This window comes from Saimiri boliviensis, chromosome 10 (genome assembly GCF_048565385.1).
Source record: "Saimiri boliviensis isolate mSaiBol1 chromosome 10, mSaiBol1.pri, whole genome shotgun sequence".
Lineage (NCBI taxonomy): Eukaryota > Metazoa > Chordata > Mammalia > Primates > Cebidae > Saimiri > Saimiri boliviensis.
Genome location: NC_133458.1, coordinates 33,439,984 through 33,584,162, shown reverse-complemented (window position 1 = coordinate 33,584,162; position 144,179 = coordinate 33,439,984). Strand labels below are relative to the sequence as shown.

The window sequence follows — 144,179 nt, the reverse complement described above, 5'->3', positions numbered from 1 at the left end:
AAAAAAAAATTCAGACTTTTATCCCCCCCCCCAAAAAAAAGTATGTATTAAAAATGTATATGAAATTTTGGATACCATAGAATAACATTCAGGTGATTTGTCCTTGGCACAAAAGACCTGGCCCACTTCATTTGAGTGAAACACTCCTTTGCTCAATACTCCCCGGGGACACCTGGGAAAAATTTCTCCACCGGAGAGCTTAGCAAATCACTCTCAATTCCTTAATGTATAGGTATATGAGCCAGTGCAGATCATAAGAAAGTCTTAATTGATAGTGTTGAAATATTCATAGATGTTTCCATTCATTAAGCAAGTCATGGTTTCTCAACAGCTTCTCAATATATGACCATGAGTATTTGCCAATAACATGGGGGTTCTGGTTGGAGAACTCTTCATCCTTCCTTAGTGAGCTGTTTGCAGGGCATCTTCCACATTACCCTTTATTGGCAGAGCCTTTACAGCAATGGAATCCTCCCCTCTGTTCTACTTTCTTTGCTGCCAAGAGACAGACCCTAACATGTAGGCTTCTATTTCTCATGTAGATCCCCATACTCCTCAGGGCACTTGGATGTTGGCTGAGGATATATAGAAGTCCTCACCCAAGCATTTCAGCACATCAGTAGCTGAATAAGATAGCAGAGAAGAGCTGCCCTTACCTAAGAATAATGTCACTGATGTCCTCAATGCCAACCCTCAGGCCCTACCCCTACTTCAGTCTGTTTCCTCTGCTATAGCTTCATGAACCAGCCTTAAATTTCCTCAAGCAAACTTGGGAAATAGGAAGTTCTGAGTTCAGAATCCTCTGGCCACAGAGTACATCTGACTCATTTTCTTAGTGTTTACCAGCTACTTAGACCACTAAAACCACCAGTTTTAAAGTCTTATTACAATAAATATCAATAACATGAAATCACCACATTATCCATGAGATTTTCATGTGCCAATCTGTCACTGAATCATTCAAGTCAGTATTCTAGAGAAAATAGTATTTTGAATAGTTGTTTAAGGTTTGCAGTAATTGAACTAATGCATAAATAGCATTTCATTGATTGTCCATTCAACCATGGGCTGTGTCTTAGTATAAAACTTTACTTCCAATGTATTACTTTGGGTACCAGTGTGTCACCTAAAAAGATACATTGCTGTCCTAACCCCAGTACCTGTGAATGTGACCTGGTTTGGAAATAGGGTCTTTGCAGATATAATCAAGTTAAAACGAGGTCATATTGGGTTATGGTGGGCCCTAATCTGATTGACTGGTGTGCTCATAAGAGAGAAATCTGGACAATGGCACTCACAGGAGAGAAAGCCATGTGAAGACACAGGCAGAGATTCGAGTGATGGGTCTACAAGCCAAAGAGCATCAAGGATTGCTAGCAACCACCAGAAGCGAAAAGAGAGGTAGAAGAACAGGTTCTCTCTGAAAGCTTCCAATAGGAATCAACCCAAATAACATTTCAATGGACTTCTGGCCTTCTGAACTGTGAGAAAATAAAGGTTTTTTTATTTGAAGCCACCTTGACTTCAATACTTTGTTTTGACAGCCCTAGGAAACTAAAACAGGTGCTAGGGGGGCACATACAAAAGGGAAAGACTACACAGTATATTTTCTTTATTGTAATATGTAAAATGTTATTTTAAAAAGAACACAAAATATACCAAAATATGTGGACTTTACTTCATGGGTAGGCTAAAACCAGCTAATAGTTCAATTATTGAAATACTGTAAATCTGTGACCCTTAAACCAAAAAATTATGCAGTCAGGCAATTATACACACAATTAGGTCCTCATGACTACTAACGTAGAAACCCACCAGAATGTAGAATATTAGCCTTAAAGCCTCAGCTTTGGAGCCTTCATTTGTGCTTCTTAGTGAAATGCTATGTTGATATTTCTTTAGTCAAAGAAGAGTTTTGGCCTAGATTATCCATTTATGCATATAAAAATTGAGTGTCTTGCATAAAGACAAAATTGCATATCTCACATAAACATGGCTTCCGTGTTCATATAATTGTGTTACCTTTCAGAAGCTAAGGACTTAAAATACATGAAAACAGGAAGAAAACAACTAAAAAACCACACAGAGAAACCTTCATTTCTCTTCTGGGTTACGTATGTGTCTAGGATAAATTTTTTAAACAAGGAAAAACTACAAACATCATTCCAACAACTCTGCTTTAACCTTAAAGAACAACTTGATATTTTCTTAGGAGACATGCCCTTAAAAAATAGGAAAGAATATTCCCTTTTAACAAACCTGCACATCTACCCCTGAAACTATAACAAAAGTTGGGGGGGGGGGGGAAGAAAAAAATAGAAATATTTTTAAACAAAGGGCTTGATTTGTTTGAGACAAACATAAACAAAGCGAAACAGAAAAGATGTCACCCCCAACCAAACACCACAGAAAATGTTAACATAGCAGAAAATGTCAAAGGAGAAAAATTTTAACCTTTTTAAAAACCGTATTCATTTCCCATAGACTTTAAGAATCTTTCCATTTTAAATAAAATTTCTCTTCCTTTCATTCTACTGCAGAAATGACTATAAATCAATCTGGCATTGCCCTATTAAAACCAGACTTGCAATAAACTGTCGCTACTAAACAGGAATAACAAAGGTGTGAAATTATCTTCTCTTTCCCAGGGCTGCCGCTCCTTCAAGGACCTTACAGCATGAATAATGGATACGATTTACAGACAAAAGTCATTCAATAGAGAACAAGTTGAGCCATGAGTTTAAGTCTACTCTTCCCTTTGCCCAATGCAGTAGAGCAGAGTGGAAGGACTACCATTTGCACAGCCCTAGGGGTGCACTTTCAATCACACAGTCTATATTTGCAGCCTCTCTGTAGAACAGTTCAGAGCCAACCTCTGCAGTGACTGGATGGAAGCCAATATGTCTTTACTGCTTAGCAGCCATGTCACCTTGGCAAGTTACTTAACCTCCTAAGCCTTAGCTTCCTTATCCATTAAATGGGATAGTAATATCATCTGTTTCATAGGGTTGTGAAGGAACATAAAAGAATCTAAGTAACCAGCACATAGTCGGAAGAAATCCAACATACCATGTATATATTATTAATATATATGTTTAGGATATGGAAAGTGAGAAAAACCTTAAACATCCTCTGAGTTTCTCTTCTACAAGCATATTCACACGTATCTTCCCCACCCCACTCCCTGACATTCTCATTTATCTTATTTATATGACACCTAAACAGGTAAAGTTCCAGTTATGAGGTGACATGCCCTCCATAGAGAGAGCTGTTGTCTTAGTGAAGCAAATAGAGATTTAGCTTTCAATTTCCAACAAGCAGCAAGAGACATTCAGAGCTCTGCATTGATGCTGTGTCAGTGATCTAGAGGAGTAATGACGTGAATGAGGAGGACCGAGTCAGAGACACAACAGATGTGGGAGCCTTCATGTCTGCTTACCAACAGATAAACATCTGGGGAGTTGGTGGCAACATAAGCATCCTCTTTGCCAAAACACTGGTGCTTATTACCCAAAGAGCCAAAAGTCTCAGGAAATCTACTGGTCCCCCAACTGCTAAGCCTAAAAAAGTGCACTGAATTGCAATTATATCAAATGCTTTATTTAAGCACAAACCAACACAAAGAAATATTCTGGGTGCCTCCACTGAAATGACAATTCGTGTGTCAACAATCCAAGATGGAATCTACCAGGCCAGTATCTGTTTTCCTTAATATAGACAGTCCTCCGAGTATGTGATCCATTAGATCTATGTGAAATGTCAACTATAAGAGTTTATTATATTAAGTCACAATATATTTTTCAACTTTCAGAATTAATGTTTTTGCCTTCATTCACCCAGAAGTAAGACTTGTCTTCTTTTGTCAAGCCTTAAGATTAAGTCCTAGCTTTGGTAAGAATGAAATGCATAAAAATTTTAGTGAACTCATGAATATTTGGAATGATGTGTCTTCTGGAAATATTCAAAGTGTCATTTTTATAGTTTGTGTTGTGTATAAGAAATATCCTGGAAGATGAGTTTGAATATAAATTGCAAAAAAAAAATCTCAGAATGAAATTTTTATACTTATTTTCCCTCAGCCACAAGCTCATTACATGAGATTTCATTTGTCAGTCAAGCATAATTTTTACAATTCAACTCTAAAATTATTTTTTAAAACCCATTGGAATGGGAAGAGAAATAATTGATTAAAATATCGCAAGATGCCTTATGAAATCTCTTTGCTTTGCTGCATAAACTTTCAATACCTTAAAAAACAAACAAACGAACAAAAAACAAAACATCACAGTTCAGAAGGATATCTCTGATCACTAAAAAGAATGGTCTTCCAAACCTAAAAAAAAAGTGAAAAATGAACTGCCAAGTGGCAATGAACTAAGAACGTATGAGAATTCTGCATTAAAGGTAGTCATAGAGACACATTCCACTGTTGCTTTGCCCTATGCCCGCTCTAAAATGAAGGCTAATATTTCCATAATGAGCTGCAAATAAACTAGCAATTGTGCTCAGTTAGTTATTACCAAAGTTGACATGTATACATCTAGGGTAAATTTCTTTTTCTTTTTTCTTTATTTTTTTTTCTTTATTTTATTTTTTTTTTCTTTTTTTTTTTTTTCTGAGACAGAGTTTTACTCTTGTTGCCCAGGCTGGAGTAGAGTGGCACCATCTTGGCTCACTGCAACCTCTGCCTCCAGGGTCCAAGTGATTCTCCTACCTCAGTCTCCTGAGTAACTGGGATTACAGGCATGCGCCACCACGCCTGGTTAATTTTTGTATTTTTAGTAGAGACAGGGTTTCTCCATGTTGGCCAGGCTGGTCTCAAACTCCCAACCTCAGGTGATCTGCCCACCTCAGCCTCCCAAAGTGTTGGGATTGCAGGTGTGAACCACTGCAGCCTGCCAAATTATTTAAACAAAGGAAAACTGCAAACATCATTTCAACAACTGTATTTGAGACTAAAACACTAACTGTTAGTGCTGTACCATGATTCTAAGTTATATATACAGACATCATAATTAGCCAAAACCACTTTTATGAAAATGTTCAGTAAAAAGAAAGTACTACATTCAAGTGTTAAACATCTCACAATATATTTTTGTACTTATAATGCCTTCTTTTTATTCAATGTTATTAAACTTTTTGAGAAAACTCTTAGAGAAGACATTTTATTTTAAATTTTTATAGAGCTGTGTTTATGGACAGAATGATTTTTAAATGTCATTAAATTGAAAAGACAATTTTACACCATTTTGGTTAGTTATCCTTTTTGAAATGATGGAGGCTAGATTTAAAACTAACTTAACTCCATGGAAATCCTATTTTAAAAGTGGAAGGAATAAAAGCTTATTCTAAAAAGTATAAATGTTTCCATATAATAAGAATAATAATATCACCAAAATAAGTGAGATTTAAAATGCTCTTCTTCTCTATATTGGCTCACTGATTAATTTGGTTTGCATTAAGTATTGTTAGAGATTAGGAACATATTTTAAACTTATTAAGGCTATATATGGATATATATCTACAGATTTATCAAAATGCTGATTGTATAGAGACAATAGATTTAGTGTTGAAATCAATGTCTCTGCATCTAGTTAAAATCCTTAAATATCAAACATTTTGTTATCAAAATATTGCTATTAACAGCAACAATGACAGACAAAAAACAGAATTAGTACTAATCACAATTGAACTAGAATGTTAAGAAGATAATGCAGACCGTCTTCATAGACCATCACTATGGTGGTCCACAGCCTTTAGGGTGCACAGATACATTTGGGCTGGCAACCCTAAAGTGATCTGATGATGAATGTTTGTCAATCTAGAAACTGCAATCAACAATTTTGCCCACCAAACCACTAACGTTTCAAAAGGGCTTGGTATTCTCTTGATTATGTCTCCATGCCTGAACGTCAAAGTTAAGTGAATACTTTAAACTTCTTAGATGCTCTGGGAAATGCCATGACTATGGTCTTTGACTTGGTTAAAACTTCCTGAGAAGCATCATTCTAGAATGTGTGCTTTCATCAATAACTCAGGCTTAACAGATTAGTTTTTAGTGAGTAATAAAGACATAAGCTGGATTTGTATTTTAAAAGCCCTGAGTCCTTTAAGACATTAATTTATCTATCCTCTCATATCAGTTCGTGACAGGGAGAAGATGAAGACTAAAATTTCCAACAAAAACAGAGTATAGGGTGCACTTCTTGATTTCACTCTCTTCAGCCCAAAACAGATATATTACTTTTAGCAAAAAGAATTCATGTTTTCATTTATCAATTAATTTACTTATTCAAGGACATTAAATATACTCTGGACACCAAGCATTTTACTAGGCACATAAGATATTTTTTAAAAAAATTGTAAATGAATAAAATGCAGTCCCGGCCCTTAAAAAGTTTGAAGAAACAAACAATTGAGACAATTATATTACAATGTAAGGACAGCTCTGAGAGAAGTAACAAGGATGCTATGGAGTCCCATGAAAATGACGCCCAAGGGCCCAGACATGGCGTAAGGGGAGAGGGAGGTCAAGGAAAGCTCCATGTATCAGATGATTTCCAAACTAAGCCAGAAAGATGAGTAGAAGTTAATCAGGCAAAACATGTGACAAGAACGATTCCAGGTAAAAAGATATACCCGGGAAAGGAGACCATTATTGGAAGTGAGTTTAGGTCAGTGTGGCTGGACCATAGGGAGGAGTGAGTAAGAATGGCCAGGTGGAGGCCAATGGAAGACAGGAGCTATATCAGAACAGTCTCCTATATCATTGTCTTAGTCTGTTTTGTGCTACTATAATGGAATACCTAAGACTGGATAATTTAGAACAAACCAAAATGTACTGGCCTATAGTTCTGAAGGCTGGGAAGTTCAGTATCAAAACAGTGGCATCTGGAAAGGGCTTTCTTGCTGCACCGTAACACAGTGGAAAGTATCACATGGCTGAAGAGCAGAAGAGGAAGAGAGAGAGAGAGGGAAGGAGAGAGAGAAATAGACAGCATGCAAGGCAGGGCAAACGAACCCACTCCCGAGACAATGGCATGTCTGTTCTTGAGGGTGGAGCTCTTGCAACCTAAATACCTCTTAAAGGTCTCACCTTCCCAATATAGTCACAGTGGAAATTAAATTTCAGCGTGAGTTTTGGAGAAGACATTCAAACCATGGCACCACTCTAAGTACTCTGGCATATTTTAGAAAGAGAGGGACCCAAAGATTTTTAGGTGGCAAAGTCACCCACCAGGTGACTTTTCCTCCATTTTTGTCAGTTATTAGTCATACTTTTTATAAGTATTTGCATGCACACATTATTTATGGATTTATTTTACTACTTTCCTGCTAAGATGACCTAAAATACATTTTTATGACATTTTCTTTTTAAGACAATCAGCACAATAAAGTGAGACAGAAGCAAGGGATTTGAGAGATTATCTAAAGGTGTAATTATATGATTGTCTATGGAATTTCAGTTGAGACAATAGAGAGGAGTAGAGAAGAAGGCAAAGAGAGATAGTGACAAGGTCATAGTATCAGTGGATTCTAGGTCCTGATGGGATCAAAAGATTGTTAAAGTGAAAATACCAAAGGCGGCGAACTGGTCAGAGAGGAAGTGATAGTCTCAGAGAGAAATGCTTGAAATAGAGATTAGACAATTGCATTACAGTTCTTACATTAGCATTATAATTGGAGGAATGCTTCTTCCCAGCTTCTTCCCATCTACTGATGTGAAAAACAAGCTCAAGTACTGGCCCTTCTCTAGCTGTAATTCACTCTACCCTTATGCAGGTTTACTGATACACACCTCCTCTCAGAGCACGCATGTTCTCTTCTGTCCTCCATGCTGTAGAGGACATGCATGTGGAATCCTAGCCTTGTGTTGGGAGGAGGAGGAAGAGGAGAAGTCTGCCCAATCCACTGCTAGGAAAACGGTGGGTAAGTCTGCTTAATTCTTGAATTCAAAATTGGACATTCACATGTCTTGCACATGTCAAATTCCCTGTAAGAGTTGGGGGAAGGAGTTGCTGCAGATAATCTGAAACTCAGCACTTACTCTATTCTAGAATATATGTGTCAATTAAGAGTCAAGTATGAGGCCAGGCACGGTGGCTCACGCCTGTAATCCCAGTACTTTGGGAGGCTGAGGCGGACAGATCATGAGGTCAGGAGTTCAAGACCAACATAGTGAAACTCCATCTCTACTGAAAATACAAAAATTAGCTGGGCATAGTGGCGTGTGCCTGTGATCCCAGCTACTCGGGAGGTTGAGGCAGGACAATTGCTTGAACTGGGACCCAGGAGGTAGAGGTTGTGGTGAGCCGAGATTGCACCACTCCACTCCAGCCATACAGAAAAGAACCTTCTCCCAGAGACTAAAGAGAAAAGCAAGACTGTTCTGAAGCTGAAAGGTAGAATTAGACTCAAAATAAGCATAAACTTATAATTTAGGATCTAATACATCTGCATGCAATATTACTGGAAAGAATATGGTTATACAGAAAAATAAAGATTCCTGTTGTTCTACCTTTGCCACTTGCTTGTAAACTTCATTAAACCTGATTCTTTCATCTATAAAATTGGGTATTAACATCAAATTTACAGGATATTGTGAAGGATTTCTTTTTTCTTTTTTTTTTTTTTTTTTGAGAGAGTCTTGGTCTGTTGCCCAGGCTAGAATGCAGTGACACAATCTTAACTCACTGCAACCTCCACCTCCTGGGTTCAAGCGATTCTCATGCCTTAGCTGCCCAAGGAGCTGGGATTACAGGCATACACCACCATGCCCAGTTACTTTTGTACTTTTTGGTAGAGATGGGAGTTTTGCCATGTTGGCCAGGCTGGTCTTGAACTCTTGGCCTCAAGTGATCTGCCTGCCTTAGACTCCTAAAGTGCTGGAATTATAGGTGTGAGTCACCATGTCCGGCCAAGTGAAGGATTTATTTCTAATGGATGTTTGTAAATGTACTGGTAGCACCTTATGTATTCACCAAACTGGGTCACAATGGAAGATGGAAGAATATGCCTTATTATAAAATGGGAGTAATGATAAGGAGGGAGTGAAAATGACTATGACATGCTTTAACACTATGCCAGGAAATGAGAAATACATGAAGCTTGCCTCAATGGTACAGTTTTTTTCCTCCAAATGTTCATGATATGTGGAAGTTTAGTTCTGTCTAAATGTGAAAAACATGCGGAAAGTGGAACCTCCTGAAAGAGCGAAAAGGTGGTGTTTGTGAACTTGGAATGATAAGCCTCAAGGCGTTAGCCTGAGAGTTTTCAGGTTATAGGAGATCTGAAAGTATATCTAGCTTTAGCTTAAAGATCTAAATATGATAAAATGTAAACTCTATCTAAATTTTTAATTGTTATTCTCCTAATCCCTTTTTAACAGATATTCCAAACCTAGCCTTCCCTGAAAACACTATTTGTGTGCCTGCAAAGATCTTTTCAAATGCACTCAACTAACTCAAAGCATCTTAAGCTAGTATTCTAATCTTTGATAATCCCTATCTCCTAATATTTATCTATTTTAAATAATTTAAATTAGAAATTTAAAAAACGTAGTAAAACAAAATGTTTATCAGTATGGCAACCATGCTTAAAATGCATATTAACATAAAAGCAAGAAGCACTTGTATATATTTATTCGATGACTATTTATTGCTTGCCTAACAAGTACACTGTACTTGGCACAGGAGATATATAGCCCACAGGCCCTTCTTTTGGTTTTTCTTTGATGTTGAAAGAGATGGCCCAATTCCAAACTACATTGTTCAAGACTCAGAAAATTGTGGCAGGTGATGGAGTCACATCAGGGAGACAGTCCGGTGCAGCACACAAAAAGCAAACTGTCCCTTAGAGCCTTGGGCCCTGATCATTGTTCCACTCCTCAGGATTTTTGGTAAGTTACCTACTAACTCTACCTCAGTGTCTCGGTCTGAATAATGAATTGAGACTCCAAGGTAGGACATGTGTATGAGAAATAATTTTAAACTAGATTGCAAAGGCAACCAACTATTTAAAAAAAGAACTACTAAAAGTGTTTAATTCATGCCTTAAGGAAGGTTTATATTACCGGTTTAATTGGTTTAATTCATGTGTCATCCCATCTGCCTTTTAACACCTGAAATGGCTTCTTTCCACTTTTGATAGTTTTCTTGCCAAAGGGTTGTTTTGGCTTGTTCATTTTCTACTCGACTGCTATTATTTGATGGCATGTTTTTTTTTTGTTTTTTGTTTTTTTGTTTTTGTTTTTGTTTTTAACCAAACTAACTTAAAGATGCTTTGATTTAGCTGAATATATTTGAAAAGATCTTTATGGGCTCACAAATTTGTTTTTCAGTGAAGGCGAAGTTTGGGGCATCTGTTAATAAGGATTGAGAAAAACAAGAACTAAAGTTTACCTTAGTACAATTTATTTCCGTGTTTACTCTCATTAATCCCTCTTCCAAGATTTCCTCTAGAACATGACCACAGGTCTCCCTGAAGATTATCATCAACTGTCTCTCAGGTAGAAAGCATACCCTTTTGAGTTTGTTCCAGTTGTATACATATGTAACCATTTTATTCCAAGGACCTTTGCTGAGACACACAGCCACAAATACAACATATGGAGATTCAGATTTACATAAAGACATATCGGTAATTTTTCTTTATAAAATGATTTGCTACACGATTTTTCCTAACTCTGCTGCATGTCATCAAAAACATTTTTTTTAAATTATTAAATGCTATGTGTAACTCTGCAAGGTCATATAGAGAATTTATAATTAGGATGGGATAGAGCTATACTAACAACTAACTGTAACTAAAAATCTTTAAATCTATTTAAAATAGGGTATAAGTAACACGTTATAAGCATGGGAAGAAAGTAGTAACACATTCTGATTGAAATATCAGTGAAGATTCAGAAATTATAATTTCAGCTGAGCATTAACATCCTAGAAGAAACATTTTGATAAATGGTTCAACAGACTATCTTGGTGGTATGCTCTGATCCCCTGCCATTCTTTTTACTGGTTTGCTTGATGATCCTAAACCCTAGTTGCTGTGGGGTATGTCAACGGACAGTTTGCATGATTAGCCTTCTCTGGAGGAATACCCATGGACAATTGAAGCAGTCTTGTCTCCACTTACCTCATTGTCAAAAGTCAATTATTGATTTGACAGGGGTACAAAAGCCCCATTTCTTTGTCTAAGGTGGGATCATGTCTGGGGTGCAATTTAGATTCCCCAGTGGATCATGCTGACACTGGACTGTTTCTGAAACCACGTTGTGCCATAGCTCCCACTTCCTTTCTCTCTGTACTATTTCCCTTACTCAGATTTCACTCTGAAGGAGGTAGGAGCCCCAGGTACACTGGCTGGAAGCAAGAAATTGTGCCTGAGAGTGATGCTTGGGTGCTGGAGCAAGTGTTTAGAATAAAGCAGAGTTTATCGACACAGGGGCACTCTCCTGTGAGACGGAATCACGTGCCCTGGCAAGAACCCTGATGTGCTGCTGGGAAGGCTCACAGCAGCTTGGAAAAGTATTTGCTCCTATTAAAAGAACAGCAATACTAGAACTGCACTGGCAGAGTATGGAAAAGGACTAAAGGCTCAGAGAATCGGGCTTGCCAGAATGTACCTTTATGTAAGTCCCCAAAACTCACAACTGACTGTGTTGCTAAGAGGGCCTGGAGGGCTGTCCTTCACTTGGTGGGCCTCAGTACTGGTATAGTGGCCAGGAGAAAAGGAGGGAGCTGATCTTGGGGGCAGCAAGCCTTGTCTGGAAGGTAGATCTAAGTTGCATTTCAAAGACAGACCAGGGGAGTGTGGCCAGATGGATGAAGTCCAAAATACAATACAGATTAGCTTTTGTTAAAAAGTAAAAGTATATGGGAAATGAAAATAGAAAAATAGGACAGAATTTAAATGCTTCCAAGAAAAATCAGTGGAAAATGATTCTGAATTAGTCAGCAATGTCTTCCCCGAGCCCATATCCCTTCCCCCACCATAAAGGCAGCAACAATGGATGTGGATTCAGCCCAGAAAATTTTGTATCAAGACCAAGTCAGGACCTGCATCACCCAGTCCTGTTCCCTGTTCAGCCCAGTGATCTTGGAGTTGGAGACTGGGGACGTGACATGTAAACACAAGACTCTGGAAGCAGCAGAGAATACAGCCTCTACACGGTGGTGAAAGCCCTTACCCACCAGGAAGATAAACATTGTAGATGGCACTGAGTGTATCATAACAAGAGCAATTACAGCCAGAGTGATTACAGCCTCAGGGATCAGTGCTTCTTTCATTCCCTCACAGAGGGAGGATTTGGAGTTACTGACATGTGGTGCATTGGGAGGGAACATAATGTTGGCCTGAGGGAATGGTGTTCTGTAGCCACAGAAAATACAGTCCTCCTTCCTTGCAACATCTGTCACCTTTGCTAATGCCCAAAGTGTGGTTATTGTTGCTTTTCTCAGAATATATGTTACACTTTCATTTTAGGCAAGATATCACACACACATCGCCCATCAAGCCTCTTACAGCATTTGCTGAGACATATGGGAAGAGGAACGAGGAGCAGAATAGCATGGGAAAAAGTGAAAAAAGAGCAGAACCAAGATGAGTTCTCATCAGTTAACCCAGAGCTCACTCACAACGGAGTCCTAGGAATGAGAATGTTTGCGAAACACAAGAAATGTTTTTTGTTTTATAATGTAAAACTCTTAAAGTACACTCTGTCCAACTGCTGCCATTACCTGTGTTTGAAGATCATATAGATCAGTATAGCATATACGAAATAAACTACCCATTATTTTATACCCAGTAACAGCTCCACTCCAAGCCCTATGTATAGTTAGAATGCCTTTAACTATTATTAAGCCTTTTGTGTTAATAATTTATATTTTAAGCCTACTGAGCCTATTGTTTTTAAAAACAATTTTTTTTTAATGCACTGAAAAAGGAAGCTGGTTTAACTTGTTTTATTCCTAGGTTTCTTGTTGAAGTAGCCACAGAATATCACAATATTTTGTGATCTTTTGTGATCGGTGCTAACTATTGAGTCTTGCTCTGAGATACGGATGTGTCATCTGAAAGAAAAATTTTCTTTCCTAATCAGCCATCTTCTAACTCTGGCGTTTACCTTCCCTCACCATCAATGTCAGTGTGATGATGCCACAGGTGGTAGAGACAGGAGTCCCTGAAGATGAACTACCTCTCAGAGATGTGAGTGATTCGATTTCTTTCCCCTGAGAAAATTCTGAGCATTTTCTCAGAACTTCATTTGCATTTAACTCTCCTTTTGGATCCAGGCCAATGCTTTTCTCCTTGCATGTCCTTTGGCATAGCTGATCAGCTGCAGACTGTTCCAATAAAAGAGATGGTACTTATGTCAATATATTTTCAAATATCTATCAGCATCTTAGAACATATTCCCTTTAATGCCTTCTCTTCAGAGCTCATGACTCAATCCAAATTAGCTGAAAATAGAGATATTCATTTCTATTTTCCAGAATAAGGAAGACTGAATATCCACAGGGCAAAAATCCCTCCAGTTCGAAACAAATGGAAATGCTAGGAAAAATAACAAATACTTTTTTTTTTTTTTTTGAGACGAAGTTTCGTTCTTGTTACCCAGGCTGTAGTGCAATGGTGTGATCTCAGCTCACTTCAACCTCCGCCTCTTGGGTTCAAGCAATTCTCCTGCCTCAGCCTCCCAAGTAGCTGGGACTACAGGCGTGCGCCACCATACCCAGCTAATTTTTGTATTTTCAGTAGAGATGGGGTTTCACCTACAAACACTCTTTTTAAGTCAAAGCCTTGCCAATGAGGAAGTTAAGAAAATTCAAAGTCTACAGACCATGTAAAAGAACACAAATCTAGAAAGCTGAGCACACACTGAAGCTGGCAATTTCTTTGCGGACTTGGGTCAATCAGTCACTAGAAGCCTTTGGTTTAATGAACCATAATTATGTTAGAAGACAAATCGAGACCTTCCATCAAAGGGCCAAGACAGACCAAAGACCTAGATTAAGTGTGATGCCTCCAAAAGTCAACAAGTTTGATTTAACTTTGGTAAAGCTAGACCAAAGACCTAGATAAGTATGATGCCTCCAAAAGTCAACATGCACGATACATAAAGGTAAAAATCAAGGCAACATAAACACCAGAGGAAGCAGGCAAGAAAATGTATCTCAGCCTCGGTTAGTGATATAGTTTGGATGTTTGACCCCTCCAAGTCTCATTCAAATGTAATTCTCAGTGTTGGAGATGAAGTCTGGTAGGAGCTGTTGGATCATGGGAATGTATCCATCATAAATGGTGGTGCCATCCTCGCAGTAATGAGTTCTCTCTCAATGAGTTCATGTGAGATCTGGTTGTTTAAAATAACTTGGCACCTCCTCCCTCTCTTTTGCTCCCTCTCTTGCCACGTGATACATGAGTCTTCCCTTTGCCTTCTGCCATGATTGGAAGCTTCCTGAAGCTTCACCAGGAACAGATGCTTGTACAGCCTGCAGAATCATAAGCTAAATAACCCTTTTTCTTTTCTTTTTTTGAGATGGAGTCTCATTGCAACCTCGCCTCCTCGGTTCAAGTGATTCTCCTGTCTCAGCCTCCTGAGTAGCTGGGCTTACAGGCACCAGCCACTATGCCTGGCTAATTTTTGGCATTTTTAGTAGAGACGGTTTCACCATGTTGGCCAGGCTGATCTTGAAGTCCTAACTTTAGGTGATCCACACAACTTAGCCTCCCAAAGTGCTGGGATTACAGGGGTGAGCCACTGCGCCCAGCCTTTTTTTAAATTATCCAATCTCATGTATTCCTTTAGTACAATGCAAGTGGACTAAGACAGTCATCGTGGTCTGCTGAGAGGGACTGCACCCTGAGAATTCATAATCATAAGCTCACACTTGGGTGGACTTGGGGCTGGAATTCATGTTTCCAATGAGGCCCTAATATCCCAAGGTGAAAAACCAGTTTATGGTACTCTTGATTAGGACTTCCTCCAGGCATCTGGCAGAAGCAAAGATAAGTTATCTAAAGACAGAAGCATTTTCACTTTAGCCTACTTAAAATTCCTAACATTAAATTCAGCTAAATAGAAATTTGCTAAGATCCCACTGTTTAGGGGTTTAAATGTCAGTCTGTGTAGGAGCCAGTGACTAGGCCTTGGGTTTTTGCACAGTAGAAAGAAAGCAATCTGAGACTCACCCCACCACCTCACAGAGAGGTCACACTTTCAGTGAAAGTAAATGCTAAAGGAAAGTCTGCCTACTTAAGGAAAAACCTCAAAGGGAATTTAAAATAAAACTTCTCTACGTCCACCATAGTTCTGAGTGGGAAAAAAATGAAATAGTAATAGCCTCCTCAATGAAATAGTAATAGCCTCCTCTTGGAATTTCTAACCATAGACTAGCCCACATTTGGGCCAGGATTCAAAAATAAGTTAATTACAAGGTTGTGAAAGACCTATGCCAATACATTGTTTTCAAGTGGTGTATTACAGGTTGGGCTCTTCAGCAGGACTGAGGTAAGAAATCGAGGCACAGTTGTTTATTAGTGATCAAACCCTGTAAAAAGAAGCAAGAGGGAGCAGGACTAGGCAGAAGGAAGAGATGAATAATGATGCAGGCCCAACAAAGCCCCAGCCAAAAAAGCAGAGAGATATAGAAATATAGAGCAAGTACTGCTAATCAGGGTGTCCGAGGTGGGCCATGATAGTCAAGCCATTATACCCATTTCATGACCTCAAATGCAGTGGCTCTTTGCAGCTGAGGTAGACCCCAGCTACTGGCTTTCTGGGACTGGTTTCATGGAAGACAGTTTTTCTATGCACCAGGGGGTGGAGGGGATTGTTGGGATGATTTAAGCACATTACATTAATTTTGAACTTTATTTCTATTATTATATTGTAATATATAATGAAATAATTATATGTCATCATAATGTAGAATCAATAGAAGCTTGTTTTCCTGCAATTAGATGGTCTCATCTGGCCGTGATGAGAGATGGTGACAGATAATCAGTCATTAGATTCTCATAAGGAGCTCATAACTTACATCCCTCACATATGCAGTTCACAATAGGGTTCTTGTTCCTATGAGAATCTAATGCTGCTGCTGCTGATGTAACGAGGTGGGGCTCAGGAGGTAATAGGAGCAATGGGGAGCAGCTGTAAATACATAGGAAGTTTCACTCACTTCTCACTTGCCTGCCTAGTCACCTCCTGCTGTGCGGCCCAGTTCCTAACAGGCCACAGGCCAACCAGCCTATACTCCAGGGTTTGGGGACCCTTGGTTTAGCATACTCCACATAGCTAGGCAGCAAGCCCTTTCTGGAAGGGGGATCTGTATGCCACCTCTCCACGTAAACCACATAGACTCAGACTGATGGTGCTCTGGGGCCCCGCAAAAGAAAATATTTTCTAGAGGAACTATTTCTTTAACTTTTGCCTTTTCAATTAAGTTCAGCAAGGTATGAGTTCAAAATATTAAATTATCAAATGTAAGCAAATAAGCTAGCAAAAGAATCAGAAGAAAAGATAAAACATTAGGCACCACATAAGACAGCCATACTGAATATAAAATGTTAGTTCAGATGAATTTTAAGAGTAAAGATACACTGAAAGTATGATCAAGAAACAAAAGGCTAACAAATGGACTAGGTAGCTTTCCATAATTCTATGCAACTAAAATGGAAATTCTAGCAGAAATTGGTAATTTTCTAAGGAAAAAAGAGTTAGCAAAATTCCCAAACAAGATAAAAAGTCTAATTAAAAAATTTTCCATAAAAAAAAAATAGAAATATTACCAAATAACTCTCAGTTTAAAAAGTACCAGGCCCGTACAGCTTCACGAGGGAATTTTATGAGATTTTTAAGATCAAATAATGCTAAATCTGCTTAAATTATTTTAAATCCAAGAAGGAGGAATTATGGATACTTCTTTTAAAAATACAGACACACCCACACTCACACCACATGCAAATGTGTATATACCTCAGCCCCAAGGCCAGAATCTTTATATAAGGGAAAATCACTACAGGTTTTCCTAATAAAATTTGAAATAAGACAAGGATCTACTATTTTCACTACAATTTGATTTTGGATTGGAAACACTAGTTCATGTAATTAAATTAGAGATAATGAAATCATGAAATTAGAAAGGAGAAAGAAAAAACATCTAGTTGCAGATAATACAGTTAAATGTCAGTTAAAATCCAAAAGAATCCATTGGAAAAACTACTAAAATTCTCCAAAAAACAAAATACATAAACATCCATAGCCTTTATGTGCACAAACAAAATTTAGTAAGATAGAAAAACAGGATACATTTACAACTTTGCAGAAAAGAAAATATCTAAACATAAACTTAAGGTCAGAAGCGTAAAACTTGCATGAGTAAAACTATAAGACATTCCTGAAACACACACACACACACACAAAAGTAGATCTGTATGAACAGAAATACACATAAGGTTCATACCTTAAAATATGCAACATCATAAAGATGTCCATTCTCATGGGGGAAATTTATAAACCTAAAATAATTCTAATAAAATACCATATTTGTCTTAAGTTACAAGCTGATTAGTTGGCTTATTCATAAAAATAAATAAAATGAAAAGTTTTACGAAAGAAAAGCAGTGAGAGGAAGGATGACAAGACCAAATTTTAAAATGTGCTATAAAGTCTCTATAAATACAATAGTGTGGGATTAGTGCATAAACAGACAAACCAATGACCCAATTTAGTATATCTGAATATAGACCAAAATACATATGAAATCACAGTATATGATAAAGACATCAACTGAAATGGGTGGGGAAGGAACTTCAATAACTACGAAACAAATTAATAACTAAATGGAAAACAATAAAATTGAATCCATTATTCATACTACCCACAAGGATAAATTGCAAAAGGATCAGATATCTAAATTTGAGTAATAGTTCTCACCCATGTTTATATGTGTATATATTTCCAGATTTCACTGACAACTACTTTGGTAAGGGAATTGGTGAAGCAAATGAACCACTACAGGAATGAAATTCACCACCTTTTGTGATGTTTGATTATAAAGTAGAGTACAGAAAGTGTTACTAATTAACAGTTTTGAACACTCAAAAAATCAATGGTGAGGTGAAGGATGCAAACTTGTCGTTGTGCTTACTTGACAATGACTAGATATAGGGAATTGCTTTTCCAAAAGCTAGTCATAGGACACTGCAAATTAATATTTTAATGATGTAATAAATTAGCAATTCACCTATCAGAAAAAACATTTTCAAGCATATTAGATGCTATTACTTACATACAAACATAGCTCTAGTACTCTGTACATATGATAGTCTACACAAACAACTGTAATAAATCAAAGCTGCAAATCACTGCCAACTATTAATTAGTGAAAATTTGAAAGGAACTCTCTTTCAAACATTTACAAGCAAATATCATTACATATTGAAAACATACTCTACAATTAAGATTCCATTATTTCAGAATGAACTTTTTTTTTTTTTTTTTTTTGCTTTTTCATTTCAGAAAGGCAATTCCTGTCACTGGTATTTTATAAATTCTACAACTGCTGAAAACAAATCACAGGTTTTAATAGTCACTTTCCTATAACTTAAGCAGTCAATTTAATTCAAAAGTATCTTAGAGGCAGTGATTGGTTACAGTGCTCCAAAGTAGATTTTAGGAGCTTTAAAAAAAAATACAAATAGAATCCTGCAATGATCTAAACCAAATAAGACCCATTGAAGTCACAGTACCCAAAAAGGTGAAAAAGGATAAGACCACTCTTTCCAAAATTTGGAAAATTCTCCAGTAATTTGATCTAGATAAAATGCAAATATGCATTTTTCTGTGTCAACAGAAATACATAGCAAGCAACCATTAGTTTATTGAGGTTTTTCGATGCACATCACATAGATTATTTTTTAAATCTTTTTATTTCCATAGGTTACTGGGGAACAGGTGGGGTTTAGTTACACAAGTTCTTTAGTGGTAATCTGTGAGATTTTAGTGCACCCATCACCTGAGCAGTGTACATTAAACTCAGTTTGTAGTCTTATTTTTCACTCCCTTTCCACACTTTCCCCCCGAGTCCTTAAAGTCCATTGTGTCATTCTTATGCCTTTGCATCCCCATAGCTTAGCTCCCATTTGTGAGAACATACGATGTTTGGTTTTCCATTCCTGAGTTAACTTCACTTAGAATAATAATCTCTAATTTCATTCAGGTTGCTGCAAATGCTATTAATTCATTCCTTTTTATTACTGAGTAGTATTCCAGTGTGTGTGTGTGTGTATACATCACAGTTTCTTTATCCACTTATTATTGATCGATGGGCATTTGGGTTGGTTCCATGTTTTTGCAATTGGGAATTGCAGTGTTATAAATAAACATGTGTGTGCAAGTATCTTTTTTATATAATGACTTCTTTTCTTCTGGTAGTGGGGCTGCTGGATCAAATGGGAGTTCTACTTTTAGCTCTTTAAGGAATATTCACACTATTTTCTACAGTGGTTGTACTAATTTACATTTCCATCAGCAGTGCAGAACTGTTCCTTGTTCACTGCATCCATGCCAACATCTATTTTTTTTTTATTATGGCCATTCTGCCAGGAGTAAGGTGGTACCACATTGTAGTTTTGATTTGCATTTCCCTAATCTTTAGTGATGTTGAGAATTTCTTCATATGTTTGTTGGCCATTTGTATCTTCTCCTGAAAATTGTCTATTCATGTCCTTAGCCCACTTTTTGATAAGACTGCTTTTTTTTTTTTTCTTGATAATTTGTTTGAGTTTGTTGTAGATTCTGGATACTAGTGCTTGATCAGATGCATAGATTGTAAAGATTTTGTTTCCCACCCTGTGGGTTGTCTGTTTACTCTGCTGACTGTTCCCTTTGCTGGGCAAAAACCCTTTAGTTTAAGTACCAGCTCTTTCAACACTCACATCACAAGATTCATGTTTAAACGTTTCAGTGCTCATCTTGTCATTACTAGTAATGCCTTCATGTTAAAATCAAATTTTTCACTCCCATATAAGCCTGCTGTTGTCTCCTTACTTGAAACTGCAATTGGGTAGCATTAGAATCGGTGAATATTAGAGATTATAGATAATTCTCACACTAGAGGAAAATTCTTCTGCATTTAGGCAGACTTTTCTACTCTTTCCAAAATAAATACTCCTTACTGTATCCTTTCTGAATTTTATAAAATCTATTGTCCTTGCTTTGAGCTTTCTTTTTACAGGTGGAAAACCTTCTTAAAACGGTGTACAATAAACTCTTAAGGGTAAATGAAAAAGGGTGAGCTTGAATAAAACATAGAAAATCATGACTAACCAATCCAATAGTAGATTATTCTGTTATTAAATAGAGAACCGTTAAATATGTATTTGGAACTTGTGAAATATAAAGGCATTTCAGGCACTTAGTCTCAATCTTCCTCCTACATCCTTATAACTCTATAAATTCCACCTTCTTTAACAAACCCAGGCTCTCAGGTTTGAAGCTAGCAAAGCACTCATTCACCTACTGAAGTTGAACATTTATATGAATAAAACAGGAAAAATCTGCAAACCATTTTGCTTCTTTCCACAGACAACAGATAAGGCTAAAGCAAAGATGGTCAAAGTTACCTCCATTCTTTCTTAGACCCTCAACTTTCTGTATTGATTAAGAGGACACATTTCAGATTATTCATTCTTATTTTTATTAGCTTTGTGGTTTATAGTTTCATTTGTATTTTAATCCACTTTTAATTCAACAAGTACTTTTAAAATATGTAATTCTAATTCAGCACCATGCTAGGCTCTGTGGGGTAACAGAAGTAAATACAGGATTGTATATGCTTATAAGTAAAAAAAAAAAAATCTAGAAACAGCAGAAATGTCGCTCAATTTGAAAATGCATCATTTTGAATGACAGGACAGAAGTACTGTACTTAGAAACAAAAGGTAAGCAAAGAACGTGACTGCAAGGCTAGGTTTTGGTGAATATTTGTGAATGCAGAAACAGAGTTGACTCCTTTTCTTATCAGTCAGTAACCAATGAGGAAAACATAAACCATTCTAGGTATTTCTAACAAAGGGATTTAACATAGAAAATTGGTAACAAATGTGTTACAAAGGTTGGCTGAGTAAAAGAGAGGATGCTACCCCAAGATCAGGAAGCTGCTACCACTGCTGAAACAGAGCCACGAGACTAGATTTGTCACTGACTCTGCTGTTGATTCAGCCACTGCAGCTAAGAAGAAGTTGCCCTTGGTTCTTTTACTAGAGACCCCTGTGCTTACTCTATGATATCCTCAACTATCACTGAGAATGCTGGAGCCAAGGCTACCACTGAGACACCTGAAGTTCCCTGCCACTACCAGAGCCAGAAGCAGAAGTGTCTCCCTTCCTCCTGCCTTCTAATTTTGCTTCAGTACCTCCCACGGGTGGCACCTATCTGAAAGCCAATAGGCAAGACATTCAGGAAAGTGGTTTCAATCTTTCTGGAAACAAAGACAGCATGGAACATACGGTGTGTGAGTGCTAGCAGACAGTACCTGGCATATGTACATTTTTTAAGAAGAAAATAATGAGGTAAAAGTAATGTACCCTTTGATAAACATCTCCCCATTTCCTGCCACACACTCTCCTGCCCCCAGCCTCTGGCAACCACCATTCTACTCTCTGTAAGAAATATTATTGAAAGGTTTTTCACAATATTAATTTCACCTTGTTACTTCCTGCATCCAAAACCCCTCAATGGCCCCCCTTCACACCAAAAGGAATCCCAAAGTCCCTAGAAGGTCCTATGTGATCTGGCCCCTGGCTACCACTTGGACTTCATCTCCTCCCATACTAGCTTTCTTGCTGTTCCAACTTCAAGGTTTCAACTCTTGCTCTTCCCTCTTCCCAGAACTCTCCAACCCCAGGTATCTGTCTGGCTTGCTTCTCTACTTCAGCTGGGTTGCTGCACAAATCTGGCCCCATCAAAAAGGTCTTTCCTGATCACTGTAACTAATTGAGCTCCTCTCTTCTTACCTTGATTGCCTTTTCTTAATGATATCTATCACTAGCTGACTATCTATTTTTATATACTTATATATTACATACCCATCCATTGATATACATACCTATATATTGTCTCACATCTGACACATACACATGAGGAGGCAAGCACATTGCTTTATTTGCTGCTGTAACTCAGCACCTAGATGAAGCTGGTACATGGCAGATACTCAGTAATTACTGGCAAAAGGAACCAATAAATAATTGAATGAACAGATAAATCAAAAATGGGTAGAAGAAATGGTAAAGACCTAGATAGGGTGCCCTGGTGAGAAAACAGGATGCAATATTAGGATATCAAGCACTGGTATTTGAGGTCAGAGAAGTGCCAGGAGAATGGGGAAGGAAAGATACAAAGAGAAGGTAAAGAGGAGCTTGATCACTTTTCCAGGTTCTGATTTGCCTGGAATTAGCCCTTTGGCAAATCATTTTGGGTTTTAGATCAAACAGGAAATGCTTTTGGTAAACTTGCAAAGGAGGTTTGCAAGGAGGAAACTCTACATAGACTCACATCAAACTTAAGCCTAAAATTTTAAAAAAAAGAAGTGCTTCCAAATACTGTAGCAAGAATAAAATATGCTAAGGATAAAAATATCACAGAACTGTGGTTGAATGACTAACTGTGAAATCCCCTGCCCATCCTCCTTTCCCAATCATTGTCACCCACAATAACTGCAGGGAAGTCTCCTGGAGATACATATAGTGAACAAGTGATCAGTTCCAAAGGAAAAAAGTGGGGGAGAGGATAAAAATTAGAATGATGACATGGCAAGTAACATTAGCATCCGAAAAAGAAAAGAGCTGGGAATCCAAGTCAGCCTGGCCAGCACAAGCAACAGCATGCCTCAAACAGCTGCTCCTGGCAAATACTGAGGAGGTTTTCCTTCTGAAATAACTTCTCCTAGATGACCTCACCTCCCATCTGATACCCTCTCTCTCATTCTCTCCTCCTGCCTCCCTGATCAGCCTGAGCTTGTTTCCCTTGGTGACTTGCCAAGAAGAAGATATAAATTCCACATAAATATGAAACATATCTCTGAAGTCCTCCCTGACAATGAACCTTCCTTTAAGAGTTGGGTTTCCTGGCTGCTTAGTTAACAGGACTCACACATGTTTTACAAATTTATTCAAAGTATAAGACACTTAACAGAGGACATTACAGAAGTAAAATTGAAACACCATTAATGAATTTTATCATGCTCTGTATGGTTTTGTTCTACTACACTTTAAAGCTTTCGAGAGTGAAAAGAAAAGGGAAAGCTGGTAAGAAAGTTTATTAAAATATATGCACAATAGGCCAGGCACGGTGGTGGCTCATGACTGTAATTCCAACTCTTTGGGAGACCAACATGGGAGGATCACTTGAGGCCAGAAGTTTGAGACCAGCCTGGGAAGAACAGCAAGATCTTGTCTCAAAATCAAGCATACAAAAGCATGTGCATAACATAAAAAGTTTTTCTGGTTCTAATCTAGCGAAAGTTCCCTTCAATTCTCAACCTTTGCCAAATGAATTGGGACAAAAAAGCCAAAGCATTATCCTTACAGTAAAGTCTCCGGGTTTGGTAAATAAAAATACAGCAAATGATTATTCAAATTTAACTGGGCATTCTGGTTTGCTTTTTGGCAATTCTGTCCCATAGGGCTCTTGCTTACAGGACATCATTAAGCACATGGCTCAGAGGCAGCTCTGCAACCTTAGTAAATAATGTCCTTAAGCCTCAGTTTCCTCATTTACAGAATGAGTTAATAATAAAGCCTGCCTCACAGGACTGTTTTCAGAATTAAATGATTTAATTTATATGATACTATACAGAGTGATGTTTCACAAATAGAAAGTATTCAATTAGTTTTTGCTAAAGGGATGAATTTTTTAAATCAATGCATTTGATTGATTAGATTTATTGATTTTTGCCAGTAAAATTTAACCAGTGTCCATGATTTGGGTTTGTTTAGTATTTTAAACTTTAGAAATTGCTCTTGAAAGTAAAAACAAGGAGCATATAAAATTATTACATAAATACATAGAATATCTACACTTCAGTTCTACATTGGCTACATAGGAATGTATAGAAAAAGAAAAGGAATAGAGAGAAAAACACAAACTCGATAAAACAAAGAAGAAAAAGACAAGCATATGTGTTTCATTTGACCTGTACAGTGTTTTTAAATGTTTCATTTTCTGACACTTAAAACTGGAAGAGTTCACATAGTTATATAGAATTCTGGCTTCTCTTGACAAATCAGATCTTTGTCCCCCACCGCAACCCCCACCCCAAGTCTTGGGTAGCAATTGCCCTCTTTAGGTCCAACACGTGCATTTCAGGTTAGCTCATACTGTCCCCCAGACACAGAGGCCCAGTGCCACTCACCATTAACCAAGACACTTACATTGTTGTTATTTTTATATTTGCTCAACTTCACTCATTCATTTTACCTGCCTGGTACAACAGTTGGGGCTCGGGTGTGGTTTCAGATTGTTTTGACCCTTCGAATAATCTCTAACAGCAACCCTAAGCCACTCAAATAAACATATAGTCTAACTAAAAAAATAATTAGTGCTTTTACTGAGCTAAAGACACTTAAGACAAGTTGCCTAGGCCAAGACTTCAAATGTTTATACTTAAATATTTCCAAAAAAAAATGTGAAAACTCTGTACTTCTTGCACATTTTTATGTTGAAATCTAAAATCTTGTATCATGTTTAAACAGTTGAAACAATATTATTTTTAGCAAAATGTCACAGTCTACCTTCCATCTTGAATTTCCTCCATAATCTGATTAAATTCTCTTATTTACATACAGGAAAATTCTCTCTGTGGTGTGCAGCTCTGTAGCTTTTCCCATAGTTATGTATCCAGTACAAATTCCATCATCCCTGCAGCAGAACAGTTCCATCATCTGTCAACTCCCTAAAGATGCCCTTTGTACTAATGCTTTTTAATACTCAATATTCCTACACAGAGTAGAGCTACTTGAAAAGCAGTGTAGTACAGATAGAATAAAATCAATTAAAGCCTTATGGCAGGCAGTGCCAATTGTCTTCCAATAACCATTTGCCCCTTCTTCTACAGTTTAGAACCCCCAATTTTTAGTAGGCCACTTGATCACTGATATTAAAGTTTATACTTTTCAGGCTCCTTTGCATCTAGCTTTGGCCACTGGGGCTAAGCTCTGGCCACAAAGCAGAAGTGGAAATATTTAGTGGCATCATACACAGATCTTACTTACAGGGTAACTTCTGCCTACCCTTTGCCCCTTTCTTCTTTATGCCTATCTCTAGTGCCCTAGATGAAAATGGGACATGATGGTTAACCCTATAGCTGCCATCCTAGGCCACTGGGATGAGAACCACAGTACAGAGTCCATGTTCAAAATGGTTTTCTGAAGCTGAACCAACATTTCAATTCTAGACTGTCTCTCTGAATTGTTAGATGAAGGAAAAATAAGCATCTGTCTTATTTAGGCCACTATATTTTGTTATTTGTCTATTAATCATAGCAAAATCTAATGATAATTATTAGACCAGTTGATGTTTTAAATAGTATTCCTTTGAATCATATGCCATTGTTATCTGATAGATCCAAAATGAAAAGTTATTGAAAATTCCTTGGAATTCAACCTAATACATACTCATGGAAGGTGGATGGGGGAGAATCTGGAATATATAAAGAAATAAATAAAAATTAATCTTTGGTCATATTACTAAAGATAAATTACCTTAACATTTTGCTATGTTTATTAACATTTTTCTTTATGCCAAAATGTGTCAAAATTAACTTTTTAGTTTTGTTGTCATCCTTTCTGGGAGATGGCATACAATTAGAGCAAAACTATGAGTTCTGCAGATCACGACCACTGTTGAGAATTTATCTAACTAATATTGTATTCCCAGAGGGTCAATTGAGATTGTCCTGTAACTTTAAGTTTGGCAGCAGATAACTGGCTTCAAGCTTTTGGATTATCATACATGTCTTTCTCCCATGAAAATATAACTTTGGCTCTTTTGGATATTAAGATGTATAAATTTATCTTTAAAAATAAACTGAAATAAAAATAAGCTATCCTTCATTATCCAAGCTTATTATAGGAGCTTGGTGATCCATATGTTGATTCTAAAGATACTTTTCAAAAGCCATATCCATACATAAATTTACACTTGCAACATTTCTTTCTTCCTGTGTAGTGCTTTAAAATTCAAATGCAAAGAGACCATCCCTAAATTATCTTCCCTTGTGAGTGACATCCTCCATTAAGGCCTAAATTTACCTCCAGCCCACATAGATCCAGTGTTCATAGATTTTGCTGCTATGAATTTTAATAGCTGGAATGAAGAATAGTGAAAAAGAGGTTTAAGAAATTACTTGCGCTGAAAAAAAATCAGCCTCACATTAGTTTAGATATCCTTTCTGAACATCTAGCTTCAGAGAGGGAGATTTACAGAGGAACTGATTTTGATTTGGGCTCAAGAAATAGGAGGCATGAGTCATAAGCCTATAGCAAGTGGTCTGTGTTTTGTCACCTTCAGGCATGGCGCTGGGAAAAACTTTCCTGTGGCACCTCCCATACAATAAAGCTGGAGTTAAAGGGAGTAAGGTGAAACAAGATTTCTGTGGCACGTTCTTATATAAGGAACTTTCAAAATGTATTATAACAACATCTGTGGAAATGAGAAATATATGTCTAGTAAAAAAATTAACGGAAATTTCTACATGTGAAATGAGAGATTGTACCAAAAAAGTAAAAATAAAATAGATCTCCATCTTCATTGAAAATCAGACACAGGCCTGGTCTGTAACATGGGAATGGTGAGTTATGTTTTGGAAACTTTCTAATAGGGAGGGGGCAGTGGACAGCCTTAACAAGCGAAGGTATTTGGGTTCTATTAGTGAAAGCATTTTGGAATCTATATTCACCCACAGAACAGTAGTATTTGTTTTTGTTATGCTTTGTTTTTTAGAGTGAAAAGTAGGAAAATACACTTTGTTACTAGCCCAGTGGCTATCTGCAATGTTCTTTCCAGGAACCACCTCATTTCCCAATTAAGAAACAGGTGAGAAGATTCACCTCCATCATTTGTGAGAAAAACAAGGCTCACTGTAGAAATAGAAAGCTGTGCTGGGCATGGTGGCTCACACCTATAATCTCAGCACTTTGGGAGGTCAGGGGGTAGAGATCATCCTGGCCAATATGGTGAAACCCTGTCTCTACTAAAAAAAAAAAAAAAAAAAAAAAAAATACAAAAAATTACCCAGGCGTGGTGGCTTTCACCTGTAGTCCCAGCTACTTTGGAGGCTGAGGCAGGGGAATTGAATGAACCAGGAGGTGGAGGTTACAGTGAGCCAAGATCGTACCACTGCACTCCAGCCTGGGCAACAGAGCAAGACTTTGTCTCAAAAGCAAACAAACCAACCTGTGCAGTCACAGTGGGTGAATGTTTTGGACAGAAATCTGAAAGGACAGGAGAAAGACTGTGAGATGACAGGCAGTGGATAGAAGAAAGAAAAAGACAGATACTAGAAGTAAGAGCTTGGAGGGAAACAGGAGGGCTGGATCTGGGTGCCCCACTTCTCCAGGATGAGGCACGGGAAGAGAGGAGAAGCAGAATCTGCAGGACTTTCTAGGTCTGGGCATGTTTAAACAAAGTTTGCTGGTAGCTCAGCTCACCTCCAAGTTGCCTCTCTCATTCTGATTGCTATGTTTTCAGGCTGCTGTGCACTGCTCCCTGGTCAGCCAGGCCCCAAGCCCCTGACACCCTTGCACCCCTATTTAAATCTCTCAACTAAATCCCTCAAAACTCATAAAGTACGGGAGATCTCCATTCATATTGGTCTTTTTTTGGTTGTCGTCCTCACATATGCCCGCGAAAATAAGTTCTATCATTATCTGTTCATTTCTAAATTCCTGATTTTTTATTTCTTCCTTCCTCTGTCATCCTCTCCCACTGTTACTACATTACATTCCCATTTTCTGGACCTTGAAGGTATCTGATAAGGGTGCAATAATGCACATAAAACAATAGGTTGTTCAAGTAACTCTAGATATTCCAGGATTCTACACCCAGCAATTTTAATTCAGTAGATCTAAAAAATGGCTTGAGTCTACATGTTTTAAAGTTCTTTTGGTGATTCTAATGAACCTCCTACTTGGGAACAACTAGTTCAATTGATAATTCCAAAGGGAAGTTGTAACTCATCCTAACATTCATATCAAAATGGAAAACAGGAAGTCCTACCCATAGCAATCAGTCAGGGGAAAAAAATAAAGGGCATCCAAATTGAAAAAGAGGAAGTCACACTATCTCTCTGGATAATATGATCTTATACTTTCTTTTTTCCTCTGTCTTTATCTCCTTTCTTCTTTCTCTCCTGCCTCCTCTGATTTTACAACAGATTTCAAGCCCAAACGTCTAAAAAAGGTAGGCCAATGTTGGCTCTAGAACTTTTATACGAGGAGCTAAAGGGCAGCAATAGTATGGGCAGAGACAGAAAAGTCAGCAATCTTCAACCTGAAGAATGCATGGGTACAGTGGGCATGAGAGGACTTTCAAGAAATGCACGGATACTAATAATTTTAAGAGAATCAGTCTTCCATACTCACAACATTCTTTTGTACTCTTTTCTAGCATTGAGTAGATTCTATAATCCATCTCCCTTTACAATAATTTTAAGAGAATCAGTCTTCCATACTCACAACATTCTTTTGTACTCTTTTCTAGCATCGAGTAGATTCTATAATCCATCTCCCTTTACACAATACCAGTCTCTAACAAAAGTCATACTTTTAGCCATGAGTTCACTACAGAACATTTCTCCAGAGGGTCACAACTTCCAAGGTAAATAGCTAAGGGGAAATTACAAATAACTGTTATTGGGAAACCTTCCTTATTGAGTAGTAACAGCAGTTTAACCCCATTTAATTAAAACTGACGCCTTCAGTTTTGTATCAATTTGAGGTAAGAATGAAGAATTTGGTTTATTTGGGAGCTTCTTAGGATGGCCGAAAATCAGATATATTGTAGAGCCATGACTAATATATTGTAGACCCATGGTTATTCTACCTTTATAATTTTAAACCCTCAATCCTTAAAACTACTAGCAAAGAAGTAATTGCTCTGGAAGGTGTAAGTAAAGCAAGTAGGTAATGTGAAAATTATATAAAGACTGAAATGAATTTTTTTACTTAAATGTGAGCATTTTATTTTCCATATTTCTAGTATTCATCAACAGAGAGAGTGATTAGCTAGAATGAAAAGCACCTCCAACCAACCAAAGAACGAGAAGCACCACAACATTCTAACTAAAACAAATAAACCTGCAGATGCATATTTAATGTGAAATCATTTAAATTTTCTATAATTAAGGCATATAATAAGGAAATACAATTAACCTATTACATAAAATATATATAATGAAATGTACATTTTATATATATGATGTGTATATAATGAAGGCTTATTGCCTTAGTGATTAGCATTTGGCTCCATGTTATTTATGCAAATTTCTGCAGCCAGCTTGAATTTCTCTCCCCAAAAATGAGGTTTTCTTTTCTACCACATCATCAGGCTGCAAATTTTCTAAATTTTTATGCTCTGTCACCTCTTGAATGTTTTGCTACTTAGAAATTTCTTCTGCCAGATACCCTAAATCAACTTTCTCAAGTTTAAAGTTTCACAGATCTCTAGGGCAGGGCAAAATGGCAACACTCTCTTTGCTAAAGCGTAACTAAGTTACCTTTACGCCAGTTTCCAACAAGCTCCTCATCTCCATCTGAAACCACCTCAGCCTGAACTTCACTGTTCATAACACTACCAGCATTTTGGTCAAAGCCATTCAACAAGTCTCTAGGAAGTTGCAAACTTTTCCACATTTTCCTATCTTCTTCTGAGCCCTCCAAACTGTTCCAATCTCTGCCTGTTACCCAGTTCTACAGTTGCTTCTACACTTTTGGGTATACTTATAGCAGCACCGACTCTACCAGTAACAATTTACCCTATTATTTTGTTCTTATGCTGCTAGTAAGGTAATGTCTGAGACTGGATAATTTATAAGGAAAGAGATTTAATTGACTCACAGTTCTACGTTGCTGGGGAGGTCTCAGGAAACTCACAGTCATAGCAGAAGGAACTTTTTCACAGAGATGCAAGAGAGAAAATGAGTGCCGAGCAAAGAGCCCCTTAAAAAAACCACCAGCTCTCGCGAGAACTTACTATCACGAGACCAGCATGGGGGAAACGGCCCCCATGATTCAACTATCTACACCTGGTCCCACCCTTGACAGGTGGGAATTATTATAATACACTTCAAGGTGAGATCTGGGTCGGCACAGAGCCAAACCGTATCATGGAGTTCTGACTTTTCATACACAATTCTTTTTTAATCATTCCCAAAAGCAGAGCATCACTTTAATCATTCCCAAAAGCAGTCAGGAGAATGACTGAATAATGAATCCTGTTGTGAGTCAGGTGGCTTTCCATTCTTTGCCTTGAAAAAAATGAAACAAAAACCTAATTGAGTCATCAGCTGATGTTTAAATTAATTCTTAGAGACCAGAACACTATCTGATTTTGGCATACAGTTCAAGAGTTTAAGGAATTAAGTGACTGAGCCAAAAACTTGAAATCCAGTTTATATGAATGTTTTGTTGCAGAGAAATATGATATATGATCAAAATAAAAGACTTTCAAGCATAAATGTATACTATATTAGGATAAAGTTCTGTGAATAAAGTAGAATTGAGAAAGTACATAATGTGTATATTATACTACTGAAAAAGTATTTGGTTAAGCTGATGATGAAGAATATTAAATCGCTATTATATCAGTTTTTATTTGGAGATGTAGAGAACTGGAAGGAGCATTAATTTAACTCTTGCAAAAAGAAAAATCTAAAACAAAAAGGTAAAATTAGCAAGTTTCCTTTAACCAGTCAGACAACTGATGGCACAGGGCAAAGAACAAACCTAAAATCTTGGGATGAACCAGATGCCTGAAGGGAGAAGCGTTTACTTATCTAGATCAGGTGGTATAAGATACCACAGGGCCAGTAAAGGGCTCAGCTAAAAATGTTTAATGAATCACAAAACGATGAGTGTAGCCTAGTATATCAATGTGAAGTTCCTGAGGGCCACAGATATATGAGGTTTCCTAATCTCTAGCAGGCTTTTTTCCCATAAACTCTACAGGTGCTCACCAAAATGACTGACATGAATCCAGAAAAGCCTCCCCATGGGTGCTGTTTGGGTTGCTGCTTGGCCACTGCTGAAATGCCACCCAGACCTATCTCCCTGGTGTCCCATAATCTACAGGAAAAAGAAAAGCAACAACAAAAACAAAAATGTCACCTTAGAGCATGTAGGAAAACCCATTGTAGCTGGAGGAATGGAACATGGAGGAGACAGTTCCACCTTTGTGGTAGGCGCAGGAATACCTGAGAGACTCAGCATGAGAGCTGGAGGAGGGGCAGGAATATTTTGGAAAGTCATATTCCTGAAAACAAAAGCCACAGTCATTACCAGAAATTGATGCTCAATCAGAACATGCCCTTCTCATACCCCACCACCAGGTTAACAAGTGTTAACCTGCCCTCTGTTTTCTGATTGCTTAAAGGAAACTGGTTCATTTGACATTTTATTCTTAAGATTTTTCTTGTTACAGTTGCATAAAACTAGGATAGTTGTAAAATATATACTGTATCACAGGTGCAAAGAAAAGGGAAGATCCAAAGCCTAGGAGAAGCAGATATTGAGAAAATGGCCTCTAAGCAATTAACCACTAGAGGAACTTCAAGCACATGGTACACTGAGGGTAACCATGACAACAGATCCCAAACACAGCCCAATTCCTGATTAGATTAACAAAACCCACCAAACCAAAGGTCTAGCAGAAGAAAAGACACCTTCATTTCTAACTGTGATGATATTTACCTCAGTATTTATCCTAAATAAGATGTCCAGCTTTCAACAAAATACTATGAGGCAAATGAAAAGTCAAAACACACCCTCAAAAGAAGAGGCAATAATTGTAATCAGAGTAAGACACATATGTTGGAACTATCAAACAAGGAATTTAAAATAATGAAAAGGTAGACAATATGCAAGATCAGGTATGTAATTTGAGAAGGGAAATCAAAACTTTAAGAATCAAATGGAAATGCTAGAAATCAAAAAACACAGTAACAGATATAAAGAATACCTTCAGCCAGACATAAGTGGCTCACATCTGTAATTCCAACACTTTGAGATGCTGAGGAATACTGATTGCTTGAGCACAAGAGTTTAAGACTAGCCTAGACAACATGGCTGAGTCCGAGCTCAGACAGCCTATCCCTGTCCCCACCTGGTGGTCTTTCTCTACCACTCCTGGTACCCGAAGACAAAAGCCATAATCTCTTGGGAGCTCTATGTTGGAAAGTCTCAGCAATATTATCAAACAAGTAGGAGAAAGAACTTCAGAGCTCGAATACAAGGCTTTCAAATTAAACCAATCCAATAAAGGCAAATAATAACAAAAAAATGACAAAATTTTTTTTTAATTTTCCAAAACAAATGACAGATATCAAACCATAAATCTAAGAATCTCAGAAAATACAGAATTTTAAAACAAAATAAAAAAAATATTTAAGTGTGTGTGTATATATATACATATTTGCCTACAGTACTTGGTACAATAACATACTGTACAGGTTTATTTTCAGAATTCTTATGATTTTAGCAATATATATATATATACACACACTCATTTAAGTATTTGGCATATATATACATGTAATATAATGTTATAGCATATTATATATACATATATAAGCATACATGTGTGCATGTATGTGTATGTACATTATATATACACATATATACATACACACATATATTCTCATATATATATATATATATATATATATATATATATTGCTAGGGCTACTGCAGAAAAAAACCACAGATTAGGTGGCTTAAATAACAGAAATTTATTTTCTCACAGCTCACAGTTCTAGAGACTGAGAAGTTTAAGATCAGATGCCAGCTAATTCAATTCCTGATGAAGGTTATCCTCCCAGCTTTTAGACAGCCACCTTTTCCCTGTGTACTTCCATGGTGAAGAGAAAAAGTTCTTCTGTCTCTTCCTCTTCTAATAAGGGCATCAGCACTATTATATTAGGGCTCCATGCTTATGATCTTACTTAACCTTAATTACCTCCTTACAGGCCTTTCCTCCAAGTATGGTCACATTCGGTGTTGGGGATTCAATATAACAATTTAGTAGGTATGGGCACAAATCGGTCTGTAGCATTACACCCCTGGCCCCTCAAAATTCAGGTCTTTATTACATGCAAACTACATTCATTCCATTCCAGCAGTCCCAAAGGTCTTCACTCATTCCAGCTTCAACTCTGAAGCCTAAGTCTCATCTAGGCAAGAAACAGCACCTTACTCCTGTTGCCAAAATTTGTATTACTCTTTGTGTGTGTGTATGTGTGTGTGTGTAGACAGATACATAGATTAGAGATAGAAGACAGATAGATAAATAGATAGATAGATGATAGATAGGTAGCTAGACAAAATGTGGAAGTAGAAGACTGACACTGAATTCTCAACCCTGTGTAGGCCTAGGCTAATGTATGTGTTTGTTTCTTAGGTTTTAACTACCAACTTTTAAAGTAAAAAATAAAAATATTTAAAGTAGAAAAAAACTTATAAAACAAAGGTATAAAGAAAACATTTTTGTACAGCCATACGATGTGTTTGTGTTTTAAGCTAAAGGTTATTATGAGTCCAAAAGTTTTAAAAAATTAAGTTTATAAAATAAAAAAGTTACAGCAAGCTAAGGTTAATTCATTACTGAAGAAATAAAATTTATATAAATTTAGCTTAACCTAAGTGTACAGCATACATAAAGTTTACAGCAGTGTATAGTGATATCCTACACCTTCTCATTTACTCATCATTCACTCATTGACTCACCCAGAGCAACTTCCAGTCCTGCAAGCTCCATTCATGGGAATTACCCTATACAGGTGTGCCATTTTTTATCTTTTATGCCATATTTTTACTGTACCTTTTCTATATTTAGGCATGTTTAGATATACAAATACCACTGTGTTATAATTGCCTACAGTACTCAGTACAATAACATACTATATAGGTTTATTTTATTTTCAGAATTTTTATGATTTTAGCAATATATGAAACAAAATCCATCAGGAGGATCCAATTCAAGTGCTCATTATTTGTAAATCACAGAACACAAACTCTTTTTATTGTGGGTGTGTAGCTTCCAGTGTACAGCAAATCAATGGCTATGAGTATCACTGTTAGGAAAAAACTCAAGAACTTAATTTTCCCAGGACAAAGAGAAATATGAACTATAAGGTATATATCTGAATTCATTTATAGATGGCTTTGTTGTTTCATTATTACATAAGTCTATGGTTATACTTAGAATCAAATGTACAATATTAAACAATTTTACTCTGAAACCCTTCTTAAAATTAAAAGAGAAACTGATCTGTTGAATAATTATTATTCCTTTTCACTGGGTATCTAAATATAGATTTTTTACCTGACAAATCTTATTATTTAAAGCCCCAGAACAGGGTCATGGCCAGAGATGATGGAGGGACAGGGATTACAACTGCCAAAGGCTGAGAGACCAAAGTCAGTTTCTTACAGCGTTCAAAAAGGTAAATGATAGCTGAGAGGCTGACAATCATAGAAACCGTCAGATCCAAGATAAAGTTTAGTAAAGAAAGACTTTCCTTCGCTCAAGGAGAAAAAAAATATCCATGTACTGAGAGTCTATGACATTTTACCTTTTGCATGAATATCAACAAAAATATTAAAACACAATTCACTTACACTATAAAATTAATGGTATTCATATAATTCTGGAAAACTTGACAGCAGAACATGGAAAGAAACCAATAAAAAATTAAGTTGCTCATTATCATTTTAAAGATATATGTAAATCAAAAATATTTTGATCCTAGAGCCCAGTTGGTACAAGCTGTGCTAGGCACATGATCAGCGATCAGCTGTGGTTTGCTAAATTGAATCAAATTGAAGAGCACGATAAAATGTTTCCTATGTTATCCTCCTGAGCCTATTGAAATTCCTATCTGGTTCATTGTGCCTGTAGACCTAAAGTTCTAGAGATGCAAAGCACCATAGAGCTTATCTGGGCCAAACGGTTCCATTGTATGCTTAAAGACATGAAGTTACATATTCAAAATCACAACACGAGTATTAAAACTCAAGTCTCCTCAAATGTTCCTCAGTATTTTTCAGCAACACCTTCTGAATTTTAGCTTATGGTGTGTATATATATTCCTGCCTAAACATGTATAAGAACACTATAAAATCTTATGTTTGATTTCCTCTTCCACCTGTGAAGTTAGCCACATTACTCTAGACAATGTATTTGTGTATGTGACAAACATATAGTGGGTAATGTACATTAAAGTCAGTAATGCTAATTGGCATTCCTTCTGGGGACAAGGGAAGTATGACTGCATTTGCCCTCCTGAGAAATGCTGGAAAGTGAAAATACAAATCGTTGCACGGAGGGTGTTATTTTGTTTCCTGGTTAGAACTACCTGTCCAGGCATAGGGTTGATCTTTTCCAACAGGTATACATTTTCTAAGACTATAGAGTTTTCTAAGACACATGTAGCCTCTCCCACAACGAAGCATCAGAACAATTCAGAGAATATTGAGGGCAGGAGGGAGAAGACACCAATCTTAGAGTGCTTTAATACTAAAACTTAAAAGCATTTATCATCTGGATTTTATAGATGAGCAAATCACTATTAATAAAATAAATTTACATTGAGTGAACACTCTCATTTCTTAGTTTTTAAAATCTAGTGAATTCAGCTGATGTGATGCCTTTATAAATTATTTTAGAGAAAGTCATTTCTATGCCCAAAGTTAAATTTGCATTACATATATAATTACATATGAATAAAAGCCTGCCTCACACTTTCATTCTCAAAAAACTGTGCCTTTAAGTTTATATGTGACTCTTTGAACATAATATGCAGAGTCAAAATAAACCAAAAAAATGTGACTAAATATTTTTTGGAAAATATTGCTTTTACTAAAATAATAGCACTTGACTACTTTGCATTTTTTATAAAATAAATACACAATATAATACATAGGTTTGTTGAATATAGCTAAATCACTGCTTATAAGAAAATTTATAGCATGAAATGTTTCTATGAGAAAAGAAAAAAGGTTTCAAATCAATTATGTAAGTTTTGACTTGAAGAAACTAGGAAAAGGTAAGCAAATTAACCAAAGAAAATGTGAAGTAAGGACTCAATAAAAGTAAGAGAAGCAAGGACTCAGTAAAAATAAGAGAACAAATCAATGAGATAGACAACAATAACAGAAAAAAACTCAAATCAGAAGTTTGTTTTTTGTGAAGTAAAATAATAATAATAGATAAACCCCCAGCAAGATAAACTCCTTGCTCAATAAAAGAGAAAAACCACAAATTACCAATGTCAGAAATAAAGGAGGTTATATCAGTAGAAATTCTGTATATACATAGTATCTGCTTAACCCTGGAGAAGGCAAAATTTTTGTTAAGAGGACATAAGATGCATTGACAATGAAAGAAACAACTTATCAACTCAGGTTTCACACAGTGAAAACTGACTCGGTGAAAAACATGACAGAGTTAAACCAAAAGCCACAGATTACAAGAGACAGTATCTATAATTCATGGACCTGATGAAATACCTGTATCCAGCATATATAAAGATCATTTATACTGCAATAACAAGACAAACAACCCAAATAAAGACAGAGCAAAAGACTTGAAAATAAAACATTCTAACAGAGAATTTGGAAGCTTCTTTATGAGTGTCGTCATAGGTTGTCAGATTTATGTCCTCAAAAATATCGCTCTTAATAAAAGAATAACTTTACTATTTTATTTTTTCATAGCATTTATATTAGTGTATTAATATTTTTAAAACAAAATATTGTTATGAGTGATCAAATACCCAAGGCTGCTTTCCTTCACATGCCACACTTCATGGAGAAAGACTAGCCGATATGTGACATTTTTGTTTACACAATGAAATTTACCTCTAACAGTTATTGAAAAGGAGTATGGAAAAGATGGTTAAAAAGGTAGATCAAGATGTGGTAGGTAAAATAATAATGTAATTTAAAAGCAGAGGAAAAATAGCAGGCTGTCAAATTTGTTCTAAAAATAATCTCTGGAATTTACTTCAAAGAAAACAATTATAAAAATATACTTTATAATATAAATACAAAACAACTGGAATTTTGTTTAGCAGGTGATAATTTCTTATTCTGTATTCTAAAGAAACTTTTCAAAAAAATTTCAACTCAACGGTCCCATTCCTAGCTACTTGCTGTGCATAATAGAAACTAAATACTAGTTTCTTACTTACAATGGGAAATCAGCTCCAGTTGGTTCTATTCATACCAAGTTAAAAACAGGTAAGGAGAATAGTGCTATCACAATATGTAATGTTTATTTATTCTAATAACAGATATTCTTTAAACTTTCACATTGTTATAGAATATTTGTAAAACAATTAAGCCTGAAAAGTTTAAGACCACATTACACCTCTTTTGTTTCCAAGCCAATCAGTCTCCTGAAGTTTGAGAGAATTACTGGCTTTACAAATTAGAAAAGAGAGAATTACTGAATTGCTGTTGCCCTAAAATTGCCCAGCTGCCTCTAATTTGGGAAAGATAAATGCAGGTTAGGAAGATCACTGGAAGCTGCCCAACAGAAGCCAAGCTGCGTGGGAGAGAAACTGAACAATCCATTTACAGATCAAGCTCTTGCGAAGGGGAAGAAGTTTTTTTTCTGAGGAAGTGCCACAGAAAGTTTGTAATAAACTCTTTAAATGCATAGGTGCAGAGTATCAGCAGCAGCTGTTCCCTCTTTATACACCTGGAATCTTCACCTTTATAAAGCAGAGGTCTGTCTCTTTTCAATAGTTTTCGTATACATCAAAAGGAAACAGTAAAGATAAGGAACGACATTAAACTGGAATTCGGCTACAAGGGCTGTAGGGCAAATTTCCACAGCGTCCTGTCACTGTTCTAGGGTTCACAACTACATATGCCAAGAGAAATGGCCGATCATTAGAAGGCAAGCCTAATTCTGCCTGTTTTCATCCCACATTCTGCATATAAAATAAACAAACAAAAAATCATGCTGTCTTACAAAACAATATAAACAAGCAAATGTTATTCATTTAACAGACATTACACAATTCCTGTGTTTCATATATTTTCACAAATACATTCTAATTCTTAACAATCATGCTGCTGAAAAATTGCCCACCTCACTTAACAGACATAGACATAGAAACTATCAGCCTGTCCACATGGGTTCCTTGAGGGTATGGATAATATGTTACTTGACACTGCAGCCCCAAGGCGTAACAACCAGCCCACATTAAACTCAGTAAATAAGTAAGTTTTGGAATAAATGAGTATATGAATGAATAAGGTACAATTAGGCTGATGTTGAAAAATGCATAAAATTGGAATAAGCAGAAACAGGGAAGTGAAGGTAGAAAAATATACCACGGTGAGGGGCTGCGGGGAGGGGAACCCAGCATGTGGAAATGCATATTACCAGAGAGAGACAGGCTTATAAGCATAGATGATAACAGTCATTTGAAAAGCTATTAGGAAAAAATAATCCAATCTCCTTCTTTCATAACTTGTGCTTATACCTAATTCAATTCACAAATCTAATACTGACATGAAAAACCCAATGCCAGTAAATTACTTTGTCAGAGTCAGAAAAATATAGACTTCTGACTGCAAAAACTTTTATATTCTATTCAAGATCTATTTGTTTCTGCATCCCTCATAGTCATCTTCACACTAAGTGACTTGAGTCAGCAATAATTAGACACTTCTGAATTCAGTTTTGATATGCTCTTAATTTGTTTTGAATGATGTAAAAATGTCAACTCTCTAGAATCTGAGAGCAATCACTTACAGCATGCATATGTTGGAATTTATTCTGCATTGTATGCCAAAGTGAAGAAATACAAATTCTGTTTATGTTTCACAAACATAACTGTTGACAAGTTGCTATGAAAAGCAGATATTGACTCTGTCATTACTGCCAGTTACTCATATCTGAAAGGTTCATAGGTTAGTATGTATTTTCCTTTCCTGATAACATAAATGTATAATTTTTATATAAATATTTCCTTCTGAATTATCAGGAGCAAAATTTAGTGTAGGTATGTTTTTAAATTTTAAATTCATTAATAATAGTTTGATCTGTCTTCTATGTGTGTTAGAGGTATATAAGAATTGGGTTTTTTTTTTAATCTGCCATGCATTAAATTTAATTTGGTAAAAGGATTATCAGAACTCTCTTAACCAAGAGCATCTAACATACTATTTTCTTGATTCAATTCTTTTTCAGGTCTCCCTCTGCAACAGTCTCACTTTGAAATATATATTACCGTTCTACAAAACACAGTGTGTGTTAGATTTTGGAATCCAAAACGATGTTTTATGATGCTCATTATGTAATGATATATTATTATCCCTACAGGCAGCTCTTGGATCCAGTAAAGCAATATGGTGTATCACATCTAATGGCGCCCTATTATCACATCGAGGGCGCCATTAGATGTGATACACCATATTGCTTTACTGGATACACTCCTGGATTATCATTTGGAGTTGCCAGAGACTATAACTTAGAAAATTGATGAGAATAAAATAATCTTATAATAAAAAAATATGAAAATGCTGTTTTCAACTAGCTATTTGTAGCTTTCAACCTATATGGAAAGTAGAAAGTTCATTTAGGAAGAAAGACACACTTAACTATTTGGACTCCAAAGAATTGCTTTGTAAGTCTCAAATTCTGATTCAGTGGAAATATTACTGTGTTCCCTGGAGAAACTCCTTCCTTGGACATTAAGACCTCCAAGTCCATTGAGCCCCAGGTTGAAGGGATAGGAAACACTAATTCTTTATGTAGGTTATGCGGTATGATAGTGACAGAGTCACCCTCTGCTTTATCCTTTAGTCTCCAGTTCCATGCATTCTAAAAACAGGAGAGACAGCAGTATCTGCGAGACAGCTCTACCCATAATTTCCCAGCCTGTGAAATCTGGCTGTGAAGTAGACAGCACCACATATAGCCAATTATTTTAGACATTCATTGCATCCTGTCAGAAAGCACTCTAACCTCGTAGGGTATTGTCACCCAGACAGTGCCATAACTCACCATTTAGTAGGCTATTTCATTTGATTTTATAAAGGCATATATAGGTAGGTGATAGAGACATGGTAAAACCAAAGAATTCGGTGAGCATGAATCCATTGTCTCACTTCCTTCTCTGTAAAATGAGTTCCTTCGTTGAAGGCAATGTAATTTGTGATACCATAGTGATGAGTAAGGCTTTCTGTACAAACCTGAATGATTGTATAGAGTATAGACAGAAATACTGTAAACATAGAAGAAAATCCATATGCCTAATAAAAATCTATATTCATGAGAAAAAAATGTCTGCCCATTTCATAACAGAAAGGCTCCAATATAATCAACCAGTCACCAGATGGTCAGATGGTTTTCCTGAGGAATAATGCCACTTTGTGGCTTTTTATCGGCCTGTGTTGTTGGTAGGTTAGACACCCAGCAGTGGCAGTAGCCAAATCAGCCTTTGTGAAAAAAAAATATCTGTGGTTAAGCCCATGAATAAGCTCCATCTCTACTGTCATAGTTACTTTGTAAATGGACCCATGGAGTAACCACCAGAAAGGATAGCAAAAGAAGCTGGCTGACATCCACAGGAGGAATTATCTTGTCCATCTGAATACTGACAGCTTCTTCTGCAGTGAATGCCACCTGGAGCACAGTTACCTAGGCCCTGCCTATCCACATGCATCTCCCCCGGAACTCCTTATCACCAAGTTTCTAGCATGATTCTTCCCAGGTCTCTTTTCTCTTCAACAACCTTTTAGCTGCTTCCCGTGGATCTTTTTAAATTTATAATAGCAGCCATCTCTCATCCCACACAAAAAAATGTACCACCTGAAATTTTTCCTTCTGATAGAATTATCTTTATCACTGCCTCCTATGACCATCTCGTGTGGAGTTGTAACAGTGACCAGCATAAGACCAAAAAGCAGATAGGAGAAACCAAGGGAATGCATACCCTCACCTCTTTCTTTCAGACTTCAAATTTCCTGTCCTACCCTCTCTGTTTTACTCCGTAAGTCTTCCATTCCAGCTGTTTCACCCTTGGGTCAACAGGGGAATTCTAAAATCCTTTATTTCCCCATCTCTGGCTATTTTCTTCTCACTGCCTGCCACCCCAACTCTCCCTGCTACCTCCCCAGCCCTTCCTTCTCTGAGCTATGGGATTCTCCCAAAGCGTCTTATAAAATATCTAGCCATTTACATTCCAGTGTAAACCTGCATTTGTCTGTGTTAAATTGCTGGAGTTTATCAGTGATCAGAATGGTCCTCAATCTAGTCCCACCTGTAATTTATTGTTTAGAGAGGTACCAGATTTGTCTATGAGACCTTAAAAAGGACTACATTCTGGCAATTTCCTCCTGGATGTTTACTTTCTTAACAAGTGCCATGTGCTGTGCTTTGGCCAAGTAAGGAAAAATTTTAGATATCCTACAAAATGTGTTGCTAAAATGTTGTCAAATATTTAGATGGAACAAATATTTAACTTCTAAACTTCACTAAACTTAAGAGAACAGCCTCATTAACTGCTGATTGGAATTAGAAAAAAAAATCATAGGTATATATAATCTTTATGTATAAAAAATCTTTATGTATATATAATTATGTTCTATGTGATAGGGGGCAAAATATTGCTATTTGAATTACAGCTTTTCACTTTTAATTCTTTCTCCATCTGGATACTATCTATTTAGCCCTCCAAATCTACTCTTCCCCCTTACATACTCTTTCTTGCTCTTTGCCTTGAAGCCATAAAAATTTTGTCAACTAACTCCTACCCCTTCTGCTTTCCTTTTGGGTTTGGCCAGTGGGAAACCCAAGCAGGAGACTGGAGGAAGGGAGAAGTATGAAATTGAGTATTTCTCTAGTTCATGAGATTCCCCTATGCCTGGCTGGCTGTTCCCTTCACAGCTAGTCACTGATCCTCTGTTATCTTCTTTACATTCTCTCTGGGTTCTCAGACTTTCTCCCTAAGTTCATTTGAGACTAGGGAGAGATGGCCTGTCTGATACAGGTCCTGGGTTCCTGCACTATTATTCCTTTAGTTTCCCTACACACTACCCACACCTTGTAATAAGGCCCTTTGTAAATAAACTCTCCTTGGCTTAAGCTATATTGAGTGTGCCATCCATTTCTTGTTAAGACTGATGGGCAAACCATTGTTCACCACGGTAGGTCCCTAACATCTTTGTGGTCAAGGTCACTCCTTTAGTTTACTGGAGAAGGGGGTTCTTACAGTTTCTTTAATCAAGTTTATTCTTCTTCCAGAGTTTCACCATATGCCACAGGGAGTATTTCTTGCATATGATAATAGCTCCAGAATGAAAGATTTGTGTTTATTTACAAATAGTTTAAATTGTTTTATTGGGATTATGAAAAAGATGGAAGGTGAAAGCAGACAATAAACTGCAAAAATTCAAATGTATGTACTAAAATATAAATTCTCTTATCCTACTTATAGAAGTTTTCAAGAAAGAGCATTTTATGTTTCCTCCCATCCATATACTGATTAGCTTCCTATAACTACATTTTATCTAAAATAAATAATGTGAAAGTTAAGTCTAGTTTTTATTTGGCTGTTAGATTTTAACTATAATATACTTGAAATTTTTTTTAATTTAATGTGAAAATATATTTTAAAATGTTTTCTTTACTGCAAAATATTAATTTCAGTAACAAAATTGCATTTCAATTTAGCACTAACTTCCTAACAACAAAACACATAGAAATGTTTTCTCTTCATAGAACTCAAAATAACATAAAAAACAAAAAACAAAATCAATAAACAGATCAAATTCCATTTCCACACTCTGTGACCTCTGTATTACCCTATTAGTAGTGAACAACATACTGATCATCAAACAAATACTCCTGGATCATCTAAGGAGGAGGCCTCTGGGATTCTATAATCTTAGGTGTCGTGTCTGAGCGATATTTCTGTCTGATCTCATCTATTTCACCATCATCAAGTATAAATGAAGCCAGCACTGGAATCTGAGAAAAATAGTTCTTAGCCAGGATATGTTTGTGTTTGATCTTGTGAATAAATGAGCGTTCATATCCCTGCAAAGAAAAAAAATCAAATTCTAGTAAATATCACAGATACATTTTGCCAGGTAAAAATATTGTCATCCCTCAGTGCCTTTGCTTGTCAATTCTTTCATCCCAGACTACATTTATTTTTCTCACATTGTACATCATCTTTCATGACTCAGCTCCTATGATACACCTGGAAGTTTTCCCCAACTCTCCCTCTGACTTCTCTAAGTTTAAACCACTGCTAGTTACAGACTCAATATTCATTCTCTCTTCCATTTGTACTGGAAACCTGATTTTGTATAGGGTGTGATGTGTCCAGCTTTCTTAGCCTTTATTCTGAGGGTGTCTAGTTAGAATATATATATAATCAATTATATTATTAATGTTATATATATTGAGGTTAGAAAAAACAAACATAACAATATAACAAGGAAAGTGAGAAACTGTTACCACCAAGAAGAACCTAAGGAGACACGACAACTAAATGTCTTCTGTGATTATTTAATTATATATAATGTATATAACCTTATATAATTATTTATTTATTTATTTATTTGAATACAGCCTTTTAAAGGAACTTTTAAGAGTGGGAAACCTCACCTATCAAGCACCTTTAGCTTTTTGCCATTACTGAGAGGTACATGTAATGAAGAAGATGATGCAGCTATCCTATTACTAAGAGTCCACCAAGCATGAAAATGAAAGCTGAAGATTAAATATGGCTAAGGACAAAGTAAGACAACCTGTATTTCTGAGAACAAGGTGGAGCCACCATACTAGCCCCAAACTGCCAACCTTTGAAATTGTTACATAAGAAAACTAGACCCACATTTGATTAAGTCATTATAAACTGCTTATTCTGTTCTTGTAGGTGAACCCAAATGCAGCTGAGACAACAAAAAATGTTATATTCATTAAATTTCCTTGTTTCTCTGTAATTAGTACAGTATGTGGCACATTCAAAAGTAAATTCTGGTTAAATTAATAAATACAATCTATTACCTATTAATCTTAATTGGCCCTCTTTTCAATCAAATCACAAATACTACCTGTACTTCTTCCTAAAATTTATTTTCTGAGAGTAAGACATTCCTTCAATAAAGGTCTCTTCAGAGGGTCATATCAAAGATAAAAGAAAGCCCTCACTGAAAGGACCAAAGGAACAGAAAGCATTATATAGGAGTATTCTGGGCTTATTTTAAAATTTCTTCTTAATGGAAAAATTTACTAGGTTTAAGTAGTCATCTTTTGAACTAATCTAACTTTGTTTCTACTTCTTAGCCAATACTTCATTCAAGAAAAACGAAAACACTTTATTATGCTATATTAACTTACATATGTACAGGACTTTATAGGTTTTCAAAGTGTCTTTACAGAACTATAAATTATTAAAGTTGAGATAAATTATGATATATGTGTTCAAGGGACTAAAAGATAACTCTTGAATAATTGAATATTTTCCATATTGTATTATTTATATCGTTAAGTAAAGCAAAAAAACTAATTCTCAGTCATTTAATATGAAATTCATACTACAACAAAAGTATAGATACTTATATACACACAGAAAACTTCCAGAAGGATTTCAATAGATTATTATATACATAAGAAATAGTAATTACCATTGCAATGTGGAGACAGGGATGGGTGAACATCAGGAGACCTTTTTTTCCGCATTGAAATAGGTCCATTCTCTTGAAATAGCCATGTGGTGGTTTCAAACTATGTCCACAAATTATTTAGGTATACAAATAGTTCTAAGAATATTACAGAAAGGTCCCATATACCCCACACCCAAATTTTCCTGAATGTTTCTCAGTCTGGGTTTATCCTATGTTTTCTTCATTATTAGACTGAAAGGATGCATTTGGGGGAGGAAGACCACAGAGGTGAAGCATCCTCCTCCTCACATCATATCAAGGGTACACACCATCAACATGACATCACTGCTGCTGTTAATATTAATTAGCTGGCTGAAGTAGTGTTTGTCAGGTTTCTCTACTGCAAAGTTTAACATACTCTTTGAAAAGAAGTTATTATGCACAGCCCACACTTAAAGGGTGGAGAGTTATTCTCCATCTCCTTAAGAGTAGAGAGTTATCTACATAAATTATTTGGAATTTTACATGGGAGATTTGTCTATTTGCCTCCCTTTATTTATTCATTCAATTGTTTGCAAAAAAAAATTTTAATTGATAATACTTGTACATATTTATGGGGTACATAGTGATGGCATGATACATACAGCATGATCAGAGTAATTAGCATATTAATCATTTCAAACATTTATTAGTGTTGGGAATATTCGATATGCTTCTTCTAGCCATTTGAAACTATTATAGTTAACTATAGACATCTTACAGTGCCATAGAACAGTACTAGAACTCACTCCTCCTATCTAGCTATAATTTTGTGTCCTTAACAAATCTCTTCCTATTCCCCCAACCTCCAAGATTTTTACTTTCTACAATACATTCTTTTATTCTGTTCAGATTCTAAGCCAATAATATATTGCTTTTATTAAAATTAAAAATAAATAAAATGCATCAAAATTGTTAAAGTGTTTTCATAGTTACTAGGTAAGTTGACTCTTGCCAAAAACTATTCTGAAAGTTTTAAATAATGGTCTACCCAAAGCTTCCCTATGATCAGATACCATTAACTTTTTTTTTATAGATGAGAAAAGAGGATCATTGAGACATTCACAAATTTGCCCAATTTCTCCCAGCTCGTGAATGGTAAAGCTAGAACTCAGAGCCAGCGCTGCTTTTGTCCTCTTTATTGATTCCACGTATTTAGCTAATCTTTCTAAAAATTTATGAAGTAAAGAGGGCAGGTTTTCATTTCCTGTAAGTTGTTATAACTTACAGGAATGGGGATAGGGAATAATGGGTCAGGATTACTGAATTTAAGTCCATGATTGTTCCTACTTTGGCCAATGTGCACACAAGGAGAGATCAATCTGCTTCACTTAAAGTTCACATAATGAAAGTATCTTTCCATGTTTCCTATACCTGTGTCATATTAACTTTCAAGTATTTGTTTTTTACTTCCTGAGAAAGCAAATATCTCTGAACATTAAGAAAATTCTGAAAATGTTCCACCTTTCTGCAAGATACAAACTAATCTTTAACTAGGCTGAAAATTAATAGTTAAAAAATTATATCAGCCCAAAACCATAAAAAAGGCAAATGTTCTTCCAGTTTGTCTGGTTGCAAACCTTGGCTGTCTTTACAGAAACTTGATAAGCCTGGCATTCTGGAATTAGAAATGCATCTGAATAAAACATTTAATTGGATACTGCAGTAATTTGATTAAATGCACAAAGGGAGTTGTGTGGATTAATTGAATATCAGCTTTGGGAATGAACTTCAGTTTCATCATGGGTCCTAGATGAAATGATATTGCTAGTATTGGCTATGCTTCCTGTGATTAAATATTTATGAGGCAGCTTAGTTTATTAAATATCACATTTAATACAGCTTCAACTTATTGCTACCTTTTCTTTCAATCCCTAGGGTGAAATTTTTCCTAGCCTGGTTTCTTAAAACAAAATTTAAAAACTAAAAATTTACCTACTTTCTTATCTTTATACATCACCCCTTGTTCCATTGGAAAAAAAAAAAACAAACAAACAGGGAATCACACTATTTTAAATAACTATTGTATTCTGTCATTTCTTTTGCTTTCCCTGACATCTTATATGGAATTAAAGAATATAGAGAATCAGTATTGACTCCTGGGATCCTGGGCTTAGGGTAAATGGAGCTCTCTAGGAACTCATCAGGAGCCCCTCAATTTACTCATCAAAATGTTTTTCAGATTGCATCTTTTAAGTTACTAGAATTACAGTAAATGGCATTTAATGTTAATAGTGCTTGCTCCACTCCCAGCAAGTTGGAAGCAAATGAAAAATGAATCATCAGAACTATACCCCATCACTATGATTGCCATTTAGACCACAAAATTATGAACAAAATTTGGGAATTGGGTGTTTTTAAGTAGACTCGCGATAATTAATCAAAGAAAGAAAGATTCTGGGTTCCATAATACCTATCTGGTGGTTATGCTCATTTATTTACTCAACAAATACTAACTCCATTCTGTGACAGGCATTATTATAGGTATTAGAGATACAGGTGCAAATAAGCTGAACAAAATCGCTGTCTTCATGGAATTTACTGTGGAATGTGCTTAAACTTGCTATTAGGAGAGATTGGTCTATTTAGGACTTGTGATATGTTCAAATCTCATATATATACCTTTTATTTAATCTGTGCCATATAGCGTCCATTTTTTTTTTTTTGCTGTTAATCCATAAATTGTTTCTTAATCTGATGGAAGTACTTAAGCATGGAATATAGTAGAAGGCTGTCAAGTTATCTCTAATAATCCCAATGATTAGCTTCCCAAATAAAGTTCAACTTTCTTACCTCTTCAATACTTGTTAGCTTGAGATGAGCAGCTGCTTCATCTTTGGTAAGAAGAATACAGTTCCAGGGGGACCACTCCAGGGATTTATTCCATCTGACCATGGCCAGATCACTGAGATTGTCCCAGGCACTGAGCACTGACTGGGATGCCCAGATGTTCTCTGTCAGGTACTGAATATCTTGCAGCTGCATGTCAAAGCAAGTTTTTTTTTTAAAAAATGTGGTTTTCTTTCAACCATAAAATTTGTTTTTTATAAGATTATTATATTATTCTTTTATTATATTACTTGAGGAAATAATTAAATTATAGGGTATTTTTGAAGTGAAATATTATTCACTAGGTTTCAGTGGCACATAACCCCTTAGTTTTCACTAAACTTTTGTTCATTCTGCCTAAACTACATTATCAGTCTCACAGTTTTGTCCCCATCTTTAAACTAGAGTAAGCAGTATAAATTTCTTTCAGTATGCTAATTTTACCTTAATATAATCTTAATAGTACTTAGTTGCTCAACTGTACTAATAATTTTGAAACTGTATCATAGAGAATAAAGTGTCTATTTGCATGTGAATGTCAAATGTGCACATAAGTGTGGTTGGCAGTCTCTAAGAGTTTTCTACAAGTAGTCATTGTACTTGAAATTTTTGCAATAGAGCAATACTATTGCCTGTTATATTAGGCAGTATCTGTATGCACTACAGATAAACAAGGTAACTGGTACAACACTCAGAATCTCTTGTCTAAGCAGAATGTTTACTTTTCATATATCTTAGCTTTCTCCTTTTCATTTTACATATCATCTTCACCTTTAATATATGCTAATCTTTGCTGTTGTCCACAAGATTTACTGTTTTATGGGAATATTCACACATTCAAATTATGCCTCAAATACTATTACTGAAATAAATATTAATCAAAATTACACCCAGTACAAGGGGGAAGCTATTGGACACTAATGTTTGTCTACTAATTCTAGACATTGTAAAAGTAATATAAGAGAACAAAACCCTACACAGGTACAGTATTTAAATCAAATCACATCTAATAGAGATTATCCTTATCTGAAAGGTTACAATGCTCCCCTAAAATTCTTTCATCCAATATCTGTAATGGTTGATCTTACGTCAACTTGACGAGGCCGCAGGATACCCAGATAGTTGGTCAAACAGTGTTCTGATGCTTATGTGAGGGTAGTTTTGGATGAGATTAACATTTAAGTCAGTAGACCGAGTAAAGCAGATTGTCTTCCATAATGTGAGTGGGCTTTATCCAATCAGTTGAAAGCCTAAATAGAACAAAAATTTGACCCTGTCCCCGAGTAAGGAAGAATGTTCCTGCCTAATGGCCTTTGAACTGAGATATTGGCTCCTCCTGGTTCTATAGCAGCCTGGTGGTCTTCAGACTTGAACTGGGCCATCAGCTGTTTAGGTTTTAGACTTACCAGCCTCCATAATTATGTGAGCAAATTCCTTGTAACAAATCTCCTTATATGTATATATACAGCATATATGTATAAAATTTCCTATTGGTTGTGTTTCTCAGGAGAACTCTGGTTAATACAATATGGAATATTGAGGTAGCACTTTAGATGACTTATAATAAAGCCATAGTAAATCTAAGATTCTTTCGCAAGGAAATATATATCTGTCATGCCAACAATTCCTGGAGAAAAGTGCCAAATAAGAATTTAAGCTGAAATAAACATATTTATTAATAACATATTCATTATATTGGACAAAATATGTAATCATTTTAATTTGTGTTTTTCAAACTGTGGGTTGCTACCTCTTAGGTGATACAAAGTTTTCCAAATGGAAATTAGAATTAGTAGATTGGGATTGTATAGAAAACATCAGAGTGCATCCAAATGGGTAAAGATAAACACTATTTTGGAAACTCTTATTTCTGAGGCAGAACAGCATGTGTTTATATGCATGGACACTGGGGACCAGACTGCCTAGTTTTCAATACTGGTGCTGGTACTTAGTAACATAAATTTGGACAAGTTAGTTAACCTCTCAGTGCTTCACTTTCCTCATCTGCAGAATAGAAATAATGCCTATTTTGATAGGATTTTTGTGCTGATTAACTCAATATAAGTGTGTAAAGCCATATAGGTACTAATTGAGTATTGAGAATTATCACACATGTCTATATCAGTTTGTCATAAAAATACATTTTTACTACTGATTTAGAAGAATTTGGAATTTTTTAACAAAGCACATCACATTTGGAATCTATTTTTTTAATCTCTATAAAGTTTTCTATTCATAGTAGTGCCTATTTTCCTTTTTAGTATTAAATACAATTTAGTTAATTAGTAACTGTAATTTACAGAAAATTTGACCTTATTTGACAGTCTGTGAACACAAATATCATGAATGAGATAAACAGCGCTCTATAACATACTTTTATTAATAAGTTGCTAATGTTGGTAGCATATCAACAATAAGTCCTTCTCTTTTCTCACTCCCTTACGTAAGTTCAACCAGTGTCAAGAATTTATTTTTATTTTGTAGAGATACAGACTATCCACTGGCCTAAACAACCCAATAGAAGTCATGGAATAACCAAAAAGATATACAGGGAATACCAAAGTAGTAGTTAAGTTAGGAATTCAGGTCAGAGTTCCTGTTTTCACAGGCTCCACCCTGTCACAGAGCTAGGAGAAGTTCTTATGAGAAGTGAATTACTGATAGAGTCAATGATCCAATGCAATGATTCATCCAAAAGAACCCTGGCCAGAAACTTTCCAGTTGTGTGATATCATACCAACCATTTACATAGACAAGTATCCACTTAAAGCCCTTCCCTAAGGTTTTTTTTTTTCTTTTACTTTTTATAAGCCTTAGCTCTCACTATTGTGGTGTTATTTATCATTATGGTCACATTCAGTTTACACTAATTATTACTGTTATTCATAAACACTAGTATGTGTATATGCAACATCAGTTTCTGTAAAAGTCAATCATTCATTCAACAAATATTAAGGACCTTAAATAAAACTTGGTACTGTATTAGCTAATAGAGGTATAATGGTGAGCAAGAGGGGGAAAAAAGCATACTTCTGCCCTCACAGAGCTTACAGTCTAGTGGAATAGTCATTAAATAATCACACACACACACACACACACACACACACACACACACACAAATATCATAAGATTGCAAGATAGCCTCCTTGACAAGCCTCAACTATAACTGGCACCCCTGATTGACCATACCTGCATCAAGAAAGCAATTTTAGAATCATCTTCGTAATCAGCTTCTGTATAGTAGAGCTGTTGAAGTAAACATTTGTACTTCAAAAATGATTCTCGTTTTTGAGCCTCATTCTCAAGGCTAATGCAGTTACGACACCGGTATATGTGACGTGAGGTGGATGATACAGAAAACTCTGTAGAAGGCAAATAAAGTTGGCAACTGTGGCAAAAGTAAATCTTCTTATAAAATTTCAATGGATCTTGAGGGACCTACAGAGTGAAAAAAAAAAAATTGTCTAAAAGCTAGGCCAGGTCAAATATGATCCCAACCAATAGAAGCACCAAGGGCTAACTTATCTTAGAATGAGATAAAAGAATGGTTAGCTAATTTACAAAATTATGTTTTTCTATTAACTTCCTATTCTGTACAAAATCTAAATTTCAAGCAGTATTTATTCATCCTGCCAAAATACTGAAAATCTGTTTTTCATCAATTCTTAGATATTTGTGGTAAAATCACTTAGAAAATTGACTGAAAATTGAAAGAGGTTTTTATTTTTAAGAAGAGTTTAGATTTTTTTCAGTGCTACATGGCATTCGTTATTCCTATAAGGCAACAGCTACATTCACATAGAAGTAAAAACCCACTAAACCAATTGTTCTTCTCATTCCATTTATCTTCAAAATAAATCTAGATTAGTTCAAATTATTAATATTCAAAGTTTGAAATTCTATGTCCAAAGCAGTAGACAGAAATTAATTCTACCATAAAATAATCAATCCAGTCCTTCATTATGGGCTAAAGTATCATGAATGAATGAGTGAATGGTGATCATTTCAACACAAACTGAATCAAGACATATATAAGCCAGTCTTTCCTAATTTATGGTACATCAGTACCTCTGGCTTCCATGAACGTAAACATCAGCAACAGCATTTGCACGTGATATCTAATACTTTCAAAAACATTTTCATAAAGAAGGAAATGGGCATCAATATTCTATAACATTTTTTCTCTTACTCAATGTGGTTTTAAAATATTTACCATTATAGGGAAGACCCACTCAGGTGCTCCTCTCTTTCTGCAGGAGAGAGAGCTCTTTTCTTTTTCTCTTTCTTTTGCCTATTAAACCTCCTCTCTCAAATACACACACACACACACACACACACACACACACACACACACACACACACACATATTTACCATTATAATCCCTTCTAATGTTTTACTTTGTTCTGAACATCTGTTACGCTTCTGAACCTTCCCCTTCTACTGTGCCTTACTTTTCCTAAATACTCCATCTTCCCAAAGGGTAATATTCTTTAAAAGCTTCTTTGTCCCATACCTTATAATTTTGGAAAATAAGACAATATGTAAATTTAAAAGGTAGCAATTGTTTCAGAGAAAAGAAGAGTGATCTAAGGGTATGATCAGAGATCCAAAAGACAACTTATCTGGGTTTTCTTATTCTGAGATTTACACATTTTGTTTATCTTGAATGATTATTTTCTTGCCTCCTAGGCATTAATTTAGCAAATATATCAGTTAACCTCATGAAAACGAGTTAGCACACCTCTCCATTATAGATGGATAGACCATTTATTATAATGCCATGGAAAATACTCTCTACTGATCTGAAATTGTGCAAGAAGTAAGATAACTCATTCTCATTATGAGTATGATGACAGAGGGCTTCATTTAAGCTACAGAATTTAACTCTAAGAATTCTCCAGAGTACACTGGGTGCTTCATCCTGGCCTACTCCCAGAAAGTGGTTGTGGGGGTAGTGGTGTTCCTTCAAATTCTTCTCCCACTATGCATATTAAAAATGTGTAAATGAGCCATTTCTTTTTAAAGCCAGTAACTTTTCTTTTAAATCCTGTAGTTTGAGATATTAAAGAGTATAACCCTGCAAAAAAGCAAGTACAGGATAATCCACAGATTTGTCCTAGATTCAAGAAAATACTTTAAATTCTTTCTCTTAATTAATATATTTCTCATATGCTGCAGGTAGAAATGCAACATGGTACAGTCAGTTTGGAAAAAAATGTTTAGTAGTCTCTTTTCAAAGTAAACATGCATTTACCATGTGATTCAACATGCCACTTTCTAGGAATTTACCCTAAAACAATCAATTTACCCAAAAACTCATATCTAATGCTTATAATGACTTTATTCATAAAAGATCAAAACTCTAAACAATCCAAATGTCATACAACTGTGAATGGAGTTTTAAAACTCTCTTGTGTATCCAGATCATTAGAATATTTTTCAGTTATAAAAACAAACCACTGACACACTCAAAAACATGAGTGAATCTCAAATGCAATATGCTAATGGAGAGAAGTCAGTCCCAAAACACTACATATAGTATGATTCCATTTATATGACATTCTGAAATAGATAAAACTATAAAAATAAAATACATATCAGTGTTTGCCAAGGATTAAGAAGTTGGGGGAAGGACTGACTACCAAGTGGCAGCATAAGGGAATTCTGGGGGGTGATAGGACCATTTCTTATTTTGACTGTGCTATTGGTTACATGACTCCATACATTTTTCAGAACTCACCAGAAAGAGTAAATTTTACCAAAGGTAAATTTTAAAATAAATAAAATGATAACATTACATAAAAGTGTAGAACATAAAACTCTATCGATTGTATTACTCCAAATATAAACTGAGTAAGTCTATAGAGAAAGAAGGTGGCTTGGACAAATTAAACACTGGTTTGAATGAGAAATAGCATAATGGGAACCTTTTCTCCTGGACTTTTGTTACACTTTAATATTCTTTTTCAATACACTCAGGTTTTTAAAAATCAATTTAAAAACATATAAAAATTAAACAATATTTATCCTTCTAGTTTTGACTAAGTATTGAGATTATGTTTTTTTTTTCCAAAAAAGCTAAAGATGTTTAGTCAGCTTTTTAAATAAATTTTAACTGAAAATAATCATCGAAATAAAACACTATAATTCTATGACAACATTCTCTATCCCAAGAGTTTTACTAATAGTGTTTTAGAAAGCTCTGCACAGTAAGAAGGCAATTAAGCATTTATCTTGGCTTTCGAGAGCAAAATTTCCACAGAAGCCTAACGACATTGGAGTTGGAAAAGATAGTTTAATTCAAATACGTTACATTTGAAATTATCTCAGGATATCCATATGGATCTGTTGAGTAATAATTATAACTATGTGATAAGAGTTATAAGAAACACAAGCAAGGTATAATGTAGATGCTCAGAAACAAAGAATTTAACTCCGTGTGAGGCCTCATGAAGGAGAAGAGATGAGAGTTGAGTCTCAGGAAATGAACAGGAATTGGTTGGGTAAATAGTGAATAGCATTCCAGGGGAAACCAACAGTATGTACAAAGCCATGGAGGAGTGAGAAATCATGATGCAGTCAACATAATACAATATTCATTTGGAAAGTTGGCTAAGAGATTAGAAAAGAATTCAAGGTTGGAAATATACAGATGTCAAATGAGTAAGTTTAGTTTAGTAACAGACAAAATAATCATTCCAAGGAGATACCACCAGTAAAATGGTATTCCACATGAACTCCAAGTAAAATGTTAAAGCAAAATTTGAATATACTTCAATTTGCTATACCACATCTTAGGATTTTGAAAAAGGAATACAGAGAAAAAGGTAGAATACCTTAAGGTATTTTGCAACTTGAGGATTAAACAGAGGTGTTTTGATATAATGAAAAAAGAGTGTCGCAATTCTTTTTCTGAGTCCTTCAAGGTTATGATGTTTGACTCCTCTCATCATAAGGTCAACCTCTCTGTCAATCAATTCTAGAATTTCCTGAGTTAGTTTACATTCATGTTCCTATACAAAACACAAAAACATATAGTATAAAATTTTCCAATTACTAAGTTCATTTGCAAAATTACCACCCAAACTAACCAAAATCTACATTCCAAAAGAAATGAAACATTGCTAATAGTATAAAGTGATACAACTAATTTGGAAAAAAAACTGGCATTATTCAACATACTGGAGTTAAAGACGTATACAATCTATGACCCAGGAATTCTACTCTTAGGTGCTTTAAAGAAATCTGCACATAGATCTCTACTGTTCACATTAGCTGAAAATTAGAAAAAGCTAATTGTCCATAAATAAATTGATTGCATTAATAAATTATGGCTTATTCATACGATAAAATATTATCTAATATATGGAAATAAATGAGCTATAGCTGTATACAACAAAAGCTTAAATCTTACAAATTAATTTTAAGCAAATTACTCAAGGCACAAAATAATAGATATAGTACAATTTTGTTAAATAAAATTCAAGAATAAGTAACACTAACCATATTATTTAAAAATTTATACAGAGGTGGTAAAACTATGAAGAAAAATCAAGAAAATGGCTACCATGAAAGTCAGTATGGTAGTTACTTCTAGGACATGACAAGAGGAGTTATAATTCAAAGGGAAAAGGGGACACCAGAAACATTGACAACATCCTGTTTCATATATGTTACACTGTACATACATATTTTATTCATTTTTCTGTATACTTATTAAAGGTCACAATATTTCTTATAAAGTAATAGAAGTGAGTGTGGTTTTGAAAAGGCCACAAGTAAGAATTAAGTGATCAATATAGAAGCATTTATAAGATCCTCCAGCTGCCCAAGGGAAAACTAGGAGATACACAGTTTGAATGAAGGCGTCAGAAGATAAAGTCATACTCTAGACTCTTCAAGTTTAGAGATCTTAATTCCCGGAGGAAAAATGTCTCCAATGTACGACACAGTGCAAGGCCTATTAACTCTGAGCTGCAACTAATGCCTAGGCTCTGTAGGCCAAAAGACCTGCAGGCAAGGCAAGTGTTTCCTTGCTTATAGAGGTAACTGACTCTGATCTTCAAAAGGCAATGGTGCAGATATTACCCAATAGGGACAGGGAAGAAAATGTTTGGGACCCAGATAATAGGCATTTCTTGGCATATCTTTGTCTCATTTTGACAGTAAATGGAAGTCTGGTAGCCTCAGTCTGAGAAAAGCAGAGTGACCAGTGGTTCAGACCTCTCAAGGTACAAGTCAGTCCAAAAAGTGGGCCTCTTAGACCAGTCAAGGTGCTAGTTGAGGGAGATGGAAATCTAAAATAGACAGAAGAAGGAAACCATGAGTATCTCTTGTGGCCTTAAAGCCAATGACTACACTGGGGGCTGCAATGTTTCCTATTAACCTTGCTTTGGGGCCTATATAAATCCGGAGGAGCTACTCCTAAAACCTACAACATGAAAGTGGATCCAGGCAGCAGTACGTGTATTCTCCCCATCCTGGTAGATCGTTGGCCGACAACTCTCAAATTATGCTCTTTCTGAGAATTGCTCTCTAATAAAGAGAGTTATCTCATTCAAAGTCATGCCCTGCTGGAGGTAGCCATCCAATAAATGATCAATGTGGGAATAAAATGTCCTGGCCCCTTGGCTCAATTCAGGACAATTCTGGATGGCCTTTCCAGTTTCAGAATTCCCCATGACATTGGGTGAAGCCATTGTTGAGACTCTACCACAATTTCATTTGTCTATCTGTCCAACTCTGCTTTCTTTACTGCTTCACAGGAATTATCCTGATAGCACTCTCCAATAAACTTGTGAACATAAACACCATCTCTGAGTTTGTTTCTTGAGAAAATTTGATCTGTGACATCCCCTAACTTTGTTTTCATTAAAAGTAGTATTAAAAACACAGAAAATCAATAAGTGATGAGAAAAAAAAGATAAAAATACAACGGTGCTGCTTTAAAACTGCTAAAAATAATTTTTTTCATTGAAAAGTGTCAAAATATGTAGATTATAATTGCTATTTTATGTAATTAAGTATTAATCTCATACTATACTGCATATATTTGCATTCACTGCATAAGATATGTTGACATTCATTATGCTATATTTACACATTTATTATGTATTACAACATATTTTGAGAACTTTTAGGTAAATATTAATGCATAAACCATATCCTTCCCAAATTATACCAAAACAATTCTTAATGTAAAACACTTTATTTGTTTTAGTATTTCATTAATTTTTTTTATTGATAGTGAACTCTACCCCCAAACTAAGAGAAAGTTAACATACCTTTACAGTGTGTTTAAGAGTTAAGAGTACATCAAGCCTCTCATCCTGAGAGATATTTTTCAGCATAATGCACTTATAGATATTTTGCAGCTCTCTGGCTCTGATGGTGAACTGTGTATCCATCTCAATTGTTTTGCCATTAGGCGTTCTCCATATTTTTGGAGCTGAACACTTAAAAACAATATTATGTTCATAATTATCAGTTAATTAGAGGCTACAAATAACTTTGTTCTTTCTACTAAAACTCTAATATCATGTGCTTTATGACTAAAATATCACTAAAGCTTAAGAAAATTAATTTAAGAATTTGAAGAGCAGGCAAAAGTAAAATATTTTAGAAAAAAACAAATATGAGACATAGTTGTTCAGTCTGTAGAATTTCACACACTTTTACAATATTCAGGATTTGCCACTAGTTTTTATGTTGAATTATTTGAGAGATGTATGGAATTACTCATTGACCACATGAGGACAATTATCTGTTTGGTTCAATTACATTGAGTATATATAAGTATGTCTTGATCCTGCCTTGCCAATTGAAGATAACTTTTGTAGAGCAATTATGACAATCCTCAATATATTTAGACCTAAAGATATACCAAAAAGGAACGCTGTGAGTAATGGTTTAATGTCCTATAAAAATACATCTATAACAAGTTCAAAATTCTTCACAAAGCAGATGTCCATAGTGAAAGAGCTATATTGCTATCTTAGCAGTGCTGGGCTATGGTTCCCGCCTGCCTGATGCTGGCTAAGATTCTCACTTCCTATTTCCAAATCTAGCTTGGTGCCTCTCAACCTAGCCCACCTCTTAAACGAAGGAGCAAAAATGAAGTTCACTTGTGCTGAAGCTCATCTGAGGATTCCCAGGCTAAAAATTTAGAGATTCAAGCCAGGAGGTGATATTAGTCCTCTATTGACTCAGGAAACACCAGATAATCTTTAATGGTAGTACCTCTGTGTTTGCCACTGCTTCTGTTCCCTCTGACACAGACTTTTAGAGGAGATGCATTTGCCCAAAAATTTCACAGTGAACACTTACTATTTGCTCCTCTACTTCAGGGTACAAGGGCTCAGTTTCTTTCCCTAATGATAATTGTTCATAAACAAGACTATATTGATCATGACAACTCTTCAAATGTTGGATGTTTTTCTAGGTTAATTGTAATGACTCTGGTATCCTTGTAGCCCAATTTATGCCCTTCTTGCAACCACTTAAATCTTAGAAGTGATCTAATGTCAGGTTTAAATGGAAGCTCTATGTATTGGAACAGATAATCAGGAATGTGGACTAACCAAATAGAGGCATTATATAAAACTGTATGCAGAATGACAGTATCATGAGGAAATTTTAGTTGTAACACCAATTTACATCTACTTTTTTATATTTCACATTAGCTAAATTACATTGAGAAATGCAAAGCTACCTCTTAAAAACAACTATATTTCATATATTTCCAAAGCAATGGCATCATATTCAGATCAGATCAAAGCCAAATGAATGTTACTCAGAGGCAGGAATCTTCATCAGAAACTTTAGATTCTCAGCTCCTGTTTTAATCCAGTACATGCGAAGTTGTAGCTCTATAATTAATTTATATTGTTACAGCATAAATTTAATATTAAATAATGTATTATTAATTATCAGACTATATAATTAAGATTGATTAAAAGCTTATAAGGAAAATAGCTCAATAAGAAAATATTTTATCATTTAATTATTGTCACGTAGAAATAAAATAATTTTTGGGCTGGGCGCAGTGGCTCACACCTGTAATCCCAACACTTTGGGAGGCTGAGGCGGGTGGATCACAAGGTCAAGAGATGGAGACCATCCTGGTCAACATGGTGAAACCCCATCTCTACTAAAAATACAAAAAATTAGCTGGGTATGGTGGCGCATGCCTGTAATCCCAGCTATTCAGGAGGCTGAGGCAGGAGAATTGCCTGAACCCAGGAGGCGGAGGTTGCAGTGAGCCGAGATCGCACCATTGCACTCCAGCCTGGGTAACAAGAGTGAAACTCCGTCTCAAATAATAATAATAATAATAATAATAATAATTTTTTTTTTTTTTTTTTTTTTTTTTTTTTTTTTTTTTCGAGACAGAGTTTCACTGTCTCTTTCAATGGGTTGCTCACCGCAACCTCCGACTCCTGGGTTCAGGCAATTCTCCTGCCTCAGCCTCCTGAGTAGCTGGGATTACAGGCACGCGCCACCACGCCCAGCTAGTTTTTTGTATTTTTAGTAGAGACGGGGTTTCACCATGTTGACCAGGATGGTCTCGATCTCTCGACCTCGTGATCCACCCGCCTCGGCCTCCCAAAGTGCTGGGATTACAGGCTTGAGCCACCGCGCCCGGCAATAATAATAATTTTAAATGCATACAGCCTTATTTTGGGTAGGCCTTAGAGTGTTATTGAAGTTTAATGCTTGTTTCAAAGCTCCCTTTTAAAACTTTTTAAAGGCTAAGGCTAAGTTTCATATTGTAATATTCTCAAGTCTAACCAATGTCTTAATCTTTGCATGCAATTTTCCTCAGGGTTGCTCTATTAAATGCAATTCTTTTTCTTCCAGTAATTCGGACAAGATCTTTTGCTCTGCAGGGTGGTAAACTATTTTATTTGTAATAATTCAAATATAATGACCTTTTATGAAACACCTACTTTACCTACCTCATTGTATTTTTCAGATGATAGACTGATTTAACTCTATCTTCCCCACCAAGTTTTTAGCCCTAACAAATATAGCATAATATGGTTCAATCTCGGTTTGCAAATATATTCTACATCTAAGTCCTTTCCACTTTTCAATTTTGAACTCAAACTCTACCTCTTCCATAAAGATTCCTCTTTGATTTGAAACAATTATATCACTTGTATCTGAAATCCTACTGTACTTGTAAAAACACCCAAACACACACAAGTATACAGTGTCTCTATTTCAGTGACTAGAGGCCATGAAATTTGGATCCAAGTTGCTTTATAATTGTTTTATGTTTGCTAATTCCATTTCTCCAAAAAGAGTATAAGAAATAAATTTCTCGGCTGGGGGTGGTGGCTCAAACCTGCAATTTCAGCACTTTGGGAGACGGAGGTGAGCAGATCACTTGAGGTCAGGAGTTCGAGACCAGCCTGGCCAACATGGTGATACACCATCTCTACTAAAAATACAAAAATTAGCTGGGTGCAGCGGTGTGCACCTGTAATCCCAGCTACTTGTGAGGCTGAGGCGAGAGAATTGCTTCAAGCAGGGAGGCAGAGGTTGCAGTGAGCTGAAATTATGCCACTGTACTCCATCCTGGGCAACAGAGTGAGCCTCCACCTCAAAAGAAAGACAGAGAGAGAGAGACAGAGAGAGAGCGAGACAGAGAGGAAGGAAGGAAGGAGGGAGGGAGGGAGAGAGGGAGGGAGGGAGGGAAGGAAGGAAGGAAGTAACGAAGGAAGGAAGGAAGGAAGGAATTTCTCATGTAGTTCTACAGATCTCACAGTGTCTACCATACTCTTTCATTCATTCAACAAGTTCTATGTTCCCTATACATTAATCAATGTATTAGGCACTGAGTAGATAAAATACTATCCTGGTTGCAAGAACTCTCAAATCACATGGGATGGAAGGGTAAGAAAATAAGTAATTAGAAAAAAAGGTGAGTATGTTTCACCACTGTAGATAAATAGGAAACAATGGGTTGCTATGAAGCACTTAACTGGTAAAAAGAAATTATCTAAGACGAAACCTGAAGAATAACTAGGAGTTAGCAGATTAAAGGGAAGTGAGTGACACAATCAAAGAATCCCAGATTTGAAGTTCAAGTTCCCTAGAGCTGGCACTGAAAAGATATTTAAAAATCTGTTCAGCAAAGCTGTTTTTATACTTAGATGTGTTTCTGCCAACACAGATAACTTGATCTTCAAGCCTAGGCTTTTTGTATTTTTTTTTTTCAGGGCTTAAGGTGTTTTTTACTCTGACACAGGAAAAAATATCAACTTTGCTTATTTCTCTTCCCTATTTCCTTTTTTCTTTGAAAGCTTTGGCTGTGATAAGAGATATACAACAATCATGTAGTTAAATTGCTTCAGAAAACAGGAGCGTAATTAATTCCATTTAGCTGCCAACAAATGAGACAGCACAGGCCCTGAAAGAGAGAAACAGAAGAACAGCAGGAAGACACATTTCAGAGAAAGGAAGATGGAGAGATGACAAGAAGCTTGAGAGCAGCTTCCACAAAAGAGAAGGAATGACTGCACTAGGAGAGTAGATATTTTCTTCTTCCTAAATTAATTCTCAAGTCCCTAAGGACACAGATTAAGAATAGCCCTAACTCCCCACAGAAGCCACTGTATAATGACCACCTTTTCTTTTACACAGCACAGGGGTTTTGCTCAGCCATAGCAGCACCCTTATCTCATGCAGGGCTCAGAAAGAGGCAGTGGCATTTTCCTGCCCCGCTAGCTGCTAGCTACCTGGGTATGAAGAAAAAGCATTTAAAAGACACAGCTAACATAGATTGCAGTTTTCTAAGCCTGTGATTGTGAGTAGTGTACAAATCAATGGGCATCAAATAAATAAATGGCCTTGGCTCAAGGAAAAATATCTTACAGAAATTCAAATGGTCTCTTTAGACAGTTTGGGTAAATAATACCCTAAGCTATATTAGAAACCAGCTGATGATTTTTCATTCAAACTTCTTGACCTGAATTTCTTCACCTCTGTCAAGCTGTGTACGTTTTTAATATTAGATACCCTGTGGAAGTCAATGTTTGGTGGGTTAAAATTACAAACTATCTAATGCTTTAAAAAATCTTAGAGTTAGCCTTTTATTAAGAATGAGGACTTCCTATAGAGTCTATTATAATCCATTAGTTCAATGCTTTGACTGGACAAATTTAAGATTGTATCATTAATTATTCAGAGACATTCTATGATCAGGACAAAAAGATTGAAAACAAAATATTGATTCAATAAATCACATGGTATTTGGACTCAAAAAAGTAAAACTGAAACCAAAATATAAAACTGTATTCTCCAATGTTATTTCCAAATTAAAGGAAAGTAAGTGTTTCTTAGAATGTATCTGTACAACATGGTGTTAAATATAGATCTTAAAATTCACAGCCAGGTGTGGTGGTTCACACCTGTAATCGCAGCACTTTGGGAGGCCGAGACATGTGAATCACGAGGTCAGGAGTTCAAGACCAGCCTGGCCAACAGGGCGAAACCCCATCTCTACTAAAAATACAAAAATTAGTTGGGTCGTGCTGGCATGTGCCTGAGATCCCAGCTACTTGGGGGTCTGAGGCAGGAAAATAGCTTGAACTGGGGAAGCAGAAGTTGCAGTGAGCCAAGAATGTGCCACTGCACTCTGCACACTTTTTTTTTTTTTTTTTTTTGAGATTGAGTCTCAAAAAAAAAATTTACATATGGCACTGGTTGGTTGTTAATTTTGACGTCTATAAAAACTCTGACCTTGTCTAGTTTCAGGGATTTATTATAAGCTATTTTTTCCTAAAAATCAAAAACTTTAGAATAAGTTACTTCATTCAAGTTTTATGAAATCAACATTGACTCCTCCTGAATATTGGAAATAATACTATGCTTGGGAGTCAGGGAGGTTGACAAGCATACAGAAAAACAGACATTTTATAAGTATTCACATCAAAAGACTAAAATTTATCTTAATCATCTTTTTAGTATGGCAACATATATTAAAAGGTGATTTAAATGATTCTGAATTAGAGTAGCAGTGAGTTTTCAATTTACTATAACAGGCTAGCAGCAGGCCAGAAGTCACTGTTAGTCAATATTTTTAAACACTGGTCTAATTATAACTAGGCCATGTGAACAGATGGGGAGTTGTCTTCAAGTGTAGCTGATCCATACTGTGGTGTGTTCTTCCTGTCCTATTTTAAGTCTTGGTCAAAACTGAAGGAAAATCACCTTGTATCAACTAAAATGTCCACTGCCTTTAAACTTAGCCTGGAGACTGATGAGACTAACTTGTTTATCAGCTGGGGTAACTGGGTTTAGAACTCCAATTCTAAAACATATGACCCAGAAAACGCCTTCCCCTTGATTTCTACAAATTCTTGTGGCTAAGTTCATTCTTCCCTTAATTCTCTGCCTTTCATTTTTGTGTGTTACCCTGTATCCGTCTGGACATCAAGCCCAGCTTATTTATCTAGTTTCCTCTCCCTTTCCAAAAATAAAATCATGTTGCATTTAATATTTCCTTTATTTTGTCATATAACTAAAGAAGTCACAAAAAGTCACATGGTACACTCACTGCCTTCCAACTGTCTCTTCACTTTACCTTATCTATTTCCCTCTAGGACAACTCTTGAAAAACCTCCATTTTCCTGGAATAAAACAATTCTTCCTGTACTCAGGATCCTTCAGGGTCTCAGATTCCATCCCAACAGCTTATCCAACTATTTACGAAAAAAAAAAAAAAAAAAAATCTTCCTTCCTCCTAGGAATTCTGGTAAACAAAATTTTAAAATTTCTCCATTTCACTTTTTTTGTGTGTGAGTGAGGGAGATTTCCATGAGGACCTTCTTAAGAGTGTCATACCTTATGAGAAAGTGTAGTGGTCATTAACTGACTCTGGAATCACTTTCACATGTTGGGCCTTGATCCTTTTATGGACACTCCATAATTTCAAAAAGTTTAGTTAAATGTTTATAGACAATGCTAGACATGGGGCCTGGGGTAGGGAATGTTCTGGGCATAAAGAAGAATAGACATTGTATAAGTATTTACAATAGAGTTTTAAATAGTTTGCAGGAAATAGAAAATAATATAATGGCATGAGTGGGGAAATTCTGCAGAAGGCTTAGTGAAACATAAAGAAAGGTGACACCCATTTTTCCTGTCCATGGACACTCAGAGGCTTCCAGCTCCTTCGAGCATTCGTGTTGCCCTGGGCCCATACTGTCATCTCTGGTGAGGTTAACAATTAGGTATCCCAGTGATCAAGCTGGGTGAGAAATAAAGCAACTTGCTAAATGAATAAGTTTATTTCAAAAGATGACTCTGGAGAAGAATGAATATTATAGCCTGCCTACAGTAAATTCACCTTTCCTAGAATTAAGATATTTAAGAATTTAAAATGACAGTATCCACATTACATAATTTCTTGATGATACCTGGAATACAAAATTATACAACCACTATTTCTTTCCCTATTCTTTCTCCCTACCTTCTTCCACAAACATTTATTAACACTGTAATAAGAATTGTGCTATGATATGAGGATAAAGAGATAAACGATAACTCTTTCCTTTAAAGGTTCAAAATCTAAAAAGGATTCAGGCATGTGGACACAACAAAGATTGCACACTTTGTACAAAGAGACGAGACAGAGTCTCATGAGAGCATATACTATAGCTATAGTAGGCAGACCAGCATTTGCTTTCTGAAAGAAGAGGCATCTGAGCCTGTTTTACAGGGTCAGTAGCTAGCTACTAAGGAAGAAAGAAAAGGGTGTTCCATGTAAAGGCGCCTAATGCAAAAGCATTAAAAGCACATGGTCTTTCTGGGGATATGCAAGTAATTGAGCGGTGGCTGAAGCAGTGTGGGTGTAGTATGCAGGGAAAGATAGCAGTGATACAACAGTGAGATAAGTGAGGTTTGCAAACATTAAAATCCTTGTTTCCTGAGGGCAGTGAGGAGTGATATGGTCAGAGTTGTGTTTAGTGAGGCCATGTTGGCAGTGATATAGATAATGGAGGAGAGAATTGATAAGTGAAACTGGAGTCGGTAGCCCAATTTGGAAACATAAAGTAATCCCGATGAGAAGAAAATCCAGATTCAATTAAGTCAGAGTCCAACTCATGCACACAAGACAAGGTAAGACTTTTCTCATAACATTCTCCCAGGGGAAATAAGACCTATTTGATACATGCAAGGTCATTGGGGCACCATGGCAGAGCCTCTTCCCTGCAGGTGATGGTAGTGGGTTTGGAAAGGAAGAAGTAAAGAATTAAGGAGGTAGGCAATATTAAACAGTAGAATAAACAGGTTGGTGGCTAGATGGAGAGGTCAAAAATAACACCCAAGTTTCTGTCTGCAGCAACTGGGTAGATGACGAAATATTCATACAGATAGGTTATATGCTGCAGAACAAGATCAGTCCTTGAAGTGTAATCTTGAGATATCCAAAAAGCAGTGACAGTAGGCAACTGGATACAGGATTTGGATGCTCCTTAGAGATCTGGCATGGAACTATAGGGAGTTCTGGGATGCAGGTAGTAGTCAAAGCCACAGATAAACTGAGATCAAATAGGGGAGTCAGTAACATGAGAGGAGGACATTTCCAATATCAAAAATATGGTTTTTAAGAACAAATACCCCCCCCTAAATAATAAGAATCATAGCAATAGAAACACTACAGGCTAACATCTTAGAGAAATGCACCCCTTTTCTTCTGTAGTTGAATTGGCTTTAAATTGTTTGGAAAGACTAGGTTTATAAAAGAAAATTGGTCACTATGGGAACAGGCTATTCAATATCAAACAGGCAGTTGACCACAAAAGTGGTAATTACTTAAGTTTTTTCTTTAATTATATGTTTTCATGGTTTTCAATAAGCATATACTCTTTCAGTCAGAAATTTGAAGTCAGTTAATGAGGTGGTGAGCCATAGCAATAACAGTAGTCTATAGCTATTCCTCCCAGGTTGCTTACTATCGGAGCACCCCAGACCTAGACCTTTCGTGACTTTAATACTCTGCATTTTATCGTTGTATACAACTTACCTAATTTTATATAGCCAGTCTAAATCTAAACAAAAAGTCACAAGAAATATCTCTATCTTTTCCTTCATGGCCAATCCCCTTAATGAAGAATGTATGGATTTCATGTCACTTAATTTTTTTCTCTAGGCTGCCATTAAAATCTAAAGTTATCCCAGAAAAAAATATATATCACATTTTAAGAAATATGTCATCAAAATCCTAAACAAAATTCATGTAAATTCTTGCGGTGTAAGTCTCTTGTCTGGTACATTATTCTACATTTTTAAACTTAGAATCTATTCATATTTAAATAGTAGTTGCGTCACTAACCTTATCCAAAAAAGCTTGTACTGCTGCTTCCTGATTCGCCATATAAGCAATGTATCTGTGTCTCCCAATGGAAGCAATTATCTGAGTCTCTTTTTCCAGAAGTTCACATAGAGCAGCTTTCCTTTCAGCTCCAGTGAAAGATTGGTTAATACATCTAAGTTCTTCTTGCCACCAGACTAGAGGAAAAACACAACAGACTCTTGAGTTTTTAAAATCCCATTTTTTAATGATCACGTCCTGACGAGGAGTATATTATTTTTACATTGATTTAAATGAAAGTATATACAGATAGAATCATTTATATTGCACACCTGATGTGTGAAAAAAAATGACAAAATAGAAGCTGAGAGACTTAAAACAACAAAAGTAAAGTCAAACAAACAGAAGCCAAAGGAAAACAGTACAGATGATGTCAAATTATGTCTCCAAATGAGCATTCGTACTGCCTATCACTGACAAAAATATAACTTGGACTTTGTGGCAGTCATGAGCGTGCACTGTTCACATCTCCCTTCAAGAGAGTATCTGTCACAAAGGGTAAAGGTAATTCACAGTTCCAACTGCAGTAATTCAGAGCTACTGCCTTGCTGAAGCCAAGATCACACTGCCTACAAAGCTCTCAACAATGACCAGGCACCACGCAGGAGTCAGAGCCTGACTGCATCTGCCCAACAATGGACTTTTCTGTGGTCAGTCCTATCAGAGCCAACTGCCGGGTTGGCTTAGACTTCCTTAGAGCTAAGACTCTCCATACCCCATCTTCTTTCCTTCCCTCTCTCAACTGATGAGGTGTCAAATCTCACCTCAATCTGAAGATTTCCTTTGCCTTCCTCTGCTCCCTTTCCCCTTTATCTTCACTTCCAATTACATCCTGGTGTCTCCTTCCTCAATAACACAAATTGACATAGTTTGACATACAATTGTTGATTTCAGTCATGTCCTTCATTCACTTAGGTGCCATTTTCCATTTATTTACAAAACTCAAAATTATAGTCACAAATATTATAAAGTAATTGCATTTACTGTTTACTCAAACTAACGTATTACGTTATAATAGTATTTATGACATTTTAAAGCACTGGTTACTATCAACAAAAAATATGCTGCCCAAACTTAAATAAACCAGAATTTCTGAGCTCAGATACATGCATTTTACCAATTGTTCCATTTACTTTTTACATGTACTAAATTTGGAGAAGAAAAATCTTTCGTATCTCACGTTTCAAAAATGTCAACCTTATTTACATTAACAAAATAATAGGGTTGGAAAGAACTTAAGAAATTAAATCGCTCAACCCCACATTTAAGAAAGTATCCTTCTCTCAGAAGCTTGAACAGGTTTAATTTGCCCATCCTGGTTCTATTACTAGCCTGTGAGGCAACATGGCGACAGTCTGTTTCTTGGTCACATGGTATTCCTTTGGGTATGTGAAGGGAGCAATCACATCCCACTGATGTTTTATCTTCTCTAGGCATAAATATTTCTATTTCTTCAATCGTATATCATTTTATTCAGTTTCTATCCATCTAAGTCAAGCTCCTCTGATTTATCACAGTACCTCTTAAAATACGGCACACCAAATTTCTGTCAAGATAGGAGCTTCCATACAAACTACTACCTCCCCTCTCCTGTGTCACTGCTAAAAGGATAAAAGAAATATGAAAGATGGGAGAAAAGAGAGAGACCTGAATCAGTACTAAAAATCTGAAAGGAATTTATCCCTATGGTAGAAACCCTGGGGAATTTCTAAAAGATACAGTGCAGATACTACCAAATAAATGAAAGACTGTCAAAAAGGCACACAAATGTTGTTACCCAAACTTCTGCTTTATCATCTCAGAAAGTCAACATCATAGCAGAAGATGGGAAACCCCAAATACGTAACTCAGAACTAGAGAAAAAGGTAGCTTATCAAGCTATTTGACAGTGTACCACACTTTAGGAAAGTCTTCAAAGAACTTTCAGAAGAATGCCTGACATTTCAAATCACTGCAGAAGTTCATAACAACTATAAGTTTACGCAAAAAAAAAAAATTGAATAGTGCAGAAAGCAAGATGAGAAAAGCAAAACAAAGCATAATAGTTATGCTTAAAATATGAAATAATTATACAGATATTTTTGTTGAAAATAAGACAATTTTATAAAATTCTAGTGACATGATGGTTTCACGGGGCACACTTGAAACAATGTGACACCAAAGTTAAAATATAAAAGGTCAGCAGATACGAACAAAAAAGAAAGCGGAAGTAGCAGTATGAAAACATGAAACTGGGGGGAGAACCTCAAAATTCAGGTCTTTTAGGTAGAAGGTAATTTTATGATGAAATGTCTGTCATGAATGTTTATATAGGAAATCATATGTCATCAAATATGTTTTTAAAAACTCCTATCAGTTATAAACACAATGTTGGGAGGTATACTTTATATTGCTAAAAACCAGATAAAATAGAAATGTATTAAACTATGACAGAGCCAAGTAAAAAATTAAAAGTATAAAATATTTGAACAATGCTTTTAAACATTAAATTGTCATACATCAAGCTCTGAACACCAAAAGCTGAAAATTTAAACTTATTTTCCAAGTTCAGTAAACCATTTATATAGATATATCATATTTGTAGAAGTAGAAAGCAGAAATGTTACAAACTACATTTTTACCGCAGAACAATTAAACTAGAACTAATAACAAAAGTTTAAATAGAAATATTCTACCTGCTTGTTAATTGAAGAAATCTCATCAAAAATAACAATTTAATCAAAGAAAAGAAAAAGTATAACACTATTAAGGGAAAAACACTACATGTCAAAATGCATAGGATCTAACAAAAATTTCAGCAAGGTAAACTTGGGGAAATTTGGCATAAATAATCCTCAAATGTCAAGCATGTACCTGTCAAAAGTAGGAGGGATTTATAAAAAGCTGTAATGTTTGTAATAACCAACCACAATTCTTTAGGGATAATTAATATAATTAGAAACTATACTTGACTTCTAATAAAATTTCAGGTTTACTTTAAATTCTGTCTCTGTGCACTAGATGATAAATATCTGAGGCCGTTAAGTATTGTATCTGGTCACTGCCTTTCATAACATCTAGTTTTATAGGTCAAATGACCTCAGCTTCCACCACAGGACTAGAAGAGGAGTAAACGGAACCGAAGATAAGCATAATGAAGGAAATACACAACAATAGAAATCAACAAAATAGAACAGAAAAAGAGTTGGAAAAATAAAACTGATAAATCCCTAGGCAGACTGATCAGGAAAAAAGGAAGAGACGCAAAATTACCAGTATCAGGAATTGAGATAATGACACTATAGATCCTACAGGTATTAAAAGGATAACATGGAACATTATTAACATCTTTATGCCAATAAATTCAACAACTCAGGTAAAATTAATAAATTCCTTTAAAGACATTAACTATCAAAGCCTATCCCCCAATGATAAATAAGTCACATTATTATTAAAGAAATTGAACTTACAGTTTAAACCTTCCCACAAAGAAAATTCCAGACCTAGTCGGTGTCACTGTTGAATTCCAAACATTTTATAAAAACATCCTACTAATTCTACACAAACTGTTTTAGAAAATTGAAGAGTACAGAAGAGACTAGCATTATCCTAATACCAAAACCAGACAGTAACATAACAAAGAAAAAAAAAATCACCAATATCCCTTATGAATATAGATGTTAAAATTCTAACACAAATTTTGGCAAATTAAGTTCGACCATATATAAAGATAAGGCCCGTTGTGGGGAAATGGGGGAGGGACGGGGGGAGGTGGGAAGGTGGGAAGAGATAGCATGGGGAGAAATGACAGATACAGGTGAGGGGACGGAAGGCAGCAAACCACACTGCCATGTGTGTACCTATGCAATAATCTTTCATGTTCTTCACATGTACCCCAAAACCTAAAATGCAATAAAAAAAAAAGATAAGTCAATAACAGGATGTGGGGCCTCTAGAGATGTAATTAGGTAATGAGGGTGGAACTGGGATTATGGCCCTTATTAAATAAACTCAAGAAAGCTCTTCATCCCTTCCGCTATTTGAGATCACAGTGAGAAGGCATCATCTATGAACCATCTCCAGACACTGAGTCTGCTGCTGCCCTGACCTTGGACTTCCTGGACTCCAAAACTCTAAAAAATAAATTTCTGTTATTTATGTCTATGGTATTTTGTTACAATATCCCAAATAGATTGCAATCTTAACAAAAGATGCAAAGGCAATACAATGGAGAAATGAGTGTTTTCAACAAATGCTATAGGAACAACTGGATGTTCAAAAGAAAAAGTTTAAAAATTCACCTTAACACATATCTCACATTTCATATAAAATTTATTTCAAACTGGATGATATATCTAAGTTCAAAATATAATACTATAAAACTTCCAGAACACATAGGAGAAAAGCTGTGTGACCTTAAGTTTGGGGATGAGTTTTCAGATATAACACCAAACACACAATTCACACAAGAAGAAACAAACAGGACTTACTGAAATTAAAAACTTTTGTTCTAACAAAGACACTGTTAAAAGAATAAAAGGACATACCAAAGACTGAAAGAATGGAAAACAGCCTGAAGACTGTGGGGAGGGGTAGATCCCGTGAACAGGCTCTCATCTCTCAGTTCTCCTCACCGCTAGGGGTTGTTTCTCCTCTGTATTTCTTTGGGAGATGAGTCAGTGGGAAGAGCAGTTCTTACTTGGCTGGATAAACCCCCACTCTCCAGGCTTGTCAGATGATTCAAACTCACCATTCTGAGGCTCTTGAGCTGAACCCCTCCTCCTGCAACTCCCCTGACCCGACAGATGTATTTGCACTCCAGGTAGCCACTTAGGAGTAATCCAGCTGTTCACTTCAAGCTTCTTTCTGACAAGATGCCTTCATTTCTATAGCTGGCCCTCTAAAACATGACCAAGAGCACCTCAAATTACCCTGTTGCATGCTTACTCTCTCTTGTTTTCTCTACTGTATAGTCCCCTTTTGATAGAAAACAAAGATATATCTCTGGTTTTAAAATCCTAGGAGTAAAGAATGCAGCAGCACTCTCCAATATCAAAGAAGTCTAAAAGCCCTCGTCTAGTTCTCTAGGTTTCCTAGGTTGGAGTCAGACCCCAATCTACGATCCTGGTGAAGGTTCAGACACCAATCTTCCTTGTCCCCCAAACACAGGGAACATTTCAAACCTCCTCAGGAGTACTTACTTCCTTGAAGCTCCTCTCACTAGGCATTTGGTCAGAAAATAGCACAACCTACCCACCCCAACCCCAAAGCATAAGAATGGCTCTCTCCAGAAAAAAAACCACTTTCCTAACCTCTTTAAATCTCTCCTAGCCCTTCTTATATCTTTTATCTTGCTAAGTGATGCATGAGCCAAGAATAGGTCCTATTTTACTTCCTTTGTAAATTCTTTATCAGGGAGAGACAGACTGTCTCTCACTGACTCTGGAATCTTGATATCTCACCTACTGGAGCCTCAGTTGAAAATAAGACAAGGTGACAGCACCCTCCAGTACGGCAACAATGAAAAAGACAGAAGTGTCTAGTGTTGGAGTGGATGACAGAGCAATTAAAATTCTCATACCCTTCTGCAGAAGTTTAAAATGGTGCAACCTCTAAAATACTATCTGGCAGGATTCACTAAAGCTGAATTATGTATATCCTATGAACCACCCATTCCACTGCTAGGTCTACACCCTGAGAGAAGTGTGTGTGTGTATGTGTGTGTGTGTGTGTGTGTGTGTGTGTGTGTCTACAAGTAGTACTGCTACAAACATCTTTTGGTGAAATATATATATATATTATTTATATATAATATATAAATGTATGTAGGTATAATATATATGTATTTATATTTATAAATACATATATATTATACTTATATTTTATTTATATTTAAATTAATAAATATAACATTTGTTTATATTTATAATTTATTTGAATATTTAAGTTATATTTTTATTTTATATTTTATATATTTATTTTTATTTTATATTTTGTATTATATATATTTAATAAATAAACAAATATATATATAAAAATTCACCGAAGTGTACTACTTATATTTGCCAAAAACTGGTTGAGGGGCGAGGGGCGGTGCAGGAAGAACCAAATCCATGGTAAAATGGATATATAAGTTGTGGCACACCTAAGCAATAGCATACTATACAGAAACGAGAAGAAAGGGCACTACACACAGTAGCACGGATCGGTCTCATGACATATACTGAATTCTGAAAAACAGACACAAAAATTTCTATTCTGCATAATCCTACCCATATAAAATGTTTAAATAGATAAAACAACTCCAGTTATTGCAGGCTGTATTTAGAATATGGGATAATTAGCACCTTTTTTTCCAACTAATGGCCCTAGAGACAATTCAGAACAATGAAAGAGATCACCCTCGACATATGGCTATAAAAAGACATAACAATCAAATATTTTTGCCTGGAGATAGCCTCATCTTTGACATATTACCTTATACAGTTAAATTTGTTTTCTTAAACTGATATCATTTTGCTTTTATTACAGAAGAACAGGTTACCTTGAGGAAAAGTTGTTTCATTATTATGGATACAAGTATCATTAGCAGCCACAAGAGGGCAGCAGTTCCAAGGAACAGAGTAATGAACATGAAATGAAGAAAATTACAGAAGAGCAATAAAAATTACCGAGCTTGTGAACCGCAGATTTTTTTTTTTAACAGAACTTAAAAACTATTATTCCAAGGCTTTTAATTTAGAATTTTAGGACTAGAAAACCTCAAAAGATGTCCCTTTTATGTAAGAAACTTCATGTATTTCATTGTCCTTTATGTATAAATCATATGTAGACTTATATAAACTATAACCATTCTACTTTACTATGAAAATTCTGTATAAAATCATTTGCCATAGAACAACAGCTCACATATGTGTAGGTCCATATACTTTTTAAGATATTTTCATAAATGTAATATTTTATACTTTTTATTCTATTAAGCCTTCTGAAGTAGTCATGCCAGAAATTAATTTCTTTTTATGGATGAAGAAAGTGAGGTTTAGGAGACATGAGTAACTTGTCCTAATTAACACCACTAATAAGTAGAAAAGGCAGAAGCTCATTCAACATATTTTCTATTATTTTACACAGCTCTCTTAACCAAACAAAAATAACAATGGTATCCTTTACTCACATATGAATTTGGAATATTATTCAAGAAGGGGAATGGTGAATCTACTGCCTGAGTAAAGAGGGCCTGGCTTGTTCAAATATCAGAAACTTTTAATTTATCCATGACTAGCACACATACTGTGGAAGAAATAAGGTATGAAAGTCAAGATGTATGAATATACATTTATATATTGTTATTAGTAAGGGGGAATTTTAAAAATATGGCCAAGCCCCTTCTCTAAATAGCAAAATCAGACAGGACACTGGATTAAGGGATTAAAGAACAGCTCAACTCTGAGTTCACAAATTCCCCAAACCACAAGAAAACCAGATTAGACAGTACTTTCTCTCTTTATCTCACATGGATGAGGACCAAATGAAATAATATGCTAAAACTGCATAATTCACAAAGCAGTATGAAGATTTTGTTAACTGTTAATATAAAAGCATTTCTAATTTCATTTCAGTCTTAATTCTTACTCCAAATATAAAGCGGAATTCACCTTTCAAAATTCTCTAGTCCAGATTTCCAAGACAACTCCCTAAAATAACACCTTCTTTTGTCTGCAGTAAATCTGTTTTTCCTACTAATGAAAAATTTAAAAATATTTTTTGCAAAGCCTATGTCAGACTTACATTCTAATGCATTATAAAGTAATTCAAAATCTTCATTTGTTTTAGGATTATGCCTCCGATCATAGTCCAATTTTATCCATTCTTCTTTTTCTCTTATCTTCCTTAGTTCTTCCTGTCTTTCCCATTCCAACCTTAATCTTTTCTGTCTTCTTACCTTCTCTACGAAGGTTTTAGCATGCCATTGCCTGAAGTAAGTCTGTATCACTATCACCTAAAATTAAAAGGAAATAGAAAGTGTCTATCATCAACTTTTTGATCAGATAATAAAGGCAACGATGATTATTTCAATTTCAATTCCACAACAACAAAATACTGAGTCTAGTTTTAGCTCTAGACTAAATTGATCTTTTCACATACAGTAACATAAAAAACATGGATAATGCACATCACTGCTATTTGGCTTTGAAATCTCACAAAGACACCTTCATAGAAGGATGTTTGTACAATCCTTAATAGAATAGACTCCGGAGTAAAACTTAGTTTGAATCTTCCTGCTGCTGTTCACCAGTTTGATTTGGGATAAGTTAGCTGCCGTCCTATGCTTTAGTACCCTCATGTATAAAACAGTGACAAAAAGAGTATACATATAAAGTGCTTAACCCAAGCCTGGTACAATACTATTATTGTTATAAATATTAATTATCACCATCTTATCTTAAATGCCACTAGCTCATGTTTATAACAAAACTGTATTTCCTAAATATACATCAGGTAAGTAAGTGTGGAAACCACCAAAGGCAGGTTAGATAAAATGGAGACTAAAGCCAACACGTATTTATTAAATTGTATGAAATATGAATACGTTTGAAAGTACAGCATAGTACTAAACCCTCAAAAAGTCTGTGATATACCTGAGTTTATCATTTTTGAGAGTTTATAATTTTATTTATTAAACTCATAAATAAAGTGTGAAGAAGCCAGATCAAGACAGATGATAGAGCACATGCTGATGCATCCCTTACTCTCATCCTAATGCCTAATAATCATAGAAAAACTGTGTAAAGTGGGTATCAACAAAGATACTGGATCAAACTGAAGGGATCCCCTAAAGGAATTAGAAACTTTGAAAAATCCCTTCAACACAAGAGGCTGGTAGAATTCATTGAAGAAAGAGTCTATAATTTAATCATACACTGGAGAAGCAAGTCAGAAAATACAGAAGGGTCTCCAGGACTGCTCTAAGCCCAAAACTGATAGATGGTCTGAGCAGAATGGCAACTAACCAGGTGACTGCTTAAAAAATGCAAAAGGGATAGGCTCCTCTAAAATAATTAGGCAAGGATCAACAGAGATATCTGCCCCTAGGCAAGAGCGGTGAATGTCACAGCAGGTGATACCCAGGATGAAAAAAAAGGCCCCCTATCCGGAAAACTAGCTTTCTTCCATAATCAAGCTGTACACATCCCCTAAAATCACTGGGGTCAGACTGGGTCAACAAATATGCCGTTGGCACATTGGACATTAAGAATCTCAAACATGTCAGCAGCATCTAGAAAATTATTAGCAATGCAAATTTTCAGGCCCCACCCCAGAGCTATTGATCAGGAACTCCTGGGGAAGCAGAGCATTCTAAATATTCAGAAGCCCTCTAGATGATGCTTACACTAAAGCGTAACTACTTTAGTAGTTAACTTTACTAGAACTACTACTAGAGTAAATCAAAACAAAATACAAAAGCAGACTAGATATAGTTAATATTTTCATAGAGAAAGGAAAGGCTATCAAAATAAAATAATATAATGAACCAAGAAAAATGACTGGCAAAATTTTTATTTTTGAAATTTAAAAAATTAATAGAATATGTTATTAGCCTGTGTGCTATTAAACCTGTTAAACTTATTTAAAACACCAAAACAAAGTTGTTTCAACAACACAGAAGTTTTTTCTCTTTCACGTGGCAATTCAGGGATTAGCAAAGCAGTTTCGGGCTGGTGGGAAAACTCTGTCATATTCAACAAATGGCTTCCTACTTCTGTGTCCCAGACGGCTGGTCCACTTACCACCTTCCAACCAGTAAACAGAGGGAAAAGGAACAAAGAGCAGTTTTAGAACGATTGTCCCTCGTATCTCATTGTACAGATCTTAGTTATATGGCCTCACTGATACACAAGGGAGGTGATGAAATGTGGTCATCAGTGAGGCAGCCATGTGCTCAGATAAAGCTTTACTACAACAGAAGGGAAAAATGGGTATTGATAGAGTTTCTCGTAAGCTGATCTGCAGAATGTGCAGAAGCTAAAAAGTAATAAGTAGGCAAGAAAATTAGGTGAGAAAATTTTTTAGGACAGAGTCATAAAATTTAAATGAATGCATGAAAAATAAGAGACATGAAAGATAATCCAAGCCATGTAAAATGTTTCTTTCTTTTTTTTTTTTTCTTTTTTTTTTTTTAAGGCAGAGGCTCACTCTGTCGCCCAGGCTAGAGTGCAGCGGCACGATCTCAGCTCTCTGCAGCCTCTGCCTTCTGGGTTCAGGTGATTCTCATGCTGGGACCACAGGCACATGCCACTATGCCTGGCTAATTCTTACATTTTTACTAGAGACAGGGTTTCACCCTGTTGCCGAGCTTGGTCTCCAACTCCTGGCCTCAAGTGATCTGTCCATCTCAGCATCCCAAAGTAGTGGGATTACAAGTATGAGCCACCATGTCTGGCCTCATTCCAAAATATTTCTGAAATAAGTACCAGACAAAATGAGGAAAGTTGATTACAGAAATTCATCAAAACATAATAGAGGAATATTTCCCACAGCAAGACATGAACTCTCAGAAAGGGTCCATCACCAAGTCTCAAGCATATTAATATAAGATTACCAAATACCAAGGATAAAGTGAAAATCCTGACCGCTTCTAGAAAGAGGAAACAAAGAAAGGAGGGGGCAGGAAATGAAGAAAAGCTTAGTAAGGTTCTTGACTTATTCACGGAGAAGATATATAGCCTGATTAGATATGCACTTAGTATAAAAATTTAGTTCTGTTAAAAAATGTGTATGAGTAACTATCAGAGGCGTGCGTACCAGGGCAACTCCACCTTGAATAGGAGCTCGGTAAAATGAGTCTGAAAACTTATTGGGCCGCATTCCCAGACAGTTAAGGCATTGTAAGCCTTAGGATAGGAGGTCTGCACAAGATACAGGTCATAAAGACCTCACTGATAAAACAGATTGCAGTAAAGAAGCCGGCTAAATCCCATCAAAACCAAGATGGTGATGAGAATGATCACTGGTCATCCTCACTGCTACACTCCCACCAGCGCCAAGACATTTGTTTCCAAATGCCATGGGAACATCAGGAAGTTACTCTATATGGCATAAAAAGGAGAGGCATGAATAATCCACACCTTGTTTAGCATATTACCAAGAAATAACCATAAAAATGGGCAACCAGCAGCCCTCAGGTCTGCTCTGTCTATGGAGTAGACATTCTTTTGTTCCTTTACTTTCTTAATAAACTTGCTTTTACTCAGTGGACTTGCCCTGAATTAGTACTTGTGCCAGATCCAAGAACCCTCTCTTGGGTTCCGGATTGGGACCCTTTTCTGTAATATAACCACTAGAAAATAAAATACTTATTTCTGAACTGTGAAAGAACAAAAAAAAAGAAACATTTAATCAACAAAAAGAAAAGGCTAAAGAAATTAAATAAGAATAATTAGTAAATAAAACAAGATGAAATGGCAATAATGAGTCCAGAAATATCAGTAGTCAAACATATTATCTTTCTTGAAACAAGATTTAAAATAGTAAGCAGTGAATTCAAAACCTATTAAAAAATAAAATAAACATGACCCAAGTAGAAAGGAATCAAAGTTAAAAGAACTTATTAAATGGAAATGTACTAACTGTACAGGTTTTTAACAAATCCCTGTGTTTACAGGTCACACCTCACTTCTACCTCCCACAAAATAATCAATTCACCTTGCAAGACTATGGGGCAAATCTATTTGGTTCTTGATGCCATGCTTCTTGGCAGGCATTTAGATTTTCACTTCCTCTGCTCTAGTAAGTCAAGTTAACACTTCTCCATCTGCTTCAAAAAAAAAAAATACTGACATTTACTCTTCTCATGTATTCTTTGTCCTTGTATATTTATACTTTTAATATCATTTTTAAGAGTTTGGAAAATGACAAAAATTTCCATTTCCTTACCTAATACCCATTCTCCCTTACTTCCTCTTACTAAGAAGATCTGAATCTTTCTGAGGAGCAATATTATGCTACTTTAAAAATTCATTTAGCACACACTTTTGTAATAGGGATAGTCATATGACATAGTTCAAGCCAAAGAGATGCAAGGAGAAGTCACTGGGTGGGGCTCTCTGGGGAAATCCTTGAAGGTGGCATTCATGGAACATGCTGCCTTGACTTTTCCCTTCTTCTCACATGGAATGCAGACATGATGAAAATTAGTCAACCACTTTATCTTCATACAGTAACAAGCTCATAGTGAGTTTAATGGATCAGAAAGATGAAAGGAGTTTATGATCCTGATAACATCATAGAGTCTCCACCCATTCCCAGTATAGTAAGAAAGTAAAAATTAATTTAGACTGAGAAAGTAAAAAATCATGAGGCTGTAATAACAGGCACTAATAAGGTCAGCCACAAAATTAAGAAAAAACAGTATTTCTCTCAAGGACACTCTGCAACTATGAAATGTCTTAACCATCCTATTCTTTGAGTGACTACTATTTTCTTACTCACTGAGAACCTTTGTTCTCTAAATTCATAAACTATCAGAAACTTTGCTGTTTGAAATTAGATCAGTAAGAAATATTCCACTCTTGCCTAGAGGTTCTACATCATTTTGACAGAGAAAAGCAGCCTCAATTTACAACCCAGGCACTGAACTTCAGAGAACTTCAAAGAAACATTTTAACTTTGTTTTCAAGGGAACATGACCTTGATCCACTTCCCAGTCCAGACCTGATATTGACCCATTCATACATACCCGTGTTTTGCTTGAGACTATTAGGATATTGTTTCACTTAAATCCCCCCCAAACTTCACTCTTCCCCAAATTCTATAATAACTCCACATATTCCTTTATTTGGAGAAAATTAGTTTGGACTGAAATATCAGACTGGAGTAACTGGCACTGATAAAGCCTGCTACAAAGTTAGCCCCATGGTTCCCCTGGTATACTCTCTCCTTCAGGGCAATTAAGTCAACAGACTTAACTTTCTTTCACTGCAAGTTTGTCTCTAAAGGTCTTGGGCTGAATAGCCTAGCTCCAGATTTCTTGTCATTTGAAAAGCAAAATCTCTTAAAGTCACTGCTTTCAGGTCATTTTGACTCACAGTAAAATGATGGTAGGAGGTAGATCAAATAGGTTGAAAGTAAAAGAATCAAAAAGGATAGACCATGCAAAAAAAACAGAGTTGGAAGGGCTATGCTAATATTAGAGAAAATGGACTACTGTCCCTTTGGTTTCAATTAGTCTGGAACGTTCCCTTGGTGATTCTACTGTGACAAGAGTTAAGGCCAAGAGACAGCAGTGTTGAGAAGGATAATAATGGCCAAACGCAATACACAAAGACACAAAGCAGCTGGGTTTCTCTAAGAGAAAAGGAAGGATTAGGAGCATTTAGGATTTTGATTCTTTACATGGGGGAACACCAGAGATAAAGCCTGCTTCTGTTAGCAGTGAAACATGACCCATACTCATGAGCATTCTTTCTCAAGCAAATGCAGCTTGGAGAAACAGACACATTCAGAACAACTGGCTTATATATCAAATTTTTAGTATTCATCCACAATAAAGGTTATCTTACCGCCTTCAGTCTTTGAGCATGGTATTCTGCTGCTGAAAAATACTTTCCGGGTGTTACCAGTTTATCAGTCATATTTGATACATATACACCAATGTTAGTCATCTGTGTAGATGCTGTATTTGTAGTCTGTTGGAGCTTATTTTTCTCAAAAATTGTCTAAAAGAAAAACATTAAAAATTTAAATAAGGATCCCCTATATTACACACATTAGGGGGTTTTTCTACATATTTAATTTTCTTTATTAATTGCCATATAATTACTTAAGAGAAATTTGAGAGAGTCATACAGTACAACAGTTATTGAGTCTATAGCTTCAAAAATCTAAAGGAAAAAAATAATATATTACCTGTGTATCCCTACAAAATACACTGGATCTTTCAGGAATCTTTCTAGGTATGGTTTGTGTTCCAGCATTGTGATACTCTACTCCTGTTATTTTATGTCTGAATCCACCAAGAAATGGTTTGTGAAAGTCAGATTTGACAATCTCAACAGTTACCTCCTGGTATTGATCAATGCCTGAGAGATAAAACCAACAGGAATGAAAGTTCAACTAAGAAGGGACTCAAAAATACTTTCTCTAAAAGACATCAAATAACTAACCAGTTTGGACAGTGACAGTTATGATTTGACAGACATCAGTTAATCCAACTATTCTTTTGACTGGATACTGATCTGGATTTGCAGAAAAGATTTCCACTTGTGCAATTTCCTGTGGCTTAACTCCATGTTGTACTAGAGTCTCATTATTTTTAAGAATTTTTCCTAAAAAAAATGAAATAAAAAATTTTAAAGTTTTATGACAAAGAAATGGCTATTCATTGATTTTATTTTTTGTTTTGTAATTGACAAATAAAAATTGTATATTGCGTACAACATGTTTTGACTATATATACATTGTGAAGTGGCTAAATAAAGCCATTAAATTGTCCATTACCTCATATACTTACCATTTTGGGTAACACTTAATATCTATTTTCTTAGCAATTTTCAAATATGTAATAATTATTATTAATTATAGTCACCATTTCTAGAAATGGCTGATTATAGTCTCATTTTAAGGAGATGGAAAAGATCAAAGGTGCTCATAGGAACACATATCATTTAATTATTAAATATAGTATGAATAGTTTCTATTAATAGTTTCTACCTCTTGCTCTGATGTTAGTAAAGAAAACTCCATAATACAGTTTTCATGGCATTCTTGAGCAAGGATTCATCATTATAAATAATGCTACATTATAAATAACTCTAAATTCATTAGGAATATAAATATATAATAACCATGAAACTCCATAAACATTTAAAAAATAAAAACATTCTATGGTATGAGCAGAATAATATGCTAAACATTCACTCTATTAAAAAAAAAAACCTGCAAAGTGTTAAATGTAAGTACAGGACATACCCATATCAAGAGGAAGGATAATTATTTTAATATCCACCCTATCCCCCATATTAGTTTGTTCTCACATTGCTATAAAAAAACTACCTTAGACTGCATAATTTATAAAGAAAAGGCATTTAGGCCATGTATGGTAGTTCATACCTGTAATACCAGCACTTTGGGAGGCAGAGATGAGCAGATCACTGTGGCCAAGAGTTCATAACCAGCCTGGCCAACATGGTGAAACTCCATCTCTGCTAAAAATACAAAACTGAGCCAGGCCAAGGTGGCACATGCCTGTAATCCTAGCTACTCAGAAGGCTGAGGCAAGAGAGAATTACTTAAATCAGGGAGGAAGAGGTTGCAGTGAGCCAAAATCACACCACTGAACTCAAGCTTGAGTAACAGAGCAAGTCTCTGTCTCAAAAAAATGAATAAAAAGAGGTTCAATTGGCTCACCATTCCACAAACTGTATAGGAAGCATGGCTGGGGAGGCCTTAGGAAAATGTGGCAGAAGGTGAAGAGGAATGAGGAACATCTTACATAGCTGGAGGAGGAGAAAGAGTATGAAGGAGGTGGTGCTATATACTTTTAAACAATCAGATCTTATGAGAACTCGCTATCGAGAAGAGAGCAAGGGGAAAATCCATCCCTACGATCCAATCACCTCCCATAGACCCCCTCCTCCAACACTGGGGATTACAATTCAACATGAGATTTGGGCAGGGACACAAATCCAAACTATATCATTCTGCCCCAGCCCCTCGCAAATCTCATGTCCTTCTCACATTGCAAAATACAATCATCTCTTCTCAACAGTCTCCCAAGTCTTAACTCATTTCAGCATTAACTCAAAAGTTCACAGACCAAAGTCTCATCAGAGGCAAGGCAAGTCCCTTCCACCTATGAGCCTATAAAATGAAAAAGAAGTTAGTTACTTCCAAGATACAATGGGGGCATAGGTGCTGGGTAAACATACCCATTCCAAAATGGAGAAATCAGCCAAAACAAAGGGGCTACAGGTCCCATACAAGTTCAAAACCCAGCAGGGCAATTATTGAATCTTAGAGCTCCAAATAATCTCCTTTGATTCCATGTCTCACATCCAGGCCACACTGATGCAAGGGGTGGGCTCACAAGGCCTTGGGAAGCTCTGCATCTGTGGCTCTGCCAGGCTCAGGTCAAATGGCTGCTCTCAAGAGCTGGCACTGAGTCCCTGCGGCTTTGCCAGGTGCACAGTACAAGCTGCTAATGGATCTACCATTCTGGAGTCTGGAAGATGGTGGCTCTCTTCTCATAACCCCACTGGGCAGTGCCACAGTGAGGACTCTGTGTGGGGGATCCAATCGTATATTTCCCCTCTGCACTGCCCTAGTAGAGGTCCTCTGTGAGGGCTCTGCTCCTGAAGCCAACTTCTGCCTGGACATCCAGACATTTCCATACATCCTCTGAAAACCAGGCTGGGGCTCCCAAGCCTCAACTCTTACCCTCTGTGTACCCATAGGCTTAATACCACATGGAAGCCACCAAGGCTTATGGTTTCCACCCTCTGGAGCAACAGCCTAAGACATATCTGGGATATGCCTTTTAGCCACAGCAGAAACGAGTGGCTGGGACATAGACAGAAGTGTCCTGAATGGTCCTGGGCCTGGCCCACAAAACCACTTTTCCCTCCTAACCCTCTAGGCCTGTGACAAAAAAGACTGCCATGAAGGTCTCTGAAATGGCTTTGAGGCATTTTCCCCATTGTCTTGGCCACTAACATTGGCTCCTCTTTACTTATGCAAATTTTACAGCCTGCTTTAATTCCTCCCTTGAAATAGGGTTTTTCTTTTCTGCCACATGGTCAGGCTACACATTTTCTAAACTTTTATGCTCAGCTTCCCTTTTAAATGTAAGTCCCAGTTTCAGATCATCTCTTTGCTCATACATATGATCATAAACTGTTATAACCAGCTAGGCCACATTTTGAAACACTGTTGCTTAGAAATTTCTCCCACCAGATACCCTAAATCATCACTTTGAAATTCAAAGTTCCTCAGATCCCTAGAGCAAGGATACAATGCTGCCAGTCTCTTTGCTAAAGCATAGCACATGTGTCCTTTACTCTGGTTCTCAATGAGTTCTTCATTTCCATCTAGACTACCGCAGTCTGGACTCCATTGTCCATATCACTATCAGCATTTTGGTCACAACAATTAACAAGTCTCTACTAAGTTCCAAACTTTCCCTCATCTTCCTGTCTTCTTCCAAGGCCTCCAAACTGTTCCAACTTCTGCCCATTACCCAGTTCCAAAGCTGCTTCCATATATTCAGATATATTTAGAGCAATGCCCAACTTCTCAGTATCAACTTTCTGTATTAGTCTGTTCTCACATTGCTATAAAGAACTACTTAAGACTAGGTACTTTATGAAGAAAAGAGGTTTAACTGGCTCAAAGTTCTATGGGTTGTAAGAAAGCATGGTTGCGGAGGCCTCAGGAAACACAATCACAGCAAAAGGTGAAGAAGAAGGAGGCACAGCTTACACGGCTGGAAAATGGGGAAGAGAGCAAAGGAGGAGGTGCTAAACACCTTTCCACTATTACAAAGAACAGCAAGGGGGAAATCTGCCCCCATGATCCAGTCACCTCACACAAGATGGAATACAATTGGGGAATACAATTCAACACTGGGGAAGGCAATTCAACATGAGATTTGCATGGGGACACAAATCCAAACCGTATCACCTCCAGCACAGAGAAGCATATATGCAGAATCACTTACGTTCTCTCTTTTCATACCCAGAAACTCACGTAAATTAATTCATGCCATGATGAAGGTAAGCCTCAGTTTTGTGCTAGAAAAAGTGTACATTGCTTAATTTTTATGATGCTATTGTTTTAACTTCTACTCACTCCTCCTCGATCTGCCCCTTCACTAGTGTACTCAGTAAACTGACTAATTTTCTTTCTCTATTTTAAGGCATACAAAAAAGTAATTATGTGACTGACTGCTGTTTTGTGTCATGGAAACTTTATTGATGGACTCTATATTAATCTTCAAATTTATGGCCCTTCTAAATTGCAGTTAGGAATGTGAACACAGCAAAAGCTTTACTCATTCAAATATATCAGACACCACTACAGTCTCCAACTTACAGTGATAATGGTTCAACTTAAAATTTTATGGCTTTATAATGATGCAAAAGCCACACACATTTAGTAGAAACTATGCTTTAAGTAACTGTACAATCATTCCGTTTTTCATTTTCAGTGCATTATGCAATAAATTATGTGAGATATTCAACACTTAAAAAATAGTCCTTATATTAAATAATTTTGCCCAATCATAGGCTAATGTAACTGTTCTGAGTATATTTAAGGTAGGTTAGGCTTACTAAATGCATTTTTTACATATGATGCTTTCAATTTATGATGGGTTTACTGAGACATGACTCAATAATAAGATGAGGAACATCTGTAGTCTATTTTGGCTATGTTCAAGAAAGCACATTCTAAGATCTCTGAGTTTCTATTTCACACCCTAAATTCTTCAGTTAAAAAATTAACATTTGGGCCAGCTGTGAGTCTCACGCCTGTAATCCCAGCACTTTGGGAGGCCAAGGCGGGCAGATCACAAGGTCAGGAGTTTGAGACCAGCCTGGCCAATAAAATGAAACCTTGTCTCTATCAAAAATACAAAAATTAGCCGGGCATGGTGGCACATGCCTGTAGTCCCAGCTACTCAGGAGGCTGAGGCAGGAGAATCACTTGAACCTGGGAGGCGGAGGTTACAGCGAGCCAAGATCACGCCACTGACTCCAGGCTAGGTGACAGAGCGAGACTCCATCTCAAAAAACATTAACATGAATGTTATATGGACCTTATGATAGGTTGAATAATGGCCCCAAGTATGTCTACATCCTAATCTCTAGGGCCTATGAATATGGAAAAAGTGGCTTTGCAGATTTGATTGAGAATTCTGAGCTGGAAAGATTTTCCTGGATTATCTGGCTGGGCCTTAAATGTAATCACAAGTCCCCTTATAAGAGGAAGGAAGAGGAAAATTGAATGACAGAGGAGAAGGCCATATGACAGAAGCAGAGAGAGATCTGAAGATGCTCCAGCTCTGGCTTTTAAAATGGAGGAAGGAGCTAATAAGCCAAGAAAAACAAGGAATGCAGCTCTAGAAGCTGGAAGGGCAAGGAAGCAGATTCTCTTTCAGAGCCCCCAGAGGGACAACAGCCCTGCAGACACCTTGATTTTATCTCAATGAAATTAATTTTGGATTTTTTTGCCTCCAGAACCATAAGCAAAATATATGTGGTGCTCTAAGCCACTAAGTTTGTGACTGTTAGAACAGCCACAGGAAAGCAATACAGGTTCCCAGAGCCCTGTTCATTTCTATACTTATTTCTGTAATGGGCTTACTCCCACCAAACTGGAGCTCAAGTTCCAGTACTAGCAAAAAGCACTTTAGAGGATGGCTGCCATAGAAGCAAGCTCTTTTGTAATTGCTGCTGGCATAAGCCTGTTACCCAGTGGTGATGCCTGGTACTTAAAGAAGAAAGGTCATGAAGTACAAAGAACAGAGAAATCCTTAAGTACCATTAGCTGGTTACTACAACCTCAAAGTACTCTCTCATCCAATTTTCAACTTCACCTTATAGTTAATGCCCAGCAGTTTCAAATTCCCTCTGGAGTCATACCTACATTTATGTTCAGACTCTGCCACTTACCAGTGTTGTGACTTTGCACAAGTTTCTTGAGTTTCAGCTTCCTTCTCCCAAAATAAAAGTTACTAGTAATTCCTACATCAAAAGGCTGTTGTGTGGATTAAATTATAACGTAGGCAAAACATTTTTGGAAGTACTAGCACACAGTATGTGCTCAATAAATTCATCACCAACACCAACAGTATGGTCATAATCATTACTACTAACAATTATTTAAATTTTAGCTTTTGTGTATTGAATCAAGTTTTAACAATCACTTCTCTGAACACATGTACATCTTACTTTTGGAGTACATTTACTATAATAGATTTTTTTAAATAATTTGGAAATTAAATTGTTTTTCTCTGGAAACTTTTAGTGGCATCTTTATAAGTCAATATCAAAACTGTTTAAACTAAAATATTAGGATCTGTTCAGGCATATTCTATAGAAGCACATATTTAGGTCTGTTAGTCTGGTAAACTGTAACAGTTAATAAAGGCTATATCCTCATATGACATGAGATTAATATAACTTCAGTGGGCTGTTCAATGTCATCCACAAAATATAAATATACTTCTCATCATGGAAATGAGAATTGACCTTAATGCACAGAATACTTATAAATCCTTTCCAGTCCTGTTCCTGTTCTATACAATCTCTTTCACCAACCATTTTTTCAATCACATCTCCACCTGCTACCCATATATAATATACTTCCAGCCTCTCAACACTACTTACCGCTTCTCAAAACTTCCACATTTTCTCACCTCTTTGTGACTTGGCACAAGTGTTATCACTTTAATTAAATGAAACTTTCTAGAATCTACTAAGTTCCTTCCCTTGTTCCCACAGCTTTTTGTGCATATTTCCGTGGAAGCGTTTACACGTTATGAGGCAGCTACTGCATGCATCCTCTTCCTTACTAGTCTAAATAATTTCAAAACAGGAATCTTATTTCATGTTTCTCTATATCTTCATTTCTTAAGTATCTAGAATAAAGTCCTTACTAAATGTGTGTTGAATGAGTGAATGCATAACCACAATATAATATTCAATGAGTACCAAGATATTTAGTTTTTAAAATCAAAGATCTTGATTGTTTACACACTAAAATTAGAAGTCTTGATATGTTTTATTAGCCTCCAAACTTACCTGAGTATCTTATCTGTAGTATAGAATGTGGGATACCTAATAAGTGTGAAAAGTGGTCCTTGAGATGTTTAAGAATGGTATCAACCTTAAAAGGCATTACAATTTCCTGGCCCACTGGAATAAGTACAACTTTTACTGTAAATTAAAAGAGAAAAGAAAGAATTACAGTCAAATATGGTCAGCAAACGACAGTCCACAAAAAGATACAGAACTGTGTGTTAATAATTACATAAAATGCAAGTTGTTCTTGCTAGTGTTTCCCTGCTGCACCCCAATGATAACAGCATGTTTTTAATTTTCTATAAGGAAAAGTGACCAACATTTAGTTGCTTTGAAAAATCAATCCATAATCTCAGAAATTAGCTCTCATATTCAATACCTGGCAATGTATTGTTCAGATATAAGCATAGGAAACCTCTCATAAATATCAGGCATTTTTGCATAGTGAATTTAGGAAAGAGAGACTTGAGACACAGAGGGTGTCCTGGAAGTTAGAAATGCAATATAACTACTTTTCACAGAGAAGGACATTATATGGCCCAAGCCCCTCTAGAAAAGAGAGAATCAAGATACTTACGTATTAAAAAATTTAAAAAGTCATTATAAAATGATTACCTGTTCACTAACATAGGAGGGAAATACAGTAAGTAAAAAGTAATTAATATGAGTAAATTATTTTATTTTACATCTATATACTTCAAATTTTAATGGAGAAGATGTAAGAAGATAAAGTATAGAATGCAGACTACATACCAAAAAAGTTCTGTGTATTTCTAGATGCCTGAAATTACAGTTTTCATAAAGCTAAATAAGACATTTTTATCAACAGCATGGCAACCTTTAAGTAGACACTGGTAAAGCTAAGGTCCTCTGCGCTTGTTAAAATTTGTTTTCACGGTTCTCTTTCAACAAAGAGAATATTTTCACAGATGGTAAACTATAAGAAGGCTATTGTAATTGTCTTATTGGTGCAAAAAACTATAATAAATTTCAAAATTTTAATAGTAGTTACTTCTTAAGCTTTTGGAAGTAGAAATGTGTTAAAGGATTTGTGAAGCTCAGGAGGAACAGAACCAAGAAAACAATTTTTTTTTTAAATCACCCTGTGTTTGTTATAAGTTACAATATCAGGGAATGACAGAAATACCCAAAAATGAAACTTAAATTTACATTAAATACTAAAATTGAAAGATAGCTGCTTCAGTCAGGTATAATTAGGCTTAGTTTTCTCTCCCTTCTTTTCATTCTTTACTTATATGGACACATTACACAAGGGTTAACTACTCCACTAGATTCAAAAGCTACATTTTACCAGCCAAACCAAGCTACTGTTATTGTTGTTGTTAAATCATAGTTCATGTTCTCCATTCTGTAGGCAGAAACACTCTCAAAACTCATGTACAAGGAGGAAAAGGAGCAGTCAGTTAAAGTAAGTAGAATGGTTCTCTGTGTAACCACATCATTGCTGCTGCCACTCTGCTGTTATTAAGAATGTAATAAAAACTACTATATGCCATCAACATTATTTTATGTCTTTAAAATTAACCTACAATGAAAAATCATGATTTTTCTAAAGTAGAATATAACTTAACACTAAAAAGAATATAGAAATACATAAAAGCAACATCATGTATAAAATGAGCGACCACTGGATACGAAACTAGAAAATCTGTTGTCAAGTTCCCATCTACCTCTTGCTATTTAGGTACAACGATTAATTCCAAATTGGCACGCAAAATAATTCCCATTTTAGTCAACAATTTCTCCATCATTTTCCAAGGTCCCTAAACATTTTTAAAACCCACTTTCCGGCCGGGCGCGGTGGCTCAAGCCTGTAATCCCAGCACTTTGGGAGGCCGAGGCGGGTGGATCACAAGGTCAAGAGATCGAGACCATCCTGGTCAACATGGTGAAACCCCGTCTCTACTAAAAATACAAAAAAAAATAGCTGGGCATGGTGGTGCGTGCCTGTAATCCCAGCTACTCAGGAGGCTGAGGCAGGAGAATTGCCTGAACCCAGGAGGCGGAGGTTGCGGTGAGCCAAGATCGCGCCATTGCACTCCAGCCTGGGTAACAAGAGCGAAACTCCGTCTCAAAAAAAAAAAAAAAAAAACCCACTTTCCTTGAAAAAAGTAAATAAATATCAATTTTTAACTTTAATGTTGGTCATTCATTGATGAAAAATAGATACTGCAGAATAGAGAGACTTTTATAAATAGTTAAGATAGTCAAGCAATGTAACTCTGGGAGTTTGGTGGATAAGGGAAAGGAATATAAAATATAAAACAAATCTTCAAGCAAAAATAAGCCAACAAGGAAAAGTAATCATTCTTCAAAACAAAAAAATGAAATAGCCTATCTTCCTTAGGTAATACCTGTTGCTAGAGAATCTTCCTTTGATTCTTGTAAAGACTCCTTTACAGCCTTTATTTTATCCAGAAATGCCAAACTATTATCATTTGGACTCTGCATTGCAAATTGCCTTTCATGATGTAGTGGAGTATATGAAACTTGTATTGGTGATACAACCTCTTCCATGAGTTGTTCGTTGTCTGGTTCCACACTTGAAAAGCTTTGGGCACTCTGCTCCTCAACGTGCATTGCACGGCTCTCATTGAATTGTTCTAGTCCAGATTCATGCTCTTCAGTTTGATCTGACTCTTGAGGCTCTTCTGGGGGAACTGGAACAGTGACGGTGTCAAAAGCATCATCAGTTTCTTCTGTTGAATCATCTATATTCTGAGCTTCATATTTATCCTCCTGACTAGACATTTTCCTGAATTAAGAAAAATAAACACGTTTACTACATAAAGTTTCTACACCAAAAATCAAATTTTTTGCTAGCATAGAGTAATATTCATAATATTCAAGTAAAATATTGCTCATTTAAAAATGTTTATTATCTCAGTAATGGCATCAGATTTTTTTTAAAAAAAAGCTTAAAAGAATAAATTTGACAGCAATACTCTGCAAATATATGGAAAAATATTTTAAAATCTCTTGTCATTTCTTCCTTATTTAATGAAGAATGCCTTGTGAAAAGACTTTTTGAATTATCTTTTTTTCTGAATACAAAACTGATTAAATGGATGCTTCTAGGATTACAAATGATTAGAAGCTCCAAGGAACCAGCCAGCTCTATAGCAAAGTGAACCCTGAATAGAATACACTTTTTGTAGTAACTCCGCTCTTATAAATTGTAGCAGAGGTGTGCAGTGACCTCTGCTCCCCCAAATATACCTATTACAACTGATATAGGTTAAGCTTGGAGCTGACTAGACCTACAGCTATGGCAACCAAGAACCTGGGTTTGGAGGACAAGACAACAGCATCTAAAAGCTTGGGCCAGGATAGTCCAGGGCATCCCAGAGCCAGGCTGCAGATGCAGGAGCTAAATCACAGAAGCAAATGGCCAATATAGCAGGGAGCCCATCTATAGAAGCCAGGAAGAGAAGATAGGGAAGATAGCCCCAAGATAAGATTTCTATGGCAAAGGCAAGGGCAAAATGACACCTTGAAACAGTAGTGAGGTGGAAAAGCTCTCTCTGGGCTTCTACTTTGAGCACAAATCTTTATGGAGAAAATAAATTCACCCATAGCCAGTGGAATTGTCTGGCTACTAGATTATACATTTTTTAAAATGGAAACATCTGCAATAAAAATATATAATTGTTGATGTCAGTGAATAAGCTGTATAAAATTAGAGAGAGTTGAAGAAAGAATTAGTAAACTGGAAGATAAATAAAATGATTTTATATACAATGATGCAAAGAGATAGAATATAAAAAAATATGAGACTAAAAGCAGGGAAAAGAAAGCCCCACATATTTTTGCTAAGCATATATTTTGTTGTGATTTTGTACTATATAACCAAAAAACAACAAAGAAGATGCATCAGAGACTACATGAGGTCTTTGCAGTCTAAAAATGACCTGTGAAAAGTCATTTTCATAAAGTGTTTGCCAGCTTCTAAACTAACATATGTTAAAATGGAGTCCCAAAAGCAAATAATAGAAAGATAGAGGAGAAAAAAATATTTGTTATGTATTATTTATTCTTTTTGAGACAGAGTCTTGCTCTGTCACCCAGGCTGGAGTGCAGTGGTCCAGTCTCAGCTCACTGCAACCTCCGCCTCCCAGTTTCAAGTGATACTCCTGCCTTAGCCTCCTGAGTAACTGGGACTACAGGCATGTGCCACCACACCCAGCTTATTTTTGTATTTTTAGTAGAGGCAGGGTTTTACCATGTTGGCCAGGCTTGTCTCAAAGTCCTAGCCTCAAGTGATTTGTCTGCCTCAGCCTCCCAAAGCGCTGGGATTACAGGTGTAAGTCATGATGCCCAGACAGGAAAAATATTTTAAAAGGTAATAGCTGAGAGATGTTCAAAACTGATAAAAGAATATGGATCCCCAGATCCAGGAAGCATAATATAAATATATACCAAACAGGTTAAATAAAAATAATTAGTAGCCATACACATTGTTATAAAATTACAGAGTATCAAAGACAAAGAAAACGTCCTGAAAGTACAGTGATAAAGAAAATATCTACTGTTTTGAATCATATTCATTTACTGACATTAACACAAAGAAGAGTAAAATCATTGCAGACTTATCAGAAAAATAGGAGCCAATGTAACAACAGGCTAACTGAAAGAAGATAACTATCAACCTAGAATTGTGCACCTAGCAAAACTAGCTCTCGAGAAAGAAAACAGAAGCATTTACAAGTTAGTTACTACGTTACCACCAAAATATTTGCCCTAAAGGAACTTCTAAAGAAAATACTCAAAGGAGGAAAATGATTTCAAAGGATGTCTGAAGTGCCACTCGGAAAAGTAAATGTGTAAAACCATAAACACATGTGTAAATCCAAACAAATACTGTCAATACAAAATGATAGTAAATTGAAATATTAGACAGTAATATGTAATTGGGAAGGGAAAAACCAACCTGTCTCAAATCCTTATTCTGTTTTGTTTTGTTTTTTTATAGATTTTGGGAGTTCAAGTACAGTGCAGTTTTGTTACATTAATATATTGGATAGTGGCAAAGTCTGGGCTTTTATTGTGACTGTCACCCAAATGGTATAAATGGTACCCAGTGAGTAACTTCTCATCCCTCATGCCCTTCCCATGCTCCCATTCTTTCATGTCTCCAATGTCTATTATTCCACTCTCTATGTTCATAACTGTAGATGTTATTTCACTCCTACTTATAAGTGAGAACATACAGTATTTGATTTTCTGTTTCTGAGTTATTTCACGTAAAATAATGGCCTCCCATTCCAAGCGGGATATATTCTTAACCCTAGACTTTGTTACTTAAATATGCATAGTTAAATCTCAACTACAGCAATCAAAAAACAAAAACACAGTTTTAAATCCTAAAGCAAATAGGAGGTGGAAAAAGTGAAATGAGAAAAAGGTGAACAATAGCTCAATTTTTAAAAAGGTCAAGAAACTTTTTTGGGCTCTCACCCGCACGCACACACACACACACATACACACAAACAAACAAACAAAACTTCATTTTGATGATTTTATCCTATAACAGAGCTTAGTGATCTGATTAGAAAGAGAGTATCAAAATGAAGGGCTAACTCCTGGCAACATACTCATCTACCTTCTTTGGAGAGTCTGAGGTAATGCTTTTGTTTCTAACTGAGGAGTCATCCTCACCCCAAACTGGCCAAAATGGTATCTTCTAAAAACAGCAATAGCAACAAAATCAAGAACTTCTGCTCTTCAGAAAACACAACTGGGAGAATAAAAAGACAAATCATAGACTGGAAGGTACTTTTCACAAAATGCATATCTGTTAAAGGACTTATACCCAGACTATATAGAGAATAATAAGAAAAAATGATATTTTAAAAGGGTAAATGATTTAAACAGACACTTCAGCAAAGAATACATATAGAAGGCAATGAAGCAAGGCCAGGCTGAGGTTGAGGCAAGAGAAGTGCCTGCACTGCTCTACACTTGTACTCGTGCCTGAAAATGAATGCCTCCTAGAATTTAGGGCCTAGGTGCATCATTTGCTTCACCCCTGTCTCAGTCCTGAGAACAAACACATAAAAAGAAGCTCAATATCATTAGTCATTATAAAAATGGAACTTCAAATCACAATGAGATAGTACTATCTACCTATTAGAATAATTAAAATAATATGATTAAAGCTCTCTAATAGCAAGTGCTAGTGAGTAAGTATAAAGGCAAGTGGTACACACAACAACATGGATGAAACCCAAATCATGCTCAAATTATGAAGAAGCCAACTCTACTAAGGCTGTGTACTATTGACTCTATATGATGAATCCTAGGGTTAGAAGATACACCAAAGCCTCAGGGCAAAGATGAGTTGACTACAGAAGGAAGTGGGGATTTTTTTATGTAATGGAAATATTCAAAATCTCATTTGTGGTAGTGGTTACATAAACTATATGTGTTTATTAAAATGCATAACACTCCAGACAAAAGAGGGTAAATTTTGTTGTTTCTAGATTATCACTTACCAGAAAGTTATAACAAAAAGTAAAAGCAACTAATGCTCCTTTCAGTAGGAAAAAAAAAAAAAGTATACTATTAAAACTAAGACTACAGGAATTTCAATAACAATAGCAATTACTGAAAACTGATGAGGCAGGGAAAAAGAACTGATCCCGGATGTAAGGTCAGAGGTACAGGAAATGATAAATAGCAAAGAAAGTGAAAATATATGGGTAAATATAAATGTACTTTGGCTGTATAAAAGTAATGTCACAAAGTCACACACACAGAGAAATACAAAATAATCATATGGCATATCTGTTGCGAGGGATTAAAATTATGAAAAGGGCATTTACCTTATCATAATTCATTAATCTGGGTATGTGTTTTATGTGGCTTTCTGACCTTGTGCTATACTTAACAATAAAGAACCTAACTAATAAAGAAGAGGAGGATGAAGTGCTCTATATGTTGACAAAAGTCACACTCCAAGATACATTAAGTGAGAAATAAGAATACATATTTGTGTTTGCTTCTATCTGGAAAAAGAAACATTCAGAAAAGCATGAAAGAAACTAAGAAAACAAGTTACCTGATGAGGGGCAAAGTGCATAGAAAGTAGCCAGAAGAAGGGTGGGCTCCAGAATTCTCAATGTATTAATATTTTCATGTTTAAACAATGTAAACTTATTACCTGTTTCAGAAATTATATACTAAGACATCATAGGCTAGTAGAGTAGGAAAAACACAAGATGGCTGGGAGAGTATGTGATCAAGAGTGCTAAAGCCTCTTTAGGAATAGGAACTAAGAATTATGACAGGTCTGAGATTTCATCCTACCGACAAGCTAACAATTTAGCCTGCCATAGTTTCATGAATGCTGTCAGAATAGGTAAGTCTCCTGGGTCAGAGACAAAGGACTTTATTACTCATGGCACAGCAGATAGCATGAGCTTTATATTCACATAGGATCCCTGTGCTCCCAAATCCCAGAAGGAAAATGTGGAATGGCCCAATTAGATGCTATACACACAGTGGGTTTGCACCACAGCTAAGGAACCCCAAGCTTAGAAACTCCAATCCTTTATAACGGACTGCAAGCAAATGTGCCCAACCTTTGCCTGAGAGGAAGACATTATTGTTATTATACTAGACAGATAAATCTGACCTCTGCTTTAGAAAGAGACCCTATATCTTTTAAGACTGTTCACTATACAAATATCCTTGAAAAGAAAATTCAAAACAAAGCTGTCAGTGTCTCTTAAGTAGAAATGCTAGAGAACCATGGAGAAACTGTCCTCCATGAGGAATAAGAATCATCCACAGACCAACACCAAAAAAGCCTCTGAGAGTCAGCATCTACTGATTATTCTCATACCAATCTAGTAAGAATGACCATTTCACAAAATAAATTGCATTGTCTTTCCCACAGCCCACAAGAACAATGCTTGCTCACCTATGCTCTGAAACTTTGTTAGCTTCCATCTGACACTACCCTGTATGAATAAGTCCCCATTTAATAGACACAACATTTAAAAGTACTCCCAAGGTATAGATGCCTAAAGGGGAAGGCATGCCTATATCTAACTAATAAGGTGGAAAAAAGATTAAACCAGCTTGAATGCCCACCAAAGCATGAAAGTTGATCCAATGGGCCTAAGATAATAAATTTCATAACTGTAACATGAGTAAATTATATTTAACAGTGTAATAAAACAATAATATAACACAACCAAGGAAGGTCTACTTTCAGTCATCCTTTATTTTCCTTTTACCCACCTATTATCCAGCCGCTCTAAAAGCACTGTCAATACTGACCTGATAATTTAGTCTCAGTCTACTTTTGTCTGTCACCCTGTCGTATTTTGATAGTACTACTGCAATAGTCAGAGAAATACTTTTTAAGGAAATTCATACCATGCCCCTCTCAAACTTACTTAAACACCTCTAAAATAAAATGCTTTCTAGAATAAAACCCAAACTACTCACCAAGGCCTTCAAGGTCCTAAATTTACGTAGCCCTTGCCTCTCTGAGCTCATCTTCTAACCAACCCCACCTTTTACCATATCTTTTACCATATCTAGGGTTGATATCCCCCTTGAGGCTTTTGTATTTTATGTTTCCTCTGTCTATAAGTCTTTTTTTTTCTTTCTTTTCTTTTTTTTTTTTTTTGAAACAGATTCTGGCTCTGTCACCCAGGCTAGAGTGCACTGTTGTAGTCTCAGCTCACTGCAACCTCTGCCTCCTGGTTCAAACAATTCTCTTGCCTCAGCCTCCCAAATAGCTGAGATTACAGGTGCCCAACCCCACGCCCAGTTAATTATTGTATTTTTAGTAGAGACAGGCTTTCACCATGTTGGCCAGGCTGGTCTCAAACTCCTTACCTCAGGTGGTCTGCTTGACTCAGCCTCTCAAAGTGCTGGGATTACAGGTGTGAACCACCGGGCCTGGCTTGTTACTACAAATCTTTATGACTAATCCCCCTCATCTTCCATGTCTCAGTTCAAATAAAATTTCTCCAGGGAGGCCTTCCTAATCATACCTCAACTACACCCTAATTTATTTTTTTCATCAATATAATCACTGTATATTTCTCAAAAGAAGACATAAAAATAGCCAACAGGTATATGAAAAAGTACTCCACATCATTAATAATCAGAGAAATGCAAATCAAAACCACAATAAGACATCATCTCACCTCAGTTAAAATCGCTATTGTCAAAAAGAAAATAACAGATGCTGGAAAGCATACAAAGAAAGGGGACTGGTAGCATACTGTTAGTGGAAAATGCAAATTACTATGGCCATTGTAGAAAACAGTATGAAGTTTCCTCAAAATACTAAAAATAGTTCTACCATATAATCCAGCAATTTCACTGCTGGGTATATATCCAAAAGAAAGAAAGTCAGCATATTGAAGAGATAGATGCAGTAAACATGAGAACATTTACTGCAGCACTATCCACAATAGCCAATCAACATGTCTACCACCGACTAAATATGGCATATATACACACAATGAAATATTATTCAGCCATAAAAAAGAATGAAATTCTTTATTTCTTTAATTCTTTATTTGCAACAACATGGGTAAAACTGGGGGACATTATGTTAAGTAAAATAAGCCAGGCACAGAAAGACAAATATCACAAGTTCTCACTCATAAGTAGGAGCTTAAAAAGTTGATCTCACAAAGGTACAGAATGGTTACCAGAAGCTGAGACGGGCAAGAAAGTGGCGGGGTGGGGGGATGAAGTAGGTTGGTTAAGAAATTCAAAAATACATTTACACAGGAATAAGTTCTAATGTTTGATAGCACTGTAAGGTGACTACAGTTAATAATACTTTATTTTACATTTCAAAATAGCTAGAAGAAAAGTTTTAGAATATTCCCAGAACAAAGAAATAATAAGGTAATAGAGATCCTGATTACCTTGATTTGATTATTACAAATTGTATGCATGTATCAAATATCGTAAGTATGTATAATGATTATGTATCAACAAAAATGTTAAAATTTTTTAAAAGCCTTGGCCGTAGCTGAATTCATTCATGCTGTCAGCAAATTTTTATTGGGTACCTACTCATTACCAGTCCCCCTTCTAGTTGTGTGTAGAGACACTTCTATGTTTCTACACACAGCCATGGACAAGGCTTTTCAAAAATTTTTAAATTTTTGTTGATACATAATCATTATACATATTTATTGAACAGTTGTTATATTTGATACGTATCTTTACCTGACCCAGTATATATTTTACTAATTTAGTTGCTACTTGCCCAGTTTCCTCACTAGAGGAATATAAGCTTTTTTTATAGAATATAAGCTTTTTTTACTGCAGGGATTTTTTTTTTTTTTTTTTTTTTAAGACAGAGTCTCACACTGTGGCCCGGACTGGAGTGCAATAGCATAACATCGGCTCACTGAAACCTCTGCCTCCCAGGTTCACACAATTCTCCTGCCTCAGCCTCCTGAGTAGCTGGGATTACAGGAACACACCACCACATTTGGCTAATTTTTTGTATTTTTAGTAGAGACAGGGTTTCACTATTTGACCCGATTGTTCTTGAACTCCTGACTTCATGATTCGCCCACGTCGGTCTCCCAAAATACTGGGATTACAGGCATGAGCCACCACGCCCGGCCAACTGCAGGGCTTTTGATCTGGTTGGTAGTTTGAAGTTTTTACTGCGTGGATTTTGATTTGCAGTAAAAAAAGCTCACATTCTAGTGAGAAAAATGGACAAGTAATAACTAAATTAGTAAAATATACACTGGATCAGATAAAGATAAGAGCTAGCAAAATAATAAAGCAAAGAAGGTGGCTAAAACATTTGAGATTATCAGGAGAGAGTATGACAGAGTAGAGCGGCAAGTTTTGCTAACTATATACAGAGGGGAAGGAAGGCCTCTCTGGTTCAGATGACATTTGAGCAGGAGGCTGAACTGAGAAAATATAAGCAAGGCATGAGGACAAAAGCAGAAATGAGAAGCATCACATATCTGAAGAACAACTAGCTAGTCACCTTACACGGCTAGAGAGCAGTGAGTTAATAACGATAGAAGATGAAGCCACAGACGAAGTTGTGGAGAGACAGCATTAGATTGTGTAAGGCAGAGGAGTGGGAAGCTGGTAGGACATCAGGGGTCTACGGAATCCATTGCAGTAACCTTGACATGAGGTGAAGTGGACCTGGCTGATAGAGAGGAGATGGTGAAAAGTGCTGACTGGATTCTGGATATGTTTTTTAAATAGAGCTAAAAGGATTTAGTGATGAACTAGATGTTGGCTATGAGATAAAGAGAGGAATCAAGGATGCTGCTAATATTTTTAGTCTGAGTAACCAGAAAAATAGAGCTACATTTGCAGAAATAAGGAAAACTTCAACTAAAGGAAGCCTGAGATAGGCAAGAGGTATGCATAGAAGTTAGATCAGTCAGGTTTGGGGTATGCTGAATTTGAGGTGCCCATTGGACACTGGGTTGGTAGTTTGAAGGTTTGAGAAGATGTTGGACTGGAAATTGGGAGAGTCAGAAGTCTATGGTATTTAAAGCCATGAGACATATGAAATCAATGCAGCCAGAAACAGAAGCCACATATTTTAAAGTTCCTTTGATAGGTACTGGATAAATCCATACCCTTCCACCTTCCTCCTCAGTGCACCTGCCTCCATTTCCTTGTTGCTATGGTTTCTAATGCTTATATTCATCTCACTCTAGTTTTGATATGTGAGGTGTCCTAGATTGCTCTCCTCCAAGCAATCTATCTCCTTATAAACAAGATGAGGGCCAGGTGTGGGTAACTCACACCTGTAATCCCAGCACGTTGGGAGGCTAAGGTGGTCAGATCTCTTGAGCCCAGGAGATCAATACCAGGCAGGGCAACATAGTGAATCCCAATCTCAACAAAAAAATACAAAACTTAGCTGGGCATTGTATTGTGGCACGCACCTGTAGTCCCAATTACTCGGAAGGCTGAGAGGGGAGGATCGCTTCAGCCAGGGAGAGGGAGGTTGTAGTGAGCCAAGATCTCACCACTGCACTCCAGCCCGAGCCACAGACTGAGACCCTGTCTAAACTACACACACACACACACACACACACACACACACACAGAGAGAGAGAGAGAGAGAGAGAGAGAGAGAGAGAGAGAGAGATCATAGCTCTCTATAACCTGTCAATTGTATGTACAGTAGTGCCTAAGGTTCATAGAAGGTCATTAATGATATGAATATATGACCCAAATAATTAATGTCTTCAAGCTGTTAGTTGTTTATAAAGGGTGATTAGCAACTGTGTTTATAATGGTTAGCAGTGATAAGCATTTATTCAACCTAAAAACAAGAAATTCTAAGGTTTCTAAGTCATGACTTCAATGCCATACAGTACAGTGATTCTCAGCTTTGGTTTCCTGAAGTGGCATTTCAGGAGGGTTGACTGTGGAGCCAGCCCACCTGAGTTTGAATCCAGACTTAACAACTTCATGTTGAGAGAAGCAATCAGCCATGGGTCCTGAGTGTCCCTACATGTTCTTGTGGAGTGTGACAAAAATTCAAGGCCAGGATCACTGTTTACCCAGGCCATTTCTCAGGGTTGTGTTTGCACCAGGAAACTGCAAAGGTTGAGATGTGTTCTCACTGAAACAAAGAGCAGGCTTTCTTTGGTTTACCATAGAAGCAGTAAATTCCTCATGTCCAGGCATCCATGTAGGCTCACTTCTGTTTCCCCTGCACGAAACTGGGGGCTTGGGAAATTGGCACAAACTTGAAGTGCTGGCTACTTCTCTTGCTATGTGTCCTTTGACCCAGCATCCAAGAAACAGTGACTAACTCATTAGTTTGTACATAGAGTAAATTACCAGACTCCTCACAGTTCCTGATACTTAGCAGCTGTATGACTTTGAGACACAGAGGTTTCTTAACCTACGTTTCACTTTCCTCACTTGGGAAATGGGATATTAGTAGTTTTTTTTTTTTTTGAGACGGAGTTTCGCTCTTGTTACCCAGGCTGGAGTGCAATGGCACGATCGTGGCTCACCGCAACCTCCACCTTCTGGGTTCAGGCAATTCTCCTGCCTCAGCCTCCTGAGTAGCCGGGATTACAGGCACGCGCCACCATGCCCAGCTGATTTTTTGTATTTTTAGTAGAGACGGGGTTTCACCATGTTGACCAGGATGGTCTCGATCTCTTGACCTCGTGATCCACCCGCCTCGACCTCCCTAAGTGCTGGGATTACAGGCATGAGCCACTGCGCCCGGCCCGGATATTAGTAGTTTTAACATCAAAGGTTCTTGCAAGAATTAAATAAAATAATGTATATAAAGTACTTAGCAAACAGTGCCTCGCGTATAATAAGCACAAAATAAATGTTAGCTAATTAGTAATTAACTATTTCTAAAATTTCCAAATAGCTAATGATAATTACACATTAATAATGTCTCCTAGGTATTACATAATTACTCATTTTACATAGTAGGAGAAAAAATACTTTTAAAGTAAAGCATAATATAAGCAAATACTTATACTAAATTATTTAATCTTCACAGATGGTATTATTATGCCCATTTTACAGATAAAGAAATTAGCACAGAGAGGTTAAGTAATATTTTCAAGAACACAGAGCTAGTAAGCAGTAGATCTGGGATCCAAATCCAGGCAGTCTAGATCCAGAAGCCATGCCCTTAACCACTAACTTGTGCTATATCTTAGCGTAGGAGTCCATGAGGGTTTGGAGAGAGAAAAGAAAAGGGGTCCTAGTGGTTAAGACAAAGTCTAAAAATTGATCTCCCTGCAGATGAGAAAGCTAAGACCCAGGAATGCCTCATGGTAAGTTAGTGGTAGTCAGATCCAGAATTTAACAACTTTGTCGTCAGATACATTAACAGAGAATGTCTATTTTTCTTAAGTGAGAAACATGACTATGATTTAAAATAGAGTAGAAAATATTCAGCAATATTTTTCTTCACCCATCTAGAATAAGGAGCTAATTTTGTTGTTTCCTAATATCCTCTCATATGTATATATTAATATGCTCTACTTGCATACATAAATATATACAAACTCTCATTGCAACAAATATTAAATGTAAATAACAAAGCAAACATATTAAAGTGTGAAGTGTAAAATGTAAAATTCCAACCCAAACAGTTTGGAAAGCAACGGTTTGAAAAGACTTTTCAAAATTGTTTTTTATTATTGTTATTGTTCATTTTGTTGTTGTTTTTAAGAGAGTAATATGTGCTTACTAGAAAAAAATCTAACAGAACAGAAGGGGATAAAATAAGAAGTAAAAGTATTCCAGACACTCTAATTTTATTTCTCATTGTTAGGCAGTTTACCTTTCCAGGAATTGTCTATAAAGCTACATTTACATTATATATATACATTTAAATTTGTTTACAATTATACTAATGTCTTTCATAAACTATATTTCTGTTTAAACTTTAATACTATATTACGACTTGTTTCTATATATGTGTTTAACATTTATTTTGATGTAAAATATGATTCTGCCACATTCTTTTCAACAACTTCACAGCAATTTCTTTGCAAGGCTAAGCCACATTGTGGTCAACTGTTGCTCTATTGATGGACATTTAAGCTGCCTCTAGTTTTTTACTGCTAAAAATAGTGCTACAACAAATATCTTATACATCTATCTCCGTATATATGTGTAAGTATACTGAAAATGAGTTCCCAGAATTAGAATGGATAAGTCAAAGGGCATACAGATCTTAATTTTGTTAAATTCCATCAAACTGCTTTCTATTACAGCCACAAGAACTGTCCCTTGACTGTTTCCTTACATCCTCATAGTGTTTTATGAGTCTTAATTATTAAATATCCCTTTGTTGTGTGTTGTACTTATATTTCTCATTATATGTTTGATATTGTTTATGTTTTCTTTTACTATATAGAGGTTTTAGATTGTTAGGTAGTGACATTTATCGATCTTTTTGTTTATGGGAGTTTCCAACTTTCCTGATATGCTTCGAAACACCTCTCACATGAAACATAAATACATAAATTCATCCATAAATGCATAAATGAGACAGATCTGTAACTGTTGATAGCAAACAATTGGACACACAGTCCTCAGTGTAAAAGCCAATCATAAAAGAGTATGCACAATGCTACAGGTACATCTACATATTTGTGTATGTCTAGAACACCCCATTGGCCTGGAGATGGGGTGAGTAGATGGCGGATTATTCTTCATTCTTTTTACTATTTGAACTTTTAAAAATGTATTATCTATTCAAATGTAAATGTTTTAGTCTTAACTGTTTAAAAATAAAAGAGCAACCTCTATCATGTTTGCACACAAAAAACGTCCCCTTTGGCCGGGGCACGGTGGCTCACGCCTGTAATCTCAGCACTTTGGGAGGGTGAGGCAGGCGAATCACAAGGTCAGGAGTTTGAGACCAGCCTGACCAACATGGTGAAATCCTCGTCTCTATTAAAAATACAAAAATTAGCTGGGTGTGGCGGCACACACCTGTAGTCCCAGCTACTCAGGAAGCTGAGGCAGAAGAATTGCTTGAACCCGGGGGGCGGAGGTTGCAGTGAGCTGAGATCGTGCCACTGCACTTCAGCCTGGGCGACAGAGCGAGACTCCGTCCCCCCACCAAAAAAGTTCCCCTTTCACCTACAATACATTTCATGCCCTACCATTTAAAGCTTAATATATTTAGAATGTTAGTATAATTAGTAAGGCAGGGATCCAGTCTTGCCTTCTACCAGATAGGTCTGTTGAATTTTTAAGTTTGTTAAGAGGCAAAGACCAAGGGTAGAGAGGAAGGAGTGAGAGTGCCAGGTGACGAAAGTCTAAAATCTCTCGACTTATTAGGAGAATGGTCGCCACGGAAGGCTAAAAGTCTTCTAGTGCCAGATTTGAGCTATGCACACATCTTCTATGCAATTACTGTGATAAGCACTCGGGGTGTAGGGTGAGGTGTACCTTCTAGCTTGATGCTGCTGCTAAGTCCCAAATAAGATGGGCGGAGCCAGAAAAGGAGCAGAGAAAGATGAGACGCTTCGCACGGGGTGTGTGTGTGTGTGTGTGTTTGAGACACAGTCTCCCACTGTCGCCCAGGCTGGAGTACAATGGCACAAATCTCGGCTCACTGCAACCTCCGCCTTCCGGGTTCAAACATTTCTCTTGCTTCTGCCTCCCGAGTAGCTGGGATTATAGATGCCCTCCACTACGCCAGGCTAATTTTTTGTGTTTTTATTTTTTAGTACAGACGGGGTTTCACTATGTTGGCCAGAATGGTTTCGAGCTCCTGACCTCGTGATCCGCCCGCGTCGGCCTCCCAAAGTGCTGGGACTACAGGCGTGAGACACCGCGCTCGATTGCTTCGCACAGTTTTTAAAAGTCAAGGCGGAACATTCCTCCCGGACCAGGCAGCTCCAGGAGCCCAGGCGGGAATCGCTGCCCGGCACACAGAACCCAGAGTCCAGCGCGGCTATCACCGGCTCTAGGCTGGGTCTAAGCGTCCGGCCAGGAGGCCGCAATCAGCAGCTGTCCTCCTACCTGTATACGAAACATAAGTATTCTCGCCGAAGTGCTTGCCCAGCCTCCTAAGAAGCAGCTTCTAAACTCGCCGCTTTCTCCGTTGTTGGTCGTATCATAGCAACGGCCCTAGCACCACCTCTTCCGGCCAGGGCACGACAGGGGCGGTCGTGGGGCGGGGTCGGGAAGGAAGAGCGCGGCAAGGGAGAAGGGGAGGGGCCAGAGGAGGAGGGCGGGATCGGGATGGAAGACCGGGGTGGGGAAGGAGGAGCCAGAGGAGGCAGGCGGGGGGGCCCTGCAACGGAGGAACGCGGCAGAGGAAAGGGGGTGGGGCCAGAGGTGAGGGGCAGGGCGAGGAGGAGCTACAGGCGAGGATAAGGAGTCAGAAGTGAAGGAGATTGTCGGAGACGCAGAAGGGAAAAGGGGAAGAACTAGGGGTGACGGTATGGGGAGGAGGAACGTGGCAGGACAAAGGGGAGGACGCAGAAGCCAGGATTCAGGGAGGAGCGGAAGTAAAGGGACAGGGAAGAGACGCGACAGGGAGAAGAGGAGGAGCCACAGGCAAAGGTGGAGGGAGGAAGAACGCGGCAGGGGAAGGGGCGGGGCTAGAGGCGAGGGGGCGGGGAATGGACTCGGCAGGGGGAAGGGGAGGGACCAGAGGCGAGTGGGGAGAGGAGGGACCCGGCAAGGAGAAGGGGCGGTGCCAGCGGCGAGTGGGCGAGGAGAAGGGAAGCGGCAGGAAGACTGCGAGGAGCCAGAGGCTTAGCGGGCGGGAAGGAGGGATGCGGAACGGGGAAGGGGAGGAGCCAGAGGCGGAGGCGGTGGCGGAGGGCCACCGTGCCTCGGACGAAGGGGACTTTTTTTGTATGCAAACATGATAGAGGTTACTCTTTTATTTTTAAACAGTAAGACTAAAACATTTACATTTGAATAGATAATGCATTTTTAAAAGTTCAGCTGGTTACCTAGATGCCAAAGTGAATCAGGACAGTAACCTCTCCAAGATCTTTAACACTTGTGAAAGCGCACAGCTCCCTAAACCAGACAGCAATTTAATCTTATAGATATAAAAAATCAGAGAGAAAACATTAGTATGAAGTCAGAGGCGCAAAACTGTCAAAAGGAGAACGCACGTGTATAACAGCAGGTGCCTACTTGCTTTTGTTAAATTTACAACTTGGGTCTCAGCTTCCCGTCAGCCAGAGAGACATGGGAGACAGTAGCTGTCAAATAATTCTCCTTAGAAGCAGAACTTTTGTTAATCACTAAATTAGTTAATAAACTAAATTTTGTACATCAATATATCAATAAATCGTTTTTGTTGTTGTCGTTGTTTTGTTTTTGGACAAAGTCTCGCTGTCGCCCAGGCTAGAGCGCAGTGGTGTGATCTTAGCTCACTACAACCTCCACCTCCCTACTCCAGCAATTCTCCTGCGTCAGCCTCCTGATTAGCTGAGATTACAGGCGCCCGCCACCACCCCAGGCTAATTTTTTTTTTTTTTTTTTTTTTTTGTAAAGACGGGTTTTCACCATGTTGGCCAGGGTGATCTGAAACTCCTAGTCTCAAGCAATCCGCCTCGAAAAATGCTGGAGATTACAGGAGTGAGCCACCGCGCACAGACTAAAGAAAATGTTTAAAGAAACACAGGATAGTACTGAAGATCGGGTCAACTAAGTTTCTCTTGGAAATTTAGTAACAAACTACACGTTGCTATCTCATAATAGCACATAACATTTATTAGGTATTAATTGTCACGAAGCACCTTACATAGATTTCTAATTTAATCCTTACAACGATTTTATTAGGGAGAAACTGCTATTAGATCCATTTTGTAAATGAGAAAACTAAGGCATACAAAGTTTAATGAAGGAACTAGAATTAAACCCAAGCAATTTAACTCCAGGTCCCAGATTTTTAACCACTTTTACTGTACTGTTTAATATGCTTTGATATTTTTAAAGGATTAATAAAATTAGTACAGGTCCATTCCCTTATTCATAAATGTTCATTGTCTTCATCTATTTATTCTGTTCTGCTGAAATTGCACTCTGATCTCTCCAATATCTTTGTGGTGTCCATTTTTTTAGTCATCTCGTTTTAAAATATATTTTTACTAGAATAGTGAAATACATATTTTCCGATAAAATTGGCTTTGTTTTAATAATGACGTTAAGTAAAAGTAAATGCATTTTAATCATTTCCACACATTCAAGAAAAGAAAAGGGGAAAGTGGGCATTGAAGTAACCACTAGCGTTAATTAGCCTTTCTTGGTTGGGTAGACCAGGTGTGGAGGTGTGCAGGTAAGATTTTATGAACAGTCATCCACTCCCATCTCCAAAATCATAATTTATCTTACATTCTGCTACTAATTAAAATTCCACTGATTTTAAACATTCACTCTTCTGGGTCTCCTCTTTAAAATCTATCATTTACTGTTCTCAATGTTAGAGACCATATGCAAACAGTAAGTTTATTCCAGTCAGGAGATGGGGAAAGAAAAACTGGTAGGAGAGAACTTCCAGTGTCTCGCAGTGTTAAATGTGATTTGATGTCCACTATTCGTTTTTGTTTTTGTTTTCGTTTTCGTTTGTAGTTTGCTGTGAGGATGACTTTATACAATTCAATCTTAAATAGGAACCTAACTTAATAGTTATGCTTCCTTGAGTAGTCTGTGGAACCTGGAAAGGTTATTAGCCTATCAAAATCCTGCCCACATGCACATACACACACATACACACAAATGTAGTTTGGTTACATAATAAATCTATACTCAAACTGAATGAAAACAACCAATAGGAAAAGCTTCTCAACTCCAAAAGTGGAAGAGTAATTTTACAATACCATTTTCCTTTTCACGATAAAGTTAGACGTTTTTTTCAGGACTTATGCACCAAATGACTTTGTATTTCTCATGAAACATCAACTTTCATTCATCTCAGCATTTATTTATGTAATAAACATTTCTTTTGATGTGCTTTTATTTTTACAAAGATGCCACCTAGTGGCTTAATAAAATCAAGCATGTCAAAATATTTCCTGTTACTCCAGACTGAACTGAATAATGAAATTTTAAATATTAAAATTTAGAAAACTAAGGACCTGAAAATTTTTGTTTTGAAAATTGTCTATGTATATTAAATTTGGATCATAATACTGCCTTGTGAACTTGTTAAGAGTCTGGAAATATAGGTCCATAATCCCTTTTCTGAAACCTTTTGGGACCGATGTGTTTGACATTCAGAATTTTTCAGATTTCTGAAAGGAAATGTGGGCATATATTTTACATTACGTAACACATTCAGAGGGTCTGAGGAAGCAATTCAGAATCAAATACATTGATAAATCTGTGGCAAAATATATTCATATTCACATTAAAGTGGGATAAATACCACAAATAACCTCACGTAATTCAGATGAGGTTGGTTGCCAAATGAGTTATGAAAAAGCTTTATTTTCAGAGATTTATGAAGTTAGGAATTTAGATGAGGGATTGTGGACCTGTTTTACTCTGGTGAAAAAGAATTCACCCTCTAGTTACAGAGAGATTAAAATGCCAATATTTTGTAATAAAGAAGTAATACTCTTTAGAAAAACTAAAAGATTCACGTAAAACAAAGCACTTGAGGATCATGAGAAATACCAAAATAGAAATTTTTGCAATGCTTTTCATTTAATCACATTCAGAAGCCAATCTATCATAAATTACATTTAATTGTACCACAAAAAAATTAGCTGCTAATGTAAACCTAAAGATTAATTTGAAAATTATTAGTTATGCATGGCAAGTTCAATTCATAAATTTTGTGGCAGTAAAAAAATTTTTTAACCTTGGTTTTCTTTCATTTCTACGTGTAATTTGTCATGTTCCATTTCCCCAACACCACCATGTTCAGGGAAATATGTGTTGATGGTCCCATGCTCAGCCTGGATTCCTTGTATATCCATGAGCACTCCTTGCCAAACCTCCTTTCACATGCAGTATGAATGAAAAATACACTTATATTAAGACACTGGGATTTGGCGGGGCTGAGTAGGCGGCGACCCGGCAGCTGCGTGAGTGTTTGTGTTGAAACCTCAGCTGATGCAGGCCGGCCGGAGTGGACGTCAATGCCGGGAACAAGCGAGTCGCCGCCGCCGCCCTAGTGACTGTGGCCTGCATCCCGTAATGCAAGAAGCCTTTGTGGGAAGCAGAGAAGCAAGCAGCTGCATTTCTTGTTCTCACCTAAGCATTACTGGAGGATAAGTCACATCAGTCTACAAAGAGGTTTTCATACAAACAAAGTGAGATGTAAATGGACCAAAAGTGAAGCACATTCTTGCAGTAAGCACTGTTACTCGCCAAGCAACCATGGTTTACATATTGGAATTCTGAAACTTAGCACGTCTGCTCCCAAGGGACTTACAAAAGTGAACATTCGTATGTCCCGTATTAAAAGTACTTTGAACTCTGTTTCCAAGGCTGTTTTTGGCAATCAAAATGAAATGATTTCACGTTTAGTTCAATTTAAGCCAAGTTCTCGAATTTTAAGAAAAGTATCAGATAGTGGCTGGTTAAAACAGGAAAACATTAAACAAGCCATCAAATCTCTGAAAAAATATAGTGACAAATCAGTAGAAAAGAGTCCTTTTTCAGAAGAGAAAAGTCACATTATAGACAAAGAAGATACAGGTAAACACAGTCTTTTTCATTACACAAATACTATAACCACAAAATTTGGAGAGTCATTCTACTTTTTGTCAAATCATATTAATTCATATTTCAAACATAAAGAAAACATGTCTCAAGAAAAAGAAAATAAACATTTCCAGGATGAATCAGAACTTGAAGATAAAAAAGTTGAAGAGAGGAAAGTAAGTTCTCCAGATCCTGCCATCCTGGCTGATAAGCCAGGCTCAGAATCTTTAGATACTGTGGACAAGCCTGTGAGTCCTGGTGCGATACCTGATGTTCTTCCAGTTTCAACTAAACAAAGTATTGCTAACTTTCTTTCTCGTCCCACGGAAGGTGTACAAGCTTTAGTAGGAGGTTATATTGGTGGACTTGTCCCCAAATTAAAGTATGATTCAAAGAGTCAGTCAGAAGAACAAGAAGAGCCTGCTAAAACTGATCAGGCTGTCAGCAAAGACAGAAATGCAGAGGAGAAAAAGCGTTTATCTCTTCAGCGAGAAAAGATTATTGCAAGAGTGAGTATTGATAATAGGACCCGGGCGTTAGTTCAGGCATTAAGAAGAACAACTGACCCAAAGCTCTGCATTACTAGGGTTGAAGAACTGACTTTTCATCTTCTAGAATTTCCAGAAGGAAAAGGAGTGGCTGTCAAGGAAAAAATTATTCCATATTTATTACGACTGAGACAAATTAAGGATGAAACTCTTCAGGCTGCAGTTAGAGAAATTTTGGCCTTAATTGGCTACGTGGATCCAGTGAAAGGGAGAAGAATCCGAATTCTCACAATTGATGGTGGAGGAACAAGGGGCGTGGTTGCTCTCCAGACCCTACGAAAATTAGTTGAACTTACTCAGAAGCCAGTTCATCAGCTCTTTGATTACATTTGTGGTGTTAGTACAGGTGCCATATTAGCTTTCATGTTGGGGTTGTTTCATATGCCCTTGGATGAATGTGAGGAACTTTATCGAAAATTGGGATCAGATGTATTTTCACAAAATGTCATTGTTGGAACAGTCAAAATGAGTTGGAGCCATGCATTTTATGACAGTCAAACATGGGAAAACATTCTTAAGGATAGGATGGGATCTGCACTGATGATTGAAACAGCAAGAAACCCCACATGTCCTAAGGTAGCTGCTGTAAGTACCATAGTAAATAGAGGGATAACACCAAAAGCTTTTGTGTTCAGAAACTATGGTCATTTTCCTGGAATCAACTCTCATTATTTGGGAGGCTGTCAGTACAAAATGTGGCAGGCCATTAGAGCCTCATCTGCTGCTCCAGGCTACTTTGCAGAATATGCGTTGGGAAATGATCTTCATCAAGATGGAGGTTTGCTTCTGAATAACCCTTCAGCATTAGCTATGCATGAGTGTAAATGTCTTTGGCCAGATGTACCATTAGAGTGCATAGTATCCTTGGGCACTGGACGTTATGAGAGTGATGTGAGAAACACGGTGACACACACAAGCCTGAAAACCAAACTTTCTAATGTTATCAACAGTGCTACAGATACAGAAGAAGTCCATATAATGCTTGATGGCCTGTTACCTCCTGACACCTATTTTAGATTCAATCCTGTAATGTGTGAAAACATACCTCTAGATGAAAGTCGAAATGAAAAGCTGGATCAGCTGCAGTTGGAAGGGTTGAAATACATTGAAAGAAATGAACAAAAAATGAAAAAAGTTGCAAAAATATTAAGTCAAGAAAAAACAACTCTGCAGAAAATTAATGATTGGATAAAATTAAAAACGGACATGTATGAAGGCCTTCCATTCTTTTCAAAATTGTGATCAGTATATGCATATGTTCTGATAAATGAAGGCCTGTTCAGAAGACTCACCAAATTCAATAAGGAATTGTGGGTTCAACTTGTTTTAACTTTAAAATACTTATGAATTCTGGAGAATCCTGAAAAAGATGGTGCTTTGACTAGCTTGCACAGCAGAGAGAATATTCTTGATTACAGAATTCATAATGGGAATTAGGCTTTTAAGATGTTAATAATTAACTAAGCTTTAGTAATCTTACTGTGGTTTTAGTAAATTTTGGTGTTATATTGTTTGATGTTTGAAAATTTATTAATATATGTGCTGAACAAGAAACTGAAAGCTATATTGTACTTTGTATTTTTACTTTAGTCCTCATTATCATGTTGAATTTATGTGATCATTGATTTTATTTCATATGGAAAAGCTAATTTCTTCTTAAATTTACATTACCTGATATTCTCACTAGCTACGTTCTGCAGTCCACACTGCCTTTATTGTAATAGCATCTAAATAGATGAAGAAAAATGGAATTTTCTCCATTAAAATATTTTACATTTGAATATAAAAGAACCAGATACAGTTTTCTATTCAGATGTGTTTAACATTGGTTAAAAAGGATAGGTGAAGTTCCAGTCAACTACTTTTTCCCCCTGAAATTTCAGCTGTATTAACTTTTCTAGATCTAACACTAGCTTATCCCTCCCTGTTATAAAATGGTTTGAACTTACTGAGAAAATATTCCTATCATTAACGAAAATAAACTTTTTAAGTAATCTGTTAAAAAAAAAAAAAAAAAGACACTGGGATTTAATGATAACCCATGCTAAATCACTACATTACTCACTACTTTACTTCACTGTCTTGAATACTGGCTCATCTCTAGGAGCTCTCAAGTAAATTCTTCCTGTCCCCATTAATCATTCAAACCCCTTATCATATTCCCACTGTGATTTCCTGTGAATTTTGTCTAAAACAAAACATCAACCTCCTCTAAACCCAACTGGTAGCCTCATTTACTTTTGTCTAAAATAATTGGCATTACTAAACTATTGTTGTAGCATAGGCTACAATCTCATTGTACACTGAGTTTTTGGTTTTTTGTTTTTGCTTTTAGCAGAGACGGGCTTTCACCATATTGGCCAAGTTGGTCTCGAACTCCTGACCTCAAGTGATCTGCTCATCTCGGCCTCCCAAAGTGCTGGGATTACAGGCATGAGCCACTGTGCCTGCCCTTGAATACTTAGTTTTAATGGGAAGACAGCACTCAGCAGATCCAAAATATTTGAGTTATGTTTAGCAATTTGGTGCTTAATCCTATACCCCACAACATACTTGCATAGGGTGTCAACTTCTGTTTGTTTACGTAATCATAGAGGATGGGAAGAAAAAGAAAAAGCTGACAGCCTACATGTAGGAATTTTCCTATATATTGTTATCTCCTTTTTAAAAAAGATAACATTAATAAATAGTTACTGGCTTCATTAGCTTCCCTCCTCTGACTAGGATTAGAAAATCGACAATAAAATATAAGCTCCCTTTTTTTCCATCCCCTAATTCTGAGGGAAAGGGAAGGAGAGGGGAGAATGAGGGAGAGTGAACGGACACAATGAAACCTGAGGTCTGACTGCACAAAACTGCTACTGCAGGAATCAATTCATTCTATTCTGATGACAGACTACTTGATCTACTGGTGTAGGAAAGATGGCAAACTTGAGACCTGAGCCTTACTCCACTAGGGTGCCATATATCCTATTAGCCCAGGACAGTCATGGTGTATATCTGTTATCCTTGTGTAACTATTTTCACTCAAAATCATTCCAAGTGGAATGATAAATTATGCTATATTTAGTTATCCTAAATATAAGCCAATTTCATCCCAAAGGAAAGAATGCCAAGAGATTGGAATTGTCAGCACTAAGTCCCACTGTGGGAGAAAGGGGACATCAACTTTGTTGCCATTTCTTCTTTCTTAGCAAAGGTCAGACTGATTAGCTTCTCTTTCTTCTGAAATATCTGGAGTATGGTGATTAACTAGAATGAAACCCATGAGGAGAACTGAAGTAGACCATTCTGAAAATTATTCAAATTAGTTTAGTAGCCACTCAAAACACTGAAGATCCCTGAATAAAAGATTCATTTGCTAGAGACTTAACCTGGACGTTTATAGGAAGCAACTGGGAAAACACTGAAGGAGAAAAAACGATCAGGTGTAAGGTTGTGTGAGCAACTGAGACAGGAGGAAGAATCAAGGACCAAATTGCAATACCTTTTAGATACCTATCCCATCAATATAATCTGCCTATTACCAATATGCAGCTCTTTGCACAAAATGAAATCCAGTTCACTACATCTGCTCATATTTGTTCTTTACAGATATTTGATGGAAAAAGACAGCAGGATCTAGGTTCATTTGGTTCTGCCCATACAGCACAGGCAGGAGTGACAACATCTCAAGCACAGTCATAAATAACGTAACAGGAGTATCAGTTCTAGAACTAGGCTGCCTGGGTTCAAACTCTAGCTTCACATCTTACTAGCTATGTGACCTTAGATTTGTTATTAAATCATCTCTTGGTTTCAGAATCCCTAAAGCCCCAACGTGCATAACTGCAGGGAAAAACTACTCACATGGGGTTCTGGTTTCTTATCTGGAAAATGAAGATAATTTGCAGGATCATTCTTAGGGTTGCAGTGCAGGTTTAATGAGTGAAATTAGTCTGGCATTCATATAATGGTGCCTGGGATTCATATTATAGTCTCAACAAACATTAGCTATTATTTTTATAGTATTATTTTTCAATGACTATTATTCTACAACTAGCATTTCTAATGCAAACACCAGTAAGGTCCCCGTTTGCAACAAAGTTCAGTAACACTGTTGGTGAAACATAAAAGATGCCCAAGAATCATGGCAGAAATGGGACTGACAGTATGACAAAAACACAGCAAGCCCTCTTGTTTCTGTGTTTCCCAAAGGATCTGAAAATAAATGGTTGGCTAGAAAATTACCTTGAAAGTATCCATGCAAACACACTTTAGGATCATGTTTTAATAAATATATATTCAAGAAATGTTTAGAAATGAAAATGTTGTTATAAATCATATTCTACTTCTTTTACAGCATTAGAAATAGGCCATTCTGAGAAACAGGCCAAACTTGTCTAATTTAGTCACTGAGTTAACGATACTAGAACCATGAGAATGAGAACCCCAGAATGAGAACCCCAGGGCTTCTAACTCCGCCTCTAACATTTCCCCACCAGAAGGAGCCTTCTTGCACTCTAACCTCTTAAGAATGTACCTTATTTAATACTTATTTAGTATTCATGTTACAGCTCTGTGAGGGGAGAAGTATACTGGAAAGAAGGAAAAATATCATTTTTTTCCTCATTCTAAGCAAATATGCTTACACACACACACACACACACACACACACACACACACACACACACACAAAAACCCCACAAAAGTATAATATTATCTATGAAGGAAAGAGATACCACGTTTAATTTAACCAAGTATTTAGAAATGACAAAGAGCTAGGAAGAAAAGGCAAAACACATGTAATTTTATTTTTGTTTAATTTTAAGCTTGCCAACTTCTTTCCCTGAACAGCATTTGTCTTGTTTTTATACCCACCTACCCTTATATTAGAAACATACTGCAAACTACTTAGTGATTCCACTTTGAATTTATAGTCGTACGACTAAGATGTTTTGAATATAAGCCCACCCATATGCCAGATATAAATTACAGGAACTCTTAATGTCTCTTCTTTTACAGAAATTCTAACTCTATCCTGATGTAATTAGGTTGATTAAGAAAATTAAAAGGTTAGGGGCCAGAAAACTAACTTACACAAATACAACAAAAGGAAAAGGTTTTCCAAGTACCTCTATGCAATGAGAAATATTTCTTTCAAGTACCAAGTCAATTTCTTCAACTGTACAATGTATTCTAATTTAATGGTTTTCAAATATAATATAGTAACAACAAAATGTAATAAAATTAAGACTATAAGAAAACAGAGTAAATGGTATAATTCAAATAATGACTAAAACAAAATGGCATTATGGATGTTGTAATCAATGTATAACTATATATTTAAATTTTACTTTACACCCGTAAGATCACAGTTAAGGAGGTTAACCATAATTTCAAATTTTATTACCAGTCATTTGTGCTATTTTATCACACTTGAAAATATCACTCTTATTTTTTACCTTAAACAGTGATCTATAAATTGTTTAGACCATAATAATTAAGGACCTTTTCTTTTCTTCTTCAGGATAATTTTAAAAATGAATGATATATTGAACATACTACTAAAGAAACCTTATTTTTTGATCATGGCCTCTACATTGAAGATCTGTAGGAATTTTTCTAATTAATTATCAAATCTTTCCATGACGTCTCTGTTCATAGAAATATCATCTTTGAAATAATTTGTGTGACTACAAATCAAAAATGGATTCACATGACCGAATTATCCTAATCACTAATTTAACAGATTCCTAGATATTTTCTATATCAGTTTTCTTGATTATGTCAATAATATAAACACACTCTTAATAGAACAGAATATTTAATTACATCAGTTTCCCATCAACCCACCAAAATCACTTAATTATATTGGCCATTTCCACTGATCTGCAGGAGGCTCTTCCACTAATGGCTCCCATGTTTTCCACTGCACCATTTTTCTTGCCAGACTTAGTTCACGTTCAGCCTGTTAATACAAATTTTTTTAAAAATCACTGGATTTTACTCTTCAACAGGTATTTATCAGAACAACCGCATTTTAACTATTAGAGTTACTATTTCATATTAATACCTCATAATCTATTCCACCATAATAAATTGAACATTAAGTAATTAAATTACCTTAATTCTCACAGCTACACAATCAGGAGTAAGAAAGGGTATCTTTTGATGTCTTCTATTTGACTGAAATCAGCTACAGTGTTTAAAAGTTTAGTTGGTGAGTTTTTTATCTTAATGTTTCACAAGTTTTTTGAGAATCAGGAATACGTTTTTTCATCTATGTTAGTGGCTTTCAAACTTTACCCACAGTAAGAAAATTATGTTTTATTATGGGTTCCACACTACAAATATATAACTAAAATTTTTAAAATCATTATCTTTACAAGCAATGATATACTCTTTTTTTCTACTGTATTTTTTTTAATGCTAATCACTATCCATCTAACTGATTCCATGACTCACAGTCACTTGAGACCCAGAGTTTATAAAACAGTGATCTGCAGAATGTAGAACACAATAAATGTATAATAAAGATTTACTAACTGAATAAAATCCTTAATCAAATTATATTTCATTTAATTTTTCCTTTCAAATACAACTTATAAACAAACACATTTTAAATAGCTTTTTATTTCATATTTTTTCTACAACAACAAAGACCTATGCCAACTCTAGCCAACCTATAAGATGAATTATTAAACACCTGTTAGGCTGTTAGAGAAGAAATTAAAACACAGAATAGGTGCTCAGATTATATTAGAGGTTATTATTATTCTACAGTTAAAAGATAATGCCCCATTTATACTAGCGGTCCCAAAAGTTAATCTATGTTTACGAGCAACTATAAGAAAAACAATGAGTTAAAGAGGAGATGAATGAAAATCAGGGTAGAAGTATTACTAATGTCAAAAGGAGAAAATAATTTAAATACTGATAAAATATTTCCTAAGGATAGCTGCTTCCCTGACCACCTTCTGCCCTCAGTCTCTTGAACATCCAGTGCTTTCTCAGTCTCCTTCAGGGATTGTGGGGCTTGAGGAGGGGATCTAGCCCTCATTCATCACTGAGAATCAGCTATATTTCAGGAAGCTGGACCCAGCTGCACCTGGCCTCTGATGCCTATTTCCTCCTTATTCTCTGGCTTCTGACACACTGTCATACTATCCATTTAGAATGGGACTGTCTAGTATGTTAGCCACTAACCATAAATGGCTACTGAGGACTTGAAATGCAGCTAGTCCAAATTGATATGCGCTGCAAAGTGTAAAATACATACCAGATTTTGATGACTTCACATAAAAAATGTACAGTATCTCAATATTTTTATGATTATATTTTTAAATAACATAGATACAGTGGGTTAAAAAATTACTAAAATTAATTTACCCTTAATAGTGGCCATGAGAATGTGAGGAACTGCACAGTTGACTTAAAATGCTTTATATGCCTTAAAACTTAATTCCATAATAAACTAAATAAAGTCATGATCAAAGTGAAATCAGGGGTACAGAAAGGAGGAATAGGTATAGGACAACAGTAAAAGGTTTGCAGCAAGTTCCCATGATACTGTACCTAGTACCATAGCCAATCTGATAAATGAATATAAAGGCTGGGAAAATAGGCCTTTGAATAACTGAAGCAGTCTACATTCATAAAAAGCTGTCTGAATGCTATATTCCTCTTTTTCCAGAGCCATCTAACAATTCTTTTGATTTGGTGTATCATGTCTGTTGTTGATATACCTCCCTAATCTTCAATATTACCCAGTATTTCCTTTTATCTGCCCTTCAATCAACAGTAAGAAAACATTAGAAAGGGTTACATTTGAAAAAAGATACACGAAATAAAAACTAAATAAAACAACTGAATATTTATCAGTTGCTTATAAGACAAAGACATTCTAAACCTAAAATATGGGGATGGCGGGGATGTGGAACAACAGAATTTCACCAAATAAAAAAAATTTGAAAACCTCTACATATGAGGGAAAAAAGAAACCCATTTGAGAGGCAAAAACAGGCTAGAAAAAGTACCTGCAGACAGTCTCATAAAAGTTTAAGGCTAATACGTTATATAAAGACACATATATATAAATAACACAAAGACTAAATGACAGAGTAAAAATATTAATGATACAATTTATAAAATATAAGAACATATTTTTAAAGTTTGACCTTACTAGCAATTGGAAAAAAGATGCAAAACTTAATAAAAAAGGCATGATTATTTTCCCATAGATGCTTTAAAAATCAACTATGGAATACTCAAAATAGTGTATTTCCAGCCTGTTTACATCAGTAACCTATCTGTTTCTATAAGCTACCTATGATCAAAGGAAAAGAACTGAAATTCAGATTAAACAAAATAAAGCTGCAGGGTTTGTTCTTTTTTTTTTTTTTTTTTTTTTGAGACGGAGTTTCGCTCTTGTTACCCAGGCTGGAGTGCAATGGCGCGATCTCGGCTCACCGCAACCTCCGCCTCCTGGGTTCAGGCAATTCTCCTGCCTCAGCCTCCTGAGTAGCTGGGATTACAGGCACGCGCCACCACGCCCAGCTAATTTTTTGTATTTTTAGTAGAGACAGGGTTTCACCACGTTGACCAGGATGGTCTCGATCTCTTGACCTCGTGATCCACCTGCCTCGGCCTCCCAAAGTGCTGGGATTACAGGCTTGAGCCACCGCGCCCGGCCTGTTCTCTTTTATAAGTAGCAGGTACATTGAGAGGTGAAGAAAATTTCCCAACAGAATAATTTAAGATTTAAATATCCTAAATGTAATTAATAATGTTAACAATTTTTCTAATCTCAGTCTCTTCATAATCATGCTTACATTTTACTACTCAGTATTTTTTGTCAGGGTATTTGGGAAATAATATAGAATTAAGCTCTCAAATATACTATGCAATTGTTTTTTAACTTGGTCAAATGCTCCTAAAACCAAAACTAAAAATAAAAGTACATTTTACAATTCAAAATGTCTGTATTTTACCCTACTAAAAATATGCCACACTCTTAAAATAAGATACAACTATATAATTTTAAGCTAAGATACAAAAATACAGTTTTTCTTTCATTAAAACAACAATTATCTTGTGTTACCAATTTAAACTAAGGGTAGGCCAAGGAGAACATGCTGATTAAATTAAAAGAGTGTCAGGCCAGGCATGGTGGCTCACGCCTGTAATCCCAGCACTTTGGGAGGCCGAGGCAGGTGGATCATGAGGTCAGGAGTTGAAGATCAGACTGGCCAACATGGTGAAACCCTGTCTCTACTAAAAAATACAAAAATTAGCTGGGCATGGTTGCTCATGCCTGTAATCCCAGGTACCTGGGAGGCTGAGAAAGGAGAATTGCTTGAACTGGGACCCGGGAGGCAGAGGTTACAGTGAGCCAAGATTGTGCCACTGCACTCCAGCCTGGGCTATATAGCAAGACTCCAACTCAAAAAAACAAAAACAAAAAAAGAGTGTCAAACTCCAGGCTTCTAACAGAAGGCTCATAAAGTCATGCTATCATCAACAATACTTAATCAACATACACATTAGAAACAACACATTTTCTGTATGTGATTAGTCTTACGTATTTGATGAGTTGATGTAAATAAGGAAATTTACTTTTCCTTTCATTCTGATAATGTCAGTTGTATGCCTCTTTCTAAAAATGAAAATCTGAAACCAAACACCAAAACAGTCAACTATTTCTTTACCTGAAGAATCACCTCTTCTAACTGACCACCTTGAAGTTGGTCTTCTAATTTTTGAACATCCGGTTCCTATAATTTCAAGGGGAAAAAAAATTAAACAAGCATACTATCTGAATGTTTTGATATCCTATATTTTAAAATTCCATATATAAAAATGCTTAAAAAATAAAATTTTTCTTTCATCATATTCTTACTTTTTACTAAATATTTGGTGAAAATTCATTTCACCTCTGCTACTTTTTGGCTTTTTTTGTCTTAATATTGAAAAGTGCTAATGTTTATTGACATGCTGATCAAGGGACAGAAATACGATGTCAAATTCAGTCTTTCTAAAACAAATTTTAAAATACCACTTTGCTTTCTTATTATTTCCTGTATTTCCTCTGAGAGCATTAGAATTAAAAATAAATGCTATCCTATGACCCAGAAATTATACTCCTAGGCATAACACCGAACAGAAATGCATAATACATTTTTTAAAAAACATGTTTGAGAATATTCACAGCAGAACAAATTATTGCCCCAAACTAGAAACAACCAAAATGACCATCTGTAATATAAGGGATCAATTAATTATAATATTTGGATATAATCCTACATAGTAATAAAAATGAATAAACTGTATGCAATAACAGATGATTCTCTTAACCATAGTATTAAGCAAAAGCTAGAGCACAGTATGTACAAGACAGTACATACTAATGATTCCATTTCTATAAAATTCAAAAACAGGCAAAAAGAAGTCCAAATAGTGATTAACTTTACACATAGTAAATTGAAGGGTAAGAAGCAAGGGTTTTGTTGTTCTGGAAAAGTCATTTTTTCTACACATTTTTAATGTGCATCATTCTTTAATAAAAGTTTTTAAAAACAAAATTTTAGTAAATATAGCACCTAAAACATTCGATGACATTGAATTGTTTTCTAGTAAAATGACCTTTTTGAGCCAGAAATTATGCTCTGTAAATATACCCACATACATAAATAGGTCTTTGTCATTTCAGGCCATTTTTCTGGCCCATAAATGGAATAAAGAGGGAGAAAAATAAATAATATATTTTGTTTTTCAACATAAGATTGATATGTTACTGCCTCAGTGTATTTGCTGGATGGCCCAGAGTATTTGCATGTCTGGTTCCTTCACTCCTTTCAAATCTTTGCTCAAATAACACCTTATTAATAACTACTAATAACTTATATTGTGATAGGCTAAATAATACCACAAAAGATATATAAGTATTAATTTCTAGAAACTGTGGTTGTTAACTTTATACAGCAAAGACTTCACAAATATGATCAAGTTAAGGATGCTGATATGGGGCGATTTTCCTGAATTATCCAGATAGTCCCTAACTGCAATTATAAGTGTCTTATAAGAGAGAGGCAGAGGGATATTACATACAGAAAATGAAAAGGCAATGTAACCACAAAGGCAGAAATTGCAGTGATGAGACCACAAGCCAATGAATGCCAAAAGCCACCAGAAGCTGAAAGAAGCAAGAACAGATTCTACCCCATATCCTCCAAAGGAAGCATAGCCCTAACACCACCACCTTGATTTGGGTCCCTGATGTTGATTTCTAACGTCTGGCCTCCAGAAATCTAATAAAATAAACATATATTTTTTTAAGCCACCAAGTTTGTGGGAATATTACAGCAGCCATAGAAAATTAATACATATTGTAACATCCCCCATCCCCACCATGGCACATATTTTCCTTGTTTTATTTTCCTTCACTACACTTACTATTTTGTAACACACCAGGTACTTCTTTACTCAATTTTTACTTTTTTTTTTTTCTTTTGGTCTCCCATCATTAACATGTAATCTCCATGAAGGCAAGGATTTTTATCTGTTTTGTTCAGTGCCAATTAGGCACAAGCCTCCATGCCCAGAATCACACATGGCATTTAACAGTCATTCAATAAATGTTTCTTGGTTAAATAAGTGAATAACTAAAACACAGTTCAAAGAGGAAAAAGAGGGTAAAAAGTAAATGAGCATGTTTAAGACAGACTTTTAACAGGGAATTAACTCAGATATGAGACCAAAAATAAAAAACAAAACAGGGAAGCTGGTCACTGTTATAAGAGACTCAGGAGAGTGAAAGTAAAGAAGGCAAGGAATGTTCAACAACACTTTCAATTTAGAAAAAGCCTGTGTTAGGCAATAATTCAAAATTTGTCTTACTGATAGTGAGTAATGTGATTTTTAGTCACCAATGGTATAATGCCATTAAGCTTGATACGGTACCATGTACAGAATGCTCACTATGTATTTGGGACTATACTAAGCTTTTTACATACATTACCTCATTCAGTTCTAACAAAAAGTGTTGAAGGTGGGTAATATTATATCCAACTATTAGATGATAAAATTGAGACAGAGAAAATGAGCAATATGCCAAGTCACTCCACAAATTATCAGAACTAAGATGAAAATCTTGGACAGGGACGCAAACCAACACTTTTCACCAAAAATGATATTACTATCTCCCTAGTCATAATCTGGAGGAAAAAAAAGGTACTTTTATTTCCACTTTAGGCTTAGTAAATAGGTATTTTATAATCATGGCAATATTCACTGAAGATTTTTGTGTGTGACTCTATGCAGGGTTAAAAGTCTGTGACAATTTTACCAAAAGCAGGAATCAGCGATACAACTATTATGAAGTGTTTGGGGTTGTATCTAGCCTTTTGGATAAAGAAACATTTCCAAGGAACCTTATGTGCCAGATACTATGCTAGATTCTTAGGGTACAAAGTTGAATACAGTATCATTCACAAGTAGTTTATGGCTGGTGGAGGCATAATACAGTGTGATAGGTACAATGGAAAAGAGTAAGGAAGTTGTGGAACTCTACTTAAGAAAGTAAGATAAGATTTCACAGAGGAAGTAATGGCTTATGAAGAAAAAGTAAGAACTACCACACAAGATAAAGGCATTCCAGGAAATCAGAAAATACAAATGAACAGAAAAAATACGCATGGAAACCACAGAACTGCCAGCAGTTTAGTACTGCTTAAGTATAGAGTATACAGTTAGTATACAGGAAGCAACAGGATAGGATTGAGAAAATAACTAAGAGCCAGAACACGGAGGGCTTTCTATACCATGCTAAGGACTTTATCCCTTTAAGACAATGGTTCCCAAACATGGCCATACCTACATCAAAATCATGCAGATAAAGGTAGCTAAGTAAGTTTCATACAAGCAGCTCCACATAAATCCTTAAACTCAGCCTTTGAGAAACAGTGAACAGAAAATCACAGTAAGATTTTACGCAAGACAGTACAGTTGGCCCTCAGGATCCACATCTGTGGATTCAACCAAGAACGGATTCAACCAACCACAGATGGAAAATATTTTTAAAAACACAATAAAAATAACAATACAGCAATTTTTAAAATACAGTATAACTACTTACATGGCATTACATTGTAGTATGTATTATAAGTAACCTAGAGATGATTTAAAGTATAAAAGAGGATGTGCACAGGTTATATGCAAATACCATGCCATTTTTATATAAAGAACTTGAGCATCCCTGTATTTTGATATCCATGGGAGTCCTGGAACTAATCCCTCATGGATACCAAGGGACAACTGTACCATCATAAGATTTACATATTAAAAAAAAAAATCACTCTATTATTGTCTGTGCGGTGGAGCATGTAATGAAGTATAATTAAATTACAAACAGAACAATTAGTTATAAGGTGGTATAAACAGCAGAATAAAGCATTTTAGAACCAGTAAGTAAAGAAGTAAGAGGGTAAACTCTTCTTTGGTTGAAACTGGCTATGGGTGAAAACAGAAAAATAGGAGAATAAGTAAAGGAAAATATAAGCATATAGTTTTTTCTCTTTTAAGATAGAAACAAGTTAAAAACATTTGAGACTATTTGAAAGATGATGATAAAATGGGAGAGGCACCCGGTGCAGGTGGCTCATGCCTGTGATCCCAGCACTTTGGAAGGCTAAGGTAAGAAGATCACTTGAAGCCATGAGTTCGAGATCAATTAGGGCTACACAGTGAAACTCTGCCTCTGTAAAAAATTTTAAAAATTAGTTGCATGGTGATGAGTGCCTGTGGTCCCAGCTACTTGGGAGGCTGAGGTAGGATACTGCTTGAGACTGGCTATGATCATGCCACTGCACTCTAGGCTGGGTAACAGGCAGAGATCCATCATATAACACAATACAAAATACAATATAATACAAACTGCATTGTTTTGTTGTATACCTAAGAGGAGATAGGAATTCTCTTTGAACTATATAGTCTGGTAATCTAATGAGAAGAAATATATGTGACTAGAGTCGCTTATACCTTCAAGATTTCTAAACACTGTTTTAGATAATACCAGTAAGTCCATGAAATGACTGCTTGTGTGAAATTTTAACAATAGTGCAATATGGTTTGGTATGAATCGCAGTCTAGTCTTTTATTAACTGCTACTTAGTAACAGTCTAGTCTTTTGACAGTTTTATTTGAAAGAAAAAAAAAAAAAGCCCCTTTTTTGCTTTTATTGGTCTCCAAGATTAGAAAAAGGAGATCAAAATTGATATATCCATAGATAAGCAGCAAAAGGACTAAATAGGGAAGAAAGGTGAAAGGAACAACTACAATGTTACTTCAAGGAAGGGCCTGATCCTAGTGTCAAACTCCAATATATTTTAGAGCCCTGCATATAGAAAACACTCACTAAACAAGAGTTGTTTGCTGAATAAAAGGGAGCAAAGACGGGAAAAGAGCACTGAAAGAAGAAGAGAAGAAAAGTGGGTAGAATATACAAAAAATTAGGAACCAAATTTTTTGGTTAAATGTTACACTGGATACCACAAATCCAAGAAAACTGATTTAGCTACTTACCGCTTTAACCATAGCCAGCTTCTCATTTATAATCTGTTCTGTATATTTTCTATATGCTGCATTTTTAGGGATATCCTCAAGAACATCAAGAATCTTTGTGTACAATATTCTTAGCCTCTGAAAAGACAAACCATACAAATATCCATAGGTTAAAATATTACCAAAGACTTAATGGAATAAGACTCATAGACAAAACAAATAAAACTCACTTTTGTTTTTTTTTTTTTTAATTAACTCTTCTTTGCTGTGACTTCTTTATGTCTGTGCCCTATCTACAACCTTTACAACTTAGGAAAAACCTGTATATAAATGTGGGAACTTTCTGTATTTTCTACGTATAACAAGTTCTAGATAAGTCAAGAGTATGATAACAAGTAGAAACAAAACTAACTTATTGCTAATGACCTTTTTGGAAATCAAATCATTTACTAAATCAGTATCTTTCTTTCTTTCTTTCTTTCTTTTTTTTGAGACAGAGTTCCACTCTTGTCACCCAAGCTGGAGCACAATGGTGTGATCTCAGCTCACTGCAACCTCCACCTCCCGGGTTGAAGCGATTCCCCTGCCTCATCCTTCCAAGTAGCTGGGATTATAGGCTATAGGCACCCACCACCATCCTGGCTAATTTTTGTATATTTAGTAGAGATGGGGTTTCACCATATTGGCCAGGCTGGTCTCAAACTCCTGACGTTAGGTGATCCACCCACCTCAGCCTCTCAAAATGCTGGGATTACAGGTGTGAGCCACTACACCCAGCCTGAATCAGTATTTTTCAAAGTGAGGCCCTAGGCACTGAAAATTCTCTTTTTTTTTTTTTTTTTTTTTTTTTCAATTTTTCTTATTTGAATTTCTGTGCAAATAAACATTTACATATAAGCATTACATCAGTATGACCAAATGTAAGTAAATACAGTCATAATACTTCAGTGTTCTTGCTTCTGATTATGAATGTGTTACAACATAAAGTCCACATAAAAGGTTCAACAGAAAAGTGGCAAGAGAATTGAGTCAATGCATAGCATGTATTGAAGCACACTGAACTTAAACTTCAGTATAGAAGTTAATCCCTTAGTAAGAAATTGTTTTGACGGACCCTTACAAGAGTCCATAAGTAGTAAATACATATATAATGAATTTTTATTTTTTCTTAATATTTTAGATTTAATTGTATGATAGTCACAGAAGCTAATACCTAGTTTAATTTACTTACACACACACACACACACACACACACACACACACACACACACAATTTTTAAGGGGCTTTCTAAGAATTGATTTTCTTAAAAAGCAATCTGAATATTTAACCATTATTTATTTATATATTTAATATGGTGTTCCATAATAGAGTACTTCACTATACTAATGTAAAGCTTGTCAGGTAATACATAATCAAAATTGTATGGGTTCTGAAGTTTTATTTTTGACTGACACAAAATAATTATATGTATTTATGGGTTTCAATGTGATGATTCAATATATGCATGTGTTGTATAATAAGCAAATCCATCACCTTAAACATTTTTCTTTGTGGTGTGAACATTCAAAATCCTCTCTTCCAGCTATTTTGAAATACAGCATACATTATCGTTAACTATAGTCATCCTACCGTGCAATAGAACACCACAACTTATTCCTCACAACACACATTTTATCCACCGACATGTGGGGTTCTTTTAACCTCATTTCTTAATTTTAGAAAATGGTATTAACAGTAGAAAGTCCTGGTGAAGAGACATGGGTTCTAAGTATTTATTCCTTTTCTATTTCTGCAACCATTGTGTGCAGATATAACTACTGGAGCCTATTAACAGTCATTTGTGCATTCTATTTTACCACATGTTGTTTTCATTATGTTCTATAATAAACATCAAGTCATCACAATTATTATGTGTTCCCTGCAGTCAATACACACAGATAAAAAGAAGAAAGTACATCACACATAATCCCAACTCCCTAAAACAGCTTTTTAATATCCTAGTTATTTTTAACAAAATGTTTTACAGGAAACTAAGGCAGGAGGATCACCAAAGGTCAGGAGGTAGAGGTTGCACTGAGCAGAGACTGCAACACTGCAACACTGCACTCCAGCCTGAGCAAGAGTAAGACCCGATCTAAAAAAAAAAAAAAAAAAAAAAAGGAGAGAAAGAAAAGAAAAAGAAAAAAATATATATTTTAGCAAAAAGAAAAGTGGATTTACATATTAAAGTTTGGTAAGTATATATTTTATTCTTATCTTCCTACTATAAATAGACAATGCATATACAATTTTTTTAAAGTATCTTAATGCAAAAGTTTTAATCTGATTTAAACTGTTAATTTATAAATACTTTTATTCTTATCCTCTCCAATTTAAATATGTAATACATATACTAGTTTTTAATATAGCATTTTAATTAAGTTTTTATCTGACCTAAAATTCAGGTTTTTAATTTTAATTTTCATTTTTCCTAACAAAAATATATCAGTTTCTAGAGAAATATGGATGAAAACAGGAAATGCTCAATATAGAACAAATAAAAAAAAATGTTATGAATAGGGTAGACATTTAGTTTATCATCCAAACTTGGACACTTATGTCAGTGAAACAATACCTATTAATCATTATGCTAAAATATAGGTATAAACCAGAACAGTCAAAACAAGATATGATCCCTTCAAGGTATAAGTCTTTCAATAATTATAAGTATACAAATGCTTCTCCTAAAGAGCAGTTTTTTGTTGTTGTTGTTGTTTTTCAATAAAAAAATGTATGCAGTCTTAATAAGGGAACAGCGGAAAGCAAAAATAAAAAGCAGATAAAGTGTAAGTCTGCCTTTCTTCAAGGTCCAGGTCACATAGTCCTCCTGCACAAATAACTCACCATCTTCCTGTGCCCAGCTATCACCAGACCCTCGCCTGACAGAAAAATGCAAGTTAGCTCATTGCAACCAAGGTGTTATCAGTACTGCACGAAGACTTCTTCAGCACACAGCACAAGCACCATCTTTTAAGATCCCCAGCAAGCCTTTGCTACTTGCAATCAACTCCTCTTTTGCTGATTTGCCAGTAGCTTTTTTGCAATGTATTTTCATACTTTCTCTAATAAATCTGCCTTTCCTTACCTCAACTATCTCGGTAAATTATTTTTACCACCACTTAACCAGCCCCAGACAGTCACTACCAGTGGCAAAATGTACTTAGTACTCCCATGCACAATACTACACTGTTTGCATATAAAGATAGGCTGGACATGGATCACACTCCAATATTTTTAAGGTACTATAGGGTATACTTGTCTGTACTCATGCTGCTAACAGAGACATACCCAAGACAGGATGATTTATAAAGGAAAAGAAGTTTAATGAACTCACAGTTCCACATGGCTGAAGAGGCCTCAAAATCATGGCAGAAGGTGAAAGAGGGGCAAAAAGCACATCTTACACGGCAGCAAGCAAGACAGCGTGTGCAGGGGAACTGCCCTTTATAAAACCACCAGATCTCATGAGATTTCATCACTATCACAAGAATAGCACGAGAAAAACCCTCCCCATAATTCAATTACCTCCCATGACATGTGGAGATTATGGAAGTTACAATTCAAGACGAGATTTGGATGGGGACAGAGCCAAACCATATCACAGGATAAGATACTGAAGAAGAAAAATAATAAAAATGATAAAAAGAAAAAATAAGTTTGTGTTTGGCAGGGATGAGGAAATACATAGAGCAAAGAGATATTATAATACTTAGCAACAGTTAAGGGTGTGCTAACCGGAATCTAACTGCTTGAGTTTATACTGGCTCCACTCCTTAGGTGCACTGGAGAAGTTATTTCCCTCTCTGTACCTTCATTCCTCATTTATAAGACGGGAATGATAATAATACTTCCTCATAGGGTATATATAACTTAGAACAGTACCGGGTACACATTGTTTCACTAAGTATTGGCATTATTCTTCTGTAATAGAAGAATTCACTTCAGCTGAGACCAGAGAAGGTTCACATTTTGAAAAGGTAGCATTTAAGATAGACCCAGAGGGATGATAGATCATATGTTGGAAAAGGCAATTACATACAGAATATATAGAATTGAATGGCAGAAAATACAGGGAAGTGGTATATAGTTCTATTTTCTTGAACTGTGCTGTCCAAAACACTAGCTACTAGTTAAATATGCCTATTGAGCACTTGATATGTGGCTAGTCCAAACTGATATCAGACTTTGAAAATTTAGTATGAAGAAAACACTATAAAATATCATTAATTTTTTTGATTATATACCAAAACGGCAATATTTTAGATGTGTTAGGGTAAATAATTAAATTTTACCTTTTTCTTCATTAAAAAATTAGTCCAAGATAATTTTAAATTACATAAAAACATGGCTTACATTTAATGCTCGAATATTTTTATTGGACAGCATTTGGTTAGAATACAGTAGCTCCCCCTTGCCCCTCTGTGGTTTCATTTTTCAAGGTTTCAGTGACTAACAGTCAACCTCAGTCAGAAAATATTAAACATGGAAATCCGTTATCAGTGTATAGGTGGTATTTAAAACCATTTTCTATCTGGATTTGCTCTCTCTTGGTGGCTGAATACAGGTCCAAAAGAAAAGGTCCAAGAATTAAATCCCAAATAACTCAAATTTTAAAGTGGGCATAAGAGAAATAACCAGAAAAAGAGAAAGCCAAAGAGTAGGGGAAAAAATCAGAAGACTGGGAGTGTCCTGAAGCCCAGTAAAGAAAGCGCATGATGGAAAAAGTGTCAAATATGTCCAAAAAAAAAAAAAAAAAAAAAACACTGCTATTAGGTCAATGAAGGTGAGAAATTTGAGCTGACCATTAGATTTGGCAGTATGGAGATCACTGGTGACCTTGAAAAGAGCAGTTCTCGCCAAAGGGGACTGAGTGCATTCAAGGATGAATAACAAACTGGAGAAAACAGATAACTCTTTTATCTATAAAGTGAGAGAAATGGTGCGATTATAGAAGGGACAAGAAGAATCAAAAATTTTTGTCTTTTTTTTTTTTTTTTGACAAAAGCATTTGTGAATACAGATGGAAAAGACCCAAATAGAAGAAAAAGGGGAGCAGTACCTTCATTACGCTCAAATACATGTAATCCAACCTACCAAAGCAAGAAACGGTGAGGCGGGGAGAAAAGGTGGAAAATGGAGATAAAAATGTGAGATGTCGCTGATAAAAGCATGTATAAGTGAAGCCACGAGAATGTCAAGGAAAAAGCCAACAAGAAAACTCGCTTAATAAAGAGGTCATGGCAAAAATGAATAAATAAAAATGTGACATCAGATGAACGAAGTAGGTGGATAGCATCTGTGTCTCAAGAGCTCACGCGGGTTGTAATTTGGCCTTTAAATATCTGTATCCCATTAATCTTGCAATAAGCAAAGTGGCAGGGATTTGGTTTTCCTTGGGAACCCAGGAACGAAGAAAGAACAAAGGTACATACCTCGTGTGGAGTATTGCACACAGCCAATCCCACAAGGCCAGTGGTCTGTTCAAAAACAAAACACGATTCATGCCGTTTACTACGGTTTCCATACGTTCAGCACGCTAAGGAGATACAAAATCACGAATTCCCCTGGCTAAAGCTGGTCTAAAGCCAGCTGCTAGTCTCTCAGTCCCGCTTGTTTGGAGCTTTTTCTCTTGACTCTCCGAGCGGAGCCACTAAGCTGTCCTATCGGGTAGGGCATACAGAACGAGTCCCCTTCAAGGACCGTCAGGCCTGCGGCAGTTAGGGTTAACACCCGCGGGAAATGGGGCTATCGTGCTGCCTAACCCCACAAACTAAATTCCACCAGTGACCCCCGTTCGGCTCACCTTCTTCAGCACACCCGCCATGACAGCGCCGACGAGTCGATGACGCACAGCCCTCTGGGAACAAAGACCAGACCTGCTCAATCGACTACCGAGGTCGCCACTCTGTCACCCTGGAAACAGCTTAGCTCCACCCACTCAGGATCGCCAAAGGAGCAAAGACTCTGCTCCGCCCATCCTGAAAGAGAAAAATTGACGCTTGCGCGATGGGCTCACAGGCCTAGAGCTAAGCTTGAAGACGACTGGGGAAAGGGTTTTCAGGTGTCTGCTGCTGTCCCTGCCAGTGCTTACGGCTTGCCCAAAGATTGAGAGAAACATCCCCAACTACCAAAAAACTCCAGCCGCCGTAGGAACCTGCACTCTGCTTAACCGCTGATCCATTTCTCAATCTTCCTTTCTCAGTTTAGTAAAATGAGGATGGTAACGGAGCTTGAGCATCCTCTGAATTGATCTCCCAGCAGCAAAAGTTAGTTCTTCGCACAGGGATATCAGTAGTCTCTGTGTCTTACGAACCAAAGCCGTATGCAGTGTGAGGTCATTTTCCATCGCTGTTTTCGATTTCACTGGCTGAAGCACATCATCCGTTTTCTCATTTTTCCGGTTGAAGTAATATCAGACCTTCCCACTTTTTCCTACCTCCACAAACATTGAGCACTCACTATGTGTCAGTTACTGGGACATAATTTCTAAAATGGGATTTCACATCCTGCAATTCACGTAATAATGAAGAAGGTGTGTATTAATTACTAATTTGGTAACTGTTCTAAAAGAAGTTGGTGCAAAGTGTGATGGTAGCAGGGAAAAGGAAAACTAAAAAGTGTGGGTGCCTGGAGTTAAAGAAGTCATTTTCTAAAAAGTCAGTAGGAGAAAAGAACAAATTGAGAAAAACACAAGTACAAAGGAAAAGAGGTTAAAAATGTATCTGTAAATTCCAGGTGAATTTATGTGAGTGGAAAGTTGGATTTGATTGTTAAGGTAAACTAGTTAAGATCATTAAAGGTGTTGTTTGCCATTCTACAAATTTGAGTTTTACTTTGTAAGGAATGAGAACAATGATAAGACGTCTAAGCTTCCAGATGACAACATCAAATTTGTGTTTCAGATACACAGACAACTTTAGCAACAGTTGAAGAGAATGAATTGGAAGAGGTGAAGTCTTTCATTAGAGGTGTGAGACTAGAAAAAAAGAAGGCCGGGCGCGGTGGCTCAAGCCTGTAATCCCAGCACTTTGGGAGGCCGAGGCGGGTGGATCACGAGGTCGAAAGATCGAGACCATCCTGGTCAACATGGTGAAACCCCGTCTCTACTAAAATACAAAAAAAACTAGCTGGGCGTGGTGGTGCGTGTCTGTAATCCCAGCTACTCAGGAGGCTGAGGCAGGAGAATTGCCTGAGCCCAGGAGGCGGAGGTTGCGGTGAGCCGAGATCGCGCCATTGCACTCCAGCCTGGGTAACAAGAGCGAAACTCCGTCTCAAAAAAAAAAAAAAGAAAAGAAAAAGGAAAAAAAAAAAAGAAAACTAAACCAAAAGCAAATAGAATAAAAGAAATAATAAAGATTAGAAAATAAATAGAGTATCAATAAAGAAAATCAATGAAACCAAGAGTTGTTTCTCTGAAAAGATCAACAAAATTGGCAAACCCCAGTGAACTTTTGTTTTAAAGTGAGAGGTTTGCAACTCTTCCTTTCACATGAACACTTAAAAGCCCTTGTAGCATTATTAATTGGCCTAATTTCAACATTGTTGTATCTCAGGGAATATGGAGGCCAGAGGAGAGGGAGAGAGATAGAACAGCTACTCGATGGAGCAACCAGAACACACATACATTTAAGTCATATAAGGGTGTGGTTTGTTGAACTCTAAGATACAACACTAACATTAAAGATCAGTAATTACAGATCACCATAGTAGATAAGGAAGAAGTTTGAAATATTGTGAGAATTTAGCAAAATGGGGACACAGAAGCATGAAGTGAGTCAGGCTGTTGGAAAACAGTGCTAATAGACTTGCTTGTTACAGAGTTGCCACAAGCTTTAACTTTGCAAAATATCTGCAAAGTAAAATAATATAGCAAATTACAATAAAATAAGATATGTCTTTTATACATATACATTATCACAGTATCCTAGAGCCAGTAGTAGTTATCAGCCTAGTAGCTGTTATCACAGTATCCTAGAGCCAGTAGACATAGAGGAGGCTAAATGACGAGGGTCCCAGAGCCACAGGCACCTCTCTAAGGGTTTTAAACAAGAAGCACCAGGATTGAGATGTATGCTTAGATGCCACGTCACGGGAAGTGTGAAGAAGGAATCTGCATGTGGCGGGACTGTGAGCAGGAAGACCCAGTACAAATGTCTATAAAATGAAACAAAATCTATCAAAAAAACAGGTTGCTGAATTTGCCTACAGTAACACTCTATACTGCTGAATAACAAAATACACACTTAAATCGTAAAACAACACAGACTAGGAGAAGATATCTGCAACCCATATAACCACCAAAAAACAGGTGGTGCCTAGAATATTAAAGGAACTTTTGTAAATCAATAAAACAACAGCAAGAAAAGAATTCCCTAAGCAGGTCTCTCTGCTTCCACTTTTGCCTCCCTCTCTAGTATGCATTAAATGAGTTATATGTATATGTCTGACGCAGTATGTGTCATATAGCAACACCTACTTGACTACTATTAATTTATTATTTTACTGTTTTTATTCTCAACCCAGTAGCTGGAATAGTTCTTTTAAAAAGTACTTTGCTTAAAATTCTCCTATGACTTCTTTTTTACTAAAGGTATAAAAGTCAAAGTCCTTATACCTTGCAGTCCACAAGGCCCTGCCCCTCACTCTCAGACCTAATCTCCTGTATTAGTCAGGGTTTCCCAGAGAAACAGAACCAGTGGGAGATTTCATGTATGTATACACACACACACACACACACACACACGTATACACACATACACACACATGAAATACCCCTATATTTATGAGAGAGATATATATATAAATTACCCCACATATAGGATACATATATATATATATATATATATATATATATATCCTATTGTGTGTGTATATATACACACACACATATATACAGATGATCTCCAAGTTACAATGTTTCAACTTATGATTGTTTGACTTTAAGATAGGTTTATTGGGACATAACACTATAAGTCAAGGAATATCTGGACTTACGATTGTTTGACTTATGATTTCTTAACTTTGTGATAGTTCATTGGAGTATTAAATGGATTTTTAACTTATGATATTTTCAGTTTTATGATGGGTTTATTGGTATACAGCCCCATTGTAAGTTGAGAAGCATCTGGACAATACACACACATGCGCGCACACACACACACATACACACACACGTACATATTAACATGCACACACACATACATGTAGAGAGATTTATTATAGAAATTGGCTTATACAATTACAGAAGTTGAAAAGTCCCACAATCTGTTGTCTGCAAGCTAAAGAACTAGGAAAGATGGTGTTGTAATTCAGTCCAAGCTTAAAAGTCTGAAAACCAGGAGAGCTAATGACATCAATCCTGGTCAGAGTCCAAGAGCAAGAACACTAATATTCAAGAGCAGAAGAATACAGATGTCTCAGCTCAAACAGGGAGAGTGAATTTACCTTTCTTCTGTCTCTTTGTTCAAGCCTTCAAGGGATTGCATGATGTCCACCCCATTGGTGAAGGTAATCTTCTTTGCCTTATTCTATAAATTCAAATGCTAATCTTTTCTCTAAACATCATCAAAGGTAATGGACACATCAGAAATGTTTTACCAGCTATCTGGACATTCCTTAGCTTATTTTATACACACACACACACACACACACACACACACAGAGAGAGAGAGAGAGAGAGAGAGTTTTGGGAAAAACAATTTGCTTTAGGTTTCCCTAAATAACATACATTTTTACATATCCTATTTGCTCTGTTTCACTGGGGAACCATAATACAAATTGTTTCCCCAAAAATTTATATGTTGAAGTCCTAACCCCCATTACCTCAAAATGTGACTTTCAGGCTGGGCATGGTGGCTCACACCTGTAATCCCAGCACTTTGAGAGGCTGAGGCGGATGGATCACTTGAGGTCAGGAGTTCAAGATCAGCCTGGCCAACATGATGAAACCCCATCTCTACTAAAAAAAGCAAAAATTAGCTAGGCATGGTGGCACAAGCTTGTAGTTCCAGCTACTCTGGAGGCTGAGGCAGAAGAATTGCTGGGACCCAGGAGGCAGAGGTTGCAGTGAGCTGAGATTGCACCACTGCACTTCAGCCTGGGTGAAAGAGCAAGACTCCATCTCAAAACAAAACAAAACAAAACAAAACAAAAAAACCACAGTGACCTTCACTGCAAATAGGGTCACTGCAGATGTAATAAAGTTAAAGTGAGATCATTAGAGTGAGACCTTATCCAACGTCAATGGTATCCTTGTTAAAAGTGAAAATTTAGACACAGAAACACACACTCACAGGGAAACCACTATGCAGAGATGAAGGCAGAGATCAGGGTGATGCATCTGCAAGCCAAGGACCACCACAGATTGCCAGAAAACCACCAGAAGTTAGAGAAGAGGCATGGAACCCACTGTTTCTCTCAGCGCTCAGAAGGAACTAACACTGTCCACACCTTGATATTGGATTTCTAGCCTCCGGAATTATGAGATAATAAATTTCTGTTGGTTAAGGCACTCAATTTGCAGCAACTAATACCCTGAGTAACAGATTAGTTTAATAATATGCTTCTCTCTTCCTTAGGATAGCTGTCCCTAGAAACATGAACCATGGAGATACAGCTTTTCCAATTCAGATTACTGAAAAGTAGGCCTTTACCAGATTACCATCATAATTTTTAATTTCTAGTATTTAAAACATCCACAATTATAACTTAGGACAGAGGAAGTACTTATTCACAAACATATATGTACTAACAACATTTTAAAGATATGCACATGTGCATATGTATATACGTACATACATAAATATGAAGAAAATATTACATTGGAATTAATCACCTGATGCATCCATTTGCTCCTCTGTGAAGTGACCTATGTATTTGGATACCTTAAGTCACTCTGTCACTCTTTTCTGGAAACCACATTTGGATTGGGCAAAAATGACCTTATTTTTCAAACCAGACAATGCTGATATAGTCACTGGAACTGAGATGAATAGAAGCTTATGTGGTCATAGTCTTTGTTCCCTGTCTCTCCAGATTCTAAGAATTTTTATCATTGTGGGATGTGTTCTAGAATATAGAATCATGTGATTATGAAAGATGCATATGTGTTGATTTGTTGTAACCCTGGGTTCAGGCTTCTGCTGCATCACATTTGTTAAAGACACCACGGCTAGATAGAGCTGGCTGATCCCGACTAAGGTACTGCATAATTAAGTTCCATGTAGTGAGAAAATGTGTAGATTTCTGAGCCAATCTTTTTGCAGAGGGGCGGGGCTATGTAAGGTGGTGGCTTGACAGTGGTATTCTAGGCTAGTGACAGTAGAATTAAGAACATCATCCTTGGCATCAGGAGGAGATTTGAGAATGTCTAAATGTGAGTAAGCAAGGGGATGAAATGCACTGTGTTTTCAGGTGGGAGAGAGTTGCCAGAGGAGTAAATGTTCTGATCCTTTTCAGGAAAAAGATGAAAGTTGGGAAGTTCTGGTAAATTAGGTTAGTAGGCCAGATCCAGGTGAATTAGAGCAAAAATCTGGGTCTCACATTTTACAAAATTTGCTTTGCGAGGCCTCTAGCCTATCCAATAAAAGAGTTCTTGTTTCTCCAAAAGTAAGTGTTGGAAAAGTTAGGACCTCCTACACTATTTTTCAGTGACGCAAGACTCTTTTATGAGGGACTGAGTCTTACCAAAGTTAGGCGGTTAAAATGTTATCCTGGAATCTAGAATTCTGGAGCACTGCTCCACAGCCAATTCCTGAGAGAGGCATGAGGAAAAACCACTGAAAAGGAAGAAAGCATCTCAATTCTCAGAGCATGGGGGGCTCATTTCCAAATATGTGCAGGGGATAAGTGTGACTTAGCCAGTTTACCCTTAGTTTTCAAGACTGGGAGCAAAAGCAATAATCACCCAGAATCAGAGAGTATTCTTTCCTCTTCCAACCTTGGAAAGAAAAAAAAAAATTTTGCTAAGCTAATGATTAAAATAGACGAATGTATTCAAATTCCAAACAAGTGTCCATACTCAGATAATTGTGGTTTTGAGATATGGTGTTTTTCACAACTTCATTCTGAAATGGGCTGAAACTCAAATAAAAGCCATTACCCAGTTTTATCTTAGTGGCTATCTGCTTCTATATATTTAAATTAATCAATGTGTGAAGATAGGGATATCCCACATTCCTACTCAGATTTCGATTAAGTTTAATATTGAGGTTAACTATAGTTGTCTCTACTGAAATTTAAAACTGACAGGAGGATTGGATATTAAATATTTCTATCCATCTCATCCCTGCTATTCAGGGAAAGCCTAACTCTACTTCTGTACATGAAATGTTGTTTCCCATTTAAAAGCAAGAAAGAAAATAAGTGATGAAAGGTAAAAATGTTTGTCTAAGGAGATACAAACTATTTTGTGGGATTGAAATCAATAAGCATTATTAATGTAAATGATAAATGAGAATATACAAATCAAAAAAATGGTGACAAAGCAGTAAATATTTTAAAAATGAATACCTTAACATAACTTAGATACAGAAAGAGAAAATTAGGTATAAAAAGTGAAAATTATGAAAATATATAGTAAACTTGCTACTGTATTTCCAACTAATCTCATCCAACATACAATGAGAAGTTAAGTGAAAGAAGCAAGATAAAATGGGAGGCAGAAGACAACAGCTAAAATAGAGAAAGGTCTTCAGAAATGTGAAAAGAATATGATCTTTTTATTTAAAAAACTGAATGCACAACAGCACAACTAAAATAATCATGTATAAAGCCAATGTCTATTAATGTTCACTCTGTGTCAGAACCTGCTGTCTGTACTGAGGATTCTGGGGACCTGTCAGTGAACTAGACTGGCAATTCTCAACCATTAAGGAGTCATTTTTGCCAGGAGGTGGTGCTAGAGAGACAGATGTAAATGGCAATCTTGGTAACATCTTAACATTGAGGGGATAAAAAGCTTTTCTTCTTTTAAATGTCCTGGGAAATTCAGTTGGGTAAAAACATAACAACCAAGACAACATAAAGGAGTCTGAGCTAAAAGATCTCAGATACATGTAAATAGCAGGAGGAAAAAATGTGGTCCAGCAATGGCTAGGATCCAAAAAAAAAGCCAACATAATATTTTAAAAGTCATTACTACCTGGCGTGGGTGGTGTTGTGTGGCCCTGAGTGGCCTTAAAATGCAATTGCATGCATTTTTAGTAGGTAGAGGAGATGTGAGACTGACTTGAGACCATAAAAGCAGGAAGGAAGTGAGCGAGTCTGTGCATCCCCTGTCAGCGCCTAGGGAAGGGGAGTAGGCGGGGGAAAAGGAAGAGGCTGAAGAAAGGTGGACTAGGTTATTATAAAATCCAGATAAATAAGAAGATGAACGCATAGTAGCACAAGGCCAGTAAACAAGGTAGAAAATGATGCTAAATGGAATTTATATGATATCTTAAATGCATAGTGTAGCTGTGGTGGTTGTAGGGAACATATGGGAAACACTCTTGAGGTAACTGAGGGGCAAGCACATTAAGTATAACTAATTTCTCTGGCAAGTTACAAAAAAGTGGAAGCAGAAGGGAATTCGAATGTGATGAGAATGCCTTTGTATGGGTGACTTAGACAATTAGAAGTTAGAAGCAAATAATGATTGTTATTATTATGTTTTTGACTAAGGAAAAACTGCATTATGAACGGATATGATTAAGTCATTGTTAACAATACCTAAAGTTTACAACTGTTGCCATATATCTTATAAGTAGTGAAAGGTAGCACTTACTTTTAGACTATATCACCCACCCCAATAGTTCCCAGACTGTCCCTGCCACTGAGGGTGGCAGGGACTGTTACTGGTATAATATTCATGTGAGCAGCCATGTGATGCCTCCTTGAATGGCCTTTTCTTTATTTCTGGAATGATCTGGGCATGAGTAAGAAAAGCCGAAACACGCTAAAAAACTGGCTTTCGACATCCTCACTTACTCTAGCAGGCATGCTTGCTTACCTCTACCCTTAGGCTTGAGATGACTCACCTTGACAAATTACAGGCCTGAGCAGAATGGCCCTAAAGAGTCTTTGGTGAATCATGTATTAGTTCCCTAAGGAACACACTGCAAGGGAGATATCAATTTCTCCCTTCTTGTTCTTGAGTCAGGTAGGGTTACATAACTTTTCTTTTTGAGCTTCATTAATTTCCCATTACCATTGGCATGTATTTATTTCTCTTTCTAACAAATTTACCTGTCCATATGGTCTTCTTTTCAAAATCACTAAAACTGAAAAGAACTCTCAGCAGGGATATAGCTCTACAACTTCTCAGCTGTATGGCTTGGATGAGTCCTTTAACTCCTCTGGATTTATGCCAATATTTCCATCTGTAAAACACACAATGGTTTGACTAGGTCATTTCCTGACCATGGCTCAAGAACCCCTAGCTGTTCAAGTCTGTGTTCCAGGTCATTTGGGTCAATAAAAATTGTAATATAAATAATAATTATTTTAAATTTACCACAAAAACAAATACAAGTGAGAGGCCCCAACTGCTCGGCAGTTGAGTATGTGCTACGGTTACTGGAGGTCAAGTGAGATTGGGAGCACTTTATCAAACGTGTACCTAGAAAGCCTCAACAGTTTTGATTATCATTCAGTATTGTTTTGCATTTGGTCTCACTGTGGTTTTTAATTACATTTAATTATTGTTTAAGACAAATGAAAGGAGCATTGATGAGTTAAGGAAGAAAAATACAAAAATGCTAATTATGTACAATTTACTTCAAAATATTTGGACTTTCATTTTATTAATCACCCAATGAGAGTGATGAAATATCACAGTAATATGTCCCAGGGATACTAATGAAACAATTTTAAAAACAGAAAATATGATTTTTAATCCAGTTTATCTTTTTATTTATAGAGAATAAAGTATATCCAAGCCAAAATGTGGGTTCAATTCCACAAAAGAGAAGTATTATGTCAAAAAATATAAATAGTTAAGGTCCTTGCCAAGCCTTTCAAAGCAGTGCTACTAATTTACAATATAACTAGCAATGTAAAAGAGACGCTGTTTCACCAAACTCACACAGGCAATATGTTTTAATTAAAAAATATTTTTAAGAAGAAAAGTGAAAGACGTTTATAATATAGTCCCACTTGTCCATTTTCACATTTTTTTCCTGTGCTTTCAGTGTCATAAATCATTATCAAGACCAATGTAAAGAAGCTTTTCCCTTATTTTTTCTTCTAGTGGTTTTACAGTTTCAGATCTTATGTTTAAGTCTTTAATCCATGCTGAGTTGATTTTTGTGTGTTGTGTAAGATAAGGGTCCAAAGTCATTCTTTTGTACGTGCATATTCAGTTTTCTCCACATCATTTATTGAAGAGACTATCCTTTCTCCATTGTGCAATTTTGGCACTCTTCTCAAATATCAGTTGACTGCATAAGCGTAGGTTTATTTCTGGACTTTCTATTTTGTTAGCTGGTCGGTGTGTCAGTTTTTAGGCCAGTATCACACTGTTTTAATTTTGTAGCTTTATAATATATTTTGAAATCAGAAAGTGTGATGCCTCCAGCCTTGTTTTTCTTTTTCAAATTGCTTTGCCCATTTGGGATCTTTTGTAATTTCATGTGAATTTTAGGATCCAGAAGTTCCACTTGTGGGTATATGTTCATAAGTGAAATGAGGATCTTGAAGAGATATGTGTATCCTATGTTCAATTGTAGCATTATTCACAATAGCCAAGATATGGAAACAACCTAAATGTCCATTCAGAAATTAATGAATAAAGAAAACGTTGTATATACATATAAGAGAGTATCACTGTGGCTTAAAAATGTTGGAAATCCTGGCATTAGCAACAATATGGGAAAACCTGGAGGATATTATGCTAAGTGAAATAAGATAGTCACAGAAGGACAAACACTGACTAATTTCAGTTATATGAGATCTTAGATAGTCTAACTCATAGAAACAGACAGTAGATAATAGTTGTCAGGGGCTTTGGGGAGAAAGAATGGGGAAAGATGGTTATTGGATATAAAGTTTCAGTTACATAAGGTAAGTAAGTACCAGAGATCTGCTGTACAACATAGTTCCTATAGTTAGAATGGTACTGTGCCCTTAAAACATTTGGTAAAAGGGTAAATCTTATGTTAAGAGTTCTTAACACACAAAAAAAGTATATGGTAAACACTAAGTACCTACTATCCAGAATTAATGTTAGCGTTTTGCACATTTGCTTTAAAATTTTTTAAAATTGTGAACAAAGTTGAAGTACTATAGGTTACCCTTCCTTCTTGCGGGCAAGCATTGAGTCTTTGATATACATAGTCTCTTGTCTCTTTTATTTTGTATGTATATACAGTCAATATCTTTGCACTTCTTGTGTATGGTGGTTTTTTTGAATTTGTTAAAATGTAAGTAATTATATACATATTCTAGAATATCCCCTTTACAGCTAACATTTGTTTTTAAGAACAATCATACTGATACTTAGATATCAATTTATTGCTTTTAATTTCCGCAGAGTATGCTATCATATGACTATAGCATATTTGACATATTTATTTCTCTTTATGTGGTAAATTGCATTATTTCCAATTAGTCTCAATTGCAAGTTATGCCACATGTTTACTTCTGCTTATGTACAAGAGCTATTCAAGCAGTAATACCTAAGAGTAGAATTACTGTTTGTAGAATAAATGTTTCTTTACATTTTATAGATAGAGCCAAATAGTTTTCCAGTTGATTGTTCCAGTTTTCATACCCAATAGTAGTATCTGAGAGATCCTCATCTTAACATTTAGCATTGGAAAAATATTAAACTAATAGCTGTGAAATGTATCTTTTTGTTTTAATTTGCATGTCCTTGATTTCTAGAGAGTTTGAGCACTTACTCATATGCTAATTTGCCATTAGGATTTCTCTTCTATGAATTGTTTCTGTTTATATCCTTTGTTTTTCTTTCATGTTGTCTCTCATTTTTTTTTTTTTTCCCAAGGCAGCATCTTGCTCTGTTGCCCAAGCTGGAGTGCAGTGGCATGATCATGGCTCATTGTAACCTTGACCTCCTGAGCCCATGTGATCAGCCTACTATGGCCTCCTGAGTAGCCCCAGCTACTCAGGACCACAGGCATGCACCATCATGCCCAGATCATTTTTTTAATGTTTTTATAGAGATGGGGTCTCACTACATCTTTTGTAGAGATCTTGCCAAGGCTAGTCTCAAATTTCTGGCCTCAAGGAATCCTCCTGCCTTGGTTTCCTGAAGCACTAGGATTACAGGTATGAGCCAGTGTGTCAGACCAGTTATCTTGTTTTACAGTGATTGTAGAATTTCTTTACGTAGCCTGGATACTATTTCTCCTTATAATTCTGCCAGATTTTGCTTTATATATTCTATGCTTTTTTTAGGTGCATATAAATATGTTTACACCTGATATATCTTCTTGGTAGTTGTTCCTTATATTGTCATAATTTTTCTTTACTTTCTTTATTAATGCTTTTTAACTTCTGATATGTCTGATATTATTGTCCCAGGGTTTTTTCTTTGTTTTTGGTTAACATTTTCCTTGGTCTAGTCATTCTACATCTTTTTTTTTTTTCAATTATCTTCAACATGTTATTTTAAATGTGTCTACTTTGAGCAGTATATATTTGTATTAGATGAGTTTTATACATTTGTTACATTTATTATAACTGAGGTACTTATATTTTTCATCCTTTTAGTTTATTATGCTTCTCTTTGCTTTCTATACCCTTATTTTATGCTATGTAGTTAATTGTCAACATTTTTCTTTTTTGTCTTTTTGTCTTTTTTCTTTTGCCCCTTTTCATTTTCTACTGGTGACCTATCAAATTTTAACAAACATTTTAGCTATGTATTCTTACTGAAAAAAAATGTAAGGATTAAACATGCTCTAAAAGTACTCCCTGAAATCACCTCTTCCATGTCCTTTTCTATTATTGTGTATTATTTTAATTCCATCATTTATGTAGAGATTTTTTTTCCTGACAGGTAAGAATTAGTTAACTTTATTTTCTAATACATTTAACTTATTTTATTACTAAGCTGCTTCTGCCCTATAATCTCTCCTTTCCCTCTGGATCTGCTTTTTTTTTTTTTTTTTGTCATCTTTGTGTTTGCAAGTTTAGTTTAAATGCTCATCTTAAGTGGAATTTTCTTTTCTCCCATTACCCAACCCTTCTTTGTGCATTTTGCCTAGAGCTGCCAGTCGGTAACTAAGTCTTATTTATCGTCTATTTATTTATTTATTTATTGCCTTGGGGCCTTTGAATATCACAGTTCGAGTCCTCAAGCAAAGAAGCAGCTTGGCTCCTGTCCTGATGTGTGGGGGCTTTCTCTAAACCTCCTCCTTCCAGCCTTTCCCCCCTTGCCATCCAAACACTCAGGTTTATAAGAGCTGTGGCCCTAGCTATTAACATAGTTTTTCTTAGCCTCCTTTCTTGAGGAGACAGTTTGGCCCCAGCCTTAAATTTCATGTGGTAGACCTGGCTTCTGTATCCTTCCAGGAGTGGAGTAAATTTGGTTCCCATTACCCAGAAAGTCTCAAATTTCTAGACTACTTCCGATCTAAGTCTAAAGACCAACAGGTTTGTAGCTTCAATCATCACTTAAACATATGTTTCAGTTTTGTTTCTCTTCTACAGAAATGTTTATATTATTTTTAGCAGACTGGGTCTTATTAATTTAAAAAAAAACTTCAGTTGTCTTATGCTTGGGTCAAGCAGGGGCCAAAAATCACAAATTTACAATATTATTTTGACCGAATTTCATTAAGTCACTTTTATAAATACCTAGTAATGTGATAGCTCCAAAAAATACCTGTTACTCATTGAATTTGCTATGCTTCTGCTAATAGTGATAGCAGTCTATTTCTACATGATTTAATAACCCCTTTGGAGCACCACATTCTTTGCTAAAATGCTTTTTGGAGTCATTTTTGACATCATATATATATATATATATATGATGGAGATATGTGTATATATATATATATATATATATATATATATATATAATGTCAAAAATGACTCCAAAAAGCATATATATATGATGGAGATATATATATATATATACATATATATATATATACATAAAATTGATCACCAGTTTCTATCTCCATTTTTCTTTTTTTTTTTTTTTTTGATTCACTGTTGCAACACTTCCACCCATTTCTAGTTTCTCAACACTTCACTCCTGTACTGTACAATAGCATTCTAAGCATCTGCTTAGCCCAGGACCATCTTTTAAAACAGTGGTTCTCAAATTTTAGTATGTGTTGAAATCACCTGAGGACTTGTTAAAACACAGATTGCTGGCCCCAACTAGAGCCTCCCTGAGCCTATCCCCAGGCTCCCAGTTTGTGATATAGTAAGTTGGGGACACGACCTGACTATGAATTTCTAAGCAGTTCTCAGGTGATGATGATGATGGTGGTCTACTGACCACACTTTAAGAACCACTAGTTAAAAACACTGTTTATGTGTTAGCACTCCAGTTCTCAATATCCTTCAGCAGTTTCCTATTGCCAGTAGCATATCTGCATTCCCAAGTTTGAGGCCCTCTAACGTTGAACCTCATTCCACTTGCTGATTCTATTTCCCCAACTCTGTGGCAGTCTTATAGCTAACTCTTTAAGCCACTGTACTTTGTTCAAAAGATCTTACATCAAGTACTATTTTTTTTCATGAAGAGTGGGTTCTTTTGTTATCCATTAAGAAACAGCTTATACATGTTTAAGTAGTTGCAGTGTTCTTTTCCTCCACAATACTCTTTATTTTTTTCTATTTCAGTCTTGAAGACTTTACTGGATTTACATCACACTTAACTCTCAGCTCCCTTGGGCTGTATTTAAGACACATAGGGGAGAAAAATATGGAGACAGAGGTAAGAATCCACCATGATTAAGTTACACTGATCCTTTTCCCTAAGCAATAAGTTAGGCTTACTTGCATTTAATAATATGACAGATATGTTTCCTTTTTTTTGGTAGTTTTTAAAAAATATCTTTGCCTATGCAGCCTGTTTCAATTTTGTGTATAATTTTTCAGATATTTAAGAAGGTTTGTATTTTTAATTTAAGGTTTGACATTATATTTATATTACATAACTTGGTTTTCCATTTTTCTAGACAATACCTGTTAGTTCCCTACTAGGAAAAAAATAAACTATCACATTACTTCTTTCTTTCTCATCCTTTGCACATCTCTCCATTGATTCTAGTAAAACATTCCCTTTCTTAGTGTTTGCCTTCATATGTTAAATATGTTCATACTTCTGTTATTTGGTATGTCAGATACAATGTATCTCCTTTCACTCCCAGATACTCTACATGAGGCAATCATTACCACTTGCCTTTTTTATTTTCCTGTCTCAACTTTATTTAATTGCATCAATTCTATATTGTCAGGGCAGATACTATCAACATTCTGCTTAGTAATTCTAATTCCCTACATTGATTTTATTATTAGTTTTACAATGAAATATTTTCAATGTTCTCTACTAATCAGTTTGTCATAGTTACCAAAGCCTTTATTGTTTGGCTGTAACAATATGTTTGTTTGTAACCTTTATCTTTGAAGGATAGCTTAGCTAGATATAAAATTGTTTGCTTATATTTTCTTCACTTACGTATATTGTAAGTGATACTTTGGAGAAATATTATGTTAGATTGTTTTTTCCTCTTATAAATTATTTGATTTTTTAATCCTGACAGCATGAAGTTATCTTTTTTTTAATTTTTGAAATCCACTGACTTTACTATGCTATGTCTCCATATTAACTTTTTTGGTTACTTTTCCCTGGCATGCATAGTGTGTTCTATAAGTATTTAGATTTAAATCTTCTTTTATTTCACGAAAATTTTCTTGATTTATGACTTTTGATTCTCGTCGGCTTCTATTTTCTTCAGCTTCCTTTCTA

The 144,179-nt window shown here is 36.2% G+C and overlaps 3 protein-coding genes across 7 annotated transcripts; 1 reads left to right on the top strand and 2 right to left on the bottom strand.

The window, feature by feature from the left end:
- Positions 1-43,065: 43,065 nt before the first annotated feature.
- Positions 43,066-104,028, bottom strand: IQUB (IQ motif and ubiquitin domain containing). Of its 5 annotated transcripts, none has more exons than XM_003921034.3 (13): positions 103,469-104,028; positions 89,317-89,717; positions 86,942-87,076; positions 80,306-80,467; positions 80,049-80,221; positions 79,703-79,858; positions 73,932-74,142; positions 66,126-66,301; positions 57,064-57,234; positions 54,616-54,792; positions 50,968-51,216; positions 47,743-47,928; positions 43,066-43,333 (listed from the first exon to the last, which is right to left on the bottom strand). In XM_003921034.3, exons 2-13 carry the CDS (start codon positions 89,711-89,713, stop codon positions 43,151-43,153), a joined length of 2,376 nt encoding a protein of 791 aa, XP_003921083.1. In that variant the 5' UTR covers positions 89,714-89,717; positions 103,469-104,028; the 3' UTR covers positions 43,066-43,150. The 5 variants fall into 5 exon arrangements, 4 of the variants coding, with proteins under 4 accessions (XP_003921083.1, XP_010341855.1, XP_074235237.1 ...); XR_012512038.1 differs by having other exon boundaries at positions 43,269-43,333; positions 44,932-47,928; XM_010343553.3 differs by lacking the exon at positions 57,064-57,234.
- A 3,579-nt stretch (positions 104,029-107,607) lies between these two features.
- LOC101037424 (calcium-independent phospholipase A2-gamma) lies at positions 107,608-110,232 on the top strand. Its single transcript, XM_039472798.2, has one exon. It carries the CDS (start codon positions 107,869-107,871, stop codon positions 109,912-109,914), a length of 2,046 nt encoding a protein of 681 aa, XP_039328732.1. The 5' UTR covers positions 107,608-107,868; the 3' UTR covers positions 109,915-110,232.
- Positions 110,233-113,457: 3,225 nt separating this feature from the next.
- Positions 113,458-129,152, bottom strand: NDUFA5 (NADH:ubiquinone oxidoreductase subunit A5). The gene is made up of 5 exons (XM_003921033.4): positions 129,054-129,152; positions 128,683-128,727; positions 123,232-123,348; positions 118,362-118,427; positions 113,458-114,622 (listed from the first exon to the last, which is right to left on the bottom strand). The coding sequence occupies exons 1-5, from the start codon at positions 129,072-129,074 to the stop codon at positions 114,521-114,523; spliced, it is 351 nt and encodes a 116-aa protein (XP_003921082.1). The 5' UTR covers positions 129,075-129,152; the 3' UTR covers positions 113,458-114,520.
- Between the last annotated feature and the right edge of the window lie 15,027 nt (positions 129,153-144,179).

Excerpts from the sequence above, each read along its gene's own strand:
- NDUFA5 (XM_003921033.4), bottom strand. The coding sequence starts at position 129,074 with ATGGCGGGTGTGCTGAAGAAG. Across the intron at positions 128,728-129,053 it reads TGGCGGGTGTGCTGAAGAAG|ACCACTGGCCTTGTGGGATT; the intron begins GTGAGCCGAACG and ends GTTTTTGAACAG. Across the intron at positions 114,623-118,361 it reads TAGAAGAGGTGATTCTTCAG|GCTGAACGTGAACTAAGTCT; the intron begins GTAAAGAAATAG and ends TTGTATTAACAG.
- LOC101037424 (XM_039472798.2), top strand. The coding sequence starts at position 107,869 with ATGTCCCGTATTAAAAGTACTTTGAACTCTGTTTCCAAGGCTGTTTTT.
- IQUB (XM_003921034.3), bottom strand. The coding sequence starts at position 89,713 with ATGTCTAGTCAGGAGGATAAATATGAAGCTCAGAATATAGATGATTCA. Across the intron at positions 87,077-89,316 it reads GGAAGATTCTCTAGCAACAG|TAAAAGTTGTACTTATTCCA; the intron begins GTATTACCTAAG and ends TTTAATTTACAG. Across the intron at positions 79,859-80,048 it reads TATTTTGTAGGGATACACAG|ACAATTTTTGAGAAAAATAA; the intron begins GTAATATATTAT and ends TTTTTCTTTTAG.